General features: G+C 46.2%; 1 protein-coding gene across 4 annotated transcripts; it reads right to left on the reverse strand.

The window, feature by feature from the left end:
- TNC (tenascin C) lies at nucleotides 18,769-120,345 on the reverse strand. 4 transcript variants are annotated; one of them, XM_018052679.1, is made up of 30 exons: nucleotides 120,061-120,345; nucleotides 89,453-90,046; nucleotides 84,801-86,210; nucleotides 83,279-83,542; nucleotides 82,031-82,146; nucleotides 80,818-80,974; nucleotides 77,150-77,419; nucleotides 76,217-76,402; nucleotides 75,885-75,974; nucleotides 74,089-74,352; nucleotides 65,461-65,733; nucleotides 64,633-64,905; nucleotides 63,765-64,037; nucleotides 60,616-60,888; nucleotides 58,082-58,354; nucleotides 56,542-56,814; nucleotides 53,656-53,931; nucleotides 49,732-50,004; nucleotides 47,926-48,198; nucleotides 42,016-42,138; nucleotides 40,778-40,921; nucleotides 38,518-38,637; nucleotides 36,264-36,407; nucleotides 35,147-35,277; nucleotides 31,522-31,654; nucleotides 29,799-29,950; nucleotides 28,727-28,823; nucleotides 27,719-27,880; nucleotides 23,641-23,804; nucleotides 18,769-19,485 (listed from the first exon to the last, which is right to left on the reverse strand). In XM_018052679.1, the coding sequence occupies exons 2-30, from the start codon at nucleotides 89,907-89,909 to the stop codon at nucleotides 19,375-19,377; spliced, it is 7,155 nt and encodes a 2,384-aa protein (XP_017908168.1). In that variant the 5' UTR covers nucleotides 89,910-90,046; nucleotides 120,061-120,345; the 3' UTR covers nucleotides 18,769-19,374. The 4 variants fall into 4 exon arrangements, with proteins under 4 accessions (XP_017908168.1, XP_017908169.1, XP_017908170.1 ...); XM_018052680.1 differs by lacking the exons at nucleotides 49,732-50,004; nucleotides 53,656-53,931 and having other exon boundaries at nucleotides 120,061-120,313; XM_018052681.1 differs by lacking the exons at nucleotides 49,732-50,004; nucleotides 53,656-53,931; nucleotides 56,542-56,814 and having other exon boundaries at nucleotides 120,061-120,289.

Consider the following 144,179-nt stretch of genomic DNA (forward strand, 5'->3'; position numbering starts at 1 on the left):
GGCCACCTAATACTTCCCTTGTGCACTTCTGGTCTCTGCAACCCTCACTGTGGTCCCCGAATGCTGACTTCATCATCTGATCCCCACTTCTGCAAAACCTCAAACTCCAACAGTCACCATCCCAAGATCCCAGGAAAACTTTGCCCTGTGACTGGTATGTGGTAGAATCTCCAAAAACAAATACTACCACAAAGGATGATAATATCTTGATCATATCTTGATTAGCAGAGGAACTTTGTGAGACTAATAGAAGCTCAGAGATGTGAAAAGGCCACATCATGTATGAGCGATGAGAATTTGTAAAAACACATTTAAATGTCTCTCTTTTAACCATGGTTTCCTTAAAGTCTCCTAACTCTTTCAAGCCCTTCATCCCAGGTCCTGTCTTCCTTAGTAAGACCACAGCCTCGCAAACCAGAGGCAAAAAAAGGTGATCAGCTGGCCCTGGGAGACCCAAGGTAGAGCTGGTGTTGCAGCTTGAGTCTGATGCCCAGCTGCCTGAAGAACTCCCTTTTCTTTGAGGGAGGTCAGTTTTTTCCTTGAGGCTTTCACATGGTTGGTTGAGGCCCACCTGCATTAAGGAGAGCCCTATTCTTTCCTCAAAGTTGACTGATTTAAATGCTTATTGCTGTTCAGTCCCTCAGTTTTGTCTGACTCTTTGCGACCCCATGGACTGCAGCACGCCAGGCTTCCCTGTCCTTCACTATTTCCCCGTTAGTTCAAACTCATGTCCACTGAGTCAATGATGCTATCCAACCAACTCATCCTATGCTGACCTCATCTAAAAAAATACCTCCACAGCAACATCCAGACATGCTTGATCAAATACCTGGGTATCAGAGCCTGGCTAAATTGACACACAGAATTAACCATCAGCCAAGGCCTTTCTGGAAAGGAGACTAGGAGGGAAGGAGAGGGGACTGAATCATTTGTGTGGGTATTTGACCAAGAAAACAGAAGTACTTCAGATAAACGAAAGAAACAGCTAGAACAGAACGCTGCTCTTGTTTCCCCTCTCTGGTTGGGGAGCTGCCAACAGAACTGCCTCGCGGGGTATCAGACAAACACAAGGGCAGGCATCTGCCGGGGAACACAGCAGGGCGGCGTCTGGGAGGCCCCGGGGCCCAGTTCTCTCACGCTGCCTTCGGTTCCCGCGTGCTCCGGTTCCCGCGGGTCCTGTGTGCTGTTCACCAGCTCCCAGTAGCTAGGTGCTGGGGCTGGGGACCGGTTAGCAGATCCATCAGAGAAGGACGAGTATCGTTCTGTGAAGAACTGCAGAGATAACAAACCAGTGGATCTGAGGTCCGGTGGACTCACAGCCAGACCTCAGAAAGGTGTAGAGGTGGCAGGGCTGAGTTACCAGACTTTGCCCAAGCAGGGAAAGAGAGAGAGAGACACTCAGACCTCCAACTGCACGTGTTTCATACTTTGGTTGTAAGTGCTAGAAGGTCAGTCTGGAACCAGGGAGATCAATAGTGTTTCTTCTTATACCAGCCTCCAGCAGGCTTTGTGATTTGGGGCTCCAGTGTTTCCCTTCCATCCTAAGGTTCCATAAGCCGCACCTAAGCATCATCCTGAAGAATAATTGGGCACGGCAGGGTCAAACCATCACTTTAGAGATTGGACCTTTCTCTTGTAGAGAAACTGAGAAGTTTCTAAAGCATTTATTAATATTTCAATTACTGGTGTAAATTAATGTAAATTATATAAAACTTAAAGTCCACATTTTTATCTGGCTCCCTGGCTTGAAGATTAGATCTCTGGGTTCGTTAGAGAAAGCAACACATTTCAAAGCTGATGTTCACTCCAAGGTCAGCGTAGGAAAACTGAAGGAGGGACACGCCCATCATTCTTCTACAATGTTGCTACACTTCCATTACTTTTATTTTGAGAAATTAAAAAAATATATCGAAATGTATAAAGAATAATATCACATGCATTACCACTACCCAGATTTGCGAATGCTAAGGCCTTGTCATATTTGTTTCTAGATTTCTAGACACACGTGAAACACCACGGATGAAATTACAGTCCTGCTTTACCCTTATCCCTAGACCCGTTTTCTTCCTGTCTTCCCCAGCCCAGAAGCAACCAGGTTCACGAGTGTGATGTGTGTTCTTGTCCACTGGAAAATATCTTTATCTATACAAATGCACACCTCCATGAAAAATACAAAATATTGTGTACGTGTTTTAAAATACAACCAGATGGTACCCAGCTGTACATATAATTCAATAACTGCATTTTTCATTCATTCTCAATGAGACTGCCTTCTAATGATTCTAGTTATTCAGCTGCTACATTTTATTTCCTTTCCCGTTGACAGGCATTTTGTTTTCTTCCTTGCTTTAAAATGAGCAGCCAGACTTCAGTGGACATCTCTGTACGGTAGTCTGCCTTGACCTGTGGTTTTGCTTTCTGTGGTTTCACTTTCTGCAGATTCACTTTGCCTGTGCTCCATGATGGTCCAAAAACTACTAGATGGAAAATTCCAGAAATGCACAATTTATATAAGTTTTCGTTTGCTCGCCACGATGATGAAACCGCTCACTGTCCTGCTCTGTCCCAGCCAGGATGTGAGTCATCCCTTTGTCCAGTGCTTCTCACTTATTAGTCACTTTGTAGACATATTAGTTGTCAGTCAAGTATTGCGGTGTCTCAGCGCTTCTGTTCAAGTCACGCTTACGGGCCCGATGTGCAAGAGGAGCGTCCCCGCAGCCTGTGGCCCTGCCACTCTTCCTCTGCCTCTCCAACACTGGGGCTTGCTAATATGAAGCCGGTCTGATCCTTTGCCTTCATCAGCATGACATCAGCTGACAGTTCTCTCCACCTCAACTCAATCCCTCAAAGCCTGGGGAAATCACCTTCATTAATTATCCCACAGCTTTGACTAATTAACCTACATCTTTCTGTCTTGGGCCTTCAGTATACATCTTAGGATTTAAAATGTGAGCAAGATGCCTTGGTATCAGTGAAGCTAACCCTGTAATTTCCATAATAATGGGAAAGCTAGACCAAGGAGCCAAGGAAACAGGCTACAAGTGACGTGGTGAATTAGAAGCCAGGCTAACGTCAATACCAGTCTCCTGCGTGTAGGTCTGGAGCCCTTCGATCTGACTTTTGGCTCTTCGCTGACAGTGGGGAGAGCGGGTGGTGAATGGCTTTACAGTCTCGCTGATCTTAGGGCCGAAGCAGAAGGGCACGGGGAAAGGCCTGGGCAGGAGCGAATACCACAGGAGCTGGGAAACACTGCAGGAACGTCCGGCTCGTAAGTGCCAGATGCTCTGGACTCAGGTCAGAGGAGAAAGCTGTCTTGGTGGCATGAGACTGCACTGGCCAGGGCTGGCTCACTGCCACAGCCGACACCACGACACCATGTGGCAAAATGCTGCACCGATTTATGGCTAGATCATATCATGGCCCGATGCTCCTGCTGGGTGGGTTTGGTCTCCGCTGTCCAGGGTTGGTGGGGGAGTCAGGCTCCTTCATCTGCAGATTCTTCCGTCTCCCACCTCCAGCCTGCAACATCAGTGTCCAAGGTGAGTAGAGGGAGCGTGAGTCCGGGCCAGTCAGGGGCATAGCAGGGCTGGAGGAGGCGTCCCTGGCCCCATGGCCCAGGGCTAGCATTTCAACCGCACTGTCCTGCCTCTCAGTGCCCTTGATCCTGTTCACTCCTCTCAGGAATGGGAACCGTGCAGCCTGTTCTTCCCACCTGCAGCCCTGGATTTCAAGCCCTGGAATATGTTTTATAAACAGGTGTGTGCCCTGCAGATGGAAGCCTGGGTGTGGTTTCTTCTCCAAGTGACAGAGAACTCAGCAGCCCGTCCACCCTGACCTGGAACCTCTTTACTTCAGACCCTGAAAGGAGATCTGAGAAGCCTCACTCATGGATGGAAAGAGCAGTGTGACCGCCTCGGGCAGGGTCACCACACTGCATTTGAGGCACAGGGGGTCATCTCTCCCCAGATGCTGTGTGCCCGTGTGCTGTGCGTGTGCATGTGGGCACAGGCAATCAGTTCCCACCTCTTCCCGCCCCTGCCACCTGGAGCCATCAAGCTTCCAGCCGCGGGGTCAGTGGTTGACCTTGAAGCCGGGCTGCCATTCCCTTGGAGGCTGGAAGGGTAGTTGGTTGGCCTGTTGCATGGAATTGGGGATCCAGAGTCTCAGGTTGTAGCGCTCAGCGGGCTCACTTTCCTCATCTACACCGCAGGGAGAATGCCTTACACGGCCGTTATGAGAACGAAAGAGTCTCATTATGAAAACTGCTGAGCAGAGTGAAAAGAGGCAGCAGTCAGGAAAGCTGCGGTTCTTTTTATGCCATGTCCAACATGCTAGAGACACGAGTTCTGGGCATTTGTATAAGGGCTGAGTCAGAACGTTACCTTGTGGCTTCCCGGGTGGCCCCATTTCAACAAGCGGACTTTTGCCTCAGTGTCCCCTCCCTGTCTGCCCCAATTCCTTCCCTGCATCTCAGCGGGCTTCTCGGAGGATCCAGTCAAGGCGGGACCCCCGCAGCCACCACGGCTGGTGGGCTGATTCCCAGGCAGAGCTCCTCTGTCCTGACCACCGGGCAGCTCAGCCTGAAATCTAGAGCCTCCCCACGGCCCGTTCACGGTCCTGCTTGTGCCAAGCTCACGGACCCAGTCTGAGATGGCCCTCCTGCTCCTCATTACAGCCACCCTGAGCTTCACCACCTCAGTCTGGCGGGCCTGAGGCTGAGCCTGAGAGGAGAGCTCTGCAGTTGGTCCCGGGATGCAGACGTGAGGGCGTGGGCAGGATGTGGCAAGGAGGACCAGCGTGGGCTCTGGTCTGCAGTCCTTGCGCTGGGCAGCTGTGGCTCTATCCCACCAGGGCTCCTGTGAGAAGCCTTGCCGATCATGCCTCCAAATTGTCCCGGGGAAGGAGAGGTTGTAGCGCTGTCTTCATCCCGCGTGGGATGTCAGAGCTTCTCAGGGCAGTCCCACTTCCCACTTTGGAAACATCCCTGAGTTAGACCCCAGGAGGCTTCCCAGGTTCTGAAGAAAGCCCTGAGGCAGAGGGTGGGGAGACTTAGAGGCACGTGCTTGAGGGACAGCAGCCCACTGCAGCCACCCTGATAGCCGGAGGATGTCGGATACAGGCGGAGTCCGTGGGAGCAGCTCGGCAAGCTGCTTCTCACTCGGGGCCTTCCACTCCGCCCATGCCCTGCTCACTCTATGGCCTAGGTTCAAAAGTCACCTTCTCGAAAGGGGCTTTCCTAGCATTCTATCTGAAGGTGCCCAGCTGTGATTACTCCACTCCCCATTTTCCCTCCCAGACCCTTCTCTGGCAGACTGGCCAGTGGAGCTGAAAACCTACTAGCCTAGATAGGTTGTCTGGGTGTTGGGACAGGTTCACACAAGACCTGCACCAGGCTTGGGTTGGGGTGGTTACAAAAGCACATGTGGGCTAAATCCCTTCAGTCGTGTCTGACTCTTTGCGACCCTCTGAACTGTAACCCACCAGGCTCCTCCGTCCATGGGGTTTTCCCGACAAGACTACTGGAGCGGGCTGCTGTGCCCTCTTCCAGGGGATCTTCCTGATGCAGGGACTGAACCCATGCCTCTTATGTCTCCTGCATTTGCAGATGGGTTCTTTACCACCAGCAGCACTGCCTGGGAAGCCCTCTTTACAGAAGTGTGTGCGTGTGCTAAGTTGCTTCAGTCGCGTCCGACTCTTTGTGACCCTATGGACTGTAGCCCACCAGGCTCCTCTGTCCATGGGATACTGGAGTGGGTTGCCATTTCCTTCTTCATCTTTACAGAAAACTAGGGGTCAAATGTCAGTGCTGGTCCAGGGAGAAGGTGCCAACGGAGTGCTAAAGCTTTGATTGACTGCCAGATATTGGGGTAGGAAATGTCAGAGTCAGGAACGCAGGCGAGGCAAGCACCTAGCAAAAACTAACCAGGCAGGAGGAAGTGGGAACTCAGGAGGAGACTGAAGGTCCGGTGTTATTTCCACAGACAGTGCCAGGCGGGCAGGAGTCTCTTGGGGAAGGACAAGACGTACTTCTAGTTCTGCTTTGTCATTTGAAGGGCACTTTCCCATCTCTGGTTTTGTCTGCCTCAATGTAACCACACCAGTGATGTCATTCAAGGTTGGGAGAAGTGACGACTTATGTACACACCTCAGTGAAGACACATTTCTATCCTGTAGGTCATTTTGAAATTCTTAAGGTAATAGGATTTTAAGACGGGAAAGTCTCTTTTTGAGCCTTGGTCCAAAGGGGAAGTGGCCTGAAGTGGCCCCTAGAATTCTGTAATGCAGAAGAGCAGGACCCTGCCATCTAGTGACCATAGTTTTCCAAGCCCCAGATGAGAGCGGTCACTGCTCTGTAGGCCAGCTCAGGTGTTCCTTTCTCAAGGACCTCGAGATCCCTGTCTCAATACCCCATGCTGGGAGACAGGCCTCAAGTCAGGAAGAGCCTGCAGAATAATGTGTCGGCCTGGGAGACAGAGAAAACAGTAGGTCGCGGGCCCTTACGTGTGCGGACCTTCTTCCCTTCTGACTCAGTTACAACCAACAACCTCTTTCATTGTTTGTACAGCTGGGTTCTGCAGTTCCTCAGAGTAAGCTTGAGTGGTAGGGGAAAGACGTTCTCCTTTACCCTGAAAACCAGGGTCTACAGTGTGGGCTGGCTCCCTGGCCAGCCTTGGCAGTGTACCAAGTGTCCAGCTGACCTTTGAACAACAGGAGTTTGAACTGTTCACCTCCTGTATACAGGGATTTTTTTTTCCAATAAACATGTACTGCTGGATCCATGGTTGGCTGAATCTGGGAATGTGGAAATGTAGATACAGAGGGCAGCCATCGTCATGATTCCTGGGTGATGAGGTTCTAAGTTAAAGTGTTCCATTTTAATCCTAATTACTTTAAGGAAACCACCGCCTCAAGAGTGTGGTTTTGAAGTTACCTAGTGTCTCTGTTTCCTCCTCTGGATAAGGGACATACTGGCGTTATCTCCTAGGATTTGTGCGTGCGTGTGTGTGTGTGAAAGTTACACGTTTCTACCCGAGAAGCACTTACAGTAGTACTTGGCATATATCCAGAGCTGTTTCAAGTGTTTGATGATATTATTTTTGGCATCATCACTCATTTAAAGACGGTGAATTTGAGGGAGAGAAATCAGGTATTATTTTCAAACTAGAGAAGCCCACGTTGGGAGCTGGTGTGCACTTTTCGTTTTAGTTATCTTCTGTCTTACTTGTCTGCAGAGAGATTTGTGGTGGTTTATACTTCCCCGGTGGCTCCATCGGTAAAGAATCTGCCTGCTGTGCAGGACCCCTAGGTTCAGTCCCTAGCTTGGGAAGATCTCTTGGAGAGGGAAATGGCAACCCACTCCAGTATTCTTGCCTGGGAAATCCCATGGACGGGGGAGCCTGCTAGGTTACAGTCCATGGGGTCGCAAGGGTCGGACACAACTTAGCAACTAAGCCTGCCTACCTATGGGTTAAACAGAAGCAAAATTGAGTCACTGGGAAGCGAAAGGAAACAGGAAGGATCTAGAAGGAGTAGATTATGCTTCAGACCTGAGCGGTGACGATTTGAATAGTGGCCAATGAACTTGCCTTTAATTTACTCGCAGTTTAGACAGTGAGGGAACATGCCAGATGACATGTGTTTCCCTTCCTGAGCACAACCTCCGGTACACGTTCATTTGCAGAAATGAACTCACTGGGGGCCGGGAGGGGGGTGGGGCCAGACACAACAGGAATCTATTCTGTGGTTCCTTTACATATAAATGACTCTGAGTGGAGTTTATTATGGCTGTGTATCCAGTTTTACTAACGAAAAGCTGTCAAATTTGTGAATCTTACGTGACTCCTCTGGAAGATCCAGGGACTTTGCTTTTTGGAGCTGAAATACTAAATTAAAAATCATCCTGTAAATGAAAAACACATTACGAGTGTTAGCTGCCTCTCACCTAGCAGACCTATACTTAAATTTTAGGTTTCCTTCCCTCCCTCTGCCCCAAACTCTTCCATGGAGCAGCTGCCTGAACCTAGGGCCCGTGAACGCGCCTGTCTGCTATTCCGGAGTTAACTGCAAGAATCCACATCAGTCCCATCTGTACACCAGCCAGGCAGATGCTCAGTAGCCAGTCACCATGCACGTACAGTGTGGTCCTAGGGAGCAGAAGGAGGAGACCATTTACTCAGCACCGAGTCTATGCCAGACACTTTCTGGGACACTTTATACATATTGTTGCATTTGTCGTAGTCATTTGAGGTAGCTATTATTATTTCTGATTTATGGATAAAAGCTTTCGAGGCTTAGAGAAGTTATGTAGCTTAGCCAAGATCACATACCTGGTTCTGTAGCAGAACTAGAACTTGAAACCATCAGTCAATCGGTTCATTCATCAATTTAGCGTCTCTCTGTCTTCCGTGCCTGATTCTGCTAAGAAGTGATTCCTGCCCTCACCACATCTGCAGTCTGGTTGGGGAGGCAGTTTTTTAATTCCTTGCCTAGTGGCCTTGTTATAATCAATCTCAAGCCTTAGTATTAAAAACAGGTATTATATTCTGTCCATGAAGCCATTTACATTCCATTTGAATGCTCTTGGTGTTTAGGTTAAGTGGAGAAGAAAGAATGACGTGTAACTGCGAAAGGGAGCTGAATGATAATATTAAATCCTTTTTACATTGACGATCTCCTTTATGGAGACTGTGTCTCTGAACAAGCCTCCAGTCATTTCCCAAGAGAAGTTTAGAAAGTGAAATCTGGCCTGGAGCAATCCCTTGTAGCAAAGTCCTGGCCCGGGGAGGCAGTGAGCTTCTCTGGTGACAAGTCGGAGTTGGGGCTGCAGGTTTCTCTTCCCATAAGGAGCTGGCTTCGGAGAAACTAATTAAACCCAGAATTCTTAGGAGGTTCATAGTGTTGCCAGCTTGCAAATATAGCTTCCCCACCATGGTGTTCCCTGGAGGAAGGGCCAGTCAACCCTATTTTTCTTTTCTTTTACCCCTCTGTCTCGCCAAGGGGCCACCTTCTTCATAAGACCAACATCTGTGTTTCGTGGTATCCCCACTCTTCCTTGATAGCCCTTCCTTTTGTTGTATTAGAGCCTCAGGATGGAGCCTGAAAGCCTGAAGTAGAAATATTCTAGATGCCTTGTCGCTGAACCCGAGGTACAAAGTCCATTTGGGGGCTGAAAGGACCTTACACTAACTACTCTGTTTAATGTCTGGCCACTACCAAGACCTAGGATGCGTCCACTGTCAGGGGCTCACTGCTTCTGTGACTGCCTGTTCTTTGGGTGGCTTTGATCACTAGAATCTCTTTCCTGACGTGAGGGCTATTTGTCCCCGTGAGATTTCACGCTGGACTCTCATCCTTCTTCTGTCACCTAGCACAGTAGGTCTGCTCTGTCCTTTCCTTGACAGACCTTTAGAGAGCTGGAAACAGAGGGTCTCTCCCTTGTTGGAGTGAGCAGGGGCTATTCCAATTTTCTTTGTCTAAAGAGCTGGGGATTCTAGAATTCTCAGGATCCCGATTGTCTCAATATGCAGGATTCAAAAACTGAAAGATTGATTGGGATTTCCCTGGTGGTTCGGTGGTTCAGAGTTTTGTAATCCACCTTGCGATACAGGGGACGCACGTTCCGATCCCTGGTCCTGGAAGATCCCGCAGGCCGAGGGGCACGAAAGCCCAGGCACGAGCTGAGCTGATGGCTGAGCCCACGCCCTGGAACCCGTGCTCCGCAAGATGCAGTGAGAAGCCTGGCCACTGCAACTAGAGAGTAGCTGGAGCATCAGTGAAGACCCAGAACAGCCAAAAGTAAATTAAGAAAAAAAAAAAAACAAGATAAATATATTAACGGAACATCTATTAATTGAGTGCAACCTTTTCGAATGGGCCTGTTTGTGACCTCACAGTTCTTGCCAATAACGTCCAGGCAGCTATTATAAATTTGCTGTTGTTCTTTAGTCACTCAGTTGTGCCTGACTCTTTACAACCCCATGGACTGTAGCCCACCAGGCTCCTCTGTCCATGGAGGCTTCCAGGCAGGAGTACTGGAGTGGGTTGCCGTTTCCTTCTCTAAGGAATCTTCGCAACACAGGGATCGAACCCTCATCCCCTGCAAGTCTCCTGCATTGCAGGCAGATTCTTTACCCCTGAACCACTGGGGAAGCCCTTATTATAAATTGATTCCTTAATAAACAAACCTTAATTGTGCAGCTGCTGTGTTGAAGCTCTGTTTCCTACAGATATGAACACAGAAGAACAGTCCATGCCCTCACAGAATTCTCAGCTTGCTCTGAAGCCAACCCTGTGAGCTAAGTGAGTTTGAAGCCCTTTGTTGCCTTGCACTGGGATTTAGGATGGAGGTGGATGCCTTTGGAAAGCTGATTCTAATGCTCACCTGAAGGGCGTCCAGGTGGAGTGGAGTCTTTTGCCTCCACTGGGCTGGGTCTGCTGTGTCATTGTCTCTCAAATTCTGTTTCCACACCACTCTGCCTTCTGCCAACGGCTTAGAAGTCCTTGCTTGTGGGAAAGTACAGCTATGGAGACGCTCAGTGCCCCGGGGGCACTGAGGTAATTGGGGTAATCCAGGCCTCATTTTGCTCTGGGAAGCAGAGGCACTTCTGGATGAGCTTTTGTACCCACACCTAGGTCAATTCAATTCAGTGATGTTCCAGCCATACCTGGAAATTTCCCTGTCTTTCTTTCTTTCTATTTCAGTAACCCTTCAAAGTTAATGCTTGTAAATAAAAAAAACTTGAGAGGTCAGCTACTTTTGCTCACTTCCCATCAGCCCTTGAGAAAGGAAGGTTCTCAGTGTGGTGCGGTGGTGGGGCCTCTGTCCAAAACTGGAGGATGCTCTCCAGGAGGCCTGTGTGGGGAAAGTCCCTGGAGAAGTCATTTTCACGGGGCATGTGTAGTACTCTGACTTTGAAATGACTGATATTTATGGTGGTTTTTTCCTCTGAATGTCCTGATGGATTTCTCCCTCCCTGGCTGTGAGTCAGTCTCATCCCATAGTCACACGAGAGGCTGCTGTCTGAGGCTCCTGATAGAGCAGTTCCTTTCCTGTTTCTTAAAATCCCACCATTAGATTCTGACCCAGTGAGATAAAGAGGTGGGTGAATGGGAACTGAGTTCAAATCCATATTGACTATCTGGCCACTTGGAAGAAATTACTTCTTTTCTGAGTTTGTTTGTTTCCACTTATAATGATGATCTGGAAACAAAGTCAGTGAACTGAATAGCAAAATAAAATGAGGCTAAAAGACCTCTCCTCCTAGGTCTGATCAAATGTATTCCATTAACATGTAATGATTGAGAAAGAACGGAACAGGCTTCATTCTAGGTGCTGAAATACAGCAGAGGGGAAATGCATCTGAAGTCCCTGTTGTCATGAGGCTTGATTTCTGGAAAACATGTACACAAGTAAGTAGACCAGTAGCATGTTCAGTGGAAATATACGCTATGGAGAAAAATAGAGTCCTGGGATGGGAGAGCACATGTGTGTTTATGTAGGAGACGAGGGAAAGGCTCATCGAGATGACATTGGGAGGACACTTGAAGGATGTGTGCCAGTGGGCCAACTTGGGTGGGTGGGGAACATTCCAGGCCAAGGGTCTACAGTGGGAGAGCGATCGCTGATTGCTGGATTCACAGAGCAGCACGAGGCCAGTGTGTCAGAACATCTTGTGATCAGGACAAAAGAGTTGAGGCCGGGGAAGCATCAGGACACAGATCACTCAGGGCTTCGAAGGCCACTGTGACACCTTGGCTCTGCTCTAGGCCAGAAGGTGAGCTCTGGAGGGTTTTAAGCAGAGGAACGCAGCCCAGCATTTCAGGAAGATGGCCCTAGGGGGCCAGGCCTTGGGACAGAGGGTCCTTGGTTTCCTTTTCAACACTGCCCAAGCTGCTCAGGATAATCTGGAGCGATTACTGCCTAAACCAGGCTTTAGAGGCGAAGAGAAAGTAAAGCAATAGCGACTAAGGGCAGCAGATGTTAGGCTGCAGTCTAGATGAGCCTCCCTCTGTCTGCAGGGAGAAGTGGTCAGGAAGGAGGAGAGGTGTTGTAGCTGCAAGGCCTGGGACAAACCAAAGGCATGCTGCTGCTGCTGCAGCTAAGTCGCTTCAGTCGTGTCCGCCTCTGTGCAACCCCATAGACGGCAGCCCACCAGGCACAGGGAAGTAGAAAACACGAGCTTGGCCTTCACAAGCAGCAATCAGGGATTAGCACGCAAAAGGTAATTAGTGATGGGACATCCACACATATGGATGCATGCCGGGAAAGTGGGGTCCTCGCCAGGGGTCCTGGCAGAATCTGAGTGGGGACTGGACACATGGGACATAACCTTCCCTCCCTGTCCCCACCCTGTTCTGCCCATCTCCCCACACAGTGTACTTTACAAGAGGTGATGAGCAAGAGGGTTTGTAGTTGTTGATGGGAGGCTCTGTGTAGCAGAAGGGGAGGCGAGGGCAGAAGGGGTGCCTGCCGTGCCTTGCTGCTTTGGACTGGGTGTGAACCCCTCCTGGAAAGAGGGACTAGAGTAATAGCAGAGAAGGAGTTTTCCTGAGGGTGTCCTGTGAGTCTGGGAACCCCTAGCCCCATCAACACATCTACAAGGAAGCGCTCTCCTAAAGCCGGGGGAGGCTGCCATCTGCTGGTTGACTGCAGTATTTCACCCAGGTGCTCGGCTTTGGACAAAAATCTTTCAATGTTAAAGAATCATCTGCGTGGGCATTTTCTCCAGGTCGGGCGCTGGCCATAAAATATTGTAGGCAGATTCTTTACCATCTGAGCCATCAGGGAAGCCCTTTAAATAGTCACCAATTCTCATCAGCATATGTCCTCTTTATTTTCGTTTTTAGGGATACTCAAAAAAATTAAGTACCTAGATCCAGGTCATTCAGGAACTGGAAAACTGGGAATTCAAGCTCAGCCCTGACTACAAACATGACTACTTGAAGAAGTCATTATGTTCACATCAGCTCTGCAAGCTGTGAGTGCTGTGAGGGGACCGGCAAATGGCAGGTGTTCTGGGTGTGCTGAGCGGAAAAGTGGAAACAGGATAGATCCGCGGATGGATGGATGGATAGATGGATGGATGCGCCTCAAGGCCCTGCATCCCAGGGGCCCACGGACTCAGGTTCCAGTCCCAGCTCTGGCCTTTCAGGTCTGGTGACTTTGTCATCTCAGAGCTCTGACACACAACTTTATCTGTAACTGCGAATGTCCTGGGCTGATTGTGGGAGCTACTAGTTTTGACTGTGTGTGTGTGTGTCTCTGTGTATGTTTTCCTTCTGTAACATCTTGCAATCTATCTTCCATTCTTGGTGAGGCTGGAGCGATTCTCAAGAGGACAGCTTCTCCCTGTTCCCCTTCCCAGCTCTATCTGCATTCTTCTGCTCAGACGGTAAAGAATCTGCCTATAATTCAGGAGACCCAGGTTGATCCCTGGGTTGGGAAGATCCCCTGGAGAAGGGGATGGCCACCCACTCCAGTATTCTTGCCTGAAGAATTTGATGGACAGAGGACCCTGGCGGGCTACTCTGGGGTCGAAAAGAGTTGGACACAACTGAGCGACTAACGCTTTCTGGGCGGGGAGGAGGACGAGGGAGTGAGCCCTCTGCTGGCTCCTGATATACCACAGCACCCAAATCCTGGCAAGGTGCAGGCAGCAGCAGTCCAGGGCCCCAATGAACAAAAGTGGACAGACAGATGCCTTTCTAGTGCAGGAGTGAGCTTTCTCAAGGGTGACGCTGGCTATGTATCTCTTGGCCTAAACACCTTCGGCACTCTCAGCTCTGCCCAGAAGATGCAAACCCTTCAAGGTGAGGCCCTGTACGCTTTCACCTGTGGTGTCTAGCCTCAGCTTGCCCTGGCATCACCACAGTCCCCGTGCTAGCCACAGCAACCTCGAGGGGCCTCCCTGATTCTTCCACCCAAATGCTGAAGAGCAATGCCCTAGCGCTCCCAGGCCCTGCAGCCCTCCCTGTACCAGGAGCTAATGGAATCTTGACTCTAGCTCGCCACATCCTTAATTAGTCTGGCTTCACTGAGACCACAGGGAAAATCCCCTGTAGGAATTGAAGGCACCTCAAAATCAGGGGTGTAGACATGAATAACACGCCTGTTTTTGAGCTGCCCTCAATTCCTACAGGGGATTTCCCCTGTTGTCTCAATGAAGCAGAATTTCTCTGGTGGCTCAGTGGTAAAGAATCTACCTCCCAAGCAGGAGACACAAGTTGCCTGGGTTGGGAAGATTCCCCTGAAGAAGGAAATGGCAACCCACTCCAGTATTCTCGCCTGGGAAATTCTATTTACAGAGGAGCCTGGCAGGCTACAGTCCATGGGGGCTGCAAAGAGTCAGACAGGACTTAGTGACTAAACAGCAGCAGCAGCAGACATGGATAAACTTGCTGAGACGTCAAGCCCTATGGATTTTCCCTTCTAAACATCTCTCAGAACCATATGCTTCGTGTCTATTAATAGGAACACACTTAGGCAAGCTCTATCACCTTTAGCCTGGCCTCCTGCAGTGACCTTCTGACAGCTCTCTCCAATCTGTACTTCCAGCCCAAATACAAACTGCAGCAGAAAGATTTTTTCTTTAATTGAAGAATAATTGATTTACAGTATTGTGTTAATTCTAGGTGCACAGCACGGCGATTCGCACATTTACTCATTCATTTACACATGGGTGTTCTTTCATATTCTTTTCCCTTATAGGTCATCACAGAATATTGAGGAGAGTTCCCTGTGCTATACAGTAGGCCCTGTTGTTTATCTGTTTTGTACAGAGCTGTGTGCTTGTGTTAATCCCAACCTCTTAATTTATCCCTCCCTCCACTCCTGTTGACCCTTTGATAACCATACATTTGTCTTCTATGTCTGTGAGTCTCTTTCTGTTTTGGAAAAAAGTTCTTTCTTTTTTTTGATTCCACATATAAGTGACATCATGTGATATTTGTTGTTGTCTAATTTACTTCGTGCAGTATAATAATCTCTAAGTCCATCCAGGTTGCTGCGCATGGCAATATTTTATTCTCAAAAAGATATTTTTTAAAAAAGGCATGAAGATTATACTCCCCTGCTTAAAATTCCTTGTTAGCTTCCCATTGCATTCAGGGAAAAGAGTGAAATCCTTATTCTGAACCCAAAGAACCTGTGGAATTGGGTTCTTGTTGCTGCCACAGCCTCCCTTGCTCCCGGGCCTCTGGCTTTCTTTCTGAGCAGCCTGGCAACCTCGGGGCCTCTAGGAATCTGCTGCCCTCTGCCTCCGCCCCCTCTCTCACTGGTCAACTCCTGCTCATCATGTAGGTTGTGATTCACAGGCCCTTCCTCAGGGAAGCCATCCTAGTCCGGTCCCGGTTAGATGGTCTGCTAGTCTCTTGTATTTGCTTCCAAAGCGTGCCTTCCGTGTGCAGTAACACATTTGCTTGTCTGATGTGAATGTATAACCCATAATGCCAGCCTCTTCCTGGCATGAAGGTTGCATGCAGACTGCGTGAGGGCGGGACGCGTGCTGGTTTGTTCATTTAGAGCCGGGCACGTGTAGGTTACTCAGCATGGACTTTTAAATAAAAAGGGAAACAAGAATCTCCGGAGACGAGAGCCCATCAGCCCCTGGATACTCTCGGGCCAGCCGGGTGTGCTGGGAAGGAGAGTGGCAGGGGCGGGGCAAGCCGAGAAGGGGAGAAGGTGGGCTGGATCGTGGTCCCAAAGGATGGGGCTTTGTGGGCAGATGCTGAAGGTGGTTGTGGGGAAGCAGCTCAGAGGCTCCTGGCCTGCATTCCTTGCTGAAGGGCAGATGTCCGTACATAGGTGTCCAGGGGGCCGTGCTCAGGTTGCGTGGCCAAACCCTGCTCCCACAGGGAGGAGGGCAGAGTATTTCCCCCCGTGGTTTCCATGGTGGGAGGTAGGGTTCGCATCCAGAGGGAGATTCTCCAAAACTAGAAAGGAGCTGAGATTCTGGGAAGTCATTAAATGATCGGCGTCCACTACAGGACATGAGTAGAAATGGCCGGGCGACTGTAGCGGTGGTGCAGGGTGTCCTCGTGACCCCAGAGTGGGCGTGCCTGTCACGGCGCCCCAGAAAAGTTGAAGCAGGGGGACTATTTCCAATGGCCGGCTGGAGGAGAACCACAGGGGCCAGCACGACTCCCCAGGTCTAGTAGCAGCTGATAGGCAGAGACCATCGCTGCCGGAAGGGACTAGAACAGGGTGCAGTTATCTGAAACTCATAGAGGGATTTGTGTGGAGATAGTTGACGCAGGGCTGAGACTCCTCTAGGGGAAACTCGCATCCATCTGGATGGCCAGCCCTCCACGATGGCCTAGAGATGGCTCTGGAAAAGGAATTCCCTGACTCATCCCCCACCCCATCTCCACCAGTCTCCTTCCGTGTCCCTGTGCTGCCTGCTGGAAGCCTGGGGGCATGGGAGTCCATTGGTCTCCTTCTTGAAGGGTGGTCTTTAGGATGAAGAGCAGGAAGCAGGGAGCAGAGCAGATGGGGAAGGGCAAAGAGAAGACCCAACACCCTGGAAATGCGTTTTTGATGGAGAGCTACAGAGTGCATCATGGGAGTGGAAGCGGGCTTGCGCTTTGAGAGGGGAATAGGATTTCACAGGACCTTTCAAGATGGAGGTGGGTGCTTGAACAAAGCCACCGAGCCAGTCATTGAAAGATGTGTTTAAGAAATACTGAACTCACACTTCGGACCAGTACTTGTGGAGTGCACAGACCCACTGCAGAGGTTTTGAATGCCATGGCCTCAGGCCTTCTGCCCACCTAGTCCCCGTGTGGACACGATTGCAATCTTCCGAAGGCCATGAATCAGGACTCTTGTTTGATGTGGTCTCTTCACCAAGAGACTTTGACTCTTGTGTAGCTTCTGGGGAACACCTTGTCAACTTACTGTATCTATCTTTCTTGGGAGGGGTAGGCTGAGGCTCAGGGACTTCCGAGTCGGCAGTCAGTAGAGGGTTAAACCCCCCACGTAAGGCTTGGTTGTTCCAGGGAGCCAGTTTATTTGGGTTTACACAGCAAGGCTAGTGTTGCTATGGCTGGCTTGCAGGCAACAAGTCTTATGATCTGGAAGAGCAAACTGTGTATATAACATGACAGCATTTATTAAAGCAAGATAAACTCAGCAGCAAAGGATCTGGCTGGAGCCATAAAATCCTCTGATTCTCCTTTCTGAGCCATCACATTCCATTTGAGTGAGGCCTATCAGCCCAAACATTTCCATTAAATAAAGTCGATTTGTTGAAAATCCCTAAGAGAATGAACGGAGAATCGCCCCCTCCCTCCACCCCCAATCCCTGTTTGAAAAGAGAAATGTGTAATGTGTGGTTCTGACTCACACTGTCTGAGTACAAACAGGTCTGCTATTCTGGGCAGTGAGTCCCCTCCATCACTAGAGGTATTCAGACCAAACTGGGTGACGCAGGGCTCTCTTCCTTTTAGGGGGCGTCGAGCGGGGGAGAAGGGGGCATTCCTAGGAGACATTGTCCCTAAGACTTCCGGTCATATGAGCCTAATGATGGATCCTGGTGTCTCCCCCACACCCCTCATTCTGCACCGTGGCACGTGTATCCCAGGGAAGGAGGGAGTGTCATCAGGGACTTGGGGGAGAGCGAGGACATGGGGACCAGAAAACCTGAGTTTAAATCCTAGTTCTACTATTAACTGGGCCGGTAGCCACTGAAATCAACCCTGAATCTTCACAGGAAGAACCGATGCTGAAGCTGAAGCTCCAGTACTTCGGCCACCTGATGCAAAGAGCTCACTTGACCCAACGACTCACTGGAAAAGACCCTGATGCGCAAAAGACCCTGATGCTGGAAAAGACTGAAGGCAGGAGGAGAAGGGGATGACAGAGGGTGAGATGGTTGGATGGCATCACCGACTCAATGAACATGAGTTCGAGCAAACTGGGAGATGGTGAGGGATAGGGAAGCCTGGCGTGCTGCTGTCCATGGGGTCACAAAGAGTTGGACACAACTGAGAGCCGAACAGTAACAATAGAGTCACCACAGGTCATTCCATCCTACAATCCCTGAAGTCCACCGTACATCGAGTGATAGTAGCCATCACCCACGCTTCTGCTGGGCACCTTGCAAAGGGCCTCATGGGATGATATCTTTTATTTTCCACAGAAATGCTGTGAAATTAAGAAGTCCATGTGTACCCACTTTATTGATCAGAAAACTGAGGCCTGGAGAGGTTAAGGTTAAGGAACTAAGGAATGGTGGAGCCAAGGTTAGAACTTAAGCCTCTGGGGACTTTCACCCTTGCTCGATCACAGTTGCTACCTCATCTGTGGCATTTAGGAGATTACTTTAGGAAACGGGTATAAAGGTATCTTTTAAAATAATAAACTGCTAGGTTTGGAAGTGTTGAGCAGGAAGCTGAATCTTTTATTTTTTGATATTAATTTATTTGGCTGCTCCAGGCCTTAGTTGCAGCTCATGGTATTTTTAATTGAGGCATGGGGGTTCTGGTTCCCCGGGCAGGAACTGCACCCAGGTTCCCTGCACTGGAAGTGTGCCGTCCCAGCCACGGGACCACCAGGGAAGTCCCTGAATCTTAAGTTACAAGCATTTTCCAAACTTGTTCAAATTCAAAAATATTCTCCTCTCTCCCAGCCCGCAGGCTCCCTTTCCTTCTTCCGCTCCTTCTTGGCCACCACCCGTCCTTTCTTCTCCCTTCCCTCCTCTCCCACTTTGTTCAGATACATTGTCTTTGGTGGAATTCAGGCTTGACAATCAGTGAAAGGAAAACCAACAGTCAAGTTTAAAAGTACTTGTGTATTTAAAAAAAAAAAAAAATACAATCAGGTACTGTCCAGATGTGTTTTGGAAAGGAAGATCTCTTTAAAAATCCTTAGTTTACATCATCATCATCATTATTATTATATTAATAATATTAATCGTATCCTTAAAATTGAAACAGCATTGCTTTTCTGAACGTAAAAAAGGGACGGCTTCAAGACACACATTGAATCACTGCTAACAAAAATAATGATAATTAATTATACAGCTTTGTGTAAAATCCAACTGGTTCTAAGACAAACAACCACTGTACAGCCTACCCCGCTCCCATCCCCAGAGCCGCCCGAGAGAAGGAAAATCACTGTGATGCTGTCGCTGCAAGACTTTTGCTGAATCAAACAACAGAATGGAAACCTGCTGGACACTGTGGTCTTTGGTGTGAAGGAAGTCATCGTGGAGTGGCGGAGGCCAGCTGCTGCAGGCCCCGACGATCTGTGGTCAACTTTAGCTCCCGCCAGACGCCCAGGTGTGGCTTCACGGTCGGACTGCTCGCATTGATGCTTTGGTAAAATTATCTTCGATCTCTGGGCCCTTCTCCTCTCCCCCAGTTGTCCCCGGAAACTTATGCCCTTTTGCGCCTGCCTTCGAGGTTTCGGAAGTTGCTGGGTCTCAGCTTCATCTCAGCAAACTGGATTGAATGCTCGTGGCCCTTCCAGTGGAACCAGTTAACACCCTGTGAAGGAGAGAAGACCTTCAGATTGGTTTCCATCAGATAAGGTATTCACTGACCATTGCTATTTAGTTAGGGGGACAAAATGAGCCCCATTTCAAACTTATGGATCCCAAGGGGGAAGGGGAGGATGAATTGGGAGACTGGGATTGTCATATATACATGATTGACAACTATGTATAAGATAGGTAACTATTTATCTAGTTAATAGTACTGTGGAGCACAGGGAACTCTTCTCAATGCTCTGTGATGATGTAAGTGGGGAGGAAATCCAAAAATGAGTGGAGATATATATACGTGGGGCTTCCCTGGCGGCTCAACAGTGAAGAATCCACCTGCCAATGCAGGAGATGTGGGTTTGATCCCTGGGTCAGGAAGATCCCCTGGAGAAGGAGATGGCAACCCACTCCAGAATTCTTGCCTGGGAAATCCCATGGACAGAGGAGCCTGGCTGGCTACAGTTCATGGGGTGGCAAAGAGTCAGATATGACTTAGCAACTAAATAACAACAGCAGCATATATATGTGTGTGTGCATGTGTGCGTGTGTGTGTGTGTGTGTGCGTGCGTGTGCCTGTGGGCGCATGTGCACATGTAGCTGATTCACTTTGTTGTACAGTAGAAACTAACACAACGTTCTAAAACAACTATACGCCAATAAAAATTAATTTAAAGGAAGAAGATCAGCTCTGTTTCAGCTTGACCATTTGGAAGCTCACGGCTGTATCCTGCTGATCTGATTATTGATTTGTATAATGAAAACTTTCAAAAGACCTGGCTGAATCAGTTGTTGTTGTTTTTTTTTAACTTTAGGCAGAAGTCACCTGAGTTTGCACTGAACTTTGATCTGCCACCTTGAGATAAAGTGGTGGCTGATGCAACTGGCCATCAATCGGATTACGTGCTGCAGGGATTTGGGTCATGATCTGATCAGAGATTAGGGAATGGGTGGCTATATGGAGGGTGGGGGGGTGTCTATACTTCACAGGATTCCTACGACGTGTTTTATTAATAACGGTTGGTATGGTACAGCACAAAGAACACAGATGGACACAAGTTTTGCAGCCTGACACATACAGTTGAATCTTTGTGTTCTTATTTGAGAGAGAAACGTCTTGAACAAGTTATCAAAAGGTTCTGGGCCTCGGTTTTACTATTTTTCTTCTTTAGGGCTAATAATGCTAACCTTGGAAGGATACTGTGAAGATTAAATGAGTCTGCAGAGGAGCTGCCGCGGTGCTGGGCCCATCAAAGGTGCTCAGTATATATTACTCCCCTATCTCAAGTATGGAGGCATAGCCTCCGAACTCTGGCCAAAGATTTTCCTCAAGAAAAGACTGTGCTTGGCTCAGGGCCTCCTGATTCTGGATTTGGCTCTTCAGCAAAGTCAGCAGGTGGTCGGCTCTGCCTGCTGAGTCCCACAGACCCCTTGTCCTAGGGCGGGGGTCAGCTTCAGAAAGTCCTTATGGGGTCTCCCCTACCCCCTCCCACCCCACTCCGTGCACTGAGCCCTCTTCTCTTCAGGGTTCATAGGGCTGGGATGGAACATGTCCATAGAGAAGATAGTGGCTGGTGAAATGGGGGAAAATATAGCTGCTTTGTTTAATGCTATTTTTTGGCATGCATTGATACTGGACAGCCTCTGAAACTGACAGGGGGATGGGGTCTGGGAATACCCGACTCAGTTTAGGGGCAGATGTGTTTGTCATGAACTCAGCTTGGTCCTGTGCTCCCTTCCTCTGCCCTCGTCCTCTCCCCCAGCTGAGGTTCAGAGCTGGAAGTGAGTCCTCCTCATGCTACAGTGGAGACTGAAGCCAGAGACGGCAAGTGACTTCACGGAGGCCACACAGCCACCAGAGCAGAGCCAGCGCTGGGACTGAGCTCCTGTGCCTGCTCTGCGGCCTTTTACTTCAGCTCCTTCTTCTAAAGCTGGATGGAAGGGTGGAAGAAGAAGTTTCCTTCCGGCATGTAGCTCTTTTTTCCCCTCCCAAAGGGCCTTGTCTTATACTGATGTTAGGGGCCAGGAGATGGAGGAGGGCAGTAGTTCTCAGAGTGGGCGCATTATTGAGGCCACATATAGGGCGGGGAAAATACAAGACTGGTGTTCAGATGTGTCCTTCAAGCCTTGCCTCCTCTATAAAATAGGCACAAAAAGCCACGTTCTGGTCCCCTCACAGAGCCAAGGTGATGCACACGGGAGAGAGAAGGCGATAATGCTTTGAAAAGTGTCAGAAATTGTCAAGATAAGGTGTGCATTTAAGGTCACAGCAATCACTTGCAGGCAGTTAACTCAACATAAACACATCTATCGAAACCATTAATAACAGAGCTGTTGTTCTTGTTTAGTCATTAAGTCGTGTCTGACTCTTGAAACCCCGTGGACTGTAGCCCGCCAGGCTCCTTTGTCCATGCAGCTGGTAAAAACAAAACAAAACAAAACCCCCCCAAAACAACCCAACAGCTGCCAAAAAAAGCCCAAGAACAAAAGTATAAGTAAGCAAGATGATGAGATGCTGCGTCCTGCCTAGGACACCCGATCGGAATCCCTGGGGCCATTTGGTGTGATTCGGACCTTTGCCTTCTTACAAAGGAATCCCAGATTTCTGGGAGAAATACCAGCAGCCTCAGATATGCAGATGATTTGACTCTACTGGCAAAAAGTGAAGAGGAACTAGAGTCTCTTGATGAGAGTGAAAGAGGAGAATGAAAAAGCTGGCTTAACACTTAACATTAAAAGCTAAGATCATGGCATCAAGTCCCATCACTTCATGGCAAATAGAAAGGGGAATAGTGGAAACAATGGCAGATTTTATCTTTTGGGTCTCTAAAATCACTGCTGACGGTGACTGCAGCCATGAAATTAAAAGACACCTGTTCCTTGGAAGGAAAGTTATGACAAATCAAGACAGTGGATTAAAAAGCAGAGACATCACTTTGCCGACAAAGGTCAAAGCTGTGGTTTTGCAGTAGTCAGGTACGGATGTGAGAGTTGGACCATAAGAAGGCTGAGTGCTGAGGATTGATACTTTCAAACTGTGGTGTTGGAGAAGACTCTTGAGAGTCCCTTGGACTGCATGGAGATCAAACCAGTCCATCCTAAAGGAAATCAACCCTGCATCTACACTGGAAGGATTATTGTTAAAGTTGAAGCTCCTATACTTTGGCCACCTGGTGCAAAGAGCTGACTTATTGGAAAAGACCCTAATTCTGGGAAAGACTGAAGATGAAAGGAGAAGGGGATAGCAGGGGATGAGATGGTTAGTAAGCATCAGCAGCTCAGTGGACATGAACTTGAGCAAACTCCAGGAGAGAGTGGAGGACAGAGGACCCTGGCATGCTGCAGTCCAGGGGGGTCACTCAGAGTCAGACATGACCTAGTGACTGAACACCCACCACCTCCCGGGTTGCAGGCTGGGTGAGGCTCCCTGAGACCCAGCCCAGGGATCAGTCTGGAAGGCTCTGTGTGAATACTGTTCCCTCCTGTGTGGTGCAGGGACGGCTGTGAGAAGGGGCCATCATGGTTAAGTAGCTGGGCCCACTTGACTTTGTCCACTTTTCAAACGCCTGCTCATGTAGGCAGGGCTCAGTGTGGAAAAATGGTTGCATTTGGTTTTGTTTACCCATTTCCACAGAAACTGTAAAAAAAAAAAAATCTGTCTCTATGATTGCAGAAATTCTGTCACAGCATCCCGTATGGTGCAGGGAAATCCAGGGGCGGGGTGTGGCCTGGAGGATTTCTGTCTGTCCCCAGCTTTGGTCCATGACCTCAGCAAAGTCACCTTTTTCTGGACCTCAGTCTTATGATTCATAAGAGGAAGGAACTTAAAATCTGGGATCTTCATTCTAAGATGTTCTTGGGGCTCTGGAGGTGCCTCCAGGCCAGGGCCTGCATCACCCCTGCTTTACCCAAAGAGCCTCCACTGCCGTCTGTTTCCTTGTGGGGTTCAGACACAGATAATCCGGCGAAAGCTTTGTATGCCTGGCATCCCCTTGGCCGGTGGTTCTCCTCGGGATCTTCATGGGCTAATACACACTGTCTCTGTGGTTTACCTGGCCCAGGCTGCCATGGACTTCTCCCTGATGTGAAGACACCTGAGGTCTTGCCCCTGAGGTCCCTGCCTCCCCGTCTCAGCCCTGCTCGGGCCCTTGCAGGCGCTCACCTGACTGTGGCTGTTGTCCCCGTATCTCCCCATCAGATTGACGCGGTGGCAGTTCTTGTACCAGAAAGCCCCCTTGTAGGACAGGGCACAGTTGGTGATGGCTGAGTCTGTGTCCTTGTCGAAGGTGGAGAAGGATCTGCCATTGTGGTAAGCCATGGAGTCACCTGGGAGAGAGAACGTACCGACTGAGAGCTGGAGCTGCTGGTGGGCTGCACCAGGGCGACAACCCAAGGGCCTTGGGGTGGGCCGGTCTCGAACGATAGGCCCAGAATTAGGATCCAACAGGGGTCTGGATAGAACATGAGTGCCACCGGGAGCCTCATTTCTGATAGAAGCAGCACAAGGTGGTAGAAAGAGGGCTGCAGGTATGTTTGGAGGGTCTCACTCCAATCCCACCTCTTTCATACCCTAGTTGTGTCCTTGCACAAGTCAAGCCACTTGTGGAACCTCAGTTTTCCCATCTGTAGAATGGAACTAGCATAGCACATTGATTTGATTCACCTCAGGGGGCTGTTGGAACAACTGATACGAAAGTGTACGCTGAACAGGTGGTGTGGTGTGCAAACAGCTATGATTGTTGTTACTTTCATGACTGTTTCTGCATTCACTTGATGTAAAGGAACTCAGAGAGTAAGGTGGGAAATCTGTATTTAATAATGATGTGCTTTTCCCCCAACTGCAAGTATTTAGACTTCACTTTTTTTTTCATGTATTTATTTATGCTTAGTTGCTCAGTCGTGTCCGACTCTTGGAGACCCATGGACTGCAGCCCACCAGGCTCCTCTGTCTACGGGATTCTCCAGGCAAGAGTACAGGAGTGGGTTTCCATGCCCTCCTCCAGGGATGTATTCATTTATTACCTATTTATTCCTAGGGAGCGCTAGGGGTAAAGGACTTGACTGCCAATGCAGGAGACATTGGAGATACAGGTTCAGTCCCTGGGTGGGGAAGATCCGCTGAAGGAGGAAATGGCAAGCCACTCCAGTATTCTTGCCTGGAGAATCCCATGGACAGAGGAGCCTGGTGGGCTACAGCTGGACATGGTGAAGTGACTTAGCACACACACACTTATTCATTAACTCACACTCACTCACTCATTCATTTACACATCTAATATTTAGCAAGTTCTAATGAGTTTAGTTTACCATTCTCTCATGCTGTTTTCCCAGAGCTAGCCAGTCTCCCTTAAGTCTCAGCCTACAGAGCCATACTTACAAACAAACCTTTCAGGTTTTAGATATTACTAAATAGCTTGTATATTGTACATTTATTTTTCAAAGCGTTGATGGGACCAATTTTCCCTGATTCTTAGACAAAAAGCCTGTTTACATGTAGTGCTACATGGGAATCTAGCTTGTAATTTAATATATTGAATTTTAGGAGTATTTAAGCGCCATTTCTGTGTTCTCTCACTTCCAACCCTGGCCAATGCTGGGCAGAAAAGTTTCAAGACATTGAGGCATTCTATCCTGATATATGGGAGCAAGTTATCATAGGGACTTGATAGGGATCTTCCCAACCTAGGGATTGGACCTGGGTCTCCTGCATTGCAGGCAGGTTCTTTATCCACAGGGACTTGAATGCCTTGTTGACTGATGAAGCCCCCAAGAGCAAGAGGCTGGAAGCTAGATATGATGAAACAAGATGCTCTCCTGGGGAGGGGCTGGCTGCCCTCAGTACTCACAGGAGGAGGTGGTTCCAAGGGTGAGCTTCTGAAATGAAGGGGCAGATTATGGCTCAACTTCTGTTGGAAATACAGAGAGATGGGTGGAGGCCGCATTCCTGCGGCCTTCTTGCCCAAGGTGCCTTTGTTTGCCCTGTAACAAGATCTTCCTTGCCTGAAGTCATCTCAACAAAAGAGGTATTTGTTGCTAGGTAAGAAAAAGTCAGAATTCCCTGATGGATGCAAGAATGAAAACAATGCTCCAGGTCTCTCTTCATTACCACCAGCCTGATCACTAAAGAGCTCTGACTCTCCTTAGGTTGAGACCTGCTTCTGGCAAATCATACCTGGAGACTTTTCCCATTATGGGTGTGTTCTTTCAGGGCCCAGAGGTTGGGAATGTGCATAGCATCTGTCTCCTCTGTTCTCATAAACGTAATGGGGAGCCACCCCAAAGCAGGCAGGGCTTGGCATGGGGTGGTCACGCTCTTACACTTGATCTCCCTTGTTACCAAAACCACCTGTGAGCAGCCAGGCTTGTCCCCTGGGCCCACCTTCCTCAAGCTGTTATGTCTTGGGCAAATCGCCAAACTTCTCTGAGCCTCAGTTTCCTCACCTGTATATTAGCAATATCTCCCTGGATATATATATATGATATGTATCATTTATAATATAATATATAAGGCAAATGAAATGAGGTTTCCTGGTGGCTCAAATGGTAAAGAATCTGCTTGCAATGCAGGAGACCCAGGTTTGATCCCTGGGTCGGGAAGATCGCCTGGAGAAGGAAATAGCACCCCACTCCAGTGTTCTTGCCTGGAGAATTCCATGGACGGAGTGGCCTGGTGGGCTACAGTCCATGGTGTCACGAAGAGCTGGACACGACTGAGCGACGAACACTTTCACAATGCATATGAAATATCAGCAAAAAGAGGCTGCCACCTCATTTGCCTGAATGCCTATGGTTTCCTCGTTTGTTTCTCTTGTAACGTGGTGCCAGAAAACCACACAAAGATCATTTCAAGTCAAAGACATCTTCGAAACCTGAGCTAGGTTCTGTACTGGTCAAAGAGTGAAGGAGAAAGGTAGGGAGCGTCTCTGGTCACGGGGATGTGCCAGCTGAGGCTGGAGGGCCGTATGGCAGGAAGGCCTTAGAAAAGATTCAGCCGGTTGGGTAATGGAGTGGACTGTTTGCCACTCAAGGTGCAGGCCGAGGACCAGCAGTGCCACCAACACCGGTATCATGAGGGCCCTTATCAGAAACGGGGCGTCTCCGTTTCACCCCAGACACACTGTGTCAGCTCACCAGCAGGATCCCCCAGGGGTCATGTGTGTCTAATAAACAGAGAGGCACGGGAGTGCATGAGTATTAAGGCTCCCAAGACACTGCTTGCCTCTCTGTCTAAAACTGGTATCTAAACACGGAGTAGGGCTTCCCTGGTGGTTCAGAGGGTAAAGTGTCTGCCTGCAATGTGGGAGACCTGGGTTTGATCCCTGGGTCGGGAAGATCCCCTGGAGAAGGGAATGGCAACCCACTCTAGTACTCTTGCCTGGAGAATCCCATGGATGGAGGAGCCTAGTGGGCTTCAGTCCATGGGGTCGCAAAGAGTCAGACAGGACTGAGCGACTTCACTTTCACTTTTAGGTAGCTATAAATACATCTTAAATGTCCTATTTCCCAACCTACCCTAGGTTTTGGTGACCAAGTATCTACCTGCTGCTGCTGTTAATTTGCTTCAGTCATGTCCGACCCAGTGCGACCCCATAGATGGCAGCCCACCAGGCCTCCCGTCCCTGGGATTGTCTAGGCAAGAACACTGGGAGTGGGGTGCCATTTCCTTCGCCAACGCATGAGTGGAAAGTGAAAGTGAAGTCACTCAGTCATATCCGACTCTTTCTGACCGCATGGACTGTTGCCTACCAGGCTTCTCCATCCATGGGAGTTTCCAGGCAAAAGTACTGGAGTGGGTCGCCGTTCCCTTCTCCCAAGTATCTACGTAGCCCTCTTTACCATTGAGTTCAATTGTAGCTCTGCCCGATTAGCACCTATCAAATGTTTGTGGTAAGTGGATGGGCCGATGCAGGAAGGACTGCTGAGTGGGGGAACTAGCTGAAAGCCCGAGATGTGTTCGACGCCCTGTGGGCTCCGTGAGTGGCTGTGCGTACCCGCCGCGCCGCTGTACCCACCTGCCGCGCCGCTGTACCCACCTGCTGCGCCGCTGTACCCACCTGCCGCGCCGCTGTACCCACCTGCTGCGCCGCTGTACCCACCTGCCACGCGCTGTACCCACCTGCCGCGCCGCTGTACCCACCTGCCGCGCCACTGTACCCACCTGCCACGCGCTGTACCCACCTGCCGCGCCACTGTACCCACCTGCCACACGCTGTACCCACCTGCCGCACCGCTATACCCACCTGCCGTGCCGCTGTACCCCTCCACCTTCAGCCGGTAGCGCGTCCGGGCGTCTCCCACGCTGAACTTGTCGTAGACAGCGTAGGCCGACTGCCCGTGGTCCCGCAGGTCCACCCGGAGCTCGTACTGCCCCTGGGCTGTGATTTTGCTCAAAGTGTCCAGCCCTGTGGATGACAGGCGAGGGTTATCGAAGAAGCACAGTGACCGAGGCATTCACTCCTCCTCACCGCGTGAGAGCGGCGGCTCCGTGTGTACTAAAGAGCTTTGCGTGATGCACCTGCTCGGCTCCTTGCTGTTGCAACACCAGGTGACACATATGCAGTGTCTGAGCCTCAGCTAAGATTGGGTTGACCTCTTTGCCCTGCCCGTCTCCTAGTGTGTTGTGAATATCAAAGGAAATAAGGTGGAGAGGGTACCTTTTCCACTCTAAGGCTCCTTACCTGTAAAAGGCAATGGGGCAGATATTCCCAGGCTCAGATGCTGGAATGTATGATGGTGTGCTGTGCCAGAGGCAGGTTATGGCAAAGTGTGAGTCACAGTAGGGGATGGGTGATGCCACTGTAGTGCTGGCTGAGAATTCAAGAGCCACTCACGTCTTTATTGGCTAGATCCCTACGGTCAGCAGCTTAATCTCTTTGGGGCTATTTTCCCAGGTGCAAGATGGGAACTTTGTACACTGTGGGGCTGCTGGGAGGCTTGGAGGGTGTGGCTCTGAGGGGCCCAGTCAGCACAGGTGAAGGGCATCAGTGAGGATAATGCTCTAACTGGCCCAGGGGTTGACTTAAGGCTAGTCTTATTCTTAGGGTCAGGCTGTTGGCTCTCCTCTGATCAGATTTTTAATGACCCAGAGAATCTCAAGTTTTTTCCATTGAAAATCTGGTATTCTGTGTTGACCACCAGAGCTATCGTTTCCTCCTAATCCGTTTCTCTTCCACGTTTCGCTGTGGGTTAGGACAGACGACAGGGGCTCCGAATGGGCATTTGGGGCATGAACACGCAGGCTGTATTACCAATCCAGAACTCTTCTTTTAAGTCCCCAAATCCAGCAGCGTAGGCCTTCCAGTTGCGATAGAAGTCCTCACGTCCATTTTTGCGTCTCAGGAACACCTATGAACACAAGCAGTGAATCCGGGTGAGCTGAAGCCACTGAGGGAACGAGAAGGCATCTTTCTGAGAGGAGGCAATGCTCACTGTGGGAAAGACACCTGACCCCACCTCTGTCCTCACTGATCTGGCATGTAATTCAGTGCACACACGCCGCCTCCCCTCTCGGAGTCTCAGCGTTCTCCCCCGAGGAACAGGGATGAATAAGACCACCACCCAGCTTTGGGTGATTGTGATGTGTCTGGGTAGGCCATACATGTGGGGACTCAGTGAACCTCCTGCTCAATTCTGCTGCCAATCTAAAACTTCTCTAAAACATAAAGTTTAATAATTAAATATTCATTGGAAGGACTGATGCTGAAACTGAAGCTCCAATACTTTGGGCACATGATGTGAAGAGCCGACTCACTGGAAAAGACCCTGCTGCTGGGAAAGACTAAAGGCAGGAGGAGAAGTGGGCAGCAGAGGATGAGATGGTTGGATGGCATCACCGACTCAATGGACATGAGTTTATGCAAACTCTGGAAGAGTGAAGGACAGGGAAGCCTGGTGTGCTGTGGTCCATGGGGTTGCAGACAGCGACTGAATGACAGCAATAATTTTAAAAAGTACTACTTAGCTCACATGGCAATGGCACTGAAATCACTCTTGGAAAACTCCTAGCACAGCAGTGCCTGGCAGATAGCCAGTGTCCATCAGTAAACTTAGTGGGCTCGAGGACCACTGCCATTTATATATCACAGAGCTGTTTGAGGATCAACTAAGATAAATGATGAGAAAATGAGGAACAGCTTTTTATCCTCAGCTTCTTGCCCATTACTTTAAGAGAGAATTCCTGAGTGTTTCCATGTGACAGGCACTGTCTTGCAAACCCTCAGGCACATTAGGGTCAGAGGGCATGGAGGGGACCTCCCCGCCTCTCCTCTGCCCCCACCCCTCCTGTCTGAGAGGCCTGGAGCCTGTCTCCATGATACTCACGATCCATCCACCCCCGTCAGAGGTCATGTCGCAGAAGACTTCCTGCTTCTGGGTCTTGTCGTTGTTCAGATAAATGGTGTAGACGCCAGAGGTCGTGTCTCCATTCAGCATTGCCTGGGAGCAGTCCCTGGGGAATCGGTACAGGACTCCAGCTGCAGGATGAGAAGGAGGAGTGATTCTCGGAGCAGGAGCTTTGAAGTCACAGGCTAAGTGCTTGTTGGCTAGATGCCTAAGGACAAGCAGCTTCACCTCTCGTGTGCAAGGGGGAGGATAAAAACTATTTTGTGGGAGTGCAGCGAGGCGCAGAGGTTATGGATAAAAGGGACCCATTTCAGCCTTTTATACTGATGGAAGCCACATGATACCAGTGGCAGGCGCCCTGCCCTGCTTGAGGGCTGTGTGTCAGGTTGATTGTGATCAATCAGGAGCATGCAGGTAGCACCTCATGGACACCTGATGGACACACCGGTGTTGGCCAAAATGACTGGGTCTCTAGCATCCAGGGCATGGCTCACTGTGGGTCAGGACACTCTGGCAGGCTGCATGCATCTCAGACTCTTCAGAGGATTCTGAGGCCAAAGACGAGGGAGGGTTCTAGTCCTGAACTTGCTGCTTCCTTGCCTTCGGACACTGGAGTAGTCATATAACTACTCTGAGCCTGGGAATCTTAGAAGGCTGACATAGGAATGTCTGGGGAATTTCTATTTGTGGTAACGTGGTGCAAAAAATTCAACACTGGATAGAAACGGATGATCTTGGGACTGTGCTTATTAGCAGGTAGACTGGAGAAGTGATGGTCATAGCAGCTCTTTTTTGTTGTTGTTCTGACCTCCTCAGTGTATGTTACCTTCCCCTGAGGTTGTCTCATTAGGTATTTTCTTGTCTGTTTCACAGCCTGGTCTGAGAGCGTCTTTAGGGCACATTTGCACCATGAGATCTGGAAGACAGGTGCTTAAGCATCGCCCCTCCTTCAGCAGGTGTGTGTGGAGTGACCAGAGTGAGGTGTGAAGGGCAGGAGGCTGCGCTGGGATACAGTCCGTATACCCAGTTCAAGGCTCTCCAAAGCCCCCCTCCTCCCTTCCTCTTCTCCACTGGCTGGGTTTGAGTGTGGTTCCCTGCTCCTGGAACACTGGAGCCCAGACCAGACTCTAACTCATGGTATAACCCTGAGCGGGTCATTTAGTCTCTGGGGGCCTCTGTTCCCTACCAGAAAACTGGGCAGGATAATCCTGGCCCACATGGGAGGCCTGTTTGTGATTTTAGAGGATAAGCAGGCTTTGTAAATGCCCACATGCTGAAGGAGAACACTGAGCTTATAAGGAGACCCACCAATGGCTACCCACTGGGCTAGGAGTTCAATGCAGAGATTCTCCCAAGGTCCTTATGAAGAAGGGCTCATCACTAATCCCATTATATGGATAAAGAAACAGACTTGCAGAATGGCAGTAACTCTCCTCCGCCACACAGAGCAGGTGGAGATGGGGAGTGAATCCAGCTGTTCCCCCTGCTGGCCCTCCTTCCCTCCCACCACGAGTCCTGTAACCTGCTACATCCACATTCTTCTGGCTTTTCAGGTAATTGCAGGTAATTGATTTTTATCAAAATGTGATAGAAGCATTTAAAGTAGCAGTCAGAGGAGAAGTGGAGGGTTGGTTCAGTCTCACAGAGTGTGATCTCAAGGCCTGGCTGTCCCCCGCTCCCCCAGCCCCCCAGAGCCCCTTACTCGTGGTGAAGATGGTCTTGACTGTCTTGCTCCTTAGGGTCCCGTTCAGTGCCTGAATCCTGGCTGTGTAGTAGGTGGATGGGCTCAGATCCGTCAGGCTGTAAGAGGTGGTGTCTGGATCCACAACGACTTCCTAAGGGCAGAAGAAGGATAAAACAGCCTTTGGCCACATAAATCCGCAGGGTATGGATGATGTATTCCTTTATTCACCCATCCATTCATTTCTTTGTTCAGCAAGAATCCACTGAGCCCCACTCTGTGCCAGGCTCCATGCTCATGTCAGGGACTTAGACACGAGGAGAGTGCCCTGTGAGCAAAGCTCCTGGGGCCAGAAGGGGCAGAGCAAATTCAAGTCATAGGAGGAGGCAATGAGCTGCCTCAACCATACTTTACTGAGGGAAGAAGCACAAGAGGTGGGCAGACACCAGATTATAAAAGACCTTCAGTGTCAACCTATGGACTTTGAAGTTTATCATGATAAGGAATGGAGGTTCCTAGAAAGTTCTTTGAAAAAGTGAATGCCGTGATCTCAGCTTAATCTGGTAGGAAGATGAATCACACAAAGGGCAAAGGTTTAGACTTTGAGACCAACTAAGTCAGTCGTCTCTAACATGGCTCTTTTTCACAGCCCTCTGGGAAGCTTTAAGATCACGCAGTGCCTGGGCCCCATCCTAGCGTGACTGAATCATCAGAGCCTGATGCGGGCGTGGCGATGGCGTGAGCTGACCCAGCAGGCCTCTTGTCTGGAATGGACGTATCCAGGAGAGGCCTCAGGCCCACTGCAACTCCACGTGCAGTCTGTGACGCACCACCGTGCTGCTGCCCAGAGGAGGGGATCGCTTTCAGCTTTGCAGGAGACCCTCGTTCTTTTCAGGTCCCCCTTTTCAAAACGTCTAGTGCCCGGGAAATCACCTTTTAGGAGATGACCCTGGTGTCAGGCATTGGAATTCCACCTGCATTCCTAGCAAACCACTGGCTCTCTACACAATGCTCTCTACAACCTGCAAACACAGCTGCTCAGATTTAGGCAGTAAGGAGTCAGTGTGGAGGCCCCTGGAAGGTTCACTGGCATCCTCACCACCAGTAATATGATATTATTCTGATTTTTCCAATATGGGAGCGGGTAGTGGGTGTGGAGGGCTGAGTAGTTTCAGAGAAGCTAAGTGACCTGCACTCACTCCCTAATGTGTCAGTGGTGGGGTGGGCTTGCATCTGTCTCCTAACTCCCTGTCCCGGACTCTTTCCTCCTCTACCAGGCTGATTTTCTTGAGTGAAATAGATAAAGCTGGGGATTGGACATGCAGGGAAATAGACCCAGGTGAGAGCCCATTTGATGTCAGTGACCCGGTGTAGCTCCCAGGTCTGGTCCTTATGGAAGGATAAGGTACAAAGCTGGCTTCCTTCAATTACCTGGGGGTACAATTACCTATCAGCTTTCTAAGCTGCTGCACAAAGTCTGTTGCTAAGCAATTAGGGTAGATTGAAATGAGACTCATGGCTTCAGGCAAACAGGATGCCTGACCAGGAAGGGCCCTCACAGACTGGGGAGCACAACGCACTCATTTTACAGATGTGAACACTGACAGCCAGAGAAGGCAAGGGACTTGTCTCTGCTCACGCAGTGAACTGGTTTACTGTTACACCGACTCCTAGAAGGGCCATGACGGTAACCAGAGATGTGTGTCCACTTCTGGTTAACCATATTGAATTCACCAGTTTATTTCTACTTGCTTCTGATACCCACTGACATGAGAGGGAGAGATATAAAGTATAAACCCACAGGATGAGGGGAGTGGCAGAGGAGACAGCAACAGGCATGTGACGTCACCAGAATCTTGATCGGCGAGAAGTGTGGGGTGGTGGACAGAACAGAGGAAGCCTCAGTGGATGGAGTTGTTCAGAGGCTGCTTGATGAACGCTGCAGAGCCCAGCAAAAGCTCAGGAATGGAATGCACGCAAAAGCAAAGATGCCTTTGAAGGCCAATGTGGGGTGTGGTTGAACAAAGGTTTGTTTAAAACTTTGTACAATAAACAGATTCCCAGTTCTCTCTATCCCCCAGCAGTCTGGACGACTGTCCTTCCCAGCCCAGGTGAAAGGCTGAGGTTTCCTCTCTGGACAGGCTGAGCTAGACAGGAGACTCTGGATTCAAATCTACCATGCCCAGCTGCAGGGGAGCCTCAGGTGCCACACTGGCTAGAGGAGAACTGAAGGTGTACACACAGTGGGGCCCAGGCCTCTTTTCCAATGAGGCTTTTGGCAGCCTGGTGTGAAGTTTTGTGGAGGATCCTCCACGGAGAGTGATGAGCTTGAGAAATAGAGCTTGCAGTCCTGATGCTTGGGAATCCTCCCATGAAAATTTCTGGGTATGTGCTGAAGAACTGATGTTTTTGCACTGTGGTGTTGGAGTAGACTCTTGAGAGTCCCTTGGCCTGCAAGGAGATCCAACCAGTCCATCCTAAAGGAAATCAGTCCTGAATATTCTTTGGAAGGACTGATGCTGAAGCTGAAACTCTAATACTTTGGCCACCTGATGCGAAGAACTGACTCATTTGAAAAGACCCTGATGCTGGGAGAGATTGAGGGCAGGAGGAGAAGGGATTGATAGAGGATGAGATGGTTGGATGGCATCACTGAAGCAATGGACATGAGTTTGTGTAGGGTCCAGGAGTTGGTGATGGACAGGGAAGCCTGGTGTGCTTCAGTCCATGAGGTCACAAAGAGTCAGACATGAGTGAACTGAACTGACTGTGCCCAATTGCTCTATAGCGAGCTCCAAAGTTGACAAGCCCTTTCTGTGCTCTTAGACCTCCCAATCAGCTATTTCATTCTTGGCTCCAATACAAAAAAGGTCAACCGACATTAGGGGCAAGTCTCCAACATGAAACATGGTGACCCAAATCAAACCAAACAGCAGCAAACCAGAAAAGAGACCTTGGAGGAAACAATCTGTAGGCGGAGGAAGAAAATCCCAAGAACATATATTCTTAGAAGCAAAGAGAAGAAGATACAGGATATAGAAACAATGTGCTAGAAAAAGGTCAACGTGCAGAAAATAAGGAAAAGATCTTGGAAATTTAAAGGATGGTGACCAACATTAAGACATCAATAACATGTTTAGAAGGTAAAGGTCAGAAAACTTCTTTCACTTTCTCAAGTTATTTCAAGTTAAAAAGTATAAGGAAAAAAATTCATGGGTAGAGAATATAAATAAAAACTGCTGTAAACAGTTGATGTCATAATGCACATGGTGATATATCTATCATTATATAATGGAACGATGCCATCTGTGAGATACATGGCAAAGATGCAGAAGAAGCTTTTGGCCTTTGCTCAATAAAACACTAAAGGATAAAGAGTCTAGCTCCTAAAATGCCCTCAAGTCTTGTGAGCTGTAGTTCTTGACCTTGGCTGGCTATCAAAACTGGAGTCTGGTTAAAATGAGACCGGAGGCTACAACTTACGATTCAGAAAGTCTGGCATGGTGTCCAGTTCCTACTAATTTCTTTCCAGCTCCCCAGTCACACTAGCATAGGAGGGACAGACTTCAGATAATTCTTCCTGACTTTGAGAGTCATGTAACTGTTTCATTCAGTCACAGGGATTTGTTTATATACATCAAGATACCTTGATTGTACCATCCACAGATTCATACACCAATAGGTAACCAGTGACAGACGCCCGGGGAGGTCTCCAGGTGAGGAGGGCAGATTCCGACTGAACCTCCGTAGCAGTGAAGTCTCTTGGAGAATCAAGGTCTGGAGAAGAGAAGACATTTAATATCAAATAAGTCAGCAGGTGTGGGCTTCCCTGTGGCTCAGACAGTAAATAATCCGCCTGCAATGTGGGAGACCTGGGTTTGATTCCTGGGTTGGGAAGATCCCCTGGAGGAGGGCATGGCAACTCACTTCAGTATTCTTGCCTGGAGAATCCCCATGGGCAGAGGAGCCTGGTAGGCTAGTCCATGGGGTCACAAAGAGTCGGACACGCCTGAGTGACTGAGAACAGGTCATCAGCTGTGGGATAAAGTCCCTGGCTGGGTACCAGGAGGCCTGAGTTCAAGTCCTTTCCCTAGCATTGACCCATATGACCTCAGGTGAAGCCTTCCCCGTCTGTAAATGAAGAGCTTGAGCCACGTGACCTCTAGAGACACATGCTCTCTGTGTTTCAGCTCGTCCTAAGGGCCATGTTTTCCTGAGCCCAAGAGGATCGCAACTGGCTTTAGCTGAATTGGGGGAGAAAGACACAGCCATGAACGTAATTAGAATGCCTCCCTTTGTTTCTAAAGAGGACAGATGAATGCTGGTATTGCCCTCCCCCTACTCAGTGGACACCGCTTCCATTCCTTTGCCTGTTGCAGTCTGAAAAAAAGATCTCAATGTATATAAAAAACCCAGCGGACATCTAGGAAAATTTGCCTTTAAAATCTTTCTCTTAAAAATATTTCCCTGCCTAGAACATGGATCATTAACTACTGGGTTTAGGGCCAGTGGGGACTGGTTTTCCACTTAAAAAGCCCTCCTCTTAAAATCATTTCCTAGTCTGTGGGGAGAGCAAGGTCATTTCAGTTCAAAAGGAAATGGTGTGTTTCTTAAGGTCTTGATTGAGGGGGCATTGGTGGATTGAGTTGCTGCTGATGTCATCACATTGCAGGGAGCTGACTTGAGAAATAAGAGATGGAGAGGGATACTGTTAAAGATAGAGGCAGTGGGTAGGCTTTTTCCAGCCCCTGGTGTCTTTGTACCTGTGGTGAACTTGGTGGTGATGGTTGAGCTCTTCTGGGGCCCTTTCTCAGCAAAGATCCTCAGTGTGTATTCCGTGGCAGGCTCGAGATTGGTCAGTGCATACTCCACCGTGTTCCCAGACACCATGCGGGTAATTTCTGGCACTATACAGGAAATATACACACCATGGCAGTTACCTCTCCCCGTCTGGGCTATCAGTGGGCATGGCCAACAGTGCACACACCTCCTAACACAAGCTTTCAGTGGTCCTACCGAAAAACAGGTTTGATTTCTGAGATGACTCATACTCTTTTCTCTCTCTTGAGCACTCACTTGGTATACAAAGGATTTATCCTATACAAAGGATTTATCCTATACAAAGGATTTAGCCTGGAAAAATCCAGTCACCAAATCAGAAGGAAGAGGAACTAGGGGTCAGAAGACTTTGCACATGGTACCCTCGGGACAGTGTTGCACAGAATCCAGCTAGAGGAGCGTTGCAGGTAACATCCCCATGCCTCAGGCTACCCAGATTTAATTTGTCCCATTGCTTGCTCTCCTATTTTTTCCCACTTACTCTCACGTCCTTCCATAACTTGCCAAATGTCATATCTTTAGGCTGAGGAACCAGAAAAATCAGGTGACATAGACAGACCAAAACCTGATTACTGGCTCTCAATCCCATTGGGACAGGACCAAGGGTGGACCCCACGCCATGGTGTCCAGGTGTCACCGTCCTCATCACAGGTGACCAGCTGGCCTGGCTGGCCAAGGCCTAAGAGGTTTCCCAGGGTATGGGATTCAAAAGGCTAAAACTGGGAAAGTTCAGGGCAAACTGGGATGAGATGCTCACCCTCCTTGTCATTCATGATCCCCCTCCACACACACACTCATCTGGATGAGGATGTGTCTATGCCTGCATCCACAGTTTCCATGATTCCCGTGAACTATACTCTGTTTTATTTTAGGTGAGACAACATCATCTTCCCTGACTTGCAAGAGTTTGCTCACGGGGAATATTTAAAAATAAAAAAAGTAGAAAAAAAGAAACCCAAGAATTCCTCTAGCCCCACTCCACCTTTCCTCCAAACCTCACGAGGAGCTCTCTCTCATAAGAGGTCGCCAGGGCTGAGTTACGATGTTCAGAGACCCCCGCACAGCTTATGCTGTGCTCACATGTTGTTACTGAAAGTAAAACAATACTGAACCATCAGATATGAAACTCACATATACTGTGAAATTAAAATAACATATTTTTTCCTAATCTAGTTCCTGAAAAATAGGGATTTGTTCACTGACAAGGAATCTTTCTTTTCTCTCTTATTTGTATTTAATTTTATGTGCTAGTGGCTGTAATTCACTGGTGCCCCAAACAAGTTATCAATATTGAATCTTCCAGCTGAGTAAATGAGCACAGATGGTTGAAGAGGCAAGGAGAGATCATTTCTGATTTCTTAATCAGATCAGCTCTAACTGGCCCCGTCTGTGGCATGCAGGAAATTCAGTCTCCCCAAAGCTGTCTGAAGTAGTCCATTTACGATTTCAGATTGTGGACTCCTTTGTAAGAGGTGAGAGCTGTGCCTGTAGAGGGCACAGATGGTGATGGCAGAGACCAGCAGGAGGGGAGGAACAGGCTGGAGATGCACCCTCTGCTTTCCTTTAAGTGGCCTATTGGCCTCCTTGATACGATCGTGGTGTTGACGCTCTTCCATTTGACCACAGCAGGAAGATACAGGTTGGGCCCCTCTCGCCACCACTTGCACAGGCCCCTTCACACCCATCCATTCACCAGCCCCTGTCCCAGCCCACGAGTCTGTTCTCAGGTGGCAACTGAGAACCATAAGGACGTTGCTGGACTCACCAACCTACCCTCGCATCTCTGTACATCAGTCCTAAAGGAAATCAACACTGAATATTCACTGAAAGAACTGACACCGAAGCTGAAGCTCCCGTACTGTGGCCACCTGATGCAAAGAGATGACTCCCTGGAAAAGACCCTGAGGCTAGGAAAGGTTGAAGGCTAGAGGAGAAGGGGATGACAGAGGATGAGATGGTTAGTTGGCATCACTGACTCAATGGACGTGAGTTTGAGCAAACTCCGGGAGATGAAGGAAGGGAAGCCTGGTGCGTGCAGTCCATGGAGTCGCAAAGAGTCGGCCATGAATAAGTGACTAAATACAAAAGCAACGAGAGAGGCAGAAAGAAAGAAGAACAGGAAGTTTCGAGCTGGACAGACACTCCTCAGAGAGGGGAGCGTCTTGGACATGACCTTACCTCTCTCCCCTGTGTAGGAGATGACATAATTATCCACAGGGGCGATGGCTGGCTGCCACATGGCCAAGGCTTCTGAGTCAGTGATGTTGGCTGTCACCAAGCTAGATGGGCCATCCAGAGCTGCAAGGAAAGATAGTGATGTGTTGGAGAGATAGTCAGCCATGGGGTAGGACATCAGACCACAGCTACTCTGCTGTCTATCCAGCTCCTGGACTCCTGGTGTGGGACACAGTGTCAGAAGCATGGAAGAGTTCTGACCTTGGAGCCAGGATGACCTGACTTTGAGAAAGGACTCCTTCCCTTGCTGTCTGGGTCATCTTGGGCCTCTGTTTCTCATCTGTAAAATGGGTATAGAAGCTCTGCTTGGCTTTGTCTTCAGTGATACTTTGGTTTTCACATGATATTATAGGTGGAAAGGTGCTCTGCGAACTGCGAAAAGCTGAACATATGACAAGGATTTCTATTTATAGTTCACGTTACTTTCTCCAGGGAAAGGCTTTACAAAACCAGGATAGGTACAGAGTGGAGGCTGCCGGTGACGTCTTTGGTTTTGAGTAATAGCTCTGGTTCGGTGGGCTATGGAGAACACGGAGACAGGCTCCGGGGGCCGGTGGTCCCGGGCTCTCCCTTGGATCCCCTGTTGTGAGTCTGTGTGCCTTTGGGTCATTTTCCTTCTCCACACCTCACTCTCCTCAGCTGTCACAGAGTGGCTGCTATAAGGACGAACTAGATGATGTGTGTGAAATGTGCTCGGGGCAGCACTCAATAACTGCAGTTGGTCTTAACATGACTATTAAAGTTATTTGGAGTCTTCAGAATGATTCCTAAGTGACTTGTGCTGAGAAGGGCTGGAGAGTCACAGTTCTTGGCCCTTTGAACTGACCACTGCTACAACCCAACACCCCCTTCGTAGAAACCAACCTACATGTGACTAGTTTCCGATGTCGTTCACGTCTGTGATTCAGTTACTCCGGGACCACAGCCCTGGGAAGATGCAGGCAGGCAGCCATCATCAGCTGACTGCACAGCTGAGGTGCCTGAGCCCCGGGAGAAGGAACGACTGGCCTGAGGGTCTCAGGAAGTGGTGGAGTACTTTGGGGGCACCCACCCTGTCCACCCGGAGGTCCTTCCTGTCTCATCTTACATGGACAGAATCTCCTTTAACAATGAGGACAATGGGGCCTCCAGAGGAAAAAGATCCAGGCTTTGCAATCAGTTGCCATGGAGAAGCCACAAATGAAAGATTTCTAGGCGGGGGATGAGGATCTGTGTGGCAGGGTGGGCAGGACTCTGGGTTGAGACGGGAAGTTTTAATTGCATATTAGCAACCCTTTTAGACTATTAGGATATTTTTTAAATTTCCTGTGAGGCCCATTCTTCAGATCCCTTAATGGATTAGGCTGGATAATTGCTCATATATCAAAGGATAAATTGTTTAGAGGCATGGGAGCCTGAAGAGAAATTTTCCACTTCATTCTCCTTCAGTCAATTCATTATTTTTTCCCTCTGTACACTGCTGTACAAATCAGGTTATAATAGGAAAATCATCCTTTATCTAAGAGGAACGCAGTTTGGAGGCAGGCTGACCTAAGATCAGGTTTGCTTCCAGCATTTACTAGCTATGTGGACTTGGCCAAGGCATGTAATTGCCCTGACTTCAGTTTTTCCCTCTGTAAAATGGGAAGGATATTAGCTATGAGAAGGAGGTTAGCTATTTTAGTTTACATGGGAATGGTTGAGTAACAGCCCAAATACAAGTTGTTACTTTATAGCTATAGCCATTCACGTGTCTGTGTGAAGCATCTGATTGGAAGGGTCCTTGCGGTGGTCCCTGCACCACGGAGGAAGGGAAGGAGGTGGATCAATGCGTGCAATGATCTATATTTACAGATGCTTTACATACAGTTTCCTAAGGTTCTTATAGCATCCTGCAAGGGAAGAAGAACTGCACCCATTTTACAGAGAAGGAAACTAGATCCTCAGGACATTAACTGATAGCTCTGTATCTAGAAGTGGCAGAGCCTGGGATTCACACCAGGTCAATATGATTCCCCAGCTTGTGCCCTTTCCCCCACAGTTCCCTGGGACATGGCGGCCCAGGGAGGCTGAGGATGAAGCTCAGGAGAGGCTACAACTGCGTCAGAAATGAGACCTCTGGTGCTCCCAAGCCAGCCCACTTTCCACTAGAATTTCCTAAACAAAAACATTTTTCTTCTAACTGCTGAATCATGAGCAATGATGCTGAAGGTGAGAAAAACACCTGTGGTGAGCGTCCCTGAGACAGGCTCGCTTTCCTCAAAGCCCTTCAGGGCGATGACGCTGACCAGGTAATCCGCTCCAGGTAAGAGTCTCAGCAGCCTGGTCTGGGTCTTGGTCCCATCCACAGTCACTGCTGAGGGCGTACCTGGAACACAGGAAAAGCAGGCGGGAATGGTGAACCTCACTGGCACTTAAGCACACCTGCCCCAAGGATGGGTGTAACTGGTTTATCCAGCACCATTTTCTTCACTTCTCATTTGCTCCTACCCTCTGGCATAAGAGAAGAGGTTTTACTCTTTGTATAATGTTTTTTTCCATCCATGCAGAGGCCAAAATCTAAGCCAGGGGAGGAAAAATTATGAGGTCACAATGTGCTAAAAATGGCAAGTTTCCATTCAGTAGAGAGCTGGCATGTTGTATAAATTTTGTTCATCTATTTCTTCCCACAAAGGATACGGGAAGCTCGCTGTGTAATGTATATCTGATATATTTAATCCATTGTGTTCGCTTAACTATATATAAACTTATCTCTTACTAGCAGATACACTACTATTGAAGAAGATGATCATGGTCTGATTTGTACTCTTATATCTATTAAAAAGTCCAAAATTTATGTTTTTTAGAATCTAGGGGCCGGTGAGGGGCTTGTGTGTCAGTTGACCAAACTCCCTACAGAGATGCTACAGCGTGTCTCTGAAGAGACAGTCACCTTTGTATATACTTTGTATATACTTATCAACTAGCATCTTTGTATACACTAGCACTAACAGGGAGCTCACTGCCTCCCAGAATGTCTTTAGATAGATTTGAATGTGCTTCCTCCCCCCACCCCCGCTCCGTGGTCTTGTGGTCTCTGTTATGGCCCATGTGCCTGAACCAGAACTTTCAACTCTGTGAAGTCACAGCTTCCCATCCTTTGCTGAGACAGACAGATTTGGGGGCCAAGAGGCAAAGATCAGTTTTGCCAAACAAAAATGGTCAGTGGGTTTAGAGTCTTTTGTCCTTGTGTGAAAACATTAGTGGGGATCTACTGCTCATAGAATTTTAGAATTACGAGACTGGAAATGATCTTTATAACATGATCCCTCACAGTATAGTTTCTTTCAAGGATCTCGTAGCACTTTACAAATGAAGTCTATTCAGATGGTCTCAAAGATGAAGAAGGAGGATGGAATTGTCTGAGTCACAATTCCACCCAAACACTCCAGATCCCTTCCCTCTCCCCACCAAGTGCCCTACCTCCTGCAATGGGCACATAGGTAATCCGGAAGCTCTCCACTTGGGTAGTAGGTGCTGTCCAGCTGACAGTGGCTGCGTTTTCGGTGATGTCTGAGAAAATGATTTCCTTCGGGGAGCCCATGGCTGTTGAGGAGAAAGCACAGGAGAAACCCAGAAACAGTTAACTCTCATTCATCAGTGATTCTTCCTGAATTCCTTATCCATGAAAACTCAGTTTACGTCTGAGCCAAGCCTTTAGGATAGAGGATGTGGTGATCTGTGGTCAAGTTATGACTTGATGGAAACAATTGCTCTTTCATTCAGGTACAGGGCCCAGAGCTGCAGAGCTGCCGTTTGGTTTCATCCAAAAAGAATGTTTAGCACCATAGCTGACAAAAGTGAGGGTAAGTGGGTAGTTTCACAGTTTGAAATAACCCTCCTTTCATTTTTGATGTTTATCATTTTTTTTCAAATCTTTGCCTTTTAATTCCTTTTATGATTAAAGAAAATTTTATATTAAATGATACCAAGTCTTGATGGGTCTTCCCTGGTGGCTCAGATGGTGGACAATCTGCCTGCAATATGAGAGGCCCGAGTTTGATCCCTGGGTCTGGAATATCCTCCGAAGAAGGGAACAGTACCCACTCCAGTGTTCTTGCCTGGAGGATTCCACGGTCAGAGGAGCCTGGTGGGCTACAGTCCATGGGGTCACAAATGAGTTGGACATGACTGAGCGACTAACACTTTCACTTTCAAGACTTGATAAGCGCTCAGTTCTTTCACTTTATAAGGATTAACCCTCACTTAGAAACCACTGAGAAGAAGGTATGGTTGCAGCCAATTTACAGGAGACTAAACTGAGGCTCCACTTTCACTTTTCACTTTCACGCACTGGAGAAGGAAATGGCAACCCACTCCAGTGTTCTTGCCTGGAGAATCCCAGGGATGGGGGAGCCTGGTGGGCTGCCGTCTATGGGGTCGCACAGAGTCAGACACGACTGACGCGACTTAGCAGCAGCAGCAGCAGCAAACTGAGGCTCAGTTCTCCAATGAATATCCTTGTGATGTGATTTCAGTCCCAGGACTGGGCAGCAGAGCTGGGCATAGCCCTGGGATTCTGGAAATGATGTTTACGTGGAAACTAACCTCGACAACAAACTCATTCCCAGAATTGGGTGGAGATTCAGAGCCAGAGGAGCCAGCTCAGAACCATCCCCAAGGCAAGCCCCCCTTGGATACTTGGTCTACCTGCGGGGAAAGCCATGCCCTGGGGGACAGTTTTTGCTTCGTAAATACCTCCCCCTCAAACCCAGTTTCCTTTGGCTTTTCTCTGTGTATTTTTTGGCTTAGCTTTTTGCCCTCTTCAGCTGACCATGCTTAACCATACAATCCAGGAAACAATTTTCGGGTCTCCAGGGAGCTCATTTCCTCATCTTTTTCCCTCTGTAGCCCACGTTGATCACTAAGTTCTGAAACCCACAGCCCACTTTGGGGAGCTTTTTTTCCCCTCTCCGTTTCTGCTCTTTCTCCCTCCTCCGACGGCGTTCTCTTGTGATCTGCTAGCCACCCCCAGATTCTGCGGCTGCCTGGGGTTTTTCCTTCTCCTTGGAGGGCTTTGGAAGCCACATGGCTCTGGAGTGGGATGATCTTGATTGTCCAAACACCATGGAGAGGCTGGGCAACTAGGGGCAGTTCCTGTGACTTATAGGAGCCTCCCTTGCTCCATCTCAGTGGGGAAAGTGGTGCCCACTTTCAGGAATGTTTTGAGGATTAGTAGAGATGATTGATGTAAAACCCTAGCACAGAACTTGGCACACAGCGAGAATTCAGTGAACATGCTCGCTTTTTCTTTCCTTTCCCATGTGACTCTCTCGCATGCCGCTCCCGCCCCTGCCACCATGGGCAACCTGAATTTTGAAGTTGTCACCCAGGAAAGATCTAGATGAGGCAGAATGAGAAAACAAAACAAAACAAAACAATCCAGTGAGGTGTGTAAACTCAGGCACAGGGGCTCTCTTGCTGCAAGCCTGGTCCACTCTGACCTTCACTCTGTGAAACTCATCGGGCCTGGTCCTGGCACATTTTAGAAGGTGCATCTTGCCACAGCTCCCCTATCTAGATCCCAGTTTTCTCAATTGCAAAATGGCAATATTATCTGCCCTGTCTTTAAAAAAAAAACCCCATGAGGATTAGTACCCTCATCTGTCATGCACTCCCGAGGGATGTACTCGATGAAAGCGCCAGCAGGTGGAGAGCCGCGTATCATCTGAAGAATGGCACAGCAGTGGTGAAAGTCCAGGGTCAGTGGTATTTTTAGACAACAGACCTTCCTAGGTGTGGAAGACACTTTGTTATTTTAGCATGCGCCCTGCTGCCCGGCCCACTAGTCTCCAGCACCAAAGTGGAAGAGACGGCCAATGGGGACCTGAAGGCTGAGCCTCATAGAATAACTAAATTTTGCCTATTGAAAAGCTAGGGAGACTCAGGAAAGGGAACGCCTCTGAGTAGACTCTTGGTTTTCAATAAAAGTTCCATTAGGGAAACATTGGAAAGTGCTAGAAATTCTCAGGGAGGTTGAAGAGGACTTCTGTTTGTTCTCTGCATAAAATGTTGCCTCCCCAAATCTGGAGCAAATGTCTTTAATAATGTCTCCATTCACAATCATTTAAAAACCTTTTACCTTCAACATATTTTTATAAATACTTAATATACATGAATCCTGTGAGAAGCTAAGGAGACGGTTATTGTAGCCAGTATGATTTAAGGGCAAGGACTTGGGGGTACACTGCTCTGTTTTGAATTCCATTCTGGCTTTACTAGGTAACAACCCCTTAGCCCCTTAGGCCTCTGTGAAATGGGGCTGAATGTGGCGCTCAGCTGGGCTGTCCGTGTCCTGTGAGTCAGTGGGGTAAAGTGTGTCAGTTGCACTGCCGTGGGTGGCGTGAAGTGCAGTCTATAATAGGTGGCTATCATCTTTACACTTAATGGGAGTCAGAGCCAAAGGCACTCGGCACAGAGAACCTGGCTCCTGCAGGAGGAAGGACTGCTGAGCACGTGGCTCTGTAGACCCGCCGACCCAGGGCCCTAGACAGGATGCTGCTGCAGCTCTGTGGTTTGTGGTTTCAAGTGCATCCGAACTGGAACTGAGTGGAGGGGCTGGGAGGCTGCCTGGCTGGGAAGAGTGAGATGGGGTGAGAGGGGGCACATTCTGGCGCTTGGAGAGGGGCTGCCCCCTTGGCTTCAGGGTGTGGAAAGGGTGTACAATTAGGGTGGTGATGGGGCGGGTTAAAAGAAGCATTTGAAGGTCCTCACTATCCCCAAGGTAGGCAGTAGGAACCTCCAGAAGAGAATGACAGAGTCATCTTACTCTGGTTTCGGATTTTGAAGTATTTTCTTTTCTATTCTAGGGACCATCCAGATGGTCCCCAGAGGCTTGTTGGCATTTAACTTCCCAGAGACAAGAGAAGCTCCTCTGGGCTTCCCAAAGGGGGACCAAGGCCATTGTGAAGAAGTGGCTCGATCCAGGAAATGGAAGAGCAGCCATTGGAGATGCAGAGATTGGCAGAGGAGAGAACAACCCGTAACCTAAGGTCTGGCAGTAGGGGAATAGTTAAATAAACAAGATGTGGGAGTAAATCTGAGATCTATTAATAAGCAAGGAACACACACACACACACACACACACCAATGTGTGGAAGAGTGGGTGTGTTAATCACTGTGCCAGAAAAAAAAAAAAAAGCTGGAAAAAAGAGAGAACACAGACTTTGGTCTAATCTTGTCTGTTTGTAAGAGTATTTCTGCAGAGATTCAGAAGACAGTAGTCATGCTGACTGCTTCCAGATAGAGCAACTTAGTAGTGAGGACAGCAGAAGAGAGACCTCATTGTATGTTCTTTTTAACTTTTAACTTTTCAACCAAGTGGACCATTATAAAATGTACATTAAATCACCCAAACATAGTATCAGCTAAAATTGTTATAATGGGCAAGGAAAAATACTCAAGGTTCCTGGTCTGATGGGAACCTGATAGCTGACCTTTGAGTTTGAGCCTATCGGCCAAGTGAGGGGACAGACACTCAGAGGGGGAAGGAGACTTGCTCAGGAGCAGGGATCAGATGCTACGAGATCTGCCCAGAGGCTATAGGCTTAACCACTTTGCAACACTGCCTTAAGCCACCTTCTCCGCTATGGGGGCACTCGGGGCTGCCAGCCTGTGCTCAGGGAGTGAGAGGAGATGCTGCAGCAGCTTTTATAAAGAAAAAGAGGAGCAGAAAGAAGGATTTACAAGGAGAAAGAGTGAAAAAACAAAAGGGAAACTTCCTGAAGCTGATGAGGTGACTGAGATGTCATCTGTGCTCCAGAGCCACCTCTCCGCTCCGTCCAAGTACCAGAGCACACGTGTGCACACGTACACACACAGACACAGACGCATCTCTTCAGCTGTGAAATACAATGCCCCAGCGAAAGAAATCAAAGAAAGGGCTATCTTACAGAGCCTTTTCTTTTGTTCTTAAAAAAAAAGAGCTCATGATTATTCATTCTCTTTTTTGCTTAAAAACTGCAGAGCCTCTGGGGGAAAAAAAAAAAAAAAAGATCAGCAAAACATAATCAGCGATCAGAAGTAAACTTTGAAAAGCAGTGTTTATAAACCAGGGTCAAACCAGCCTCTGCCTCTGATCTAGAGTTGTTTTGTGGGAAGCCACAGGCAGGAGACAGGCACTCATGTCCCGGGAGATGGGGCATCTATGTTAATAAGAAACAGGGCATTTCCTCTGGCTGAATTACTGCCTGGATCTCAGCATTTCCTCCATGTCTACAAATACCAATTTTTATTTCTACAGGTGGCTTCTCAGCTCACTTGGTCCTGAAAGTTGGCATCGTAAGATACTCTGGACAAAGGGAAGGTGTTGTCTAGTGTTGTGCTCTTTGGGTGTCAGAGGCGGCAAGCGTGTATAGTTATGTTATGTAGCCTGCCTCTATTTCTAGTAGTAAAATAGCTTGGTATTTAGGTTCTACTCCAAATCTGGCTGTGTGACCTTAGGCCAATCACTTCACCCTCTGAGTCATTGGGATACATCACTCCTCAGGTCCCTTTACTTCTGCTTGTGGTTTTACGATTGTTTCCCCTGGTTCCTCTGAAGCAGCTGTCTCTAGCAAATGCTCCAATTCTGTACCTCCCTTGGTTTCCTGAAGGAATTCACCCTACCTTACCATTGAAGGTCTGTCCTTTTCTCTTTAAAGAATCATGTTAATCTTAATATTATCATTTTAAACCACCTTGTAATGGCCATCTTTCTTTATTCTTCTGGAAAGAACTCATATTGAATAGAATTTTCATTTCTGCCTCTAGTGCTTTTCAGAGTTGCTATGAGTATAAAATAAAATGCGTGAGCCTGCCAAACCTGCTAACCTCTTCTTTTTTCCTTCTTGATCAAGGTACTGACTATTTACAGGTAGAATTTTAAAAGTATTAATCTTTAGAGGTAGAGGTACCACTTCTGCATTATACCCTGCATAGCTTGAACATTTGACCAAAGAACATGGAAGTATATCTCTGGATAAAACATGATAACAGGCAGAAAGAAGGGTCTTTGGAATTGGAAGAAAAAGCAATGATTATAATGATTATCTTAATGACAATAATGAAAATGTACTCGCTCTCACTAGCTCAGCCCTAGCTATGTGCCAGGCCCTCCCTATGGGCTTTCCATGAATCATCTCCTTCAATCCTCACAACACTATTAGGTAAGTGGCATCACTCTCTTTTTGCATAAACACTTAGCCACAATCACACTCACAATCATCCGGTTTATAATCAAGAGTCATGATTCAAAACCAAGCTTGTGTGCATGCAAATCTCTAATAATTTCCCAGCGCTGTGAGAAGAGGAACAGAGAGCTTTTCGCTAGTCTCTCCCATTTATATATGGTACCTGTTGTTGCTATGGCAGTGACTGGCTGGGATCGCCTTCCACTGCTTACTCCATAGAGTTCAATTTCATATTCAGTGGCCTCTCTGAGACCTGTTATGTCCCTGGTTCGTTCGGGGGCAAGGAGGGTTATCTCCAGTGGCTCGGACTGCTTTTTGGTATCTCTGATTTTGAGAACAAAACTGTCGAAGACTCCTTCATCAGCTGTCCAGGACAGGCGGAAACCATCTGGGGTGGCGTCTGAAACCAGAAGGTTGTCAACTTCCGGCTCGGCTTCTAGAAGGGAAGAGAATGGTGGAAGGAGGAGAAGATCACTGAGCAGCCCGTGCCATAGTCGCGCCAGTGGGGGTATTGATATGCAGTCGTGTCCCGGCTCTCAGAGCGAGAAGTGTCCTGAGATACCGAAAATGAAATGGTTCAACGTGGACATGTCTAGTAGGTTGAGGAGAGGAAAAAGAGAGTTGATACATTCAGTACAAGTCAAGTGAGTGCTTACTTGTGTGAGTTTTGTCTAAAAGCAATTCTATAAATCCACATCTGGACTCAGCAAAGACCCCTTCCCTGCATTATTAGACAAGTTCAAAGCCAGTAACTTGTTTACATTTGCTCTCTGTCTGCCAGTGGCTGAACGCCCATGTCTGTGAGACCTTCTTCTTTTCTTTTTGCAAAGACAAATAAACCAGCATTAACGATCTGTAGAGCTGCCCATGATGATACGGCTGATTATATTTCCCTTGATCTTGAGCATTTGGCTTTTAAAACGTTATAAATGTAATGCTCTTTTTCTTGGAGCTGCTATACTAAGGGAGGCTCCTACTCTTGACTGGCTTGCTTTTTGTTAACCATTCAGTAAGTGTTCAGATGGTGGAACCAAGCCTTGGAACCTCTTGTACTACATACTTTAAACCCAAAGTTGCTATCTCTGATTGCCTTAACTAGACAAAACTCAATGTTGAGGTAGATTTAGAGCTGAGTTTCCCAAAGTACACTCAGAGCAAACTATATCTGTTTGATCATCATCCATTGTCAAATAAATGTGGGAAATATTTCCTGGGTAAGCCCCTCTTGGAGAGAAGCATGTACTTTACAATGTTCTCTAGAGCCTTGTGGTCAAGGATCTTGTTAGACTTACGTTTAACTCAGTGTTTCAGAAATTTATTTGAACATGGAACTTCTTTGTTAAGTAGGACCTCTGAATATGGAGTTAGTCCCCTCTAGAAAGACTCTGGGAAACACAGATGTTTGACTGTTAAAGTTGTTCGTGCTATATTTCTCTAGGAATTATGAGTGTGCAGAAAATTACGGATTTAGTCTGTGTTGAAGAATCTCAGTGATATTAGTGTTTACCAGTATAAGTTCACAGTTGGTTTTCCAATGACAAGCCCACCTGGCAAGTTTGGCAAGACCACAGTTGAGGCTTTGAGATGACAAATGCAGTAAAAAAGTTTCTGAAATATACTCCTTGGTATATTTCTTTTGAGAAGGCTGAAACGTAGCTGGGGACCAGCCGGATGAACACAGAGGAGGGTAACACACAAGAGCTACAGACAAGATGCGGTCAGAGGATTTGGGACACCTAGTGGAGACATTTCGACCTTCTCGTTTCTGGAGTGGGAGGAAAGGAGCACTCGTTAGAGACGTGAGACGAGAGAGTGCTGGGGGTGGGGTGGGGGGGACACAAAGACTAGGCCACATCTATGGATTAAGTAGGAAGCATGGACAAGAGTGTTAAAACCATGGCGGTCTCATAGATGGATTACATGGAGGGAACCGGGAAGAGGAGAAAATGGCTCACTTGAGCCAAAATACCTGTAATTATCTCAGCCCTCAAGGGCTTGGTTTGGTGCCCTTGGGTGAAGCCAGAGACCATGACCTCATAGCCAATGCCAGTTATAAGGCCTCTGAGCTCCAGCTTCCTCTGGGTTCCTGAAAGGGTGAATTCCTGGGGGTCCAGCAGCTTCCCAGAATCCACCACCGTGACTAGGAAGCTGTCAAAGGCATTCTCCGATGCCATCCAGGAAACTGTGAACCCGTAAGGATTAATGTCGGAAATGGTTAGGTTTTCCAGAAGGGGCAGGGCCTCTGAAAGAAGGGAGGGGTGAAAAGAGCTCAGGTTAGCGGCGCTGACTCTGCTGGGACAGCACAAGTCTCCACAAAAACTGATGAGATGCACAATCAATCATCAAACGTGTTAATGTGCTCAGAAAACGCATTTTTGGTAAGAGCTTATCAGATGCCAGGTGACGTTGTCTTGTGTAGATCTCTTAACAAGTCTCTGAGATGGACATTATTCCCACGATACAGGTAGGAAAACCAAGCTTCAAAAGAAGTTGACTGACTTGGCCAAAGTCGCAGGTCTAGTATGTGATAGCGCAAGGTTCTAGCTAGGTCTAACTCCAAAGGCCATGAATTTTTCCCAAGAAAGCTGAATATCTTGTAATGGGTTTGGACTCCTTTGTCTATTTCCCACTAACTTGTGGTCTTGAAGAAAATCAGCTTATTTATTTTTAAAGCATACTCCCTTTTCAGTGTATTTTATATGTTTCTATTCCACTTCTAGATCTTATTTAGAATTAAGTTAACCAGGCCAGTTAGTGATGTACATCCTCACCAGCTGAGATAAAGGGATGAGGTAAGATTTTTTTGTGCGTGTCCAAACTTAACCAATTATGATTATGGCCTAGTAAGGAATACTAAGATTTGCTAATTTTGTTTTCCTGGATAAAGGTAGGATCGTCAGTAAATTCTGACATTATTTGTTCATTCATTCACCAAACATCTGTGTCTCAGGTACTCTTATTCAATAGGTACCAAAGGGTCTTTTTCCACATTGGGATTCCCCACAGGAGTGAGCTTGTATCAGCTGGACTTCTGTTAATTCTCAACTGACAAGGCTTCACATCCGTTATCCTATTGAACCCTCATAATGACACTCTGGGGCTTCCCTTGTAGCTCAGTCAGTAAGGAATCTGCCTGCAGTGCAAGAGACCCAGGTTCGATCCCTGGGTCAGGAAGATCCCCTGGAGAAGGAAATGGCAACCCACTCCAGCATCCTTCCCTGGAAAATCTCATGGACAGAAGAGCCTGGTGGGCTGCAGTCCATTGGGTTACAAAGAGTCGGGCACGACTGAGCGACTAACACTTACATGCCAATGACACTGTAAGTAGATATTACTATCCTCTCTTTACACGCATGACAACAAAGGAAGCAGAGAAGTCAGGGATTTCTCCATGACTCAGTAGTGAAGGGACTTCCCAGGTGGTGCAGTGGTGAAGAACCCGCCTGCCACTGCAGGAGACGTAGAAGACATGAGTTCAATCCCTGGGTCAGGAAGATCCCCTGGAGGAGGGCATGGCAACCCACTCCAGTATTCTTGCCTGGAGAATCCCATGGACGGAAGAGCCTGGAAGGGTATGGTTCATAGGGTCACAAAGAGCTGGACACGACTAGACGACTAAGTGAGCGACATATCCACTAGGTGGCTGAGCTGAGATCCAACCTGGGTCATCTGACTCCAGGTTCAATGCTTTTTCCATACCCTAAGCCAAAGTCTAATTAGTCAACCCCGTTGGTGCTGGCAAGACGTGAGGCATAAGCATGAGCACTGGAGAAGGTCCAGGGCTGTCCCTCTAGTAAAACAAAACACAGTAAGAGTGTGTGTTTATTTTTGTCAGAGTGGGTACGGGGGTGGGAATTCCATGGCCAAGGCTGCTTTAGCCACATCTAGTTTAGAGCCTGCTATTTCACTGAAGCTAAATGGAAATATTCAAAGAGATAAATGACCTTATACTAATGCCCAGAGTCTAATACATGGAATGTAAAGGAAAACGTTTTAAAAAGACATGTTTGGTGACTGAATGAACAAGTGAATGAATGCCCTCACCCCGTAAGCAGAGATTAGATTTTGTCACAGCTTGGATTTCCTGTACTTATTTTGAACTGAGTGGTGTTTGTCTTGAGGCTTTTTTTTAAAAAAAAAACAAATGAAGGTCTACTCTAAATCATAGCTCTATCAAAGGCAAAGATGAAATCACATATACTGTGCTGACAGGCTCCTTTGTCTGCAAGACAAGGATCTCAAATTCTGCTGCAGAACTTTGTTTGGATATGTGGCGCCTTTCTCTGATAACTGGCCTCCGCGAACTTCCAGGCCATCAAAGCAGAGAATTCCAATGAACAGGAGGGCGTTCAGGCTAATTAGTCCATCAGGGGCTTGCTATTTATAGTCCCTCGTGTTCAGGGTTTTTTTTTTTTTTTTTTTTTTTTTTTAATCTCTTTTAAAAATATGCTGCTTTTAAACAGCAGAGTGTTTTCACATCCAGGATTAGCCAAGACAATACTGTAACTGGATCCAGGATTGCCTAAACCAGCTCTCCCAGCCCCTTTTTCTTCTCTCTGTTCTGTGGGAGACCCAGCAAGAAGCTACAAGTAAGGGCCTGAGGATCTGCACCCGGCCACGCTTTCCCTCCTGGGCAGTGAGATTCTCAACCATGTTCTGCATTCAAAGACAGGACCGTTGAATTCACATTAGACAACTGTACAGAAAACATTACCTCGTCCCTTAAAAAATAATAGGAAAAGTCATGACTGCCAGATCTACTGTTTCTATCTAGGCTGTTGCTTTTATTTATTTATTGTACTGTTGTTGAGGCTCATCTTTAAGAACCCTACTTTTCTCAGACTGTTGGGAGACAGAGGAAGGACTCAGCATCTGTAAAATGCCTCCTGGATGCCAGGCAGTTGCATTTCACCATATCCATTAAATCTGAAACTGCCAGAGGTGGCTGTTAGTATTCTCTTTTCATACATACAAGAGTGGGGTTTTGGAGAAGTTAACAGCTGGCCAAGGTTATATAGTTAAAAAGATGTGGGAGAGAATTAGAAACCACACAGTCCTGATCTCAAGATCCTCACTCTTCTAGGAAACCTATGCTGCCTCCCATTAAATACTTAGCTGATCTTATTGATATATCTTATTTATAATAAACAGCAATTTATAGCAATTTAGACCTCAAGAGATGCCTGGTTTCATGTGTAAATCAGCCAGCAAAGTTGGTCTCATAAAAATGATCATTAGTGGAAAGCAAGAAACTTCTAAATATTTTCTGAGGCTTTGCAGGTTAGAGATTTGGTAAACTGATTCCACTTTCAGCCTTTGCCATTGACTTAGGATAATTTCAGGGAAGGGAACAGAAAACCATTTCTTTATGTAATTCAAAGAGAAGAAGTTGAGTTCAATAAATAGATCAGGTTTAATTAAAATTGGGATTTATCTGCTCTAAGGTTGAACCTTCCTTAATCTGTTGGAGATGTCAATTTTAAAAAGCAACCCCTTTATGGAAGAAAAAGTAAATCATTTTATTTCTGGGGCAGGTAGTTTATGGGCTGCTTTACCTAGCATGATTTATGGGCAAAATTCCTACCCTGGGCCATTATGAACTTAAAACTCACTCTCCAGACAGAATCTCCAAACTGTGAATCAGGCAGCCTATAAAACTGGGCACAGAATTCCTCGGCAGCTTTATACGACTGTTGAGTCTACCGTCTTCATTTCCTAAGAGTGGCTGTGAAGGGTCTCTCTTGGAAATAGCACTTGCTCTCTTTTCATGTAGAAGTTCACATATGGAATGAAGACTATACTGGGGGTTGAGTTTCCCTTTAGAATGCCTACCCCCTTTCTTCCCTTCCCCAGTTTAGAATTCCGAACAAAACCAGAGCCTTTGAAAGAGTACCTGTCACGACAAAGGCAGTGAGGGGCTTGGTGGAGCCCCCAGCCCAGGTGGTCCCTGCCACACTAACGTCATAGCCAGTGCTTTCCACCAAGCCCGTGACGTGAGCGTGCTGTGCGTTTCCTGAGACTGTGAACTGCTGGGGCTCATGCAGCGAGTGAGAATCACTGACATTGATAACAATCTTTGCAAAAGGCCCAGCTTGAGTGGTCCATGACACGTTGAAGCTGTCAGGAGTGATATCGCTAAGGACTAGCGTGCCCAACTGTGGCTCTGGCTCTAGGGGGAAAGGAACAGGGGCAGAGAGAAAGAGAGACACGTTATCAGAGGGAGCAGACGATTTGTCCAGCATGTAGCCATGGAACATGAAAGTATCAATCCCTCCAAATATTTGCTGAAAGGTCGTGTATCGAGCTTTGTCCACACCTGCATCGGTTATAATGCTAGAAAATATACCACTTTCTCTGCAGGTGTGGATTTGCTTTTTCTTTTTTTTAAGTAGAGATGTGACCATTTGCTGGTCATGTATAAAGAAAAGCGAAGTAGCCATTATACCAGTAGAGAATTATTGTAAGATGTATTAAGAGTGCATCTTCTAAGGGTTGTGATGGGACACTAGCTCTGTGAGATGTTCCAAGACAAGATAGCTTCACATTATATTGAATAATATATCTCACCCTAGGGATTCTTGAAGCGTACTAGCATTTTAAAGGGATGCCGGTTCTGTAGAGAAACCTACTTAATTTCATTTAGCCCAGCATTTCAAAGGGCTTCCCTGGTGGCTCAGATGGTAAAGAATCCACCTGAAATGGGGGAGACCTGAGTTTGATCCCTGGATGGGGAAGATCCTCTGGAGGAGGGCATGGCAGTCCACTCCAGTGTTCTTGCCTGGAGAATCCTCATGGACAGAGCCTTGCAGGCTACAGTCTATGGGGTCGCAAAGAGTCAGACACGACTGAGTGACTAAGCATAGCACTTATGAACTTATTGATGAATGGATACCCTATCTGAGGAATAGTCTCTGAACATCTCAAGTTGCTGGTGTACCACTGAGCATGCCTTAGAAAATGCTATTTTGGAATTTCCTGATTTCCTCTTTGATCTGTTTGGATTGTAGAAATTAAAGGTTAATATCCACACAAGAGAAATCCTTTGTAGTATTCAGAAACCCAAATGTGTGCACCATGTAGAAAATCTGCATCTCACTCTGAATACTATAAAGGTGAAGCTGTCTTCCACTCAAAAATCCCTGGTATATGTAAAAGTTAAAGGAAGACTTGAAGTTAGACTTTGCATTTTCTGATATGAAATTCACTTATTGGTTAATTTGGAAGGGTGGATGGTTCCACTGAGGTTAAGTTTCTCTCGTTGCTTAAAATCTAGATGGTCTGTGATGAGAGCAACTCATTTTTAATGTAGGGGAACCACACTACTAGTTTCAGCTGAGACATATGTGGTCTGGCCACCTAAATGCACATTTATTAAATAATACTAACATTAAAATAAGTTCAACCCAGACGTATTATAGAGAGAAGCGACAGTCCAGGATAACTGAGGTACTAGGATTAGGATTTAGTGCTGGGAAGAAGCAAACTTCTTCTTCCAGGGGCTCAGACATTGTTTGGCTGCAGCTCCAGGATTTGGAGGAAAGAAGGGTCTCATTTGGATAAACTTTAAGTGGACAACTGCAGAGCATAACACGAAGTCTCGAAGGACAAATGGATATGGCGCAGAGGCAGAGCGTAGCCAGAAGTAATGTCATGGGATTTCCTACTCAGCACTTAGATTGGGAATTAATGATGCTATAGCCTTTAGCTACAGCATTGGCAAATTACCTCAACCACAGAAAAAGTGAAATCCTCCAATGAATCTCTGTCTGCTTTTTCCTTATATGTTGCTGTGGAAGGAATCTCCCGAATTAAGGATGAATGTTAGGTCTCTTCCTATGCTACCGGACGGAAACTGGCTATGCCAACAGGCACGAACAATCATGCAGAATAAGACTTGGGTTTTCAAGGTCAGCTGAACCTCTAAATGTCTCCCAAAGGATGCAACCAGGTTGAAAAGTGAGATGCAAGAAGAAACTCAGAGAATGGTAGTGAGGGTCCAGTCAGTGTTCCATGCAAGCTAGGGATGTTTTTCTGTTACCACTTCAAACCCTTTGAAACAACTTCTTGGCATGCTGTCCCCTTCTGGGAAAAACAAACATTTCCAAAAGCCTCATACTCAGAATGTTTACCGCATGCACCAAGATTTGGATAAGATGACAGATGAAAGGAAGACTCTGACACTCTGTTATAGATATCAGTGGATGACAAAACATGCTTGACAGAGTCAGTGTCAAAAAAGAGCAGTCTCTAGGGAACACAGCAAATAAAATTTCTTAAGAACAAGATGAGACCACTGGGTCCTCTCGTGTGAGTCTTGGGGTGTGCTTCAGGGTGTTTTTCTCCGCATGCTGGTAACACCACTTTTAAAAGCTTGGTGGAGAGAAAGAGAATGTGGATCTCTGTGACCAAGGAATCAGCAATGGCATGCACACGCTCCTTTAAACAAGACATGGGAAAACTGATTAGAAAGACCACAAGCAGACGATCATGTTCAAGGCCAGATCAAAGGATGGCTTAGAAATTCAACCAAAGCGCATCAGGTTAACTCTACACAGACAACGCCAGATGTGAGCAGACTTTTAGGAAAAAGAGATTGACACCGAAGTTCCTTAATTTGGGGTGAGAGATTTTCTTTTAAAGCTCTTGTTGGGGTGGTTCTCTCAAATTTGAGAAGGATCTGGAGGAACAGAAGGGTGAAAAGTGGGTCGAAGGTGGTTTTGGGCGGAATCCTCTTCAGAGGAAGCTCAGCGGACAGTGAAGAACCCAGCATGGGAAATACCTGTGGTTGCTTGGACCATCAGAGTCTGAGCATGCTGCCTGCCAATCAGCCCGTGGAGGTGGGCAGTGTAATCAGAAGAAGCTTTGAGGTTGGTGATGACAAAGCTGCGAGACGCCGCAGGCAGAGAATGGACCACCGTCTCCTGGAGGGGGTCAGAATTCCTAACTTCTACAAGGAAGCTATCAAAGGCAGACTCCTGAGCTTTCCATGAGATGGCCACACTGCCCGAAGTCACATTTGAGACAGTGAGGTGGCTAAGGAGAGGCTCAGCTACTAAAGTGAGAAGAAAAACAGAAAATACAAATAGCATGTCAATGTAAAACTCTATTAGGTCAAAATCAAAACATGTAAGACTAAATTCATCAAGTTTTAACCTTTACCCTTACCCTCTGATAAAGGAGCTTGCCCTCTTTTGAAAACCAACTTGAGCCATGAGAAAGAAATACGTGTTTGATTTCTGTAGGTTTCGATGAACTTTCATCTGGTTGGGGTAAGAATGAGATACTGCTGGCTAGCTCACTGTTTTTCCTGGGGTCCACGCTGATAACAATTTGCAGTCTCAGGCAGAATGAGGACAGACCCTCCCTCAGCCTTGGGCAACTTAAAATGAGGGAGTTTGGATACTGCAATGTTAATCCTTTTCTTGAATTCTCCCAGAATATGGGAACCATTTTTGTGAGAAGAAGAGAATGTGTGTTTACTCCACAAATGACTTTTAATTTCAGTCTGCGATGTCTAATTTTATCTGTCAGGAAAAGGCATTGTCCAAAAATGTGCTAAGAATGCTATTTGGAAATGGACAAGGCTCTCCTTGTTGAATTCACGTAGAATTGTCTTTTGCTACATTCCAGAGAGCATCTCTGATAGTGTGCATGTCACAGATAAAACGGACTTGATGAGGGCGGTTCACTCTTCAGCTAACCAAGTTCCTGGTATAAACATGCCTGCTCTGATTCTGCCATCTGCCATTCACTGTTCTGGGAGCAAGCCAGCATGTTCTGGTCTTTTTTCCTAGAGGTGGCCTTGGAATTGGGGTGGTCTGAATAGCGTGACTTTCTCCTACACTCATCTGATGAATAACTTTTGCTGACTGTCATCACTTTCCCAATTCATCATCATTCAATCATTGGAATATTGGGGTTTGGGGAACTCAAAGGCACTCAGAAGACAAAAACCATCATATAACACACAATATAATTTTTAAGACCTCTTTGAGCAATGTAGACATCTTCCCAAGTCAAGAACAGCTCTCATCAGAGTTTTTTAGTTACTGAGGAAGAGAATTCTTTTTCCCAGATTCAGCTTGGCAATCTGGACCACACTCTATATCATGCTGTAAATGGCTTGGTCAGTGATAGAGTGGGAAAGTCACCATCTGGGCTGCTGCTGGAAGAGAGGCATGGTCAACAGCGCTCCAGGCTAGTGTCAGGGAACAGTTGCTGCCCTGTGACCTGGGCTTCTGTGGGAGTGAAGGAGTGGCTTCATCCTGCAAAAAAGACTCTGGAGAGAGGGTGTTAGGAATGGGCAAATGTGCGTGTACCTGTGGTGGCCGTGGCGCTGATGGTTTTGGTCTGCATGCTGGGAGCGAGTCCAGAGAGGTAGACAATAAAGTCATTACTAGGGCGGAGCCCTGAGATGTGGGCTGTTCGTTCAGCGCCAGAGACGTTATATTCTACGGTCTCCAAGAACCTATTGGAATCAATAATTTCAACGGTAAAGGTCTCGAAGGCACCATCAGTAGCGGTCCAGGAGAGATTGAAACTCTCAGAAGTGATGTCGGAAACACTTAAGTTTCCAAGTTCAGGTTCTCCGGCTGAAAAAGGAGGGGTAGGAGAGAAGAAACAAATAAATCCGAATTAATCACGGGGCTTGGGTTTTAAGACTGTAGTTGTTAATAGCTGAATAGAAAAATCTGACAGTGCAGGGTCAGGGCAAAACGAAGCAATGTTGCCAATCAGTGCCAGTAGGAGAGGAAAGGGGGGTTTGTTAAAAGGAGAAATACACAAAGGAAGGTGTAGTAAGCAGATTTGCCTGCTCTGGAGCTGCCACACCTGGTCAGGGCCCGCCTGAGATCTGGCCTGAGCGAGGAGGCAGGCTGAGTGTCGGCGGCAGGAACTGCTCTGCCGAAGCCCGGGTGCTCCTGGGAGCCGCACCTCAGGGATGCTGGCCGTCAGTCAAAAGATACGAGCGCTGGCAGCTTTCAGTATCTTAAATTGCACTCAGGAGACCATCTGTGCTTGCTTCCCGCCGGCAGGCAGATATCCTCTGCTTTGAGGGAGTTCCCATCTATTCAGATGATGACTAAATAATTCTGATGCCATTCCCCTCCCACGGTGGTACCTTGAGGCTTCTGATTTTGTGACTTAAAGGGAATTGGCAATTTGTCAGTGTGATTCTTCGTACTTCTGACAAGGGCCAGCTGTTCTCAGATTCTGTTAAAATAGCTTGTCCTTTCTTAACTGCTTCTCTGGGGGCCAAGAAGGCTAGTATTGCCTTGCCAACCGAGAGAGCTGAGCCAGGATGAGGCCATCAGGCAGCCCTGTCCGGCCAGGAAGTAACATTTTGTCTCAATGCTTTTCTGAGCAACAGGAATAAAACATGCAGAGGGCAGGCAGGAGCAGGGTTTGCAAAGCTAGTATTGTCTCTCTAGCAGAGCAGGAGAAAGCTCTCCCTTCCCAAGAGATCTGATGGAATGCAGACCAGATGGAATTATGGCTCTTCCTCCCCACAGACCAACTCATCAGGAGCAAGCATGTTGTATCATTATAAAGAAATAAAAAAACAAAAAACACAAAAACACTAAGAACACCCAAACCACATGATCTACAGGAAAGATGAAAAGTGGTGGGTGATTCTCTGCCTTCTGAGAGGGAATGGTTCGTGGATGTTAGATAAAAGGGCCCCGGGTCCATCCAGGGCAGCCTCAGCTGCAATTCTTAGGCATTTCAAGGTCACCATTCACGCATCAGTTGTCTGTGCTGAATGTTCGTATCAGCAAGAGTTACTGAAATGATGCGGGCTGAAAAGGAGAGCTATGTTTTTAGTAGAATCAACTCGGACATAAAAGTTCACACAAAATTTAAGTTGCAATAAGTATCGGAAAATGGGAAAGGCATATTCAAAACCAAACCAACCAGCCTCTGCTCAACTTCAGACCAATGGAGGCACAAACCAGGGCCAGGGAGGGCTGTGCTCTTGAGCAAGGTCCAGGGAAACACTGAGTGCTCTGTCACTGGCACAGACTGATGAGTACACTAAGATGCACCCTCCTGGGTCTGGGCTGAGAGTGCGCCATCCAAAGGCCAACAGTCCAGGGAGCAACTCTTCATTAAAAGAACAAAAAGGGCATCAGATCTTTGACATTCATAGCCTGGGACATTCATCGCTTCAAACGCTGCTGGGTGTGCTTCTGCTAATGAATGGCTTTTTCTTTGGTACAGTCTCCAGTCACAATTATGTGATCTTTTTTTTTTTTTCTTTTCTGGTCTAGCTATTTGCTAATTTGATGTTCTAACAATGACTCAGTATCTGAGAGAACTGCTCGGAGGAGGGTAATTCAGTTCTCTTATTATACTCAGTTCATTTTAGAGAAACATTTAAATTAAAACATTTCTTTTTAAATGCAAGAACCATGGTGCCCATATCCTTGAGGGATTTGGGATAGTAAAGCACCATTTTCAACTTCCAACAAAAAGACTCTAAAGTAAATAACATGTGCTCCATCAGAACTCACACGTGGGGAGGTTGGCTTCTGGTTTCATCCAAACACGAGGGACGAGAATGGAGACCATCAAGCTGGCTCATGAAATGGAAAGCTGTCATTCAAAAGAGATGCAGTTACAGGACTAGACAGGTAAGGTCTGGGAGAGGTTAGAGGTCAGAAAAGGCCACATCTGCACGTACATTCCTGAGATGTCAAAGGCATCTGGACCAAGGCACAGCCCACGAGCAGGTCTCTGAGCATGCAAGGTCAGCAGCTAATGGGCACATGGGAAGGATTTAGGTATGGATGCAAGCTGACCCCTCGCATGATCTCCTGGAGAGAAATCCCCCTGGACAGGGAGAACAAGATACCTGTGGAGGCCTCAGCAGAGAGCATTGGGGTTCTATAGCCCCGGATCACCCCATGGATGGTGACTCTGTAAGGGGTGGAGGCCTTCAGGCCCGGGACATCCACAGTCCGCAGGTTCCCGGGCACCGTGAGGTTCTGAGCTGCCTCCACCCTGTTGGCCTCCTGCACCTGAATGACAAAGTGCTCAAAGGCCTGGTCAGCTGCGGTCCAGTTGAGTCTGAGGCCATCCCAGCCAGCCTCGGTCACGACTAAGTCTCCCAGCTGGGGGAGCTCCGCTGAAGAAGGACAGAGAGGAATTTGTCAGTCCTGCCAACAAAACATGAGGAAGGAACATCCCACAGCCCAGCTCTAGGGAAGACAGAAAGGGGCAAAAGGTTTTCTTGTGTTTGTGTGTGTGTGGTCATTTCTGATCTCAGGAAATTTTCAGTTTGAACTGCGGCAACTGGCCTCCGCTTTCTTAGGGAGATGAAGACGGTCACAAAGGGGATCATCTGTGTTGCTTATCCTTGACTTGGTGATGCCAAGATTTCCCCGAATATTTTCAACCATTGACAACCCACTGGGAGGTCTCTGAGGATCATGCATGACTAGCACCTAAAAGGCCATGGAAAAGGTGGCATCGTGGGTCAGGGTAAGGGAAGTAAGAATTGATTAAAAGCACAGGGACTTCTCTCGTGGCTCAGATGGTAAAGAATCCGCTTGCAATGCAGGAGACCTGGGCTCCATCCCTGGGTCAGAAAGATCCCCTGGAAGAGGAAATGGCAACCCACTCCAGTGTTCTTGCCTGGAGAATCCCAGGGACGGGGGAGCCTTCTATGGAGTTGCACAGAGTTGGACATGACTGAGGCGACTTAGCAGGAACAGCAGCACCTGCATCCTGTATACTTTAAAAATCGTCTCTAGATTACTTATAACACCTAATGCAATGTAAATGCTACGCACGCAGTTACCAGCACATGGCAAATTCAAGTTTTGCTTTTTGCTCCCCGGAATTCTTTCCCTTAATATTTTTGATATTGGTTAGTTGAATTTGAGAATGTGGAACCCATGGATACACAGATGTTTTGATGTTTCTCCTTGAAACTTCTTGGTCACGTGGGAGAGAATTCCCTGCTTCATTCTCATTACTGAACTCTGGAGAGATCCGCTCTTTGCTGGCCACAGGCTAGCTGACTGGGTGCACAAAGCATGTGCTGAATCAGGTTTGGACAAGTCTGATGTTTTATCTCCAGACTTTTCTCATCTGTCAGGGATTAAAGTTTCCGTACTGGGTTCTTGGCTTGGCACATTCCCTCCCGGCTTCTCCTGACAGCACTCTGTGTCTGAATGAAGAATGCCTGCTTCATAAAGCGAGGCCCTGTGTGTGAAATGAGTGTCTACTCTTAATTAAAAGTGATTATGTTTTGCTCTGCAGATGGTGCAGAGCAGCACCCACCATTCATTTTTCTACAGTGTAGGACAGGGAGGCCTGGCGTGCTGTGGTTCAAGGGGTCACAAAGAGTCGGACATGACTGAGTGACTGAACTGAACAATGCGGGAAGGAAATTTAATGTAGTCATTACTGATATAGAAAGTTTGGGTTCCAGATAAGGAAAAACTCACTGCTGCTCAGGGTTCAATGTAATCTCCCAGCTCCCCCTCCTTTTTTTTTTTCCTGAGGCTGAAGTGACCGTGAATTCAAAGTTAAAAAAGAAAAAATCTGCAAGATTCCCATCAGAAAAAGTATGAGGTACTGGTTCTCAGGTATTCCTGGCTTCGGTGCTCATGGGGCATCTGTCCAAACCGGACCTTTTGGAGGGGCTGCATTTAGACAGTAGAACTGGTCCTTTTATGGAAGAACTGGGTTGGAGACATGGGTGCGGATGGCCCTCTCCTCCTTCCCAGCTCACCAAGAAGGGCTGTTCATTTACTGGTCATATAGCAGGTCTCCTTGTAAGACTGCCCATGCAAAAGGAATTCTACTGCTAAAAACACAAAGTTTATAAACTACAAATGTAGATCACTATATTCTGCTCTGAGATCTCGTGTGTCCCCAAGGCCCCTTTTGCTCCTGTTTGGTTTGATAATATTTCAGGAAACACAGGCCATTGATAATCTGGCCAGGTAAGGTATACTGCCACATAACTTTTCTTATACAGTTTCTAGCAAGGACCAGCTTTATTCAGTGTATCTCAGCAAGAAAGACAATTCATCTGATTAGGTTATTTGGCTGGGATTAAAACACAGGGTGTGTAGAGAAGGGCATGGGATTAGAGCCCAGCATAAAAACACTCCAGGCCAGAATACTGGACTTGGTAGCCTTTCCCTTCTCCAGGGGATCTTCCCAACCCAGGGATCAAACCCAGGTATCCCTCATTGCAGGCAGGTTCTTTACCAGCTGAGCCACAAGGGAAGCCCATAAAAACCCTAATCCCCCAAATCAGACCCATTTCTCCATGATCCTTTTAAAGCTGTTTCTAGCAACCTCATGACCAGCACAGTTTTCTGCAACAGATGGAGTTGCATATTTTCAGGGGACAAATTGAGATGAATTGTTTTTCCTCTCCAAACTGAATCTAAAACATTGAAGTCCAACATGACTGTCCTTTCTTGGAAATAGCCCTGCTTCAAGGATCTGCTAAGGAGAGAGAGACTTGGCTAACTTCTGCAGATGAGGATAGGTCATTCCAGAGGTTATTCTGCAGTGGTGTGACTACCAGATGGATGGCCATCAGTGACTCTGAGGCCACTAATGCTAAGATTTCTCTAGAATCTTCTGACCGTATTCTGTCACAACCCTGCTGTGTATGTTAATTAGACTATGATATGTTGCTATTGGATAAATTTAGCTATTTGCCATTCAAAATTTACTACAGAATGAGTGCCTTGCCAAGTACTTTCACCCATTACCTCATTTACTGCTCATGGCAGTGTTCTGAGGTCAGAGTATTATCTCTAATTCAAAGGTGAGAAAAGAAGGCTCAGAGATATAAAATGAGATACCCAAGAATATTCAGCCAGTAAGGTGGAATTCCAACTCAGACCCTCTGGAGTTAGAGCTTGCGTTCATGTTGACTGCCAACAGCTTTGAGAGCAGTCCCTGACTCCTGGGGAATTTTCTCTATTCCAATGACAAGCTGGGGTCCCTGGCGTGGGGAAGAGGGTTGTATACCTGTGATGACCTCCACAGCAAGGGGTTGAGTGCTGTGGTCCCTGACCTCGCCACGCAGGGTGATTGTGTAAGAGGTACCAGCCTTGAGGCCTGGAATCTCCACGGAGTGCTGGCTGCCAGGAACCGTGAGACTGTGAACTTCTTGGGGCTGATCAGTCTCCCGGATCTTAATGACAAACTGCTCATAGATCCCATCGGGGCTGGTCCAGTGCAGTCTGAGGGCATCCCAGTTAACCTCGGTCACTGTGAGGTTCCCCAGAACTGGAACCTCCTCTGCACAAGGAGACAGAGTTGCCAGGTTACTAAAAAAAGGCAATGGCATTCTGGGATTCAGGTGAGATGGCATTGTGGCTGAGGTCAGGAGAGTTGTCTGATTGGTGTTGATCACAGATGTGTGATTTACAGCACGTGTTGAGCACACTCTAGCTGTTGGCACTGAAGCCAGGGCATTTCTAGTCAGCCTTTGTCTTTCATAGACAGTCCTCAGAATTGTTCACAACTTCCATTCTGACATACAGATGGGGCTTCAGGGAGGGAGTCCTTTGGTGCGTTCTTAAAATGAGCTCAGATCAATTTTTTATTTTTTTTCCCACTCGCCAAGTGTGCTTTCCAACTTCTTAGATAATACGGCTGAAACTTGCTTTGAAAGAAAAGTCATCGCTTAATTTATGTAAGAGAAGAGAACATGGAGCTTTCCACGGAATTGGCTCCCATGCTAGGACTAGGACCTGGCCAAACAAGGGACAGGACCTCTGGGTGAATCATGGCACTCCTCGTTGGCGTAGGAGTGGAGCCCAGTTTAGATGAGGGAAAAGCGTGGATCCCTCCTAAGCGGGAGGAAGCAAGTTAGTGAAGCAGTCTAGAGTACCTGTTAAGACTTCAACAGAGTGAGGGGCTGTGCTGAAGTCCCGAGTAACCCCGCGGATGGTGATGCTATAGTGAGTGGCTGCCTTGAGCCCAGGCAGGTCCACGGACCTCAGCCCTCCCGGGACAGTGAGGTTCTGGGCTGCCTCCTCCATGCCAGGCTCCTGCACCTGAATGAGAAACTGCTCGTAGACTCCTTCCGGAGCCGTCCAGTTGAGTTTGACGGCCTCCCAGCCCACCTTGGACACCGTGACCTCTCCCAAGTGGGGAGTGTCTCCTGGAGAAGGACAAAGAACTCGTTTAATGATCAAATCACACACGCTGATCCAGGGACTCTGTAATGGAAAAGCAGGCCTGACATTACTTTTTTAAAGGAATGTGACTTTCTTTAGAGAGCCGTGCATCACGCAGCTTCCTAAATTTGAGAAATAGAGCCGACGAGGTGAGGTGTAGGAAAACATTCCTGATCTTATTTTATTAAGGAACTGCCCTCTTCTCCAGAAGACAAGAAGATTATTATGATTGTTTTTCCTTTTACATATAATGCCTTAGCCTCCCTCCCCAGGAGGATGCCTGTAAAGGGCCCTGCCATAGGGGCTCAGCGCATAGTCCCCAGGCTGGGCGTTGCAGAGCCCCAAAGGCTGTGGTTCACATGACGGGTACTGTGAAAGCCGCCCCGGGAGTTGTGTAGCCTTATTTCTTCCATTATTAGGCATCACTGTGCTATAACTTGGGGAATTCAAGTCTGTTCAAAAACGAGTTGCGTCTGATTATCCTTGGGCAGTTTCCTGTTGGGAAAAACAGAAGCTAGAGACAGAAAGGTTAGAGGTACCTGTGGAGGCCTCAGCAGAGAGCACTGGAGTCCTGTAGCCCCGGATCACCCCGTGGATGGTGACTCTGTAAGGGGTGGCGGCCTTCAGGCCCGGGATGTCCACAGCCCGCAGGTTCCCGGGCACCGTGAGGTTCTGAGCCGCCTCCACCCTGTTGGCCTCCTGCACCTGAATGACAAAGTGCTCATAGGCCTGGTCAGCTGCGGTCCAGTTGAGTCTGAGGCCATCCCAGCCAGCCTTGGTCACGGTGAGGTTTCCCAGTTCAGGGCTGTGGTCTGAATAATGACAGAGACGGGGTCCATTAAACTGTGCCTAAAATGCTTTCCATTTGGGAACTCAGAAATGCAAGCCTGCTTCGGGTGCTGAGGGGCCATGGGGCCCGGCCTCATGCTTCACTCCCCGCACCCCTGAGCCGTGCTGTTGCCATCAAAACACAAGCAGGAAAGTCAGTATAATACTCATTTTGCCCTGTTGCATATTGGGGTTTGTCTTTTGAAAATGTTTTTCCATTGACCAGCGTCCCGTGGATTTAGAAAATGTTGCACGTCTGTGTTAGCACTGCTCTAGGCTGCAGTTTCCATTTTGAAAAGCGTCTCTCATCCTAAGGATGAGATCATAAAGAAGAGCCTTCAGCTGCTCCTCTTGGGATCCTTAGTCTGAGCTGGCCAGCCTGCTGTATTTTGAGAAAATTGGCTCCTCTTAGATTCCCTTCCTTTCTGCGCTTCCTCCATCTCTCTGGGAAGGCATGTTTCACAGTCTCTTTGTGCTGGGATTTTTGTCAGTTTTGTGGGGCTCAAATCAGTTTACATAAACCACTGTGGACAGATCAGAGATAAATTAACACGGGACAAGTAAGGCTGTCCTGAACAAACAGCTGAGTCTCTGCAAAGCTCTCCCTCATTGGACAGAAAGAAATGCCCTGGGAGAACAGTTATTAAGTTCAATTAAAGCTGAATTTGCTGTCTTTATTCATCTCTGGAATGAGCACAGCACAGAACACTCACATGTCTCACTTCAAGGTGATAATTTTCCCAGGACTGAGCCTAAGTGGTTTTTGCATCACCTGGGAAGAAAGGATTTTATCTGGAAACATCCTCTAAACAACAGAGTAAGAACTGACTTGAGCTTATATAAGTGAATACATTGTTTCTCTCCATATATACTTTATATTGTTGCTTATTTCAAATCACCCTCCTGTGTCCATTAAAGCTGACTTCTCATTTGAAAATCTTAGCCTGCTGTTAGATTGAAGGGATCTGTTCAGAAGGGAAAACATTTCTTCTCCAGAATCTATTTGATTCAGACTTTTCTACTTTCTGGGGAATGTTCTTCCTGATTGTTCTAGTTTGACAAAATCTTACATACTTCAAATCCTGTTTGATCTACAACAGGGGACTGCTAACGAGGATCTGAGGGTCAGAACTAGCCTGCTGCTATTTGGGTAATCAGTGAGCTAACAACATTTTTATTTTTTTTAAATGGTTAGAAAAATCTAAAGAACACTTTATGAAGATGAAATGTCTGAGATTCAAATTTTGATGTCATAAGTAAACTGTCACTGGGACTCAGCCATGCCCATGCATCCACATTCTGCTGATGGCTGCTTATGTGCTGCCGTGGTGCCACAGAGGAGCTGAGCCCGTATGGCCTGGAAAGTCTAAAATACTGACTGTCTTTGCAGAAAGCATACGGCATGCCTGACCTTGACTGTCATTCTTACGGACACTTCCTTTAACCCAAATCTGTGTCCTGGAGCCCTTGTCTGAGACCACATAGCAGTTCTTAACCACACAAACATGGTCCAGGTGAGGAAGAGAGGGCTCCAAGCTCAAAGGGATGTATCTATCCATACTTGTGGGGAAAGAAAGGAAAAACGGTCAGCCATCTTTCAGCCCAGTGGCCTCTGTGCAGCCGGGCACAGAGCTCCAGGAGCAGCAATTATTCCCTTGAACTTGGCCTTTCAGCACAACTAGACTCAGGAGTGTGACCTTTTCAAATATGCCAAGAGCCCTCATCCATAAAGAGACGTGGGACAAAAACCAGTCTACATCAGACTGCAAAGTTTAGGGAATCAGTGCTGTGGCTCATGGATTCTCCTTTTTCATCCCACTTTCTTCCTCCTTTTTTTCTCCTGCTGCTGTCAAAACGGCTTCTCAGGGACTTAGCTGACATTGACAGTTGATCCCCTTCATGTGAATTAAGTCTGTGTTTCCTCTCAGGTAACTGCTTTTTAAGCTCTCTCTCTAAATTATGACATAAAATATATATTTTTTCCCCCATGGAAGAAATTTAAGATACCAGGTTGCAAGAGACGTGGGGGAGACTTACCTAATTGGGGAAGGGATTAGGATTGTCCCTTCAGTTGCTACAGATGTCTATTAAGCTGTTGCAGTAAAGATGATTGGAAAGAGGAGATCCACCTTAGAAAATGTCTCTTTCTCATGAGAACCATCTTTTCTCTCTGCATCAGCTTTTGTACATGCCTCAGACGCTACTACACAATGTGCCTCACAGTCTGCTTCATCGCTTGGTACAGCTGATAGAGTAATCTTCATATAATGTCATGTCGCTCAGCAAATGACAATAGTCATTTACTATTATAATAGTCCACCAAAATTTTTGGCTATTGGTGCCCTACCCAAAACACTTCACTAAACAAATGCCTGACAGATCAGTAAGAGTGTAATTCCAATGAATAAAATCAGTAGTTACAGGAGGTGGGTAAGAATTATGAAAAGAGAGGGAATGATATGAATAAAACACAGCAAACAACACTCGAGATGGAGACCAAGAGGCTTCATGTAAACGCGGACTTTGCATTTCAGCAGCAAATGACACACTTGTGGGCTGACTGCCCCAGAGGCCCAGTGTTTCCGTGGTATATCCCACACTGAATTTCTTGGCCTTTCTTTATGAAAAGGCTGTTGTCTTTTTTCCTTACAGCTGTGCACTGGCATCTACCCTCTGAACAATGTCAGTGGGCCTGGAAAATCAGAATTTCAAAATCCCATTTCTGGGCTCACGGTGAGTTGACCAGCTGGCCTGGAGGAATTTCTGGCTGTGCCAACTTTAAATCTTTAGATTTCCACCATCATGTAGATGGTCATTACCAAGTGCTGACTGACGAGGCATCCACTTTTCATGCTCACTGCTGGGAAACATTCTCCTGCAGCAGCGGAAATGGCCAAATCCAAGCCCGAGGACCACCCAAGGGAAGATTAAATTGTTTTGATCTCCTCTTGTAAAGTAAATGGAAATTCAAAGCTTTGCCTGCTCTCACAGTTTTGGGGGACTTAACACTGTCAAAAATGAAACCCAAGCCCCTTAGCATGATCTTCACTGCCCTTTGTAGAAGATATTGATGATGTCGTGACCTTGAGCCCTGTTCTCCCCAGCTCCATGATACAGCAGACTGTATGGCTGGCGTTGCACTAACATAAAGTTTCATATCTTTCTGAACTTCCCACATGCTGTTCCTCTAGCTGGAAATGTCATCACTCCCTTCTCCACTTGCCCAATTCTTGTTTCTTTTTGAGGACTCGGTAAAGTACCACCTCTCCCAAGAAGCCTTCTCTGATACCCTGCCTTCACTTTGCTCAAGTCTGGGATGGGTATTTGCCTCTGTGCTCCTGTAGCTTCCCACACTTGCCTCTAAACAAACTAGTCACAATCTTATAATTTTGGTTTCCATTCTCTCATTCTCATTGCAGGATGCTTCATTTCCTGGGGGGAGGGGTTGTGTCTTTCTGTTCTCTATGCCAGTGCTGCCTGACCCATGGCAGGTAAGAAATAAATATTCATTGGATGGATAAATATTTGACTAAATTTCAGTTTGCTCCATGAGAAAAATCAAAGAGGCCAATTAGAGCAGAGTGTTCTCTATTACTTGCAGCTGTTGCTAAAAACAGAATTCCACCTCTCTGCTTCCCTAGACCCTTGAGCATTATGGGGGTTTCGCTGTTGAGTCTTACATGGCGTGAAAAGATGCTTTGTCGGTCTTGTGTATCTGCACATTCTCCCTGCTTTACGTCCCTTACTGCTCACAGCAAATCACGGCCTCCACTTCAAGCAGGGTTTTGTTGAGTTTATTAGAATACAGATGCTGGGTGTGGGACAGACACTTGGCACACACTAATTTTGTTTAGTGCTAACAGGGATGTGTGCATGCTAAGTTGCTCCAGCGGTGTCTGACTCTGCGGCCCTATGGACTGTAGCCCGCCAGGCTCCTCTGTCCGTGGGATGCTCCAGGCAAGAATCCTGGAGTGGGCTGCCACGCCTGCCTCCAGGGGATCCTCCCGCCCCAGGGCCTGGATCTGCCTCTCTTCCGTCTCCGGCATTGGCAGGCAGGTTCTTCACCACTAGCGCCTTTTAAAATTTCTTTCCTTCCTCTATTCCCTCTTTCTTTCTCCCTCCCTCCTATCTTTCCTTCTTTCTTTCCTCTCAGTTTTACCCAGAGTAAGATTAATTGTGGAGAGGGAAATGGTAGCCCACTCCAGCGTTCTTGCCTGGAAAATCCCGTAAACAGAGGAGCCTGGTGGGCTGCAGGTCATGGGGCTGCAAAGAACCCGACACGACTGGGCACAAGCTTAATTAAAGACTCCAGGAGACTGGCTTCCCTTCCCTTCACTCTTAAGGGAGAGAATTTGGGCTGTTGCTGCAGGGGTGAAAGCAGAAGACCAGGAGATCCCGTGGAAATGCTGCCTCTGGAGGAGCTGGGGTCCGCAGAGGCTCCTGAAGCCTGTGCCACGTATTCAAGGCACTGGGGTTGCAGCACGGAGTAAAAGAGACAGAGTCCTTACATTCCAGTTGGAAGCAGGAGGCAGGCCATGGAGCAGGCCGTGGCAACCCACTCCAGGATTCTTGCCTGGAGAATCCCATGGACAGAGGAGCCTGGCGGGCTACAGTTCATCGAGTCGCAAAGAGCTTGAGATGACTGAAGCGACTTAGCATGCATGCACGCAGGAGGCAGGCCATAGATAAATAAACCAGGTAGTGAGCGCTATCAGGCCAGGCAAGTGTCCTAAGGAACTCTGGAGCAGTCTGGGTGAATGAGGACAGGGCACCCTTTTAGACTGGCAGACAGAGAGGTCTTTTGAGATGACACTTGAGCTGAATGAAATGAGGGAGGTGCAGGGTGGAGACCTGGGAGAGGAGGGGTATATAGGCAGCAGGAGAAACATGTGCAAAGGCCCTCAGGTAGGAGCCAGCTTGGCGCATGTAAGGAGCGGCAAGAGGGCCAGGATGACCACAGTGAAATGAGCAAGCGGACCAGTGATGGGAGCGAGCCAAGTCAGAGCGATGGGAGGGACCAGATTCTTTAGGGCTATGTAGCCTGGGGTAGGGTCCCTGCATTATGTCTCAGCTATGATGGGCAGTCAGGTAATGCACACTTTTAACCTGATGCTGCATCCAGGAAAAGGCTGGTGCTTTGGCTCAGTGCTATGACTAGAGTCCTGGAATTCTCTGGGGAAGATGCTTTGGAGCAGCCGATTTGTCATTTTCTCTGTAAAGCTCAGACAGTGAGTAGCGTTTTTCAGACTTCTGCTATTAAGAATCTAGGATGCAGAGCTGGGAACCCCTTTCTTCTGAGTTTGAACCTACAGCCCTTTGACATTTCAATCTCATAGCCACACGGTATATTCCCCCGAGGACTTTCACTTTTCCTGTTTCATTTTTCTCCCCACGTATTCAGCAAGGCCAGGTTCCTGGACTTCTACTTCCTTACGTATTCCACAACACAGTCCTGCCTTCCTCCTCTGTGTCTGTCCAAAGGCTTTGTCCCATATTAAGCCTTTCTTGATACTTAGAAGGTATCCTTTGCTCCCACTGCACCCCCGCACCCCCAGTTACAGCAATGAAAGTGTCTGTTTACTAGTGAGCTCCCTGGAAACACAGACCTGTCTTCATTGCCCTAGTATCCCCAGAACTTAGCATGGAACATGGCTGTAGTGCATTACTGACTGAGTAAATGTGGGAGATATTTACTGGGGAGATATTGTATGAGATGCTTCTTGGGAAGATAGACTTCAGGAGACAGAGAGAAATGTCCACCTCACCCTTAAAGAAATAAAATAGTTCTATGGAGAGAGCTATAGAGAGAAACATTCCAGAGACAGTAGGGGAAGAACCCATACAAGGAGCTTTGCACATTTTTTCTGTAATGAGTGAGGAATGTCTTTAAATATACAACATGATTTCTTTGAAACGGTGTTAAAAAGGCACGGCTGGGAAAATGAAACCACTGAGCCTCTGGGATGCCAAACTGGGCTCTTAGTCAGAGGCAAAGTAATTCCAGCCTGCGATTCACTTGAAAGCTTTCATCTCCCTGAGCTGCTGAAGCCTGGGGATTCCCTGCTGGAGATAAGAGATAAAGTGGTCGTGGCCAGAGGGTAAGATGACTGAGAGGAGCCAGGAAATCCTCTGTAATCCAGCATTTGTGAAACTGAGGGGGAAGGAAAGAGAGAGGGAGACAGAGAGGGAGGAAGGAAGGAGGAAGAGGAAGAAGAGGAAGAATAGGAAGGAGAAGAAGAGGAGGAGGGAAAGAAGAAGAAATTATTCTCTTGTTTCTCTGATTCATTTGTTGCCCTTTCACATCTTAATGGCAACCCACTCCAGTACTCTTGCCTAGAAAATTCCATGGATGGAGGAGCCTGGTGGGCTACAGTCCATGGGGTCACAAAGAGTCGGACACGACTGAGCGACTTCACATCTTTACAACAAGCTCATGTTCTACAAGCCGAACCATTCAAATCTCTACCATTGATTTATTTCTTTCCAATTTATTCTCCCCACCTCATCTGTGATTAAGCTACCCTTGCCCCATCCAAGGATCCTTGATGCTCATCTCATAACTGGCTGGAAGCAGTCCATGCATGGAGTGAATAGAAGTGACCACCTAAGTTCACTTTAGCAAATGGATCTATAGCTCAGCTGGTGAAACAAACAAACAAAAGCAACTCTCCTGCCAGTGCAGCAGACACTGAAGACACAGGTTCAGTCCCTGGGGCAGGGAGATCTGCTGGAGGAAGAAAGGATGACCCACTCCAATATCCTTGCCTGGGAAACTCATGAGCAGAGGAGCCTGGCAGGCTGAAGCCCCTTCTGAAGAGGCTATTCTTTGTCTACCAAATACCCACCCCCTCTTCCTTACAAACTCCCACAATTTTATGTGGGCAGCAATGCACACAGCTCAAAGACTACCTTTCCTAGACTTGCGTATAGCTAGAAGTCATTGGTGAGGATTCCAGAAAGACTCGTCTGGGAGGCACCACCTTTTGTTCTTGTTTCTTTCTCCTTCATGCAGCCTGTAACACAGACGTGAAGGCTGCACTGAAGCAGCCATATTGTGACATGGAGGTGACTTTGAGAATGCAGGCCAAGGACTAAGACTCGTGGAACAGAAGGGCAGAAGGAGCCCAGATCCCTGATAATCGGGAATTGCTGGGCCAGCACTGAACTACCTAACCTCCGATTTGCTCTATGAGAGAGGAAACCGCCCTGTGTCTTGCTAGAGTTCTGTAACTTGAGATTTCTGTTATGTGTAGGTGAAAGTATTTATAAATGACTAAGACTTTTCAAGGCATTTCCAAATATGCCCATCACTGCAACCCATTTTCTGCTTATGGAGATTCAGCTGAAATAGTGTCTCTGTCAAGACACTTTCTTTGGCTTATCCTGATTACCCCAATTACTTCCTTTCCTTGGGTGAGTTTCATCTAACTCTGACTACCTGGTCTTCCCCACAGACTAAGACCAGGAGCACATGAGCCAAAATAACAGTGCTCAGTCCATGATTAATTTTTCGTCAAATATCAGCATAATACCATGTATTCAATGGATTCTCAATAAATACTAATTAAATTGAAACTAAGCCTTTATCACATTCTGAAGAATTAACATTTTCCACCTATACCTCTTGACTATTTGGGAGCCAAAATTAAATATGCATATTCATAAAAGAAGAACTGATTTTTTTTCCCCAGTTTAGCCACTGAAGAAACATGGGGGCAGGTACAAAGAACAGGATACTTGGGCTTGAAGGATACTGGAGGTCAGGATTAAGCTGTCATGGATAAACAAAATTCGTCACTTAATGAGTAAGAGCAAAAGGAGAAGGGCTCTGTGACAGGCTCACAGGACTGTGTATAGCATTTCAGGTAACCTGAGAGGAGGGCAAAAGACCTGGAATAAAAATATTTAATGGGTCATAACCAAAGAATTGCTCTGAACCTCTTGGTCATCTTGAAAAGAAATAAAATGAAAAGTTAATGGATTGTGCTAAAGAGGGGGAAAACAAGGACAAAAATATAACATTCATTTCTATGAATACATGAAATTAAAATAAAAAGAACCAAAGACAAGCACAAACTCTCATGCTTTAAGTTCTCCTAGGAAGAAATATTTAAAAGCCATTATTGATTGTCCAGCTAGGGAACTTCGCTATGGACACATCAGTGGACAAGAGGAAAAGATGTGTAAGTGACTCAAGCGGCATTTAGAGGACTCATGAGTGGAGAAAGTCCCTCGTCTTCCCATCTGATCTTCTCATTTGAAGACAACCCGGCTGATGGGCCTGCCAGCCTCAAGGTCATCAGAGGGTCTGGAGAGAGCTCAAAGCTCATCCACCTCACCTGTGGATGCCTGCAGCCGTGCCGGCTTGCTCTTGTGTCTGCCTTTCTCTGCTGTGAGCAGGACGGTGTATTCCTGCCCAGGTTCCAGGCCTCTCAGGACGTAGGAGGTGGTGTCTCTGGGGAGCTGCACCTCCACTGGCTGGCCCGAGGGAAGACTATAGTTGAGGCGGTAACGGTCAAACTTGGCCACCGGCGTCCGCCAGAGGAGGGTCAGGCTGGTCTCCGTAGGTTCAGAAACCCGAAGGTCCTTGGGTGTGTCCAACTCTGGGAGGAAAACAGAGAGTTGGACACCCTTCAGGCTTCCGGGCAGGGCTGCTTCTGGGACTGATGGGTGGCTGTGGGCCACAATCTGCTGTAGAGCTGTGTGGCTTCAGGCATCTCACCTGAGTCCCAGTTTTCACTTGTGTGAAATGCCATTGTACAGTACCTCATTGTGTTTGGGGAAGATTAAAAATATTATAGTGATATATGCATACCATGAGATGATACGCAAAAGCATTTAGAAGGAGCTGATTACTGATACAAGGCACAACTTGGATGGATCTCAAGAGAATTAGTGGGGCTTCCCTGGTGGCTCAGCTGATAAAGCATCTGCCTACAAAGTGGGAAACTCAGGCTCAGTTCCTGGGTTGGGAAGATCTCCTGGAGAAGGAAATGTAAACCCATTCCAATACTCTTGCCTGGAAAATCCCAAGGACCAACGAGCCTGGTAGGCTACAGTCCATGGGGTTGCAGAGAGTCGGACACGACTGAGTGACTTCACTTTCCTTTCTTTTCTTTCCCTGGTTGCTCAGATGGTAAAGAATCTGCCTCTAATGCAGGAGATCCAGGTTCAATCACTGGGTCAGAAAGATCCCCTAGAGAAGGAAATGGCAACCCACCCCAGTATTCTTGCCTGGAAAATTCCATGGACAGAGGAGTCTAGTCAGTTACAGTTCATGGGATCACAAAGAATCAGACACAATTGAGGGACCTTCATACTGTCTCACACTCTTGCTGAGAATTATAGGGCTTCCCTGGTGGCTAAAGAGAATTATTCTGAGTGAATAAGCCAGTCTCTAAAGTTTGTGTGCCGCAAGGTTCCTTTTATGTAGCGTTCCTAAAACTGGACAAAGACCAGATCAGTGACCGCCAAGGATTAAGGTGAAGTGGAGGGAAGGTGGTGATCATGGTGATAGGAAAGTATAGCAAGAAGGACTCAGTGTGATGCAATTATTGGTTGTTGACTGACGTGGTGGATTCAGAATCTACAGGTGATAAGTTATATAGAACTAAATGTTGTCGTTCAGTCACTAAGTCATATCCGACCCTTTGAGACCCCATGGACTGCAGCACGCCAGGCCTCCCTGTCCCTTACCATCTCCCGGAGTTCGCCCAAGTTCATGTTCCAAGTTCACAGAACTAAATATACACACACATAGTCAAGTGAAATCTGAATAAACTTGATAGATTATATCAGTGTCAATTTCCTGGTTGTGATAGTGTTCTTAAGTTACACAAATGTTACATTGGGAGGAACTAGACAAAGGGCACAGACCTCTCTGTATTCTTTCTTAGAGTGCATGTGAATGTACCATCACCTCCAAATAAAAAGATTAAAAAAAGGATATGTTTAAGTGGTCAGCATTGGATCCCGAGTCCTTATGCTCCTCTTGAATGTGAGCATCTGGGCTGGGTGATCCTAGAAGCCTTGTTTCCCACTGGGCATCTACACTTTAGGCGGGTTTCCTGCCTCCTGGCCCCGGTTGTGTCTGTTAGTGCCTGTCCCGTGGTGGTGGGAAGCCAGGTCAGCTCACCTGTGGCCGCATTGATGGTGGCTGGGTCACTCTCCTTGTCCCCCTTTACAGCAGACACTCCAATCCCATATTCAGTTCCTGGCCTCAGCCCTAGGAGAGAACGAGCAGGTTGAGATTCAGTCCAAAACTGGACAAACTTTCAGAGGACCATAAAAAGGCCCCTGAGCTGGGCCCCGAAGGCTACCATTTCTCCATGGCTGGACTGTTCCGCAGCCTGTCTCACTGACACCCGGGAGAGAGGGACAATGGGGAGCTGGCTACTTTTCTCTCTGGAGGGTTGCCAGGTGGGGATATACCCCCAGGGCCAGTCGGGTCGGGGATGTGGAGCTCACCTGTGAGCGTGGTTCTGGTTGTAGTCTGTCGGCTCCTAGGGACTTCTACCTCTGCGTGGTCACCTCCAGAGATGGGCGCATACTTAATTCTGTAACTGTTGGCAGCCGCCTTGACGTTCCTCCACTCCAGGGTGATGCTGTTGTCTGTCTGGGAGATGCGGCGGAGATTCCTGGGAGCATCCAGGCCTGTTTGGGAGAGAAAAGGGCACTGGTACTGAGAGCGCCAGGCACAGGAGACTGGAGTCCTTGATAGTTCATGGTGAGACGCAAAAGGTGTCTGCCATTGGAGAGAAATGACCCACTCACCCCTCTGGCTCAATAGCTGAAGCACACATCTGGACAAATACTACACACTGGACACCTTCTTCATTATTAAATCGCCGTGATACCTCAATCGTTTATGTTTGCCAATGATTTTGTACTTAATAAAAACTATACAAAAGCTTGCAAATTGACTCTCTGACTGGAAGAACGGGTTTGCTGTCTTCATCACTGGATTTTTAATGATTTACAGAGAGCTTACCGAGCTTTAGAAAATATTTAGTGACTGAATGATTGGCACTCTGGTACCTTGAAAATAGCACCCTAGAATAAGAGGTTAGAAGGCATCTCTGTCATTCACGCTTTCCGTACACTACATTTTACTATTACAGTATTTATTTGAATTTTATTTTAGCCCAAATGTCTGAGAATCTCAGACTAGCATCTTCTATGCAGGCAAAAAATTTTCTTTATCCTTAGAAGGTTATTGGGCGGTAATTATTTTTCTTTGAAAAATCAATCAATCGCTATAGTATTCTGAAATAAAAATCTTCTTTCCATATTTTTCTATAGTAAAAGAAGCTTGGGAGACACACTGCCATGCAATGGGGGAGGAGTCTGGCCATCCTTCCTTTTCTGGGGCTGTTGGCAGCCGGGAGTGGGGTGTATTACCTGTTGTGAAGGTCTCTTTGGCGGGGTTGCTGGACATGTCGACCCTGCGGGAGATGAGGGCCACCTCATACTCGGTGTCCGGCTTCAGGTTCCCAATGGAGTACTGGTTCTCCTCGTGTGTGAGGTCAATGCTGGTGCGATCTCCTGGCACATCTTTGACCCCATACGTGAGCTCGATGCTATCGATCTCGGCCAGGGGCTTGGACCAAGTGATCAGCGCGGTGGTGTCTGTGACATCTTTCACTTCGATCTGGCTGGGGGCGTCCAAGCCTGTGACAGGCAGAGGAGACAGCAGTTTTAGAGACTGGGGCCAGTGCCAAGGGCTGAGCAGAGAGGGGGCTTGCCATCTTCCAAGTGCGCGAGCATACATTTAGGTGTATACTGGCCAGCTGACTTATTTTGTCTTTTGGAATCTCAGTTTCCTATCTGAGAAGCTGTAGGTAGGGAGGATGACTGCTACCTTGTAGATTTTGTTTTGTTTGTTCGTTTGGTTTTTCAAATGTTGATGGAAATAATGCGTGCAAAGCATCCAGCACAGAGCCTGCTACACAGTAGTTATGTGACAGAGAGCCGTGATTACTATCATCATGATGACTAGCATCATTACCGTGAGTTGAAGAAACACACAGCGGGAGTTTCACTTGAGAAACACTGACTCAGTCTCTCCCTAAATTAGGGAGACAAAACTCCCTACTCAGTGACTTCTCCATCAGAATGATGGAGCAGAAAACTGATAATGTATGGAAAGTTAGCTTTGATGGAAATAACTCAAGCAAGAAGGTCATGGCTATCTCAAGCCTTGTCAGTCTCGGAGTCCTCATCTCGGTCTTCCTCCTGCCCCACCGGCCTTGTGCTTCCTGCTCCGACAGCGTACCTCTCCTCCAAGAGTGTATTGCTGCCTCTGAACTTTCGGTTCCCCTGTTTCTTCTTCCTGAGATTGCTCCTCTCCCTAGAAATCTCCTCGTCATCCTTCAAAATCCCTCTTATATGTCACTTTCTAACACAAACCCTTCTCTGACCCTGTTGCAAACAGATAAACACACACTACCTCCCCTATGGGTAAAAAGTCTCAGTTTGCAGGATGACTGACTTCTAGAGATGTGTTGTACACCATTGTACCTCTAGTCGGCAATACTGTATTACACACTTGAATGCGTGTTTCCATTGAGTTGGTGATGCCATCCAACCATCTCATCCTCTGTCATCCCCTTCTCCTCTTGCCCTCAATTTTTCCCAGCATCAGGATTAAGAGGATAGAGCTCAGCATAAGTGTTCTTATCAAAATAAAAAAGAAGAGCTTCTGAATATTGTACTTTTTAACTATTCCCAAACAGATTTCTCTTCAGTTTATTCAAACTACATCATACCATCTATATAGTCATTCATTCATTCAGAGAGTAGGTCTTTGACCTTTCTGAATCCGCAGCATAGCATCAGGCTTCGTCATCTGTGTTTTACCTTTTTTCTAATTATGTAAAACTTTTAATGCATTAAAACATACCAAGCCTAAAATTAAGACATTAAGGCATCCAGTTTCTTTCTTCATTTTTAAGCATAGTTAGGTTTAAGCATGGGTTTGTGTTTTCAGCATTCATGTGTAAACAATATTGAATGAAAGGAACTTGGTTTTATAAAGGGAATGAGAAGGAGAAAAAATTCAGAGTTGACTGTGAGAAACCTGCACTGTCTATTTTTGAACCCTAGGTGTTGATCCACAAGTCTCGGCTCACAGACAGTGAAACTATAAAACGCGTAATGAAAACGACGTGCAATTCAACAGTGGAGCTCGTGTTCTATGTTCTTCGAGGTGCTGGGAAACACTCAAGTCATACCCACTATCTTGCTTAACAGCCCTTTCATTAAAGAGATAGAGATTCAATTAAGGACGCAGATCTTCTCCTAGATTGGGATCCCTTCAATCCAGAAGATTAACACGGTCTTGAGTTCCTGTGTGCCAAACACAGTGCTTTGTCACTCTAAGTCTTAACTCTCATGACTATGCCATAGGAAGATACTATGAACCCAGTTTCCAGATGGTAAGTCTGAGTCTTAAAGAAGTGAATCTGCCTAAAGTGGTGAGTGGTGAAGCTAGAATTCAAACTCAGGACTGTTTGGATCCAAAACCCATGTTTCTTCTCCTTAAATGTCAGTGCCTCTCAAAAACATTTACACATCAGAAATGGTTGTTTACAATCCCTGTATAGAGCTGAGAGGGAAGGAGCTGAAAATGAAAACATTAAGATACTTTCTTTAAATTTGGAAAAAGATCAGGTATCAGCAAAATAAACAGGTAAGAATCAGCCTCTCAGTGTTAGTATTTATGTGATTATGAAGCTTCAGATGTTGGGGTGTTTGTCCTGCAAGAAGAAGAAAATAAAGCAACCAGTCCCCAAATTCAGATTAAAAAGAAAAGGGCAGATGAAAGAAATGCCTTTTGTATTTTCAGTGTACTGTCTCTGTGTTTGATCTTTTCTATGCCTTTCTGGTGATCTAATGATTTTTTTTCTTGTTGGTACCCGTCTTCTACCTACCACAGTGGGATGTTGTCAAGATGATGGAAAACACTTGCTTATAAAAAAAGACAGTCTTATGAATTGAATTGTTGGATCTGAGTTAAGCAAAATGTGCAAATATTTAAATGCAAGATGTTCTTCCTTGTCATTAAACAGATGTAAATTTTCCAATCACTCCCTGCCAAGAAGAGTCAATTCCTTAAGCAGTTGGCATACATGCTATCTTGAAAAAGATAAAGAGATTTTCCCAAATGTCAGCACAAAATAATTTTATTTATTTATTTATAAAAATCTGCTTCTCTGTAGAACAATTCCAAATTCAGGATTTTTATTCCGCCCACCAAATGATCTAACAGTGCCACATCGACCCTCAAAAAGTTCTGACATCTTTAGCACTGAATTACATTTTATTTAGGCTCCTGTTGAAGACATGGAATTAACACTACATAATCCAGAGCCTAGTCAATGTTATTGGGAATGGGGTTAAAGTCATAAAACTAAACCTGGGCTTAAAAATTCTTGCCCTGATAGGATTAACCACATGGTGTTAAATTGATTCCGTTTCTCTAAGCCTCAGTTTCTACTCTTGAAAAAGAACAGCATTAATATTTGCCTTACCTCTTTCATTAAGACTGGTTACTAATATTAAATCGGATGGTTGTGGTAGCTCATTTGCTAGAACCTCAGGTATTTTCATGTATCAGTGCCCCCTTTGAAATGTCACACTGAAGCATCTCATAAAGAGATGGGTCTGTTTCCCAACCCTTTCCATCTGGACTGGCCCTGAGATTTGCTTTGGTGGAAGTGACCCAGTGCTGGTTGTGAACTTGCTCAGCTGCTGTGAGGCCAGGTCCAGGCTAGCCTGTGGGAGGCTGGGGGACTGCGTGGGGCAGAAGGACACCATCCTGGCTGAGGCCATCCCAGGTCAACCATCCCCCAGCCCACACAGATGCTTTAAGTGAGTCCAGTGGAGAACAGGAAGATTGTCCAACCCCCGATCACAAACGTGCAATCGTTTTAAGCTACTAAGTTTGGAGCTTGTTTTTTAGGGAGCAAAGGTGAATTGACACTGCTGGTCTGTAGGAGAGCATGCTATCAACTAGAGGTGCTTTGCAGTACGACAAGCTTTATGGTGGTGTTAAAGGTAATACTCACGGGTAGTTGTCACTCTCTTCAGGCCAGGGCCCCGGGTATTGTTTTTCACGATGTGCAAGGATATCTCATACTCCTGCCCGGGAGCCAGGCCAGTTTGCCGGTACGTGGTCTCCGGCCTCCGCAGGCTCTTGGTGATCTCTCCCTCATCGTCTTTATTCTGAAATACAGAGGCACCTTTGTAAGACCTAAGGCAATGCCAGACCCTTCGTTTATGTGATTCATTTCATTTTGTGTTCCTTCTTTCCTCTTTCCTTCTTCCATCTGTCCACGAGGCACTTACTAAGCATCTGATCAGTGTGGTGGGTGCTGAGGATAGAGAGATGATAAAGACGCCCTCCCACAGACCTCTCTACTCACCCCTTTGACACTCGAGAAAACTGGGAGGTGTGAGAAGCACAGGCACCCTGGAGCCACGAAAACAATCTTTCCTTTCATAGATGAAGGAATTGGCATCCTAAAAGTCAGGTGATTGTCCCATCGTCACATGGTTGTAAGTGGCAGGGCCTGGCTTTGAACTCAGGGACCCACTTTCCTATCTCATATGTGCTTTTAGGCACAGAGAGAAAGGATGCTCAATCTCAGATATGCCTGGAGGCATTTGAGGCAGAGACCATTTAATTTTCTTTGTTTAAAACATTATTGGAGTATAGTTGATTTACAATGTTGCGTTAGTTTCTGCTCTATAGAATCAGTTACTACATATACCATGATTATATACACATTATTGCCTCTGAGTGGAGATTTGCAAGACTGTATCAGGCAATCAGAACCTAGAGATGACTTGCCATCTATTTGTCTAGGCACTCAGTCCTAAATGCCATGCTTTTTGATTTCTTAAAATCAAGTGAAATATATGCAAATATGCAGGGTCTAATTAGAGCCTTGAGTGTCTGTGTGCTTAGTCATGTCTAACTCTTTGCAACCTCATGGACTGTTGCCCACCTGGCTCCTCTGTCTACAGCATATCCCAGGCAAGAACACTGGAATGGGTTGCCTTTCCTTCTCCAGGGAACCTTCCGGACCCAGAGATAGAACCCACACCTCTTGTGTCTCCTGCATTCGCAGGAAGATTCTTTACCACTGTGCCACCTGGGAAGCCCTTTTAATTAGAGCCTTGTCCCCCACCCAAAGCCAAGGAAGCGGAGTTGACGGAAAAGTCTGCAAAGCCCCGTGAGCACCTTTCTGGTTCCCACTCCTCTTCTGTGCTCCTTACCATATTCCGGAAGATGACCTCCCATGTTTCAAAAGCGATGTCCAGAGGATCCCACTCCACTTCCACAGATGTCTCCTTGATGGACTTGAATTTTAGACCTTCAGGTGTAGGCAGGTCTGTCAGGAAGAGCACAGAGAGGAAGTAAGAATGAGTCCATGTGTGATGGGGAAGGACAGACATCATTCCACCAAACCCCACGGGGCTGATAGTCAGAGCTGGAGTCTTTTTAAGGGTTCTTCTGGGATGCTGTTGACTTTGAGGCATCATGAAAATTAATATAAGGGTCAGCCATATGATTGAATATTTATAATTTCATATGCTTAAACTTAATATGAGCATAGACTTTAGAACCAGACATATTGGCTGATCATATGTAATGATCATAAGCTCAATCATTACAACTTTTGTGTGCTTGGTTGAGTTGAGCGCAATGCCCTGAACCTTAGTTTCTTCACCCAAAAGAAGGAGGGTAAGTATGCCTGCCCCTGGGGAATGTTTTGAGACTAAATGATGTATTCCACAATGACTGCTGGCCATGGTTCCTGGCCTGAAGCACAAGTTTAATAAAAAGCAGCCAAGGTTATTCTTACGAAGCAAAAAAGGACCAATTTCTAACCACAACTTGCTTTTTAAGAGTGGAGGTAATTTTTCTGATGTTGAACTCTTAAAGGAAGAATAACTTGAAACTTAATGTTTCCACTTTTGAATATTTTAAATATTTCTACAGTGAGTTCCACAGAAAAGTAATAGTAGAACAGAGTACTTAAGACTGCCAGGGTTCAAATTCCATCTCGACCGCTTATTAACTGTTTGGTTTGGAACAAGAGGCTTAACCATTTCGGGGTCTCAGTTTCCTCATCTGTAAAATGGGTTAACAATAGCTCCTGTCTCACAGGGTTATTGTGAGTTATATGAGTTAGCATGTGAGGAGTGTCTTTAAAAATATTCAGTAAGCTGTAGGAAAATGTATATATGTGTGTGTGTGTGTGTGTGTGTGTGCATGTGTGTGTAGCTGAATCACTTTGCCATATGGCAGAAATTAACTTTGTAAATCAACTATATTTTAACTTTTTTTTTTAATTCAGTGGACGTCACTGGATTCCAGAGTTTTAGCTGGCGTAACTGTATGAAGTCAGCCATTGACCTGTGGGGCAAAGGTGAGGCAGTAACACATGCCGGTTGGGGTGGGTTATGCACTGGACAGGCAGGAGGCAGTTGAGACTGCCAAGAGGGGTTCTGTGCACTCACATGTGGCCACCCTGGCACTGACTGGAATGCTCTTCTTGTTCTCCAGGATGGCGAACACGCGGATAAAGTACTCCACGCCTGGCTCTAGCTCCCGGATGGTGGCGGACGTCTGGTCTCCAGGGACCCGGAACTGCATTTCCAGGCCATCCTCGTGGGTGGGCGTGTACACAATGAGGTACTCCGTGACTCGCATCTCATTGTCCCAGGCCAGGTTTACGGTCTCTTCCGTCACTTCTGTCACGATGAGGTCTTTAGGAGGGGACACTGTCAGGGATAAAGAAGGATGGCTTGGGTCAGATGGTGTCAGTAACACAAGGACAGCTTGGGTCAGATGGTGTCTAACACACTCTATGGGTCACAGCAGGGGTGTACTTGATGAGTCTGCATTTTAGAAGATTTGAGGCCTCTGTGATTGGCAGCGGAAGAGACAGGTCCAGCCTACTGTGTCTGATCTTCAAAACTTTTGGGGGCCACCCCTTGCCTTCAGGGTCAAGTTCCAGGTCTGCAGTGTGGCTTTCAACTTGTTTCTATTCCTTGGACCTTAGTTCAGATTCAGGCCATCTGCCGGAGAAAGTGCAGCCTGAGCTTGGCTTTCTGCTCTGAACTTCAAGCCGTATATCCTTAGCCCTTGAAGGGTGTTTTAGGCTCATCTAGTCCAACTCTTTCCTTTTCTTAGAGGTGAGTGGGACTTGCTCAACTTCGCTTACTCACCAGATTTGGAATTCCCTTCTCCTCCCTGCCAGACTGGTGTTCCTTCCATACAGGCATCCCTGGCTTGGCCATGTCAAACACAGAGCCCCATGATTATTCTTATGCACTGATGGCTTTAATCAAGCTGAAATTCTCCATTACAAGTATATATGGTGGATAAGGGAAGCACAAAGACCCTCATTAAACATGAACATTATTGGTCTTTGTGTGTTTCTCTTCACTTGAATAAATGCCCTGTGCTAACTGCTGGGCTAATGCTCCTCTAAGGCACTCAGAGTCCTTGGGATCAAGGACAGCAACAAAAAGATGATTTAAGAGTCAAGTCTGCTTCCTAGGTGATCAACACCGATCTTTAGCTGAGCATGCATTTAAACCAGTTTGTTTATGTAATCTCACTGTCCATTCAATTGAGTTGAATTTTAACTCCATCCAAAGAGAGGGATTTAGTTTATGATGGCGTGTCAGTTTTACATGTCAGTGCGTAGAGTAGGAAAGAAGGTTGATGTTTAGCAAAAGGGAGGTAATCGTTTCATCTACCTTATCTTGGGCACCAGTTGTGAAACTCAGCATGGAGGAATTACCCAGATTCAGGTACCAGCTGTGTGATCTATAAGCTGTGTGTCCTTGGGACAATTCCAGAACCTCTCTGAGCCTCTGACCCCCAAATAGGAAGCTCTGAAACAGGTGAGAGACCAGGGCTCCTTCAGAGAGCATGTGCTTGTGCGCACGTGTGTGTGTGTGTTTAGTGTAACACAGAGATCTCCAGCACATGCCAACCCCTGACGCCAGTTCGCTGGAGGCTGCTACTCACCCTGGGAGCAGTCTTCCCCGGTGTATCCCTCATTGCAAATGCAGCGGCCAGAGACGCACTGCCCCCAGTTGCTGCAGTCATTGGGACAGGAGCGCTGTGCACAGTCGGGTCCGGTGAAGCCCTCGTGGCACACGCACTGGCCGTCCACGCAGCGGCCCTGGCCATGACAGTCGCCGGGACACCTGCGCTGTGCGCAGTCAGGCCCGGTGAAGCCCTCGAGGCACACGCACTGGCCGTCCACACAGCGCCCGCGGCCGTGGCAGTCGCCGGGACAGGCGAGGTCTGCGCAGTCAGGGCCGGTGAAGCCATCCTCGCACACGCAGCGCCCGTCCACGCAGCGGCCGCGCTGGCTGCAGTCCTGTGGGCAGCGGAGCTCGCGACAGTCCTCGCCCGTGTAGGCGTCGTCACACACACACATGCCATTCACGCAGCGCCCGTGCTGGTGGCAGTCATGCGGGCAGCTCATTTCGCCACAGTCGTCACCCTGGAAGCCGGGCTGGCACTCACAGCGCCCGTCCACGCAGCGCCCACGGCCGTGGCAGTCAGAAGGGCACCGCCGCTGTGCGCAGTCCTCGCCGGTGTGGCCCTCGTCGCACACGCACTGCCCGTTCACGCAGTGCCCGTGGCCGCTGCAGTCGCGGGGACACCGCAGCTCTCCGCAGTCTGCGCCTGTGAAGCCGTCGTTGCACTCGCAACGCCCGTCCACGCAGCGGCCGCGCTCATGGCAGTCGGAGGGGCAGCGCCGCTCGCTGCAGTCCGGGCCCGCAAAGCCCTCGTCGCACACGCACTGGCCCTCGTCACAGCGGCCGCGGCCGTGGCAGGCGTGGGGACAGGCCAGCTGGCCGCAGTCCTCGCCCGTGAAGCCCTCGTCACAGGAGCAGGTGCCGTTGAGGCAGCGGCCCCGGTCGAAGCAGTCGTTGGGGCAGACGAGTTCCCCGCAGTCCTCGCCCGTGAAGCCCTCGTCGCACACGCACTCATTCTCCACACAGCGCCCGCGGCCGTGGCAGTTGTGCAGACACAGGGGCTCCCTGCAGTCCTCTCCCGCGAAGCCCTCCTGGCACACGCAGCGGCCGTCCACGCAGCGGCCATGCTCCTCGCTGCAGGGCACCGGGCATGTCTCCTGGCTGCAGTCGAGCCCGGAGTAGCCTTCGAAGCAGACACAGGCCCCGTCCACGCACTTGCCCTGGTCATTGCAGTCGCTGGGACAGGCCAGCAGGCCACAGTCCTCACCGGTGAAGCCCTCATCACACACGCACTGGCCGTCCAGACACTGGCCGCGCAGGTGACAGTTCCCCGGGCACTCGGGCTCAGAGCAGTTGGGGCCTTTCCAGCCGGGTTCGCACACGCAACCGCAGCCTTCCGTGCTGAAGTTGCCCCGGCCGCTGCAGAAGGGCCTGGTGTCCACGCGGCCTGCAGGGAAAAGAAGAGAGTCTCTCTCTGAGCAGGGGCAGCTTGCTTTCTTGGCTTCTACCCACAAAACCCAGATTTAAATTCCGTTAGAGCAAGGTGGCCTCTCAGGCCCCGTCTGGCTTGAAAATCAATTGCTTATTGTGTGAAATCTGGTGAGGCTGCCTGGCTAGCTCAGTCTGTTAGAGCATGCGACTCTTAATCTCAGGGTCATAGGTTGGAGCCCCACATTGGGCTGGTCTTCTACTTTGGGTTTCCCTGGTAGCTCAGATGGTAAAGGGTCTGCCTGCAATGCAGGAGACCTGGGTTCGATCCCTGGGTCAGGAAGATCCCCTGAAAAAGGGAATGGCAAGCCACTCCAGTATTCTGGCCTGGAGAATTCCATGGACAGAGGAGCCTGGTAGGCTACAGTCCATAGGGTTGCAAAGAGTTCGACATGACTGAGTGACTAACACTTTCACAACCAATGACACTAGGTAGGCATTCTTACGCTATACTCCCTGAAATTGTGTGTATACGTGTGTGTGTTTCCATCCCTGGGGAGGAGACTCGTTTTCATCAAATTTTCAGGTATTCCTGGGACTCCAAGGGTTACGAACCATTGCCTGTAGAATGCATCTTGCTGGGCTGTGTTTTTACTTCTCCCATAGTTAGCCGAGGTTAGCCATGTAAGAAAATAAGTGTTTCACCAAGAAATAACTGTTGAACTGAACTCAGCTCTGATGCCTTGACTCAATAACTGTGCTGCATTTGCACAATGACTTAGACACTCTGGAGCTCAGCTTCTCTGTCGGTCAGGTGGGACCCATGGCCCACTCACCTGGGGTCGATTGCGTTAAATGAGGACATTAAGGACCCACCGTTGTGCTGATTCTGATTTCCTCTTGCAGAGGGTCTTGGTTGACTTAAGTCGGTATAGGTGCTTATGCGACCAAAGTTTTCTAAATTTTCAGTAACTGAAATGAGATAGCTAAGGAGTGGCTTTCTAATTCTGCTAGGACAACTTTCCATTAGACTCAGAATCCCAGGGACGGGGGAGCCTGGTAGGCTGCCATCTGTGGGGTCGCACAGAGCCGGACACCACTGATGCGACTTAGCAGCAGCAGCAGCAGCAGCAGCAGCAGCAGCAGCAGCAGCCCCCACAAAGCTCATGTGCAGCCATCTTTTTCCATAATGTCTTGGCTTAAGTTGCAGTAGTGGCAGGTGTGGCCTCCATGCAATCAAGGGAAAGAAACAAACAAAACTTGCTCCATTTTATCTGCATCTAAATACAGTTGCATTAATACATTGTATCTCCTTCCTGACAGCAGGAAGGAAGTCAATTTTAAGAAAAAGGTTGGCTTGAAAAGTGAGAATCTAAAACTATGTCATCTAGTGTGGTAGCTGTTAGACACATTTGGCCTCTAAACCATTAAACTGTGGCTAGCCTGAATTTTGATGTGCTCTAAATGTGAACTACAAACACTCTGGATTTCAAAGAGAGCATACAAGAAAAGAATATAAAATATCCATTAATAATTTTTGTATAGTTTCCAAGCTGAAAGATTATTTACTTATATTGGATGAATGATTAAAATCATTTTACCTGTTCCTTTTTCATTTAATTAGTATGACTACTGGAAAAGTTATGATTAATTACATACGTGGTTCATAGTTCTAACGGATAGCACTGCATTAATGAGTTTTTTAGGCCATTCCTTTGGGTTCTATTAGGCCTATTCTGTAAATCCCCTCTGCATTTTACTAGGGGTTGAAAGAAGTGGAAGATGAACTAATTTGTACATAAACTTTTTTTTTTTGCCTTGGAAACCTACAGTACTCTCAATTTATGATGATTAGGGTTTATTTTTATGATGATTAGCCTTTCCAGCCGGGTTCCCACATGTAGCCACAACCTTCAGTGCTGAAGTTGCCCCGGCCGCTGCAGAAGGGCCTGGTGTCCACGCAGTTACAGTAGCCTCAATTTATGATGGTTCGGGTTGCTCTTGATTGGAGCTGCTCTTGGAATAATCTGTAAAATACTTTCTAGTATTTTTTGTTTGTTTGTTTTATGAGTGGCAGAAATAGATATTTTCACCTCTGATTTAGCCTTGTTGAAACCCGTGTATTTCTATCAACTTTAGGGAATGGAAATGAAGACAAAATTCCCAGGTGGCAAAATTCCTTAAAAAAAAGATGTACCTAGAGACAGGCAGAGTGCTGGAGAAACACAGGCACCTCCAAAGCCCCCGTTTCTTATCACTCTTTGTGTCTTCTTGTGCCAGTTGCTTAACTGTTTTGAGTCTCGTTTCTTAGATCTATGGAATGGGGGTATTAAACTTTATCTCAAAGGGTTGTTGGGAGGATTAAATGAGACAATGAATTATAGTGCATGGTATTGGATTGGCCAAAAAGTTCATTTGGGTTTTCTGTAGGCTACAAGCCAGCCCAATACATAAAGGACTTAGTTCACATGTGATCATCATCATTGTTGCCTTTAAACTGGAACGTGTTTTTCCTATTTCCCCCAAATTTTACATCACTGTAGGCTGTAACTTTGTGAGAACACCAGGGTATGGAATACTGTCATTTAAGTCCTAACTTGGCCACTTATGTCAGGACCTTGGGGAATCCCAACTTCCTTTTTGGCCTTAGTTTCCTTATTTATACAACAGGGTGATGGGGGTACCTTTCAGAGAATGATCTTTGGGCGAGGGATTTCAAAATACATTATTAGGGTTTCAGAGTATGGAATGAGTAGATGTCATTGTCAAAGAAGTTTTAGAAGTGAAGTGAAAGTTGCTTAGTCATGTCTGACTCTTTGCGACCCCATGGACTATACAGTCCATGGAACTCTCCAGGCCAGAATACTGGAGTGGATAGCTTTTCCCTTCTCCAGGGGATCTTCCCAACCCAGGGATCAAATCCAGGTCTCCGGCCTTGCAGGCAGATTCTTTACCAGCTGAGACACCAGGGAAGCCCTAGTTTTAGAAACTAGTACTTAAAAGTAAGATAGGGTTTTTCAAAGCAAGATCTCTCAGAGGCCCGAAAATTCCTCTGAAACATTTGTCACCATGACTCTCCAAGAGCCTACTAGATATGGTTACATTCTCCATAGTCGTTTGTCTGTTAAATCTCTTTTGAATGAACACCTTCTGAGGTTGGTTCCCCAGGGAACCCACTCTAGAAACAACTGATGGATCCTGCCTGGCTCACCATTCCTCCCATCCATACAGTGAGGGGCTGGACCCGTCACCAGCTCCTACCTTCGGCAGACTGGAGGCAGCAGCCCGCTCCCGAGGTGCACTGTTCCCGCAGGGAAGACACCAGGTTCTCCAGCTCCTCCAGTCTGCTCAGAAGCTCCTTGACATCAGGAGCAGCTGCACAGCCACAGGCCCGGCGGGGGATGTTGATGCGGTGAGTGAAGACGATCTGGTTTTCCCCATCCACTGTATGCTCCTGGAAGCTTTCCTGGGGCTCTGATGGTGGGGCCAAGTCTTTCTCCCCACTGGCAGATTCCAGATCCACTGAACACTGGGACCCCACGGGCAGCTTGATATTATAGACGTGATTAAACACCACTGGCTGGTTTTCCTCTGGCAGGGTGACATTCACTCCACTCTGTCGCTTGTGCCGGATGACTTTCTTGAGGACGCCACCTTCGGCCGGAAGGGCAAGCAGAGCTAGGAAGAGGCCTGCCCATAGCTGAGTCATGACCCCCATGGTGGAGGTGAGTTTGGCTGAATGTCTCAGGGTGCTTGTGGTCCTAGGGTATCTCACTCTTAGGTAGAATTGGGGATTCGGAAGCAGAGAGCAGAATCCAAATCAGTTGTTCCCGATCTTCTTGAAGGAGTTCTCTCCTACGAGTAAACAAAGGAAAGCCAAAGCTTGTTAGTGTCTATTGCTATTTGAATCTGTTGAATATCTGCAGTTCTTAGTTAATTTTGATGTTCTGTTTCCTGTGTTTGAAGATCTCCTTTTATTCCTTCAGTATGTGCTGAAGTGTGGTCATAAAATGGTCTCTAAAAGAATTTTGCAATCATGAAGGAATGATTTCACTCACAATTCAGTATTTGGAAATATAAGGAGACAGGAGAAAGGACGAAACTTTGGAATAAGACAGATCAGATGTGGTTTGGACCTAAGCCCTAGCTCTGGGCCTTTGGGTAAGTTATATAACTTTCGTTGGTCTTATTTTACTTCTGTACAGTGAAGATCATAATATCAGATCAAAGTGACGATGTAAGTGAAAACATTAAGGAAATCATTCATATATTCCTGAATCCCTTCAAAATTTGCTGAGGGAGCACACTGAGTGATATGAAGGTCACAGTCCCATAGATGTTGAAGAATTTCTCCCTTCATTATTGACTCTCCAATCTGAAATTAACCCCATGTGCTGCTTTGCCCCTGCTGTGGGAAGCAAAGGTTAAAATGCAAGACTTTAGAAGGCAAATTGAGTTTTTATTCCAGCTTAACATCTTACTTGTAATGTGACGGTTGAAGCAATATTCTATATCTTTGAACTTTAGTTTCTCTTCCTTTTATTTCTAAAACTTTAAAATATCAGGTTTTTAGAAGAACCTGACAGAACGTTCCAGGACCAGTTATCCAAGCTATGACCAAGGGCAAGAGATGACTCAGAAAAGGTATCCATGAGCCCTTGCTGTCTTCTGTAATCAACAAGTACTTAAACTATTCTTACTTAGTGTTTTTTCTTCCCCTCCCCTCAAACTCATGATTGAAGCCTCAACCCTCAGTGTGAGTATATTTGGAGATAGGGCTCTTAGGGAGGTAATCAAGGTTAACCGAAGGTCATGAGGGCTGCATCCTAATCTGATGACAGTATTGGTGTCCTTATAGAAGAGGCTCCACATTTCTCTCTGACTTGGCTTTTCTGTCTTGTGCACAGAGGAAAGGCCATATGAGGACACAGAGAGAAGGTGGCCGTCAGTACGCTTTATTATTCAAATTAGGTTCCTAAGAAGAATTTGTGGATCTTTGATGTAGGCAAGCCCACTGGATGAAAATTATTATGAAGAGGAGAACTTGGCAAGTTGTCTTCTTTCAAGCTACCATAGCCCATCTTAGTTGTTTACTGGACAAATATTTATTGATTGGGTATTCTATTACAATTGTTTGAACTCTCTTAGCCTTCCAGAGTCCTTCTTTCTCACCCTCTTCCCATCAATTCTTCGCTTTTTTTTTTTTTTTTTTTTTGAGGAAGGGCCATGGGCCAAGTTTGAAATGCTTTTGGACTTTTACCCAAGACTTTTGTGTGTGTTGCTAAACGACCTAAATTTCCATCTAAAAGGCTGTTAGAATCACTGGTTGAGACTTAAAGGCAACGGGTCTCGGGAAACACTGACCGGAGCATGGGTTGAGTGAGGATTTCTCACTCTGTATGTAAGAGACACGCACTGGCACAGCCAAAGGCTCTACTGTTTGGAGGAAGGAAATGTGATTCTCGAGGGCTGTGGATTTCCCATATTGGCTCTTGGTGGTCTGAGGGCAGGGGGATATTTTTGCACTTCAAAGACTCATTATACCTTCAACATGGTGGAAAATGTCTAGCCTTTGGAACTAGACATAGCAGAGTACAAATGCCACTCACTAACTCTATGACTTGGGCAAACTACCTGTCCGTCCATCCTAAGTCGCTCCAGTCGTGTCCTACTGTTTGAGACCCTATGGATCATAGCCCACCAGGCTCCTCTGTCCATGGAATTCTCCAGGCAAGAGTACTGGAGTGGGTTGCCATTTCCTTCTCCAGGGGATCTTCCCGACTCAGGGACTGAACCTGCGTCTCTTAGTTCTCGGGCACTGGAGGGCGGGTTCTTTACCACTAGCGCCACCTAGGAAGCCGGGCAAGCTATTAATCCTCTCTAAACTATGACCTCACTTGTACAATGAGGGATCAAAATCCTTCCAGAGGGAATTATGAATTAAAGATCAGCACAGAAAACACCCAAAAAGGTATCGAGGCACACATTAAAAAGTAGCTGCTATTTTTTTGTACTCTGAGAAACAAAACCTATCATGAGTCCAAGCTAATAGCCTGCTTTTGCTTCAGTTCAACCTCCTCATTGAATCCAGTCCTAAGCCAAGCAGCAACTTGGATCTAGATCAAAGAGGAGCTGCAGAAATCACTGATGTGTAAGGGGGTAAACCGTACGAAGATAAATTTACTAGAACTGGAAATATTTACACCAGGGAAGCAAACATTCAAAGCAAATAACAACCTTTAAAAATGTAAAATATTCTCATACAGATAGCTGACTGATTCATGTCTTCTCTGAGGACAGAGCTGGGGAAAATTACTTTAAGCTACAGTTTGTTACATATAAGTTAGACATGAAGGATCATGTTCTGATAGTAAGGCTTTTAAAATCAGAGAATGAGTCTTTAGAAAGCACAAGCAGAAGCACTTCTTATCTTCCTAGGAAGTGATCAGGTGATGGAAGGTCTGGAAGAGATCTCGCAGGAGGAAAGAATGCAGACCTGTGCATATTTATTCTGTAGCTGAGAAAGCCAAGGTGGAGAGGAACAGGATTACTCTGTATAAACCCTGGAGAACCAGGAGCTGGCTTGTCCCCTGTGGCCTCAAAGGACAGAACAAGCACCAATATATGTGTACACTGCAGGTGGAGAGGAGGACTGGTTATAAGAAGGCAAATTTCAGCACAATAGGAGAAATACATTTCTTTTTCTAAATTTTTTTTAAATTGGAGGATAACTGTTTTACAATGTTGCATTAGTTTCTGCATACAACAACACAAATCAGTAATAATCGTAACTATATATGTGTGTGTCTGTGTGTGTGTCCACTCCCTCTTGAGACTGACTCCCACCACGCGAGGTCATCATAGAGCACCAGGCTGGGACCCCTGTGTTATACAGCAGCTTCCCATTAGCTCTCTATTTTATACACGATAGTGTATATATGGCAATGCTACTTTCTCAGTTCATCCCATCCCTTCCTTCTCCCGCTGTGTCCATAAGTGCAGCAGGAATAGAGATGCATTTGTAGAGAAAGGACTTGAAATACATTTCTAATTGGAATTACCCGATAGAAAGGGCTTTGGATAATATAGCAAACTCCAAGTCACTGGTATATAAAATGAAGAGTGTTGAAGAGCACAGATATACAGACAAATTGTCTTGAGTTCGAGTCATTGTTCAACCGCTTCCTTGGACAAACTATTAGCCATAATGCAAGCCAGAATCATGTCATCAATAACATGCTATGGGTGTTCTTGCGGGGCTGCTGTGGAGCCTGTGTGAGATGCTATGTGTAGATGGGACAGGATAGGCTTTGGCAGGAGTGAGAGCTTTTGTAGTGAAAAATATGGACTTCAGTGACCATTTTTTCCAGGATTTTCTTTTTCCCAACTCTTGAAAATCCTATCTTGGCATATGTAAGTCTGTTTCTGTTTTGTTTTTGTTTTTGTTTTTTTAAGCAAGGATGGGTTCTGCAGTGAAGTGAAGCTCTTTCTCAGAACTCCCAGGAGAATATGTCTTGGGAGATTGTCTCTCTATCTTTATATCCACACATTTACACCTTCACCTTTATGTCTGCACCTATACCCACGCCTACACCTACACCCAAGTCTGTATCTCTCTGCCTGTACCTAAAACTCTTGTCTATCTCCCATCTATCAAGTCATCTTTGTTCTGTCTTCTACGGCCTAAAGACTAAAGGAGCTGTTTGCCAAGGAAGGCTGCAGGAAGACACACAGCCTTTGTACTGGCTCAATACATAGATTATTGGGGTCCATATCCAGGACAAAGTGCTCTCTCCAAGACATGCATGTTGCCATGCTCTGTAACCTATCTTGGCACATATGCTAAATGCAGAAAAATGTATATGTGGATCATACTCTGCTTTCTATTTTTATTAAAAGAAAATGTTAGAGCCAGATTAACTGTTGTGATTGTGCCGATGATTCTTTAGATGCCTCCTTTCTTGTTAACTTCTTAAGCATGATTCGTCTGGAGAATAATGACAACAACAACAACAACAAAAGCACCTTAAAGATTTCTTCATGAGAGAAAAGGGTTAAGAGGAAGAAAATTCTTTTAATTCATTGGTCTGGAGCTGCACTGTTCAGTATGGAGGTCACTAGCCACAAGTGGTTATTAAAATCAAATACAACTGAAAATGCCATCCTCAGTGGCTCTACTCACATTTCAAGTGCTTAATAGCAGTGTGATGAGTGGCCATGATATCAGACAATGTGGCTAAGGACCAATTCCATCACTGTAGGAAGTTCTAGTCACCAGTTCTAGTTAGAAGTCTGCTTGGTAATATTAAGCCCATAGTACAAATGAGGAAACTGAAGCTTAGAGAGGTCAAAGAAAGTCTAAGAAAGAAAGTTAGGATAGTTGTTAAGTCTCCTATATTATTATAATACAATTGTGTGTACCTCACATATGGTGCCAGGAGACTAGAGAAGATGACTCCTTTTCAGTAACATAAACAAGTATGTATGTGCACTAATTTCATACCTTCTATATTCAAACATATCCAGGTACAAGTATATGTACCTGGATACATATGTGGTCTTTATGGCTATTGTCCTCCTTGAATCTGAAAAGACATAGATCTTGCCTCAGGTTATCATCCTATCCGCCTCCTACACTTGCAATACAGGGTGCTTTTTCTTTTTCTTTCTGCATACGTTACAGCCCCAAGTGCTCCATGAGATTCTTCTCAAATCAAACCAGAGATAACTTGCCCAGGAACCACTCTGACTATGTCTAACATCCTGCCCTGCCCAGCATCCCCTTTCTCTTGGGAGCTGGTAGAGCTGGTCAAGATCAACTGGCTCTCCTGCTTCTGTTGACTCTGCAATGCCTTGCTCCAGACTTTTTGAGGGGACTCAGTCCATTTCCTTCAGCTGTCTGGAGAGTTCTATCAATGAAGGAGCTAGAATGAGAGAAAGAGTCTGGTCTTTGCAGAGAAATAGACCTATGTTAGAATCCAAGTCTTCCGCTTAGTAGCTGATACCTGTGGCCATTCACTCCCCCGCCCCCCCCCCCAAGTATCACTTGCCTCATCTCCTACAAGGCTATGGATTTTCCAGGCAGGGGTACTGGAGTGGGTTGCCATTTCTTTCTCCAGGGGATCTTCCTGACCCAGGAATCGAACCTGGGCCTCCTGCACTGCAGGCAGATGCTTTCGCCTCTGAGCCACCAGGGAAGCCCCCATATATGTGCCTATTTCATAGAGTTATGAGAAGATGGGATAAGATGAGAAGGTGTACTTAAAGCTACTAGCATGTGCCTGGCTTATAGTAGGTACTTAATATGGTACCTAATGATAACAGAAACAACAGTAATGACACTGGCCAAGTAGATAGTAGATCGGAAAGTTTGCATTTAGAAGGCACAGGAGAATCGGGGAGTTACAGCATGGCTATGATTGTGATATAATGGTCATAAAGGAGATTTGTTAACCTAAGTCTGTTAAGTTTCAAATTGGAGGGTGACTACATTTTTTTGAGGGGCTGAAAAAAGACACCTTAAAAGAGGTAGCACCTGAGCTGAGCCTGAAGAGTTGGGTGGGATTCTAAAAAGTGGTTGGATGCAATTGAGTAGGTGGGTTGAATGTGCTCCTCACTCAGCCACCTTTCTTGATTAGGTGTCTAGAAAGCGGGAGCAGCATGAGAAAAGGCAAAGGAGTGTGTGGGTGAGGAGGAGATGAAGGAAGATGACAGCAGCAGCAGCAGCCTCCCTTCGTGACTCCCTGATGTGGGCCAAAGCGCGATCATGCGTACCGAATACTGACACCCTGGTTCCACGGGGCTGTGTACGATGTGTGCAGGAGCGGAAAGAAGATGGCATGTGGAGTTGACAGAGCCAGTAAGGAGAGCAGTAATGGTCAGCATGGAGGGCTGGTACTGAGCTGGATGAGCACTGCTGTATCTTTTTGAGGCCAGATGCCTAACTGCTCAGTGTCATCTATGCGGATTAGGCAAGACATAGGCTGCTGTATTTGGTCCCTTGGTCTGCAAATTCCTGGCACACTTATGGTGCCTGCTATTAAAAAAATTAAAAAAAAAAGAAAAAAAATGTTGAAAACAATGGTCTTGAAGACTCTTTTTTTTTGAGGCGGTGAGTGTTAATATGTCAGGATTTTATCACTGATGGAAGATAAAAATTAGTTCTTGTTTCAGCCTCTTCATTATTAGATGTTGCCAGTATAGGGTGTATTTCCAAGTTTCGGCATTATAGGTTTTTATTTGGAGCATTGCTCTGAGGTACCACTGCATCCAGTGGGTGGGGAAACCACGGTGTGGTCATGGCAGCCACGTCCCAGGAGATTTTGGTTTATAATCATATATTCTGAGGTGCCTCAGCAGAGCTGTTTGATAGCTAACCTTTTGGAAGCAGCATGTAATAAACCAACAGTTATTTTTAGGCACTTCATCACAGGACAAAGACCACTGCTTAGATGAAGGAGTCAACAATCTTTGAATTTTTTCCGGGTCACAGCTGGAGGATAAACAGTTTCATTTCTAGATAAAGATAAAACTTCCAACTGGCTAGAATCATATTTCAGAATACTTATGACTTCACTCTTAGTAACTCACAGAATATATTTATCTTGTTGACATAGGCATTTACGTCAAATAGCCTGGGCTTGAGAGAACAAGGAAGATTCCTGATGGTTTAAAAATCCAGATGAATTTCTTTCCACATCATTTTGGCAACACCTGAGGCAGATCACATTTTTCTTCCTGCTTACAGGAAAGAGAATTTTATTGTGCACAGCCAGTTAAGCATGGAGCTGCTTACATGGGCGTTCTTAAAGGTTCTAGAAATTCCTCACCCCTTGTCCTTCCCAACATCCATAAATTCCTTCTTGGACTGTGTCAGGAAGGGAGAGGAGCCAAGAAACAGCCTGAAGTGTGGATTTTTTTCCAAGGACATCTGATCCTTCCACTTGAGGGAGTCCAGTACAACCTGTGTCTTAAAGGAATTGAGCAGACACTGCCTGCCAAACCAAAAGCCCTCCAAGCCCTAGGTGTAGGAGTTCCAGCACTGAGAAGCACTTATCCATTTGGGTAGTACGGTGGCATGTAGCTGGCACCCAGTTAGGATACTTGTGGGGCTAGCAATCATTTCACAGCCCTGGGAATTAAATTGCTTTTAAAATCATTCATTCTTGCATTCAACAGAGAGGAGTTGAATGATGATTAAGACCAGGCTATGGGACAGCTCAAGAGGTAGTCAGGTGTTTCAGAGGCCAGTGATGGATAGTTCCTGTTCTCAGAGAGCTCACAGCTCAGGAAAGGAAACAGACAGGTAAACAGATGCTTACAGGGAAGAATGATAGGTGCTAAAACTGACGAATCTCCAAGGAGAGTCTGTGCAGTTTTCGAGAGTATCTGCTCTAGAATCAGCCAAATACCATGGATTCTGGTCCTGCCACTGGCTATTAATTTGAATCTAATGGAATTGTCAGTTTCAAGGTCAAATATGGTTGGATAGGGGTGACCGCATATGACTCCATCTAGTGGCTTTGACCTTAGATGTGTAATACTGCCTCTGTGAGCCTCAAGCTGGGGCTTCCCAAGTGGCGCGGTGGTAGAGAATGCCACTGGAAGAGAGGCAAGAGACACAGTTCCATCCCTGGGTCAGGAAGTAGGAAACGGCAAACCGCTCCAGTATTCTTGGCTGGAGAATTCCATAGACAGAGGAGCCTGGTGGGATGCCAGTCCATGGGATGGCAAAGAGTTGGATATGACGGAACACACAGACACACACACACACACACACAAGCCTCAACTTTCTTGTCTATAAGCTGGCAATACTCATAAGAACCCCACAATAAAGTTCTTTCAACTGAAAGTGAGAAAAAAGTGAGACCAAATGGGATAACACATGGAAATATTTAGGACAGTGGGTGAGAGGAAGAAGGTCTTAGTTGCTGGTGTGCTGTTATTGTGTGGTGACTTGCGTCTTTTGGTTGGAGAAGGCAGTTTGTGGAAGGCTAGTCTCGGAAGGATGAGGGATTCCTGAGAGAATTTTGGGGAGCCACCTCATGCCCACTGTTTGCTTTTTCTATGGAAATGCATAATTTGTAATATTTCAGGTTGCCAAACGACAGAGACACGCTAAAATCCTTAGGAGAAGAGGAGGCTGGCTCTATTGTCCTGGTTTTCCTCCTCACCTACGTACTCTCATTCAGTAGCAAGAAAAGCAAGCCCACGACCCCAGGGTGGGGCTCTTTTCTGGCAGGTCTTGGCCAAGAGGCGGTGCTGCTACTGGGATGATTGTCCATGCTGCTCAGCCAGGGCTTTCTCCACAACAGACTGCCTGTGGTTTAGTTTTTCAAGACACTGCTTCTGACGGGAAACGTTTGGCTCAGATTTTCAGTACTTTCCATAGACACAAACAGACATTGGATTAGAGAATCTAAATCAGACTTCAGAAGGCTTAGAGGCAACTGAGAAAATCACCGCGTCCTTGGTGGCAAATCTGAGGCACCCACGCACATCCTTAGCATGTACGTGGCAGACATTGCTAATCGATGCCTGCACAAGTCCTTGGCGCTCCACTTCACGGTTATGACTAGACACTTCAGGCAGCCAAAAGGAGTTGAGTAAAAGTAACACATGTCATGAAAGAGAATGCCTGGACCTACACACCCAAAGAGGATCACTGGCTATTCAGTTCAGTTCAGTTCAGTTCAGTGGTGCAGCGGTTAAAGCGTCTGCCTGCAATGTGGGAGACCTGGGTTCGATCCCTGGGTCGGGAAGATCCCCTGGAGAAGGACATGGCAACCCACTCCAGTATTCTTGCCTGGAGAATCCCATGGACAGAGGAGCTTGGTGGGCTACAGTCCAGGGGCCGCAAAGAGTCGGACACGACTGAGTGACTTCACTTTCACTTTCAGTCCCTCAGTCGTGTCCGACTCTTTGCGACCCCATGAATCACAGCACGCCAGGCCTCCCTGTCCATCACCAACTCCTGGAGTTCACCCAAACTCATGTCCATTGAGTCGGTGATGCCATCCAGGCATCTCATCCTCTGTCGTCCCCTTCTCCTCCTGCCCGCAATCCCTCCCAGCATCAGAGTCTTTTCCAGTGAGTCAACTCTTCGCATGAGGTGGCCAAAGTACTGGATTTTCACTGGCTATTAGTGTGAGGCAAACATTAAATCCCAGATATCCCACCTATTTTGTCAATGAATTTGATTAAGGGTTACCTATTTGCTGAGACCCTTGGGAGGGGGTCAACAAAGACTTCTAGTAATTCTTAGTCTGAGGTCACTGTAATGGTCCCCAGAAAGAAAGATCTGCAATGGGATCTTAGAGCACATCTGTGTTGAGATGTTTAGATTTCTTGGTCCTATAGGATTTCTTCAGTTGCCATCCATCCATTCATCCATCCAATTATATATCTTTTTAGCATGCCTTTATTAAGTACCTACCATATGCCAAGCCCTGAGTTAAGCACAAGGGATACAAAAGTGAAGAAGATAAGCATGTTCTCTCTTGTCAAAAAGCTTATAGTTTCCTCTGGAAAGATCATGAAATAGAATCAACTTTATTTTTTATGCATTTACAATGATTATTTATTGATAGTCACATTTCATTGGAAGACTTGACTTTAAATCCTTGTACTGTGGATTGAATATATGTGATATTCTTAAGTGTCCCAGCACACTCTAAGCCAGTAGCAGGGGTAGAAATGTTAAGCCTCTTTCAGGAGCTACCTGCGGTTTACTTATAATGTGCCTCCTGATGTGTTGTTGGGTCTTCTTCTATGTTTCCAGAAATCTCAGAAATTAGAACATACACAAGGTTCAGTAGCAGTGATAGTATGAATGAAGGCATTGGGAGAAGAGGTGTCACTCTGAGCTTGGAAGTTCACAGAGGACTTCCTGGAGGAGGAAGTGCCTAGGATCCCCAAATACCAATTGAAGAGGCCTTGTAAGATCAAGACAAGATTGGAATGATGACAATGATAATAAAATGTAATAAACTATCATTCACTGAGTGCTCAATTGCCAGAGCTTGTGCCAAGCATTTTAAATCTCCAGTTTAAATTCCTACAAAGTGATATGAGGTGGTATCTTTATTCTCACTTTGCAGATGAGGAAACTGAGTCAGAAGACAATTAAGTGGCCATGCCAGTTCAGATATTCATTAAGTAATGGAGTCAGGACTTGAACATGGATCCATCCAAGTCCAAAGTAAGTGCTCTGAGCCACCGTCTTATAAAGTCTTTTGTGCTGGGCCAAGGAAAGGAGTTATAATTCAAGACCAAACCCAAACTCTGTCTATATAACTTCCAAACACCTCGCTTAAGGGCGGGAATACTATCAGTATCCTGGGATTGGGGCCTTAAGATGCCACATAACCTGCCAGTTCTGTAGAAACGAAGCATGCTGACAGACATGTTGGAGACGCTGTCAAGCTCAGTTATCACCAAGGAAGGATTTCAGATGCCTTGAAGTCTCCTCAGTAGCCCTGTTCCCATCTGAGCAGGTACATTTCTCTATCCTTCAACATCCAGCTCCCAAAAAATCATCTATTATTAGAAGCTTTCTCAGGTAACTTTTTTTTCCCTCTTCTGAATTCTCTGAGTATTGATCTGATATTATTTCCGTCACATGTCATTCCAGAAATGATTTGGGTAGCTTTATCATATATGTGTATCTTCCTCTTTTAGAGCAATAAGCAAATTCTGTCTTGTACTTACATTCAACTAAGCAGTTCATCTCCATACAGCTAGACTGTATGTATCTTGCAAGCCCCATGAGGGGGGAACCATATCTGTGTCATTCATCTCTTAATACCCGACACCAAATATTGTGTTCTGAATATCATAAATGCACAGTATAATTATATTTGAATAATATGTAGCTAAATATATCTCTTGATTTGAGCTTACATACAGTTAGCTGATGCTTATTTTCATGGAATTAATGAACAAATAACCTTTGTTTCGTAATGGCCTTAAGGTAATTGGCTCTCCTGTGATCTCTTTTAAGGCACGACGTATCGAGGAATTCATCATAGCTCCACTCCTGGATAGTTTATTTTGCTCATCCGGCTATTCACTGAGTTTGCATCAGTTCTATGTGCCAGATGCCATAAGCACAAGTGTTACAAAAAATATCCGAGACAGGCCTCTTTCCATGAGATTCTAATCAATACCTTAAGAGTTCTGGAGGCCCCAGTACTGCCTGCTTTCTGTCTGATGGACGTATACTCAGCTGGACCTTTGGCAGGAGGTGGACTTCACCAGGCCTGTGAGACAGTGTAAAACTCGGATTTCAACGCAAAGGCAGCATCCTGGGTTACTAGGAATCCTTCCAGTTTCATTGTAGTGTTATTTGTTAAATTTAGGTCACACTCTCTCTCCTTTTGTAGTTTGAATTTTCATTGTTTATTTTTAAGCTCCTGGAGATCGGAGGCTCTCCTGGGGCCACAGAGTGGCACATGCCATCGACTGAAAAGCTACACAATGAACCGCGGGCCACGCTTCTGCCAATCGCGGTGGGCAAGTCACAGCCCCTCTCGGGGCTGCAGACTCTCCTGGGAAACAAGGAGTCGTGTCTGGTTTCAATTCTAGAGTCTCTTTTGTTCTAGCGCCGTGTGGTCCGCTGCTGATTCGGCAATATTTCTGCTGAACCTAATTTTGGATTTCATGTTTTTAGACCCAAGTCACATGGCCAATATTAAGAATACCTCCCACCCCCACCCCTGCCCAGTCCTGAGTGTTTCTTTCTTTAGAGTTTGGCCTAAGCACTGGAAGTGCTTCGTGGCTTCCTCCCTCCCTCCCATCCCTTGAACATACGTTTCATTACCAACCAAGTTAAGCCCACAAATCTTAATCCATAAAGTAGTTCCACCCAGACACAATAATGAGATTCATACTTGTGGTTTAGTATACCTAAGAAAAGCTCAGATGAAATATGACTAGATCCATTGATACATTCAGACCACAAACTGCCCTGGTATGGTCTGGTTTCAATTTTTGAAATAAAAATTCTGCACAGCACTTGCTTTCTCTGTCCTATTTCTTTGCCTAGACAGAAAAGAAAAAAAAAAAAAAAGTGGGTCTGACCACGTGGCAACAATATAGGTTCCTATAAAATTCTGGAAAACTGTTTCAAAAATAGATTTGAATTCATTTCCCAGTGGAACAATGACCTCCTCTGTTTCAGCTTTCATCCAGAATTTTAAGAAATCTCGTTTACTCTTCCACAAGTATTGGAAAGTGGGTTCCTGAACTCTTGAGCAGGGTACAAAAATAAAGAGATTTATCTAGGAAGGGCAGGTTATAGATGGACTCATAACTCAACCCTAAAAAAAGAGACTTTTCTAAAAAGAGCTGCATAATACGGTGGCCTTTGTCAACTTGTTATCAGCCACCCAAGGCCAGAGATGGAGCCTTGAGAGGGGATATGGAAACTCTTAAGGGGAATTATGTTGGGAGAGAGAAGGAAATTGTCTTCTCAGTTAGGAAGACCTGAAATCAAATTGTTTACCTGCTGGGAGCCCTTGACAAAGTCCTATAACATTTCTGAATTGTGGCTTCTTCAGTGTAACATATAGATTTTTCCAGGGTTTTTGGAGACAGAGTGTGATAAGGGGTTATAAATGCCTGATGTATTAATAATGTATTAATAATAAGTGCTACCCAGAGGTTAGTATTTATTCTCTTTGTCTCTTCTTTTCCTTCTTGTCCTCCCCTATTAGGAAGCTCTACAACCCTGAACATATTTTTTTAAAAAAATAAATAATAATATTGTAGAGGTCACTCAAGCATTGGTTAAGAGGCTGAATCCGGTTTGAGATGACAAGTTTCAGTTTATGTGTCAATTTCAATCAGCTGATAATGGATGCCTGGAGCCTCTTTGCAGAGAAGGTGATGGCACCTCACTCCAGTACTCTTGCCTGGAAAATCTCATGAACAAAGGAGCCTGGTAGGCTGCGGTCCATGGGGTCGCAAAGAGTCGGACACGACTGAGCGACTTCGCTTTCATTTTTCACTTTCCTGCATTGGAGAAGGAAATGGCAACCCACTCCAGTGTTCTTGCCTGGAGAATCCCAGGGACAGGCAGCCTGGTGGGCTGCCATCTATGGGGTCACACAGAGTCGGACACTACTGAAGTGACTTAGCAGCAGCAGGAGCCTCTTTGAGAAAGATTCTATGGCCATGTTTGAACTCAAGGGAAAAAGGCATTGTGATGGATTAACAATGTCTGCCATGGGTCTACAAGTGGGGGCTGGTGTTAGTATGTGTGCAAATATTTGGCATAGCAAGACTACCTAGCTTTGGCAATCTTTTCCAACTCTATGTGCTGATATTTAGGACCAAGTTTAGCCTAATATGCTTAGGTTGCTTAGGTGAAGTTGCTCAGTTGTGTCCGACTCTTTGCGACCCTGTGGACTGTAACCTACTAGGCTTCTCCGTCCATGGGATTCTGGAGTGGATTGCCATTTTGTTCTCCAGGGGATCTTCCCGACCCAGGGATCGAACCTGGGTCTCCCGCATTGGAGGCAGATGCTTTAACCTCTGAGCCACCAGGGATGCAGCTTGACTAATGCCTGTGTCAGAGGGAGCCAGATGGAGTCACTGACCACTGACTATTATAAAAGCCTATGTGAATCAACTTCAATAATGTTTGATACATTTTGATGAAAGTTGACTCCTGAAATGGAAATATGCCTCTAAGACTAGAAGCAGGAAACTAGACTCTCAGGAAAAAACTCAAACTACTGTAGTAATTAATGAATATGAGCCCAGGCAAGGCAGACATACCTTCATTGTCTACTTATTCTTTCTCTAAAAAGGGGTGATTTAAATGCTGCAATAATAACTAAGACTGATTGAACACATTTGAGCCAGGAATTGCATAAGGTGTCTTATGTGGATTATCTTATTGAATCTTCTCCAAGACCTTTGAGGTGACTGACTTTATTTTCCTCAGTTTATAGATGAGGAAACAGGCTCACACAGCTCAAGGTCACAAAGCAAAAAAGGGGAAACAGGAGTTTAATTCGGGTAGACTGCCATCAAGTCAGAGACTCTATTCCTAACCATTGGCTCTGCAGTTTCCCTTTAATGATGTCCAGGAGTGGTTTGCATGACTGAATTAAAACGACTAATTGCAAAAGGGCTCAGTGATAAAGGTCCAGAATAATTACTGGCAATGAAAGACCTTCATGACTTACACAGAGAACAGGAGAAGCTTCACATAGCCTGAAAAATAGAGATTATTTCCAACCCTTGCCTTGAGTTTAATCTAGCTGGGTAACTTTAAGCAGCCTTTTCTAGGGTGTTATTTACAACATGTTGACAGTTATTAACGCAAAGAGAACAGATTCCTAATTCAACCTACTTGGGAGATGTTATTTTAAACCAAACAAATTAGTCCCGGCTTCTTTACTTCAGGATCTTCTAGGGTCTTTCATATGTTTGTGTTTATCTGAAATCTCCAAGAAAGGGAACGTCCATAGTGTTTCCCAGACTTACTTGATTATTCTGTTTGAATTATTATTATGTTTGATGGCACAGAGTGGGGAAAATACAGATTTGGAAGCAATCCTAAACCTTCTCCTCTTTCATTTCCTTTCATGTTAGGTGAGAGTAATGACATACCCAATGATGGCTGGTCCATGATAAGTGTGTAGCTCCAGGATGGAGCGTCTCTAGCAACTGAACATTTGTCCTGTGCCAGGAACATTAGTGAGGCCATTTAACTTTGACACCAACCTTATGACTTAGGAAGCACTGTTTGTATTTTACTGTTAAGAGAATTGAAGGCTAAAGGACTTCCCTGGTGACCCAGTGGTTACGAACTGGCTTTCCAATGCAGGGTATGCACGTTTGATCCCTGGTCCGAGAACTAAGATCCCACACGCTGTAGAGCACCTAAGCCCATGCCCCACATAATGAGCCCACACGCTCTGGAGCCTGCATACCACAACTAGAGAGAAGCCCACATGCGACAGTGAAGCCATGAATGAATAATAAATCAACGTTAAAAAACAAGGGAGAGAACTGAAGATTTGAGAAGGTTAAATAAGTTGCCCGGTCAGTAATCAGTTGACTCGGAATAAAGAGCTGAGCCTTACAATTCCAAAGCCTAGGCTTTTTCTGCCATTGCTAAGTTATCTTTCTCAACAAGATCCATTGTTCAGTTTAATGATTTAGTATTCACGCAATAAATATCAGCAGGGTCTCCACCATCCTTGATATAAAGAGAGTCACTGAAATTCTAAAACGGGACTGTTTGGGAAGGTGATACTGGGGGTGTGGGGCGCACATCACTCTTATACAGTTTTGAACTGGAAGGGAAGGCATAAAGCCAAATGCGCTATAGTATCTATATCTCAGGCCAATCTCTAAAGTCCCTGGAAACAGCCTATTCTCCATGTGTCTGGCCTGGAGAGAAAGTGAGTAAGTGCGAGGGAGATAAAGTGAGAAGTAGCAGACAGGGGAGCTTAAAAATCTCTCCTGGATGGAAGCTTGGGCCTCATGCTATGCGCTTTCCAAAAAAAAAGTATGACTTCTAAGATATTAGTTAAGACACGAGAGCATTTTAGAGGGTCTAGAAATTACAGCTCTCATTTTTGAAAAAATGGACTTATATGAACAAACGACCAACAGATAACTAAGGAAACAGAGCGGGTAGGGGAGGGAACTTTTCCATACAGGATCATTTAGTTCAGCATATACTTTGGCCACTTGATGTGAAGAGCCAGCTCATTGGAAAAAGATCCTGATGCTGGGAGAGACTGAGAGGAGAAGGAGAAGGGGGCGACAGAGGATGAGATGGTGGGATGGCATCACCAACTCAATGGACATGAGTTTGAACAAACTCCAGGCAATAGTGAAGGACAGGGAAGCCTGGTGTGCTGCAGACCATGGGGTTGCAAAGAGTCGGAGACAACTTAGCAGCTGAGCAACAACAGTAGCCAAAAGGTTAAGAAATTTAGCCTGAGAGACATAAAAGTCAGAGGTAGTCAGGAGCAAATCAAGGCTGGATCATACAAATGAATAACTTTTCTACCATTTTTCTAAGCGTCCTTTAGGTCTAGAATTTGGCTTCAAGTTCTTGGAGGAAGACTTACTAGATGAACCTTTATTTCTGCTTCAATTTCTTCATTTGTATAAATATAATATATCCAATTTTCAGCATTGTAGTGATTGGAAATTACATGTATAAATTTAACACACTGACTAGTCAATAAGCTTTTTTCTTAAGTAAATATGTTTGAGTAGACAGTAAATGTGTTTGGCTTTGCAGCCAGATGGTCTGGCACAACTATTCAACTCTACAATAGTAAAGTAGCCCTAATCATGACATAAACGAGTGAGCGTGGATGTGTTCGAGTAAAACTTTATTTACAAAGTAGGCTGTCACCCCAGTTTCCTGGTGCTGTCGAAGCTCCCCTAGACAGCATCTAGTTTCCTGATGCTTACTGGAATATAGCAATTAGTTAATAAATTATAAACCTTATTATAAAAGCAAATACAGATTGAAATGGGCAAGAAGGAAACTAACATTTTGTTGAAAGCCTGTATGTTCAATAACTTCAGCTGTGTCCCATTCTCTGTGACCCGATGGACTGTAACCTAACCTGCCAGGCTCCTCTGTCCATGGGATTTTCTCAGCAAGAATACTGGAGTGGTTGCCATGCCCGCTACAGGGATCTTCCCGACCTAGGGATCGAACCTGCATCTTCTGAATTAGCAGGCGGATTCTTTACCACTGAGCCACTGGGGAAGCCTGCTGCTGCTGCTGCTTAGTTGCCAGTCGTGTCCGACTCTGTGCGACCCCATGGACTGCATCCCTCCAGGCTCCTCCGTTCATGGGACTCTCCAGGCAAGAATACTTGAGTGGGTTGCCATTTCCCTGGCATATTCTTTACCATTGAGCCACTGGGGAAGACAACTATATACTTATTTTGTTCCAAGCCTTATCCTGACTGCTTTTTAAAAACATACAGTCATTTATCTTGTCATTTGTCGTGACAACCTGGTGAGACAGGTATTAATAGACCTATTTAGAAATTAAATCTAGACTCAGGGAGGTTCAGCGGCTGACAGAAGAAGCAAAGGCACTTTTAGACCCTGATTTGCAACTCTAAAATATGTGTTTCCAACCATTTCTGGGTAACACACCAAGAAACATCCTGCAGTTCATATAAGGTGAAAATGAAATTAGCACTTCTAGATAAGGGGAGCAGACACTGTCAGCTTCCATTTCCCAGAGCTTCGACAGCAAGCTAGTGGCTGTCTGTGTGTAAGCGCAGAAATATTTGACCTGTCTTTCTTTCAGAGCGTCTGGCTGGACCTCAAGTTTCATAACCCCCCTCCCCACCCGCCTTGGAGAATGCTTAAGCCAAGGTGTATTGTTTGCAAATGCTCATTAGATGCTAGACAGATGTTGGCAAGTTTTATTTGGCCTGAGATGGAGTTCCAGAGTCTGCTGAAGCCTGTCTGCGCTCACTGACCGTCTTAGCCAAAAAGAGCTGCTAATTAGAGTGACGCTCTGCTTGTCTCTACCTCTGGAGCTCGGTTTTCCCACTCTGAACTTGCCTGTTTCAGCCTGAGTTTGGTTTTTTACTATAGATCTAGAGAGCAAATTTACAGTCCTTTTAAAATCTATGAAGCCTGGTACACCAATGCAGTGTTTACCAGACTATGTTCCAAGACATTCTTAGGTAGCTGGGCTAAGGTTTAAGGGCTCGGTAAGGGTTAAGAGTATGGCTTTGGCATCAGAAAGCTCCAGGTCTGAGAGTGGGAAAGGGTGTTTGTGTTCGTATAAGTCTGAAGGTACTGGGTTAAATGAAGCTGAACATTAACTGCTACAAAATGCCTCACCTCATGCACACTTCTACCTCAAATCTCCCGCTGGCTTCCTATCACAATGAATAAAATCCTAACTCTTCACCACTGCCTACAGAGCTCATTTCCTCATTGCATTCAGATCTCTGCTCAAAGATCATCTCCATGTCTTATCCTAGTTAAAAGAACAAGCCCCCTCACCACCAGCTGTTGTCTGATCCCTTGCCTTGTTTTAGATTTCTTAGCAAGTATCTTGGAGAAGGCAATGGCACCTCACTCCAGTACTCTTGCCTGGAAAATCCCATGGATGCAGGAGCCTGGAGGGCTGCAGCCCATGGGGTCACTAAGAGTCAGACATGACTGAGTGTCTTCACTTTCACTTTTTACTTTCATGCATTGGAGAAGGAAATGGCAACCCACTCCAGTGTTCTTGCCTGGAGAATCCCAGGGATGGGGGAGCCTGGTGGGCTGCCGTCTATGGGGTCGCACAGAGTCGGACACGACTGAAGCAACTTAGCAGCAGCATCAAGTATCTACTGGAGACCATCCCATAAGTTTGATTTCCTTTTTTCCGCCTACCTCTTTCACCACAAGTTCCACGAATAAAAGGACCTCACATGTCTTGTCTTCTGTTGTATTTCTAGCCCTTGGAATTATGTATTGAATGAACACATGAGCCATGAATTTCCAAGAACAGGACAGTGTCAAGTATTCTCCACTCTTTTGGCCAGAGACACTTTTTAAACTTATTTTTTTAATTTTTTTAAATCCTGGAATATAGATTATTAACAGTGTTGTGATAGTTTCAGTTGGAGAGCAAAGGGACTCAGCCATACCTATACGTGTATCCATTCTCCCCCAAATTCCCCTTCCATCCAGGCTACTGCGTAATATTGAGCAGAGTTCCCTGTGAGTAGGTCCTTGTTGGTAATCCATCTTAAATGTAGCAGTGTGTACACATCCACCCCAAACTCTCTAAATATCCCTTCCCCCCACCCTCCCCCAGCATAAGTTTGTTCTCTCAGCCTGAGTCTGTACGGAACACTTTTTTGAGGTGCACCTCATGGGGAGACTGTCCCACAAGACACACTTTGGGGAACTGCTTCTCTAGTACAGTCTTATTGCCAAGAACTACTTCGGTGATAGATAACAAGAGCAGCAATAACAATAGGATGTCGATACCGAGTGCATTTCTGAGCTAAGAAATGCAGTTGCACTATATCATTTAATTATCACAATAACTTTATGGAGTAGGTGTTACTAATGTTTTGCCTTTAATAAAGATGAAAAAAATGAGGCTTAGAGCAAATAGCAAACTCTCAGACCTGGAGCTTTCTGATGCCAGAACCATACTCTTAACCCTAACCCAGCCCTTTCCCTGGGCTGTGGATTTCTTCATGCCCTAAGAGAGAGAAACTCCTTATCTTCATCCCTTCTCTGCCCTCTCCCCCATCACACTAGTTGTAGACAGGTCCCTGCTATAGCTGCCAGATTTTCGCTGTCTCTAGTGACTCAGCCTCAGATCCCTAGACGGGCCTCCTCTGTCCTTGGTACTGGTTTTTCAAAATCCCAGGCAATGCAAACTTTGATCCTGGGGGCAACCTCTGAAAGCAAAGACATTTCCTGAAGTCTGCATCCTGAGATGGTTTCCTGACTCAGGGCTGGGCTGGCTTCCCCCTGTCATGTATTATGACATCACTTTGTGCAGTTGAGAGCCTAGAGCGCTAAGCATGAAAACAAGTTCCAGTTGTAGGCTTTCTGAACACGCTGTGATGAGGAAGGAAAATCCAAATCTGGAACACAATGGATTTTATTCCAGTTGTATTTGATTTTAGAAAAACTAGATAGACAGATCCTTATTCTTAAAACTTTAAAGGAAGAGTTGACCTATGAGCCGACGAGAATTCCATAATGATAAAGTGATGACAGAAACATGCCATGGAATGGGATGACAGCAAAGGGATATTCACTCTCTCTAGAGGAGGTGGGTCTTGAACTGAATTTTGACAAAAGAATATGAGTAGGTAACAAACAGAGGGAAGGACATTATGGGAAAGAAGGAATGGCATTTGGAAAAACATAAAAAGCACAAAATGCTTGGTGTGGAAAGCACGGATTACAGCTGAAGTTACAAGGTTCATTTGGAGACCTGGGCCAGATCATGGGGAAAACTGATGCCTTCCTAGGGATTCTTTTGTGGCCAAAAGAGAATCATTTGGCAAAAGCTTTATGCCTGGGAATCTTGATTTCTATAATCCACTGTTGAGGGACAGATTGAAAGGGAAGGCTGGGAAGTAATAGGGAAACGCTGCAGTCATCCATCTGTGAGACATCACAGTCTGAGCTAGCATGATGATGGGGAGGGTGGGAGGCAGTGAACTGATTTACAGGTCAAGGCGGTAGAGTCCACAGAATTGGTATATGATGGGATAGTAACAAAAATGTGGAAAAGAGAAGGAGTTAATCCTAGAGTTAAGTTTTCATTATAATATCTGCTAAGAGAGAAACAGGTCAGCGAAGGGGGATGATGGCTGAGTTTCAATTTGGGTCACTTTGAATTGTCTTGGCCTTTAGTAAAATGCATTTTGAAGTCATTCCTTGGAAGATCCTACCCTGGGTTTATATTCAAGAAGACTCATGGCTCTCCTATGACATCTAATGCAACATATCAGGCTCCACCTGGTATTGAATGGATAAGGAGTTTAAATAAGACAAAGTCCACGCTAGTGTTTACCATAAGTACTGACTGCTCATCCATACGACAGCAAGTGGGTTGGATGAACTTACTGATAAGAAGTTAGACACTGGTGACATTGGAGTGATGGAGGCTGTAGCAGGTGAATAGCAGGTAAGGAATTGGCTCCGATTTCTATCTCTTGCTGTTTACATTCTGTGTAATTCCTTGCTGCGTGTGGGGTGGCTAGAGGCTTCCTTCGAACCAATAGAACATGGCTAAGATAAAGTGATGTTACATCCACCATTAGGCTACTCAAGATTGTGATATCTATCTTGTTTTCAAGTTCTCTCTCTCTCTCTTGCTGGCTTTGATGAAGCAGCTATGCTGGAGGCTATGCTGGAGAGGCCCACGTGGCAATAAAGTGAGGGTGGCCTCAGACCAACAGCTAGGAAGGAACTGAATCTAGCCAACAACCACAAAAGTGAGCTTTAATCATTCCCCAGTTGACCCTTCAGACGAGACCCCAATCCTGGCCAACCCTGTGATTGCAGCCTCATGAGAGACCATGATGCAGGACGTCCATCTAAGCTGTGCTTGAAATCCTGACCTACAGCAACTTGCAGGATAATTAATGTGTGTTGTTCTAAACGATCAAATTTTGTGGGAATTTGTTATGTAACGATAGACCGCTAATACAGAGGACTCCTTGGCTCAGCCCATGTGCGCTAAAGCTGTTCAGGGAATGAAACCCTGCTGATTTTTCCTTTCTAAAGAATGTATTAGCTCTGACACTTTTTATATTGCCCCCCGTCTTCCAAGAGCATGAGTTAGAAGACCTCAGATTCAGTGCTGACCCTGTTGCCAACTGGCATGAGGTCTTAGAAGGACTTTTTCCTTTTCCATGTCTCCATTTCACCATCTTTAAAATTGGGGAAGATAAATTATGTCAGCAATTTCCAAAACCTTTTGCTTTTCCTTGGCCATGGAACTATTTCATCAAATGACATTTCATGAGGAAGCTAGTGCCCCAAAGAGATGAGTGGAAGGGTTTTAGAATGAAATAATGCCATCGGCAGCAACATGGATGGGCTAGAGATTGTCTTACTGAGGGAAGGTAACTCAGACAGAGAAGGAGAAATATCATCTGACATCCTTATATGCAGAATATAAAAAGAAATGATACAGATAAACTTATTTACAAGACAGAAACAGACTCACAGACTTAGGGAAAAACTTATGGTTGCCGGGGAGACGAATTGGGGAAAGAGATAGGGAGTTTGGCACGGATGCGTACACACTGCTTATTTAAGATGGATAACCAACAAAGACCTACTGTGTAACACAGGGAACTCTATTCAAGGTTATGTGCCAGCCTGGATGGGAGGCGAGTTCCGAGGAGAATGGATACATGTGTATGCATGGCTGAGTCCCTTTGCTGTTCACCTGAACCTATCACGACACTGTTAATCAGCTACACTCTAATCGAAAATAATTTTTTAAAAAAAGAGTGGAAAGGCTTTGGTTGAAATAAGGTGCTTGGCCTTTCCACCTCTACCCGGCAGCCCCCAGAACACTTCGGAGGAGCCTCTCAAGTCTATTGTCTGGGACCCTGGCTTGGAGGCTACCAACAAGCCCTTTTAGTTTCAACATTCTATGGGCTGAAGGGAAATTCTTTTTACCCCTACTCCCCGCCCCCACCTATCAATTGGAACATCCTTCTGAGACATCTCTGCATAGAGCTGCCTCTGTGCATCCACCCCAGGACCCAGGGCATTAGGACCTCAGAGAGCAGGCCAGTTCCTTGCGGGCGGCACTGCAGGTATCCCTGCCCACTGCGAGCCACCTCCCCCGCAGGTGCATTCCTCCTGCTCCATCAGAGCTCGCCAGGTATGTGCTCCCCGCAGCTGGCTCTTCCCTGGGTGGACAGTCATGGCGTCCCCGGCCGGAGGTCCTCACAAGCTTTATTGCTATTGTTGTTGCTGTTGCTGGTAGGTTGGTTTCTTGGCGCCAGCCTACCCTGGACGCAGTATTCCTGAGGGTCTCTGCTGAGGGTCTCTGGCTGGCAGGGAGTCCAGTGTTGCTCTCAGGTCTCTTGTGCTGGCTGTGGTGTGTCGCTTTCTGCAGCAAGGTTATGCATATGCTTATCACACGGCATGCTTAGCAGAGTTCCCCAGGGCACTGCTATTAGCCAGGCTTTCCCTATGCGGCATCCGTAGGCATAGAGCTAATCCAGAATATACTTGCACTTGCACTCAGTATTCAATCTACTTTGAACCAAAATATACTGACTTGCACTCAGTGTTCTGTCTCTTTTTTTTCTTGTGTTCGTCCATGCTCAGTCATGACCGACTCTTTGCAACCCCATGGACTGTAGCCTGCCGTGCTTCTCCATCCATGGGATTTCCCAGGCAAGAATAATGAAGAGGGTTGCCATTTCCTCCTCCAGGGGATCTTCCCAATCCAGGGATCAAACCCACATCTCCTGCATTGGCCAAGAAGAGAAGCCTCATTTTTTCCTGCCTACCACCAAGTGTGGTTTTATCCTGAACACATCCCTGGGAGATTAAATTTAAGTTATCTGATATATCTCTTTATCTAAAGCCTACCATTGGAAAGTCTTGCGTTCGTATTAAGCATTACTCTCTCTGTTGAATACTCTTTAAAAATGTGGCTGTTCCTCTAGCAAGTATCCTGTTACCTCTAACCTCTTTTCTCATCTGGAAAATGGAAATAATACCTGAATGTCCAATGACACAGTGAGAGAAGCGAAGTTTTGGGAGTTCCGGGAGAAGAATCCCAATGCCACCACTTTCTACTTTGTGCAGGTGATAACCTTTTGTGGCCTCAGTTTGCTTAACTGTGAAATAATATTTGGTTGCTGGGAAGATCTGAGAGTGACACACAGAAAACTTATTTTATACCTTTGTAAATGTATGAGAATTCTGCTTTATTGAAACTGTGTCTGGCGCGTGAAAATGCTTCTGTCACCGTAGGACCCAGTTTGGAAGCCAAGCGGTGTTGTGCTTTTTGTCCATTTCCATTAGGGCAGCAGAGTTTCTTCAGCAATACTTTACTGAGGGCCTGCCACTTGCCAGCAGGTGGCTAAGCTCTGGGGAGAATGAGCTTCCAGCAGACAGGGTTCCCGCCTCTCTGATGACTTTGTCCTCAAAGCTGTGCAGTCAGGTGGTGGGGGGAGGAGATCATCAGGGCAGTTATGATGCACAGAGGTGTGTGGGGAAAGTGCAGAGCTCTGTGGGAACTGTCAGAGGGGTGTGAGCCCGCCAGCAGGGTGAGCATTTGCTCACCTGCGCATGTCCCTGCGTCATGTCTTAGACTGGCATCAGGGGTGAGGCCTGGATCAGGCTTCACCCTCCTGCATTTTCCAGCCTGGTAGGGGCAACATGCGTGTGCACGCTTACTAAGTCACTCCAGTTGTGTCTGACTCTTTCAGACCTGGTGGACCGTAGCCCGCCAGGCTCCTCTATCCATGGGATTTTCTAGGCCAGAAATACTGGGGTGGGTTGCCATGCCCTCCTCCAGGGGATCTTTCCAACCCATGGATCAAACCCGTGTCTCCTGAGGCTCCTGCATTGACAGGTGTATTCTTTACCACTGAGCCACCAGGAAAGCCCCACGCCACTAGTAATAGGCCCTAATAAATGACTGTAGACTACAGGGAAGGTGGTGGTGGTGTAGTTGTTCCGTCGTATCTGACTCTTGTGACCCCATGCACTGTAGCTCACCAGGCTCCCCTGTCCATGGGATTCTCCAGGCAAGAATACTGGAGTGGGTTGCCATTTCCTTCTCCAGGGGATCTTCCTGACTCAGGGATCAAGCCCAAGTCTCTTGTTTCCTGCATTGGTAGGCTGGTTCTTTACCACTAGTGCCACCTGGGAAGCCCCTAGGGGAAACATATTATGCTAGAAATCACACACTACTTATTTCATTACAGTTTCTGCAGGGAGTGGGCCCTGAAGGAATGAGCTGAAGAGAGCAGCCACAGCCACCTCCTGAAGAGAACACTAAGGTCTGAAAGACACATCTCTGACTCTTTCTGGGCCCTGCTCTCTGTCCAGCCTTGTCTGCTGTCAGAGATGAATAGAATTTCAGTGTGGAGTGTGAAGGTTATAACCATGTGCTCAGGACTTGGAACTGCCTTTGAGTTCTGACTCCGGCAATCACTATCTGCGTGGCCTTGGGGAAGCCACTTAAACTTTTCCAGCCTCGGGTCCCCTAGGTTTGAACTGAGAGGCATTTCTACTTGCTGGAGGCAACTGTGGCGGATTAAATGGCACAATGCCTGTAGAGTCCTCAGTAAATATTAGTTATTTCCATTGTCGGTGCCTCCTAGAAGAACTTTTTGGACACGTTCGTGTAGAAGTTAGTAGCTGCCAACTCACCTTCTCCAGGGTAACAGTTGGTCAATGGTTAATTCTGAAACAAGCCATCTACTTTCAGAGCTTATGAAATATTTCTGGCTCTTGACAGAGGGGAGGTTAAAGGACCATCCAGAGCTATTCGAGTTACCATGGCTGCATAATTAAGGGCCTGTGAATTTCAGGATATTTAAAAAATCTGAAACAACTTGGCATGAAATGATTTTTTTTTTCATTTTCACTCACAAATAGACTAAAAATACACATGAAAGGGATTTTCCATTCCCGATCTGCTTTCAGTGTGGGCATCGGACTTTTTTTCCATGATGGAGGGTCAAAGGGAGTAATGAAGTGTTGAACTTACGTTGCTGCTAAAGTTAAGGAGATAGCAGATAAATGAGACAACAGAGCAGGGAACACAAAAAGGATTTCTAGGCTTCAGGGCATGACTAAAATAAGCAGTCTGGTCACCAGGGTGAGAATCAGGCAGGCATGTAGGTGTGTGCAGTCCCTTTTGATAGTAAGGCCACCGCTCTTTGTTTTGGATGGAATTACTACCTAGAGTTTACAAGAGTTTAGAGGGGCTTTCCTTCTTGGAAAGGAACCTTCACCTAACGTTTCCCACATGTCAAAGGTGTGTATACTAGCCTGGGATTAGATTCAAGGGGATTCCCTGTGATCTTCTCAAAGTGAGATGTGATTGAACCGTGCTGTTTTTTAGTCACTAAGTTGCGTTCCACTCTTTTTTTGACCCCATGGACTACAGCCTGCCAGGCTCCTCTGTCCATGGGATTTCTTAGACAAGAAAACTGAAGTGGGTTGCCATTTCCTTTTCCAGGGGATCTTCCCGACCCGGGGATCAAACCTGCGTCTCCTGCATTGCAGGTGGATGCCTTACCACTGAGCCACCAGGGAAGCCTGGAGGGCTTTCAGAGGGGCTCTAAAAGTCAGGAAGAAATAGAGGAGGCTTGGTGCAGCCAAGGAGGACCTGAGGACATAGACCAACATAGGTAGCAATGGAAACACCCAGGGAAGAGGGGTCGGGGAGGAGCACACCTAAGGGGTTATGGTCCAGGACAGCATCACACACACTGATCTTCAGGATGAAGGCTTGGAGCAGCTGCTCCACGTGAGACAGCAGGGAGTCTGAGCTGAACCATAACCCAGGGGAATGTGCAGCTCAGAGCTTACAACTATTTCCTGATCTCCTGGGATTCACTGCCCTGAGCCTGGCCATACTGACTTCACTTCATCTTACAATAAGCCCTTTTGAAAACAGATGCTCTCAAATACCTGGCTCTTGGAGAGGATGCAGGCACAGGCACAGCCCTGCTTCCCCAGTCAGAGCTCCCACCTGTCCAACAAGGCAAAGGGCGTGCCTACTTCTCTAGGATGAAACTCAGCAATAATGACCTGACCTCTGCCTCTAGGGTCATCCTTGTCTCTCCCAGGCATGAAATTTGAACGTTTCTGTCTCCAGGCAGAGCATTTCAACACCGGGAGCTGACCTTTTCTGAGCACCATGAAAAATGATATACCCAGGGCTATTCTGCAAAATCAATAGACACCAGAGCCAGCTGAGGGCTTCTCTGCCACCTTGGCCGACCACTAAAAGACATCCTTCAGGGTTTCATGGAAGTCTGCCCAGCCTGACTGCTGGAGATGATACTGCCTAGTGGAAAGAATAGTAGGGTTGTTGGTCTAAAAGTTTGGGTTCAAAGCCAGCTCTGCCCTCACTTATGGAAACCCTCAGATGCATCATTTCAACCTCCTTGGGTCTCAATTTCTCTGGCCATGAAACGGGGCCAGTAATTCACAACGTGCAGTGTTGGAGTGAGAAATCGATGAGGAACCAAAGGCAAACCCTCCTATCACATATGTGATATGTAGTTCCGCATTAACTCTTTTGAGTGTGTGTGTGTTATCATCACAGAGGGCTTGTATACGGAGTTAACTTAAATGTCTGCTCCCTACTCTGCATTCCAAACCACCGTGACTTCAGCGTGACTCGTGTATTAAGCCAGCTGGATACTTTTTCCTCTAAGAAAGCACGGCTGTTTGTAGAAATCCAGGGGGAGGTGAGAATAGGTGTTTGCAGTCCATTGTGAGCATTAGAAAGGGTAGGATTAAGGGGGATATGTTTTTCATTCTGTCAGCTTGAATTCCCTTTCCAAATTCCATTCTGGTTATATGATCAGGCTACCGCTGTATTTATGGGTGGCCACAGTCTGGCTGGAGGGGCAGATTTAGTCAGAAAGAAATTTTTTTTTTTTTTTCCTTCTAAAGGCAGTTCAAGAGCAGCAGCATTCAGCAGGAATGTGGCAGAACGGGTCCTGATTTGAGGGTCGCAGGGACCTGGGTCTGAAACAAGGCTCCATCCCTCTGAGCTCTGTTACTCATCCTCTCTGCTTTTCAAGCTTTGTCCAGTAGGTATGGTCCCTTTCTGACACATGCGGATATTCAGTGAGATGAGGTCTACAAAGATTTAGAGTGGGCTTTCCTTGTGTTTTGGCTATTGCTGTCATGTCTGTTAATTAAAAACTCGTACTTTACTAAACATTTAACACGCTCCCCCTGCCCCCACCCCCCGACCCCGCCCCAGCATATATGTCTATCTACAGTGTGACCTCGGAAACTTCTTTGGAATTCCACTGGATCTCGAGGGGCACAAATCCTTGTCAAAGTGCAAAACTGCAGCCTGAACACACAGTACCCAGCTTCCTAATTTTAAACTGTACTCTGTGTGTTCAAGATTTTGTGGAAATGTCCCAGAGGCCAAGGGCCCTGGGGTGAGTTTTGGAACCGCCAACCCTGCTGCAATCAAATCGGCCCACATTTACCTGCCATATAGCAGGATTTTGCCTGATTCATTTCCATTTCAGTTGATGAATATATCCACTGCCTTTTGAAAACCACTGTCTCAGAACATTAATCTTGGCCAAGTCCTTGCAAACTGATAAACAGGAAAACCTCCATTTATTGAGCTCTTACTACATGCCAGGTGCTGTGCCAAGTTTGATATATATTATCTCACTGAGGGTCAGAAGAGCCCTGTGAGATACAGATGGCCCTCCTCTCTATGGATGATAAAGCCAGTGTTTGGAAGGCTGGTTCCTTTGGGTGAGGGAGGGAGTTGGTGAAAGGAGAAGGGGAGCCAGGTTTTTTAAAGCATAGAAAAAAGAAATGTTAACACCTGAAGAGCTTGGCAACATACTTCTCAATCCTTATCCAGTTCACACTGCTTGTGCAAATCAGAGAATAGGCATATTCGTTTTCTTCCCCCAAACACCATCACCTCCCAGCGACACACAGTTTCAACACAACACTCACTGCTGTCTGCTGCAAAGGGCTGGATGCCCACAATGCCAGCAGACTTCCCACAGGTTTCAACAGCACCCAGCAAAGCTTTCCCCCACTCCTGAGTTAGCCTCGCCGCATCTCAGGACAAGGCAGGAAGCCGGCTGGGGCAGGCAGCAGGTTTTATTTCTAAAGCACAGATGGGAAAACACCATCAAAAGGGGGAAAGTTCACAAAAACATGAAAAAGAGGCATTCATTCTTCAAGGGAGGCTCCCTGTCCTGCTCTCCCTCTGGACGGAACACATTCCAAGGACTCCCTCGTGGCAGCATGGCACTTTATAACCTACAGCTTCAGAATCCGCAAAGGCCCAGACTCAAAACCTGTGCCTTCTGGCATCAATGCTCGACATTTCACATCCAACCCAGGCTGCTCCCTTTTTTCCCAAGCTGTGCCAACATAACCTCCAGCTTGTAAAATACAGCCAAGAGTCTGACCTGCCAGCTAGAGTGGTGCCTTCAGACCTGGTGGGACAGAAAGTCAGGGAGTAGGAGTCGGGATGGGGTGAAGAACGCACCAGAAACAATCCAAGACGGACTTAGTGCCTCTCTCTACCCCCAATGTGGTAGCAGTCTGGGGCAATGACAGTGATTACCCAGACTTCCAGTTCTGGCGCCCTTGCTCCTCCAATCTCTTTATATTTCATTTCCTCACAATGACAACAGAAGGTATTGTCCCCATTTTAAAGAAGTGAAAACTGAGGCTCAGAGAGGTTACATATTTTTACCAGGGTCCTGTGTGTGGTGTGGTGGTTATCGGGATACTAAAGGGATCCTTGGCTTCAAAATCCAAGTTCCTAATCCCCTTACAACACTGCTGGGACCAAGAAATCCCCCTGTGTTCTTTCCAGGCTGCCAGGGGCAGCTGTTTCTCAGGGCTTTCTGCAATGAGAGGTGAGAAGGGAGAGGTGATTTTAGAAAGATATGGGATGCTGCTGACTCTGAGCACCTCAACTATACCCAGGTGCCCAGCCCAGGGATCAAAGAGTCAGGAGGCATCCTTGGGGAGTCCCCCTGCCCCCGCCCTTCAGAACAGAAGCCCGTGTCTACCACTCCCGTCACTGCACTTGTCCACCAGACCCTAGGAGTTACCTTCTCTGTTCATCCAGCCTGCATCCCTTGCCAAGTCTGACCACAGGGTGGATGGCATAGGGACAAACAGATGGTACACAACTCTGTAAACTGTAAAATAAGGGTTGCTGAGATGTAAAATCTTATTGTTCTTCTACCATCCTCTATGAATCTCCTCCTAACCTACCCCATGGAAACGCCACGAGGAAACTCCACTGTAAAACTCTGCTACCTGAACCCTTAAACAGAAATATTCACAGGTGAGTCGCCAGGTGGCAAGTTGAGAGTGAATTCTTACTCTCCCTCCGAAGAATGGCAGTGATAACAACTTCCTAAAAAGTTCCCTGCACGTGGAACTCTTCATAGAACTGAAACAAGCAGACAGAAATCTCCAAGACTGGAAGGGGGCAAGTAGAAAACACGTCAAGGTGCTTCCGATCATAGCAAATACTTTCTGCCAGCAACCAAAAGAAAGCCAAAGTTTTATCATTTAGGAAACCACAACCCACTTGGTACCGGAAATGCAAGCAGTCTATCATAGTGATCTTCGGTAATGGGGTGAAACAGACTTACCTTTCTGGAGTTGGGAAAGCCCTAGATTCTTGAGTGAACCAGCTCCATGGAACAAGTACCTGGATGTGAGCAGCGGGGCTCCCTGTGCGCGGCCCCCCAGTGTCAGCGCGAGCCCGCTGTCTTTGTGCAGAGGACCGGCGGCGCGGAGTGTATGCCTGCGCGCGGGAGAGCTTGTGACAGTAGGCAGACTGTGGCCGGTGTAGCCAGCTTTGGCTGGCTTATATAGCGAGCTCCTTCCTCTGAAATGGGACGCCTCGCCTCCAGACATCCTTTCCCACTTTTTCAGTTGGTGAGTTAAAGGAACAGCCCTCCCAGCGGAACAGCGTTAGCTCATGAAAGACGCACTCACTCCCTGCTCTCGGTCAGGGAAAGAACCTATTTGCATACAATTTATTGCAAAAGTAGGAATTCCCTCTTCCCTTTTCTCCTGCCCCCGACCGGGAGCAGCTGTTAGTAAAGTGTGACTTTTGCTTTGCTCCCCCAAAGGATTTTCTAATTGTGAGACAGCAGCGCAGGGAGCGAGGGGGAACTCTGGCTCTCTCCCCAGGCAGGCTGGAAACGTGAAAACGAGACCGAGACCAGGGCTCGCCAGCCCCGTGCGCTCACTGGGCAGCAGCTGCTCAGTGGCACCTTGGAGAGAGCGGAGGGCCTGTGCTGAATTCCTGGAAAGAGGAGATAAAGCCTTTCAAAAGCCTGGGGTGTTCAGGGTTTCTGGGGGCCAGCAGAGAGATAAGGGATTAGTTGTCAGCAGGTGGGAACAGCGCTGGGCACACGGATCAGTTCCCAGTGTCTTTTGGCGGGGGAAGCAGCCTTGCCCAGCTGCTTACAAGCAGTATTGTCCCAGCCCTGGTATCCTACAGGGGAGTAGCTTTTTGATACCATTCATGCTCTGTGCAGTGATCCTGTCTTCTAAGCTGGGTCTTCTAAGAGAGTTCCCTGAGGTTTCTTCTCAATTGCTGAAAGGTATCCATCATAAGGGAAAAAAAAGTAGCTAGTTAATCTTTGAAACATAAGCTGTGCCTTTGCTCTCCAGCCTGCCGTGGATTCTTTCCAAGCTCTGAGTCATTGGTGAGTTTGGTGGTTAGCATGCAGTGGGAATCCTCAGGGCACACACAGGCATGGGAGGGAGCGGGGAAGCGGCCAGTACAGGGCACCCAGGCTCGAGCTTGTCACAACTCTTAGTACTTTGGGGGATCCTGGAGGGAAATGAGGCATCACTTAACCTGCAGCTACTGCCAGACCCTCCTTTATGAAGTCTGTATTAGGTGTCACGCAAAGTGCTTTATGGACATTGTTTCATTACATCCTCTAACCAGAAAGTGTAACAGGCACACCTGGTGTCCCCTTTTTACAAAGAAGCTGAGGTTCAGAGAAGTACTGGAATATACCCTGGGAGCATTTTAATGACAGCCCTGGGATCCACAGTTCTATTGCAGCTACAGCCCAGGAACACTGCTCAGATGATATGTAGACAATGTTTTATGCCCTGTTAGACTGTAACACTGCTTATATAAAAATCAGAGATCCTTAATGTTTTTAGAATTAAGCACTAATAACAGAGATTTCAATAATTCAGCTGTTTTCAGTACTGAAGATATCACCCTACACCTATCATTATTGCTGTGGGCCTCAGTTTCCCCATCTGAACAAAGTGGGACCAGATTAAGGTCATTCCTATGGTTTCTCTGGCCCTGGTATTCTTTGCTTTAGTGACCTCCCCGGATGGCAAGAAAGCCCATAAATAGTCATGTCATTAAACAGTTCATTTGAACTTTTGAACCATTTTGGCTGATTCAAATGTCGGTTGTTTTGGAAGTTTTAATTCTGCGTTTTAGCCAAAGCATATTGTTATAGCATGAGGCCGTGTCTTCTTACCGTTAGTGAGTGCTTCCATTTCTCTTAGCTTTCCAATGTCTGCTCACTTTATCTCCTGGGGTAGGGAATACAATATTAGAATAGTATATTATACATGTTATTTGGCATAAAGACTATATTTACATGTAATACATAATCCATACATATTTGTCACCATGTGTATATTTAAATGGGATAAGAGTGTGTGCTGTAAAGCTGGGTGATACCTATGGCTTCTGGGAAACTCCCCAGCCCGGCCCCCATCCTTATAGTGACTTTCCCAGTGGGTGGCTCAGCAGTAAAGAATCCCACCTGCCAATACAGGAGGTGTGCATTTGATCCCTGGGGAAGGAAGAGCCCCTGGAGCAGGAAGTGGCAACCCGCTTCAGTATTCTTGCCTGGAGAATTCTATGGACAGAGGAGCCTGGCAGGCTCCATGGGGTCGCAAACAGTCTGACTCGACTGAAGTGACTTGGCATGCATTACAAGTGGCTCCTGCAATTGCAGGGAAAAAAAAAAAAAGCCAAATGTAATCAGGCTGGTCCTCAAGGCATGAAACAGGCCGGTGGAAAAACAAATAAGAACATTATAAAGCATAGCTTCATAATATAATATAATACAATAGTTAGCTGTCATAGAAGTATATTCCAGTAACATAAAAATGAGATGTTTAGCTTTATTTGTGTATTTTTAGAAGAGGCTACTTATAAAAGGAGTTTTCTCCAAAACCTTTGTGGTATCTTAAGCCATACCGTGGCTTTTAAGTAAGAGGAACCTAGATAAGACACTTGTTTTCATCTTTCTCTGGGGCTTTTGCAGCCTCCCTTCCAGGGAAATGGGTCTGCATACACCATGTGCTCTCTGATACCGGAGATGGTACACTAATGGTACCGTTGCTAATGGTACACTCTGCCTGGAGTCTTCACCTCTACCTTCACACATCCACTTGGCATCTAGTTTGGATCTAACTTCACCATGAAAGTGTAAGAAAGTGTTTATTGCTAGGTCATGTCTGACTTTGTGACCCCTTGGACTCTAGCCCTCCAGGCTGCTCTGTCCATGGAATTCTCCAGGCAAGAATACTGGAGTGGGTTGCCATTTCCTTCTCCAGGGGATCTTCCTGACCCAGGGATGAAACCCAGGTCTTCCACATTCCAGGCAGATTCTTTACCATCTGAGCCACTGGAGAAGCCCAACTTCACCATGGAGCTCTCTAGATGTCTCCCACAAGAAATGCTTCCATGCACCATAGCCTGTTACAACTCTTCAGGGCAGTCATTGCCTGTACATGGTGTAACTGTATGTGTACACGTCTAGTTTCTCCTCCTACTCACCAGGCTCCCAGAGGACAGTAGTGACACCTGCTCTTCCTTGCCTAGCAGAGAACCTTGGGGATTGTGGGAGCTCAGTAAATGTTTATTGAATGAAAGAAGCAATGGAGGGACAAGTGAATGTTTGACACGCTGTGTCTTATGATTGAATTCTTCTTGTTTCACTCTTAGAACAGAAGAGGGAAACTAGATTGCCCAACACGTCCATTTCACAGATGAGGAGAGGGGACCTGGGGAGGCTAAATGACTTACCCAAGGCCATCTTGGCTGCACTCCATGTAGATGGTCAAGTCAGAATTGAGCAACCAAACCGTGTTAGACATTACAGCAGAAGATGTTAATGGAATTCATAACCATTCAGCCTCCTGTTTGGCAGAGGCAGCGCCTCTTGGCGTCCCACCTCTTATAGCTGCATTCTTCTCCCTACAGTAAGCACCTTTTCCCACGTGAGAGGGTAGAGTGAATCTGTGTACACATCACCTCTGCACGGAGTCCTCAGCCTAAGCCTGGTTTTGTTGTTGCTTGTTTGCTATGTTCACAGGTTGCCAGTGGAGGATGTGGTTTGGAGTCTGAGGGTTATAGGGGTTCACCTCAGGTGAAATCATTCTTGCTTACTTGAAGGTCTGTTAGATGCAATACTTTTTTTTTCCCCGAGATAAAACATCCAGTGAGTGGAATATTGGCCAGGACCAGTACTGTCTGAGGAAGCTGAGTGTCCATTTCTTTAAGTCTAGCATTCACTTCCCATAGGACCCCTTGACTCCTCTGCTGCTCCCAACCTCTTCCTCCCCTTCTGGGGATCCATCTAATGTGTTAACTCCTTCCAAAAGTCCCACGTGAGTCTGTATCTGCCAGAAATCTCTCCCAAAGCAGTGGAGGAGCTCGGGTCCCACACAGTGGGCTAGTCATTCAGTTAGATGCACTTGCTTAGGGTCAGGGTTCCCTGCCTTGCTGTCTGCAAAGCTTTCTTCAGCGCTCTTCCTCTCCATCTCTTCTCACTCAGACAACTAAAGACAGAAAAGCTCAGAGACATCATTGATCAGTGAGTGAGTGCGAGGACAGAGGAGAGCTTCCCTGCCTGCTGGAATAAGGTGAATCAACCAAAAGTAGGTTGTCTGGTCAGCAGAACAAAGTGGAAAGAGCTTTGGTGTAGAGTAAGTTTGAGTCCTGAAGCTGCAGACCTTAGTGTGTGACTCTGAGCAAATCTCCTCTCTTTTATGGCTATCAGGGTATGGGTTACCAAATGAGAGACCCCTGAGGATATTAGCAACTTAAAAATGTTAAGTAAAAAATTAAAAAAAATAATTTAGAGGCCTTTAAGCTTTTGTACGTCAAATATACGTCAAGACTGTATATTGTCACCCTGCTTATTTAACTTATATGCAGAGTACATCATGAGAAATGCTGGGCCGGAAGCAGCACAAGCTGGAATCAAGATTACTGGGAGAAATATCAATAACCTCAGATATGCAGATGACACCACCCTTATGGCAGAAAGTGAAGAGGAACTAAAAGGCCTCTAAATGAAAGTGAAAGAGGAGAGTGAAAAAGTTGGCTTAAAGCTCAACATGCAGAAAATGAAGATCATGGCGTCTGGTCCATGGGAAATAGATGGGGAAACAGTGTTGGGCTTTATCTTTTTGGGCTCCAAAATCACTGCAGATGGTGACTGCAGCCATGAAATTAAAAGACGCTTACTCCTTAAAAGAAAAGTTATGACCAACCTAGATAGCATATTCAAAAGCAGAGATATTACTTTGCCAATAAAGGTCCTTCTAGTCAAGGCTATGGTTTTTCCTGTGGTCATGTATGGATGTGAGAGTTGGACTGTGAAGAAAGCTGAGTGCCAAGAATTGATGCTTTTGAACTGTGGTGTTGGAGAAGACTCTTGAGTGTCCCTTGGACTGAAAGGAGATCCACCCAGTCCATTCTGAAGGAGGTCAGCCCTGGGTGTTCTTTGGAAGGAATGATGCTAAAGCTGAAACTCCAATACTTTGGCCACCTCATGCGAAGAGTTGACTCATTGGAAAAGACTCTGATGCTGGGAGGGATTGAGGGCAGGAGGGAAAGGGGACGACAGAGGATGAGATGGCTGGATGGCATCACCTACTCGATGGACGTGAGTTTGAGTGAACTCCGGGAGATGGTGATGGACAGGGAGGCCTGGCATGCTGCAATTCATGGGGTCACAGTGAGTCGGACACGACTGAACGACTGAACTGACTGACTGAATCCTTTGTACATTCCCAGTCCCTTAAATAACCTGCCCTGGACTTTAGCCTTATGGCAAGTTCTTATATTATGTTTCAAGATTTACTTCTTAAACAGCTTCTATGACCTTACCTTCAGAGAGAAGGATGTCTCATCTGTGCTCATTTAGGCTTATATTTTTTTATTTTTAGCACACTGTATACTGGCCTTTTTTAGCTCTTTAGGTCATAAATACTTTGAGGGTAGGCACCATACCTTTTCACATGCTTACTAACAGATCTGTCTGTAGCCAGCATCTGTTTATTGTTGCCACCTATGTCATAGCCCTAGTTAATTATTTTGAATATTGCTCCTGCATATCATGATTTTCAGAATGGCTTCTGATCTGTGGCAGAATTTTTACGTAAACCATAAAGCTTTCTTGAAATGATTTCTTAGGTGGTGAGAGCCTTTGCCGTTGTTATCACTGACTTACTCGTCCATTTCCTCAAAGGCACTGTGAGAGTTTGCCGTGGTCAAGAATTGTGCCTTCCATCTTGAAGCACTGAGAAGTCCATTAATGTCCCCGTGAAAAGACTGAATGACGAGTTGAATGATGGAAAAGGTGGAAAAGGCATAAGACTGGCATGAGCAGTTTTGGATTCCAGCCATCTGAACCATTTTCAAGGGGAATTATCTTGAGAAAATCATGTTTCTTCTTGGAAACTCAGAATCCTCATTAGTGAGACCAAGTGCTGTCTTGTCTGCTAATTCTTCCTTCCTTCCTTTCCTTCTTGTATTTTTTTTAAACTGAATTTTCTTTTATTTATTTAAAAAATTTTTACTGGAGTTGATTTACTCCAATAGTTGATTTACAATGTTGTGTTAGCTTCAAATGTGCAACAAAGTGAATCAGTTGTACATATGCATATATCCACTCTGGTTTAGATTCTTTTCCTGTATAGGCTGTTGCAGAGTATTGGGTGGAGTTCCTTGTGCTATGCAGTAGGTCTTTATTAGTCATCTGTTTTGTACGTGGTTGTATGTATGTGTCAATCCAGACCTTCCATTTTATCCCTCCCCCTCTCCCTCCCCTGGTAACCATACATTTGTGTTCTACATCTGTGACTCTGCTTCTTACAGATAAGCTCACTTGTAGCCTTTTATAAGGTTCTACATATAAGCCATAGCATGTAATATTTGTCTTTCTCCATCTGACCTGCTTCACTTAGAGTAACTGTTAATACTTTCTGAGGAAGACCTCTTGGCTGGAACTGAAGAAGAGGGGAGAGGGAAGGAGTCAAAGACCAGCACTGACCGGTGCTCAGTTGGAGGGTCTGGCTTTGTGGAAGGGCTGGGGGCTGGTTTTGGTCATGTTTACTGGTGTGTGTGCAGGCAGCTGTGATGAATACAAGTGAGTCAAACCATCTCAAGACTTAATGCAAATGGAAGAGGGAATGCACAGCTCTGAGTCAATGAAGATTGATTTTTTTTTTTTTTTGACTGATTTGTCACAACTGAGTTAGATACTAGCAGGGATGTTTAATTTGCCCCTTTTCCTTTTTCTCTTCTTGGTTTCTCTTAGATTTCTTTTGTGGATAACGATGGATAGCAGTGGCTCGTGTTGACTGAGTGGTTCCCACTAGGCACACAAGAAGTACAGTGACCTTTACAGTGAGCACATTGAGTAGATGTTATCATTATTCCTGTTTCACAGATGGAGGGAGGAGTGAGGAATAGAGAGCTTAAATAAATCATACAAGACACATGGGTAATAAATGGCAGCAGGAAGATCTAAATCCAAGCAGTGGACTTGATCCCCAACCTCCTGTGATTGGGGGTGCTTCCTTACATATTTAACAGTTACCTAAAGGCAAAGATGTCATTCCTGGACTCAGGTGGACCACCCTGAACGATTACAGAGTTTGTGCATAACAGTCTAATGAGGAAAGAAGAGCTTTGCTTATATTTCTTCAGGCCCTGTGACCACAGGAAACAGTGAGAAGTCCACATCTTCAGTGCTAATGCAGGAATTGTGAAAGTTTCTGGCATGCATCTGGTTCCATTGCAATTAACCACTGACTAGTTAGGAAAAGGCTTGGAGTCTTAGACAAATCATTTAACTTCTTTGTTATCATTCCCTCTCTTGTAAGATGGGTGCATTAATAACCAATATTTCTGAAAGTTATTCTCAAGTTTAAATAAAATATGCTTAATCAAATATTTATGCTTGCCTCACTCTTAAGTAATCTCAAAATGATGGCTATTGGCTATTCTAGGCCTTTATTTTCTCATTTTTTAAATGATGGAAAGGTTAACCTCAAGCTATGTTCCAGAAATGTGCTCACTAAAATAAAAAAGGGTTAAGGAAAAAAAATATGTAAGCATATAAAAAATACTAGCACCTTTTGTTACAGGCCTTGGGATTCTAGGCTGACCGAACTGAGGGTACTTGTTACTCTGTTTAATCAAATATCTTTCATTGATTCCCCCTCCATCTTGCTGTGCACCTGCAATCAATAGCAGTCTTTATGGGTCCTGTTCTTCCGTTTCCCCAGTCATCATGCATTATATGTCTTTGGGTGATGCTGGAAAATTCTCACTATTCAGAGTCAGATGGATGGTATTGCTTGCCTCAGAGCTAGAGGCTTTCCTAGCAGGGCCTCGAGGTTGATGTACAGCTATTATAGAGGTGTGGGAATCACTTTCCTCCCTGGGGAGTTCCCCTGGGCTGGCCTTGGTCCTGAGAAGCAGTCTCACCTATACTCCTTTCCTACTCCACAAAGGAGCTCCAGCTTTCCAGGCACCAATTATTGACAAGACTGTCTTTTCTCCATTGTCTATTCTTGCCTCCTTTGTTATAGATTAATTGAACATAGGTGCATGGGTTTAGCTCTGGATTTTGTATCCTGTTCCATTGACCTGTATTTCCATTTGTGTGCCAGTGCCAGCATTATACTGTCTTGCTTACTGTAGATTTGTAGTATCCTTTGAAGTCAAGCAGCCTGATTCATTCAGCTCTGTTTTTCTTTCTCAGAACAGTTTTGACTATTCAGAGTCTGTTGTATTTCTATACAAATTAAAAAAAAAATTTTTTTGTTACAGTTCTTGAAAAATGCCATTGGTAACTTCAAAGGGGTTGCACTGAAACTGAGGGATTCCCCAGGTGATACAGTGGTGAAGAATCCACCTGCCAATGCAGGAGACTTGCGAGGCGCAGGATATGTGGGTTCAATCCCTGGGTCTGGAAGACCCCTTGGAGTAGGAAATGGCAACCCACTCCAGTATTCTTGACTGGGAAAATTCCATAGAGTCCCTGGGGTCACAAAGGGCCAAACACGACTGAGCACATATACATTGAATCTATAGATTGCTTTGAGTATCACAGTCGTTTTGACAGTATTGATGCTTCTAGTCCAAGAGCATGGCATATCTTTCCATCTGTCTCTGTCATCTTTGGTGCTTTTCATCAGCAGCTTATAGTTTTCAGAGCACAGGTCTTTTGCCTCCTTCAGTAAGTTTATTCCTAGGTATTTCATTCTTTTTGATGCAATGATAAATGGGATTATTTCCTTAATTTCTCTCTCTGATCTTGTGTTGTTAGTGTATAGAATTGCAAGAGATTTCTGTATATTAATTTTGTATTGTGGAACTTTACCAAATTCATTGAAAAGCTCTAGTAGCTTTTGGTAGCATCTTTAAGAATGTCTATGTATAGTATCATGTTATCTGCAAACAGTCACAGTTTTACTTCTTTTCCAGTTTGGATTTCTTTTATTTCTTTTTCTTCTCTGAATGCCATGGCTAGACTTCCAAAACTATGTTGAATAAACGTGGTGAGAGAAGACATCCTTGTCTTGCTCCTGATCTTAGAGGAAGTGCTTTCAGCTTCTCACTGTTGAGCATGTTAGCTACTGGTTTGTCACGTATAGTCTATATTATGTTGAGGTAGGTTCCCTCTATGCCCACTTTCTGAAAAGTTTTTATCATAAATGGGTGCTGAATTTTGTCAAAAACTTTTTCAACATCTATTATCATATGGTTTTTATTCTTCAGTTTGTTAATATGGTACATCACAATGTTTAATTTGCAGATATTAAAAAAATATTTGCATCCCTGTGATAAATCCCACTTGATTGTGATGTATCATTTTAAATGTATTGTTGGATTCAGCTAGCTAGCATTTTGTTGAGGATTTGTGCACCCATGTTAACCAGAGCTATTGATCTGTAATTTCTTAAAAGTACGAGAAACAAAAAAGCTGTAAAAAACACAAACTCTTGGAGGCTAAACAATATGCCACTAAACAACCAATGGCCCACTGAAAAAATTGAAGAGGGAATTTAAAAAATGGAAATGAAAGTACAATGATCCAAAACCTATGGGATGCAGTAAAAGCAGTGCTAAGGGGGGACATATTAGTGATCAGTGCAAAGAAATAGAGGAAAACAGTAGACTGGGAAAGACTAGAGAGCTCTTCAAGAAAGTTGGAGATACCAAGGGAACATTGCATGCAAAGATGGGCTCAATAAAGGACAGAAATGGTATGAACTTAACAAAGCAAATATTAAGAAGAGGTGGTAAGAATACACAGAACTATACAGAAAAGATCTTCATGACCTGATAACCACCATGGTGTGTTCACTAGAGCCAGACATCCTGGAATGAGAAGTCAAATGGGCCTTAGGAAGCATCACTAGGAACAAAGCTAGTGGAGGTGATAGAATTCCAGTTGAGCTATTTCAAATCCTAAAAGATGATGCTGTGAAAGTGCTGTATTCAATATGCCAGCAAATTTGGAAAACTCAGTGGTGGCCACAGGACTGGAAAAGGTCACTTTTCATTCCAGTCCCAAAGAAAGGCAATGCCAAAGAATGCTCATACTACTGCACAATTACACTCATCTCACACGCTAGTGAAGTAATGCTCAAAATTCTCCAAGCCAGGCTTCAACAGCATGTGAACTGTGGACTTCCAGATGTTCAAGCTGGTTTTAGAAAAGGCAGAGGAACCAGAGATCAAATTGCCAATGTCTGTTCGATCAATGAAAAAGCAAAAGAGTTCCAGAAAAATATCTATTTCTGCTTTATTGACTATGCCAAAGCCTTTGACTGTGTGGATCACAATAAACTGTGGAAAATTCTTCAAGAGATTGGAATACCAGACCACCTGACCTGCCTCCTGAGAAATCTGTAAAGAGGTCAAGAAGCAACAGTTAGAATTGGACATGGAATAACAGACTGGTTCCAAATTGGGAAAAGAGTACATCAAGGCTGTATATTGTCACTCTGCTTATTTAACTTATATGCAGAGTACATCATGTGAAATGCTGGACTGGATGAAACACAAGGTGGAATCACGATTGCTGGGAGAAATATCAATAACCTCAGATATGCAGATGACACCACGCTTATGGCAAAAAGTGTAGAGTAACTAAAGAGACTCTTGATGAAAGTGAAAGAAGAGAGTAAAAAAGTTGGCTTAAAGCTCAACATTCAGAAAACGAAGATCATGGCATCTGGTCCCATCACTTCATGGCATGGATGGAGAAGCAATGGAAACAGTGAGAGACTTTATTTTTTTGAGCTCCAAAATCACTGCAGATGGTGACTGCAGCCCTGAAATTAAAAGATGCTTGCTCCTTGAAAGAAAAGTTGTGACCAACCTAGACAGAGTATTAAAAAGCAGAGACATTACTTTGCCAACAAATGTCCGTCTAGTCAAAGCTATGGTTTTTCCAGTAGTCATCTATAGATGTGAGAGTTGGAATATAAAAAAAGCTGAGTGCTGAAGAATTGATGCTTTTAAACTGTGATGTTGGAGAAGACTCTTGATAAACCTTTAGCCAGATACACCAGAAAAAAATGGAGAGGGCTCAAATCAATAAAATCAGAAACGGAAAGGGGAAGTTACAACTGATAGCACAAAAATACAAAGAATCATAAGAAACTATTACAAGCAATTCTGTGCCGATGAAATGGAGAACCTAGAAGAAGTGGATTAGTTCTTAGAAAGGTACAGTCTTCTAAGACTGAACAAAGAAGAAATAGAAAATATCAACAGACTAATCACTTCAGTAATGAAACTGAAACTGTTATTAATAAACTAAAAGTCCAGGACCTGATGGCTTCACAGGCGAATCCTATCAAACATTTAGAGAGGAGGTAACACCTATCCTTCTGAAACTATTCCAAAATATTGCAGAGGAAGGAACACTCCTAGTCTCATTCCATGAGGCCACCATCACCTGATACCAAAGCCAGACAAAGATATCAAAAATACCTTCTGGTTTTATCTCCTTTAATATGACTTTTAGGTGTTTGCTGGAAGATAGGCAGGGAAAGGGAAGTCAGAGGGAGCTGCAACCCCCACCATCAGCCTGACAGTTTTGAAGTGGCCTCTTGATGTGGAAGCTCTGCAGTGCTGAGTGATTCAGCCCAGGGAGAAGAGTGAAACTGGACTTAAGACACTACATCCTTATTCTCCCACAGTCAGCCTGACCCTAATAAATGTCAAGCTTATCTGAGTAGCTGCTCGTCCATAACTCAGGATTCATCCACAGCACACTTTGTCAAGTTGAAAAGAGCCAAGAGATCATCCTGCTCAAATCAGAGATAAGAAACGGAGGCCCAGAGTGTTGCCTTCTCTGCCCACACACTATGAATTGTGGTTAGCTGAGGCTAAACTCCAGGTCTTCTCATTCTATACTGCTTCTCACAGTGGCAGCAGCTTGTTGGGATTTCTGTAAGACCCACAGACATCAAAGAAGTTTTTAGCCTCAAAAATTCTTCACATAGATCGAGAGTTTTCTCCTTAGGAAAGACTCAGAAAGGTGCTTGGGAGGGGCACGCAGACACTTGATTTACAAGCTCTGTATCTCTTTCTCTCTCCTGTTTCCCTCTGGTTTTCATTTGCCTGAGTCATCTCACCCAAGGGAGTTTTGGTGTGTCGGGACCAGAGGCTCCCTGTAGTGAGATGTCAAACAACTCTTTCCGACACTGTCTCAAAGAGTAGCCTCAGTAAGGGAAGTTCAAAGGCTTTCTAAAGGCCTTGAACACCTGCCCAGGCTAGGATTGACTTCGCTTGCAGATGAGTGGTATACAGGAGTGTTCTTCTGAGAGTATAGATACATGACTCACAGCTAGAGGCAGATGATAGATGATTTCCTCCATGAAAGTACTTTATAAGGAAATTACGGTGAAGACTTGATAATCCCCACGGACAGGAGGGAGCGGGGGCTGGGATGAGTCAGTGAGACAGCTGCATTGTAGCAGACTAGCTGAGGGGTGCTTGCCCTGAAGTCTGTTCTGCCAGGAGCTCCTCTAAGCTAGTATAGCATTGCCAGTGCGGATTCTTCCGGGAGCCTGGTGTAGTGAGCAGAAATTAGTAGTACACGATTGTTTTCCAAAGAAGAAGTGCTTTGGCTCTCTGGCAAGTTGCAATCTTGTCTGCACACTTAATCAGTAGGTGATTTATATAAAGTTACTGGTATTTGATGATGTTTTACCTACAAAAATGGCACTTACCTATTAGTGCAACTGATGAACTCAGACCTTGTTAAGATCTCTGCACCATGATGGGGTACGGAAGGAGCAGAGCCACTCACTTCCAGGGCTGTGGGCTTGCACAGTAAGAATACCTGTCATGGCCAGAGAGGAACGAGGCATGCAACTGGTTCCCAGATGGTCTGGGCCATGTAAGAGCCCCTTAACTCCTGAAGAAGCCAGCAGGTAAGAGAAACAATGTCCAACACAGCTGAAATTAAGTTTTGCCAGTTATTTGGGTTTTATATTTTGTCAGTTACTTTGGTGAAAACTTAGCACAGAAAGGCATGCTTGAGAGACATGAAGAGAAATAGAGAAATGTTTCTTATGCTCCGGTACTATGTTGCACCTCCTACTGGGTTATATACGTAAACCTGTCAACTTATGGCCAGCCACAGAAATGCTAGTTTTCTAGTTTCTTCCCGTGGAGAATAATCACAGATGACATAATAGACTCTTCCTGTTTTCAGGGAAGTCGCATGATAATTAGAGAAAACCTACAGGTATGCCATCCTTTCCAGTGCCTGAACATTCTGCTTTGGAGGATCTTTCTCTTTAGCTAGGAAGTATTTGTTGCTTAATTAACTGTTTCCTTTAAGCACCAGTTCCCTTCTTCACAGGTGCTGAGACCAGAGGATGAAGAGTTTATCTCCAAGATTTCTGAGCCCCTCTTTTTTGTCTCTCTAACCCAAAGAATCCAATAGGAACATCTGGCTTCCTTTGGGAAACTGAGAAGAATGCCCGGTGTCAAAATCATTCTCTCAGTCTTAAATGGCCCAACAGGATTTAATTATCATGTTTAACCAGAAAGGAAATCAGTCCTGAATATTCATTGGAAGGACTGATGTTGAAGCTGAAACTCCAGTACTTTGGCCACCTGATGTGAAGAGCTGACTCATTTGAAAAGACCCTGATGCTGGGAAAGATTGAGGGCAGGAGGAGAAGGGGATGACAGAGGATGAGATGGTTGGATGGCATCACCGACTCAATGGACATGAGTTTGAGTGAACTCTGGAAGCTGGTGATGGACAGAGAGGCCTAGTGTGCTGTAGTCCATGGGGTCACAAAGAGTTGGACATGACTGAGCAACTGAACTGAACTGAACTTAAACAGTGGTTGGCACTCCATAGATATTTATTTTATGAGAGGTTGAATTTAATTATCTTTGAAGTGCAAAGTTAGAAATGGAAAATCTGGCTCACAATTTTTCTTTGTAAATGCGGCCAATTTAATTTAATACAGTTATTGATTGCCTGCGTTTGTCTGAAACAGCAGAAGTAACAACTTGAATCTTCTGTTTCTGATGGTTGGATGTTGTGTGAGCAGAGTTGGCAACCACTAGGGTTTCTGAAGCTTAGAACTTGTGACATGGAAGATAACCGAGTGGCGACTTTGTCTGAGTTCTAATTTGGCCGATGGATGCCCTCTAGGGCCTTGATATCTTTATTTTACACATGTTATTGATCAGACTTGGGCATGTATCCCACCTTGGGACCATTCATGGGGATTAAAAGGTGATCCATTCAGCTCTGAAGTAGTTTATAGACTCACAGGGAAGACAGGTACAGAAATGGGTAATTGCAAAACAGTGTGATGTATGCTTAGGGTGAAAGGCCCCCTAAGAGACGATGATAGGGACACAGAAGAATAGAGAATCTAATCGCTCCATTGCTTGAATATCTCCAGTGTCAGGAAACTCATTATCTTAGAAGAAAATAGAAAGAACGCATTGATGTCTATGATTCACTCAACATTTTTAAAATGAGTGCCTACTATGTGCTGGGCTTCCTGGGTAGTGCTAGTGGTAAAGAACCTGCTTGCCAGTACAAGAGATGTAAGAGACATGGGTTCAATCCTTGAGTCAGGAAGATCCCGGGAGGAGGGCATGGCAACCGGCATCAGTATTCTTGCCTGGAGAATCGCTTGGATAGAGGAGCATGGTGGACTGCAGTCCATGGGGTCACTAAGAGCGGGGCATGACTGAAGTGACTTAGCACACAGGTACTATACTACGTGCCAAGTACTATGTCAAGTGCTGGAGAGGCAGTGAATAAAAAAGATACAGCTCCCACTCTTAAAGGGCTTTCAAAATCATGGGTAAGAGCTCCATTAAACATGTAAATATACAAATAATCACAAACTTACAAACAGTCATGACTGTGATGAAAGAAAAGTCAGGTAGCTGTAGGACACTCTAAGTTGGTTCCCGTTACCTGGTCTCAGTTCACTGTTGAGAGGTGAGTGTCTTAACCTCTATCCTGCTGAGGAGTTAGCTGAGGATCCCAGCTGTAAATTGCCTTGCCCCAAACCACACAACTGGTAAGTGTCAGAGCAGGGATTAGAACCCAGGACTGTCCATTGTCGAGTACATGCTTTCAACTCCAAGTCTTCACTGAGGAGCCTCACGGTATATGGGCCACCTCACTCGGGGACAGATAATTGGAAACAGAGTCATTAAAGCTTATTCTTTTCATTAAAGCTTATTCTTTTTCTTCAGCATGCTGTTATATGCCTTTAACATGTGCCACCAATTAAGGGGTTAATTATGTACTTTTCTGGTGGTGATTTATAAGTGGGATTTGTTTAAGTAAAGCATGGAAAGTCTGATTCTTTCACTCAAATCCACCTACCTTCTGTCTAGGCTGATGCTGAATGTAGACAGTCTCATTAAATACTCATTGGTTTAAATCACAGGCTTTGGAATTTTTATAACGTTGCATACAGACTCCACAATAATGGACTGAGATAACACAATGGCTCTGAATTTGGGCTTTAAATCATGCAAACCTGGGTTCAAATCCCAGCTCAGTTACCTGTAAGCTGTATGCCCCTGGGAAAGACTTTTCACCTCCCCAGGTCCCAGTGTCTTCATGCGAAAAGCAGAGATAAGAACACCTATGCTCAGGCCTGTCATTAGGAGTCCATGAGATGCCCTGCTTAGACACGTTAGGATATAGAACTGCTGAATAGTTGGCGATGATCATTACGTTTGTATTTGCCTATTTATTGAACGCGTATCATCTGAATGAACAAACGAAGCTAACTCCCAGCTTCTTATTTCACTTCTAAAACTAGATAAGGAGTTGGAGACTTACTGTATTTTACTTTTTCCCTGAATTCTTACCCCTGCCTTTAATAGGAAGAGGTCCGGTTTGTTTCATTCTTCAGTTTATGCCCATGGTTTTCTGTAGGGGGGTGATCTTGCACCCAGGGGGCATTTGGAAATGACTGGAGACACGTTTGGCTGTCACACCCTGGGGAGAAAGCGTTACTGGAAACTAATGGGTAGAAACGGGAGATGCTAGTGAATATCTTGCAAGGTACAAGACAGCCCCCTACTAATAGCAAAGAATTATCCAAACCAAATATGTCAGTACTGGCGAGACTGAGAAATCCTGGTTTATGCTCTCCAGCAGCATACACACACACACACACACACACACACTCCTCACCATATGCACACTTACACACACCCACATCCCTGCTTGGGAGCTCCAGGATGATGTCATGCCGGGGAGACCCACACGAGCCTGTGGTGAGACACAGTGCACATGGGGAACCTCACCATTTCCGTGCAGACCCCTCACCTCCCCGTCGCCGCCGTCTCATATCCTGCTCTGGTCCCCCGTGGGACCAGAGGGAAACCTCACAGCAGATGGGGTTTCGCTTAGTCACATTCTCTGTGGCCAGATCCGATTACATCAACAGCAGCTCTAGCTCAGACACCCACAGTTGCCTGATGCTCCCCAGGCTGGCCTTTCACCTTCCAAGGTCCGAACTCATCCCAAGACAGGCTAGGAGACGAGTTCCTTTGCAACTCTATCTATTGAAAGGAAGAAAGCTGAGAAATAGAAGCAAGTCAAAACGTATCATTATCCTCTTTTGAAGGGCAAGACATTTCTGTCTGTGTATTTTTTTGTGTTTGTCGTGACAGGGACGTATTCAGCAACTTTTAAAAAATAAGTATATGAAAGATAGAAATCTTGAAGGTATTTGTATTTCATAGGAAAGAGAATGAATGGGTACTAGTTATGAGCATTCATAATATTCCAAGAGCTGTGTTATGTGTTTAACAAATGCTGTCTCCCGTAATTCTAAGACAGTGATGTGCAGATTACCATCTCCACTTGAGAGCTGAAAAAATAGGTAGAAATTCAGGAGCTACCAAGAGGCAAAGCCTGGATTCCAGCCTCACTTCCTTTGAGGGCTGAGTCTTGACAACTTAGCCGGATGCTGCTCTTTAATGAGGAGAGAGCTGATTTCTGGCAGAAAACATGGCTAGTCCAGGGCTTCCCAAGTGGCGCCAGTGGTAAGGAACCTGCCGACTAACGCGGGAGATGCATGAGACGTGGGTTCGATCCCTGGGTTGGGGAGATCTCCTAAAGAAGGGAATGGCAACCTGCCCCAGTATCCTTGCCTGAAAAACTCCATGGACAGAAGAGCCTGGCCCTGGATAGAGGAGCCTGGCGGGCTACAGTCAGTGGGGTCACCAAAGAGTCAGACAGGACTCAGCAACTGAACAACAGTGACGACTGCATGCTCACCTATGGAGCGTGCATTTATTCAGACCTTCTGACCTTCCAAAAATGACACTGTCCACTTGGGAGCAGGGGGTTTCATGGCACGTCATGGCACCGCCAGTGACTGGCCGTGGTGAGAACACGCTGTTTGTCCATGGTGACCGGAGCGCCACCGGTACCCCCTGTGCGTGTCACTAGGCACTTCCCCAATCACCTGCCCTCCTGGCTGCAGTCCACATACGATCTCTGCCACCTGTTCTCACAGAAAAATGGGAGCCACAGACGGCTCTGAGCTCTACCCTCGTGAGGACCCCTTTCTGATTCCCACAGGCTCTCTGATACAAGGATGTCCTTGCCTCCCTCTCTCCAAGGAGAACCTATCGATGGGCTGTTTCCACTCTTCACAGAAGGAGGCTGAGTCCCCATAGCGGCCCTTCCTGTCTTACCTCCCTCTAGCTTTCAGCATTCTCGGGAGAGACTGAAGATGAAGATGCGCTGGGAACTAGAATCTCAGGCTCTCGTTTGTACTCTATTTTTGGATAGGAAGCAGAGCCACATGGAAAAGATTTGATAATGTTAACAAATGACACAATAGCAACTTGATGAGTCAGTAAGTGTTTCTTTCCAGGCTCAAATGATGTGCCTCAGTTACACATACTTCAGGGAAAACGGCTTTCTCACCGTATCTAAAATGCCTCTTCATCTTCTGATGCTCAGGGCAAAGGCCACCTGCTCTGTAAATTATTCCTCAGTATTCAGTTCAGAACGTCTCTCCCTATTTAACTTGTCTCTATTCCTTGGTGAGGATTCTCCAGGCAAGAACACTGGAGTGAGCTGCCATGCCCTCCTCCAGGGGATCTTTCCAGTCCAAGGATTGAACCCAGCTCTCCCGCATTGCAGGCAGATTCTTTACTGTCTGAGCCACCAGAGAAGCCCAAGAATACACCTGGATCCTCAGTGATGATTTCCAGATGTGTCTCTCTCATGAGATTATAAAATAAGGTAACACTTATTACGAGCCCACAGGTGTCAGGCACTGAGATAATTCTTCTACACATTCTGTTTCATGGAATCTTCTCAAATTGACTGTGGATAAACAGTAGAAGCTTCCATGGTGGCTTAGTGGTAAAGAATCTGCCTGTAACACAGGAGACTTGGGTTTGATCCCTGGTTGGGGAAGATCCCTTGGAGAAGGAAATGGCAACCCGCTCCAGTATTTTTGCCCAGGAAATCCCATGGACAGAGGAGCCTGGTGGTCTACAGTCCACGGGATTGCAAGAGTCAGACACAACTTAGCGACTAAAACCACCACCACAGACATTACTAGATCCGTATAAATGGAAGTTCCTAGGTGTTAAACTCCATGAAGACTTTAAAAAGTATGTCTTCATCTAGATCTGCGTACTCCACCAGTATGGCATAACGGGTCCTCAAAATGGTAGGAGCAAAATATGTTTTCCTGAAATCTTTGGAATTCTTCCTTTCCTTACTCCCTAGCCTTACAACATCCATCAAAGCCCATTTTATATTTAGAAAATGGTGCTAGGAAAGCTCAACAGTGGGGTAATCAAGGAGTCAGAACACTCAGCATCTTGGACCTCTGCCAGGGCATTTCCCACAGGAGGTACATTGTTCTGCGCTTCATCATGATAGAAAGAACGTTCAGTGACATCATGATATATTTTAGAATCAGATTTGCAAAACTTCTTCCAAACAGCTGTGTGTCACAGTGTAGGAAGGGCCTGGACATCTGGACCACCTTGTGTTCAACCCCTTTTCATCTTCTTTCCTGACCTTTAGCGAGCCCAGTGTCTTTCTCTTGATGAAATGGCTCATGAAACACAAGCCCTCCCCAGTTTCGGAAAATCCTCAAACATCTGCTTCTAAGTGTGTGAGTGTCTGCGTGCGTACGTGTGTTTTCGGGAAAGGGAGGGAAGAGTAAGGAAATGATTTCCACTCAGTAGTCTGGGGTCCAATGTATTAGAAAACTGCCCCCCCCCCCCCGCAAGAAATATTACAAGAACTCTTCCTTTGTAGAGTTTGGAGTAGATTCCTTTCTGAATTTGGAAAAGCTGGTGTGAAAAATCCATCATGTTCTCATCCATAGTCAGAAGGCCTGTTCAGACCTTCAAAACTGCAGAGGGAGTGTTTGTTAGCCCCTGTTTTCAATTAGATGAGTTAGTTCCCCTGCTAAGGGAATGTGTTCCCATAGAGGAGATGAAGCTGCTTTTACCATCCCTGGGAGAGGGAGGCTGGGGTGGTCCTGATGAGTTGAAAGTGAAAGTGAAATTCACTCAGTCATGTCCATCTCTTTGCGACTCCATGGACTATACAGTCTGTGCAATTCTCTAGGCCTGAATACGGGAGTGGGTAGCCATTCCCTTCTCCGGGGGATCTTCTCAACACAGGAATTGAAGCCAGGTCTCCCGCATTGCAGGCAGATTCTTTACCAGCTGAGCCACCAAGGAAGCCCAATGCAAGTTTATCAATGCAAGTTTATCACAGCATCCATTGTGAGAACATAGAGCATCCATTGGGCTACCCAAGTGGCTCAGCAGTAAAGAATCTGCCTGCCACTGCAAGAGACACAGGAGATGAGGGTTCGATCTCTGGATCAGGAAGGTCCCCTGCAGGAGGAAAAGGCAACCCACTCCAGTATTCTTGCCTGGAAAATTCCATGGACAGAGGAGCCTGGCGGGCCAGAAGTACATGGGGTCATAAAGAATTGGACACGACTGGGTGACAAAGGACACGTAGCATCCATTATGAGGTGAACTTGACAATGAAGGTATTTATCCATTTATTTAATTCATATTTGCTGATCACAGGCGGTGTGTTTAGCATTGTTCTAGGCGGTAGAGAATTTAGGTGAATGAAGGGGCTTGTCCTTAACAGGCATCTAGCCCAGAAGAGGAGACAAATAAGTAACAATTGTAATTCATGGGACAGGGCACCATGAGAGAGCAAGCAGAGGTTGTAGATGCAAGGGGGAGAAGTCTTACTAGAGAGGGTGACACCTGAACAGAATCTTGACTATGCTTTAGAGTATGGAGGAGAGGGGAAGAAGGCAGAGGGATGGGCCCACCAGGTATGGAGCTGAGAAACAGCAACACCTTCTAGGAATCTTAGACGAGTGAGGGGAGGGGGAAGACTGGTGGGGAGGCTAGTTGGCAGGCTCTCATGCAGGGCCCTTGAGAGCCAAGTGAAGGATTTCCAACTCTTCTCCTACAAGTGACATTCACTCAGTCATGTCCATCTCTTTGCAACTCCATGGACTATACAGTCCATGCAATTCTCTAGGCCAGAATGCTGGAGTGGGTAGCCGTTCCCTTCTCCAGAGCTGATGATGGGCCATTCCAGGGTGTCAAGAGGAAAAGGACAAGGGGAGAGTCAGGCTGTAGAAACATCATCCTGGCTGCAGAGTGAAGGGAGATCAGTGAGCGGCAGTCATAGTCAAGTAAGAAGAGGTGATGGCTGTCTGGACCAGAGTGGGAGCTGTGCAGATGGAGGACATAGGGAAGATTTTATTTATGCTCTCTCTCTTTAGTCCCTCAGTCATGTCCGACTCTTGTGACTGCATGGACTGTAGCCTGCCAGGCTCCTCTGTCCATGGGATTCTTCAGGCAAGAATACTAGAGTGGGTTGCCATTTCCTTCTCCAGGGCATCTTCCTGACCCAGGTACTGAACCCGGGTCTCCTGCACTGCAGGCAGATTCTTTACCAAGTGAGATATTATTTACACTAAAGACACGCTTATTAGGACTTGGTGACTGAACGGATGTGGGGGATAAAGTAGCGAGAAGCAGCATCCTGGACTGGGGGCCCAGCGGATGGTGATGCCATTCACCAAAATGGGATCAGGAAAAGAGCAACAATGACCTCTGTGTGGGTCTGGTCATTTCAGGTCAGTGTGGCAAAGGGCTTCTCAGTGAGCCTGGCCTGAGCCAGACTCATGCCCACGCTCCATTCTTCTCCAGAAGAGGCCTGTGAGAACATACACAGAACTGCTTCACTTGACTTGGAGCCAAGGATAAACCACATTGATCTCTAGAGACACTCACTCTCCCCACTGGTTTGGTGTGTTTTTCTTCTCATGGTGTGTAACAGGCATTCTGATAGTCACAGAGAGACACTTCGGTGGTTACGTGCATGTAAGCCAGACTGCTTGGGTTTGTAAATAGTCTAATTCTTATCTAGTTCTTATTGCTATGTGACCTCAGGCAAGTTACTCAATCCATCTGTAACTCAGGGACCACATCATTAATGTGGGGATCTAGTTTCTACTTGGCAGATTAGTTATATAGAAAAAAAAAATATTTAGAAACACATGTAAGGGAGTAGGTACCTGATAAACATTGATGAAACAGATAAATAGTTCTAACCTATTTTTGGCTCATTTTCTTTTCTTCTCAGTATAAAACATGAATATTTTATTTTATACTGGATATATGCATTTCATGTATTCAGAGTTCTGCTTTTTTTTTTTTTAAGAGAGGGAAAGGAGTTGAGAGGTCAACTAAGGGGTTTGTTTTTGCGGAGAATCTGCTTGTATGCAGTGCTGGGTTAGGCCATCGTTCACATCTTCCAACCCGTGGTGACCTAGAATTATCACACACAAATTCTGAGCTAGGCATGCCTTTTCCCCCAGCTTGAAAGATCAAATCCAAACTCCGGATGCCTGAGCAGGGCTTTCAACGCCATTTGCGACCTATTGTCAGTGTGTTTCTCGTTCTTCATCTCCTGTTCTTGCCTCCTACATGCATGTTCTACTCTCTACTTTGCCATGATAGAATCTCCATTCTTCAAATGACACAACCCTACAGGCTTTCATGTCAAAATGTGTTCTGGGCCGTATGCCAGAACCGCCCTTACTTCTCACTTCTTCATTAAGATCCTGCTCAGATATCAACGACCTCTTGTTGAATTAATCACCCCACCTCCTCTGATCCCCAGCATTTTGATGATTCTTCTAATATAATGCTTACTAAGAATATCTTGGGGCTTCCCTGGTGGCTCAGATGGTAAAGAATCTGCCTGCAATGAAGCAGACCTGGGTGCAATTCCTAGGTCATGAAGATCCCCTGGAGGAGGGCATGAGAACCCACTCCAGTATTCTTGCCTGGACAATCCCATGGACAGAGGAACCTGGCAGGCTACAGTCCACCGGGTCACAAAGAGTCAGACATGACTAAATGACTAAGCATGCACATACAGAGTATCCTAATTTGTTCACGGGTTTGTCTTCCCCTAAGTAAACCATTAGCACTTCAAGGGCAGAACCTAAGTCTGCTTGGCCTTGAAGTAACATATCCTAACCTAAAACTCGGTACAAAGTGAGTGTTGGGGTACGCTTACTGAATATGAGCAATGGATAAATAAACTCCATTTTAAAATAGAAACAACTTACTTTGCCTTCACCCCAGCTCTACAATCTGCCAAGAAAAGGAGAGTATCTGGAATTGACCTAAGAAGGAAAGGAGATCCTAAGATATAGTACAGATATTTACTGCTTTACTTGTGTTTCCAGATAAGGCATTGAATCTAAGACACTGACATTATTTACTGTATCTAAGGAGATATTTTTTAACCTCTCAACAAAGACCCAGGGCTTAAAAATCTTAATTTTTCTAATGCAAGTTGTTGTTGTTATTGAGTTTCTCGGTTATGTATGACTCTGCGACCCCATGGACTGCAGCACGCCGGGCTTCCTTGTCCATCACCAACTCCTGGAGCTTACTCAAATTCGTGTCCATTGAGTCAGTGATGCGATCCAACCATCTCATCCTCTGTTGTCCCCTTCTTCTCCTGCCTTCAATCTTTCCCAGCATCAGGGTCTTTTCTAATGAGTCAGTTCTTCGCATCAGGTGGCCAAAGTATTGGAGCTTCAGCTTCAGTCTCAATCATTCTAATGAATGTTCAGGACTGATTTCCTTTAGGATGGACTGGCTGGATCTCCTTGCAGTCCAAAGGACTCTCAAGAGTCTTCTCCAATACCACAGTTCAAAAGCATCAATTCTTCAGTGTTCAGCCTTCTTCACAGTCCAAATCTCACATCCATACATGACTACTGGGAAAACCATAGTTTTGACTATACAGACCTTTGTTGGCAAAGTAATGTCTCTGCTTTTTAATACACTGTCTGAGTTTGTCATAGCTTTTCTTCCAAGGAGCAAGCATCTTTTAATTTCAGGGCTGCAATCACTAACTGCAGTGATTTTGGAGCCCAAGAAAATAGTCTCTCACTGTTTCCATTGTTTCCCCATCTATTTGCCATGAAGTGACGGGACCAGATGCCATGATCTTAGTTTTCTGAATGTTGAGTTTTAAGCCAGCTTTTCCATGCTCCTCTTTCACTTTCATCAAGAGGCTCTTTAGTCTTTCTTAGCTTTCTGCCATAAGGGTGGTGTCATCTGCATATCTGAGCTTATCAATATTTCTCCCAGCAATCTTGATTCCAACTTGTGCTTCATCCAGCCTGGCATTTTGCATGATATACTCTAAGTTAAATAAGCAGGGTGGCAATATACAGCCTTGACATACTCCTTTCCCAATTTGGAAAAGTGAAAGTGAAGTCACTCAGTCGTGTCCGACTCTTTGCGACCTGTGGACTGTAGCCCACCAAGCTCCTCCGTCCATGGGATTCTCCAGGCAAGAATACTGGAGTGGGTTGCCATTAATTG

This window comes from Capra hircus, chromosome 8 (assembly GCF_001704415.2).
Source record: "Capra hircus breed San Clemente chromosome 8, ASM170441v1, whole genome shotgun sequence".
Lineage (NCBI taxonomy): Eukaryota > Metazoa > Chordata > Mammalia > Artiodactyla > Bovidae > Capra > Capra hircus.

What these genes read in the sequence shown, in the direction of transcription:
- TNC (XM_018052679.1), bottom strand. Translation starts at nt 89,909, where the DNA reads ATGGGGGTCATGACTCAGCTATGGGCAGGCCTCTTCCTAGCTCTGCTT. An exon ending in CACTGCCTTTGTCGTGACAG is followed by an intron (nt 50,005 to 53,655) that starts GTACTCTTTCAA and finishes CCCTTCTTTCAG; the next exon opens with AGGCCCTGCCCCTTCTGGAA. An exon ending in AAAAGAAGAGTTCTGGATTG is followed by an intron (nt 27,881 to 28,726) that starts GTAATACAGCCT and finishes TGTCATCCACAG; the next exon opens with GGCTGGACACTTTGAGCAAA.